Below are 144179 nucleotides of genomic sequence, written 5' to 3'. Positions count from 1 at the left end.
ACCCTATTAAAGGTTGAAACCCTGTTAAAGGTTGAAACCCTATTAAGGGTTACCTTGCTAGAGGATTTGAAGAACTCAATGATCTTGAGTCACCTGGTTAGAGGATTTTCAATAAGTCTGTTAAAGCTACTTGGCAAAGGGATTTTCCTACTATTGAAATAGTTAGAAGACAACAAGTAAAGCTCTGATCTGATAGGAACACTACATGCTAAGGCAGATCCTTTTCAGCTCCTCTACTCTGGAATCACACTCTACAATTTTCCACTCACTGGTTTGGAAAGTATCTCATCACTCAGATACAAACACAACATTTTCCAACATAAACGATAACAACCATCATCGACCTTATAGACAAAAATTAGATCGGTACCATAAACCCTAAACCCTAAACATTTTAGGTTTACAATTACAAGCAGTCCAATCATGACCGTTCAAACACTTTGCATAGAATAAAACAATCTCAAATAGATCACAAGTCATTCTGCATCATCCATTCTTCACCACATATGGAAATCAGTAACCCATCACATTCTCTTCACATACCACTAAGAATAATTTGCATTCCCGAGGTAGACATTTAATTCAATCGATCTTCACATGCAAGATCCTCAAGGAAATCCTTCACATGCACAAAACTGAAGTGGCATCTCGATCTCATCCTTATCTCTTAGCTAACTCATCACATAATGTCACCAATTGCATCACACAAGCTAGATTGCAAAACCAGAAACCCTAGAGTTGAGACTACCAACCGGTAGTCACACTTAGTGAAACCCTGACACTAGTCCACTTCATCCCTTCATACTAGTTCTCCTACTTGAACATCAATAACAACTTCTTCCAATCTTCATACTAGTTCACCTGCACTTATTGACATCAATGACAACATACATTATCATCATACTGATTCATAATATGCTAACAAGAAACACACCATAATAAAAGATATTTAACGAGGAAACCTAGTGTGGGGAAAACCTTGGTAGGATTTGTGACCCATAATATTTACTCACTAGCCTATGAATAAATACTACTTACAATAGGGGCCTGCACATATAGGGAGGCCAACAGCCTAGAGCTCACTACTCAAAGAAGAGTCTCACTGACTATAAAATGGATAATTAAATCCAATGCAATGTACTACTCAAAACAACATCTCTAATGCCAGGTTCAGTACCGATTTAAGCTTAGGTAGATACCTTATCCAAAAAACTTAGCTGCCACTAAATAATTATTTTCTACCATACATATCATATATCTCCTCTTAAAATGCCCTATAAGATCTCATACATATATGAGTCTTTTACATATACCATGTCGGTTGGAGTGTCGGTATGCTTTGTTGTTGATGTAATTTGAATGCCGGTGTAAGCACCTGCTAGTGCCAGTGTATGTCGATGTATAATATATGTGATGTTGGGCATGTAGAAATCTATTGGCGGTTGGTTGCCAGTTTGTTTCCATCAATGACAACATCAACTAGTCTCATAAGAGTGTAGAATGCCAACAATCTCCCCCTTTGGCATTGATGGAAACACTCATAAGAAAAATCAAAACTGTTATCCCAAAATTGAAATCTAAAATGATTTGCTCCCCCTGAGTGAGTGATCTCCTCTGTACATGCATTTTTCTCTCTACTTCTCCCCCTTTGACATCAATGACAAAGGATGTCATAAATAATCAAAAGAGTACAAAAAATTTACCTCAAGGTCTGTAACCGATTTGTTACTATCTGAAATATTTCCACCAAAACTAGGTTCAGACTTTGCATAAACTTGTTGCTATCATTTAGAGTTGCCTCAGTCTGCTGGATCATATCGGTGAGATAGTGCTTTTGCTGCTTTGGTGATTGTTCTCCTTGAACTATTTCCTTAGATAATTAAACTCTCCAAGTAATAAGATTATCCAACCTTGGACCAATTTTAATTTTGAGTTTCAGGACATTGGACCTTATTCTTGCCTTTTCTTTCTCAATCTTTTCCAAGTTTTCTTCAAAAACTATCATTTCCTGCTCAAAAATCGATATAAGTCCAGATGAACCTATTATATTATCTGCAATGTCATCAATTTATTTTTGTGTCTTTTTTATCTCCTCATCAATGTCCTCTATCAAATAGTGAGGTTTATGTGCTTCTCTATATAACTCCTTATACTCCAAAATTGTAGAATTAAGTACTGGTAAAAGTGTATCTAAGTGATCAGTACATTTCTTTATGGTGTTCTCAAAGAATGTATTTTTCTCTTCGTCAACTCTCTCCTTAATGGTATCCTCATTCACCTTATCTATAGTTATTACATTATTAGCAATGAATTTGGACAATGTGTCCAATTTCCCTAAATAATCATTAATGTGATCTATCTTACAATTAGGTGCAATCATCTTCATAATTGGTAAAGTGTTATCAATTGCCTTAAATGCTAAGACATTGCAATCAATAATCCTCTTAATGGAATCCAAAAGAACTTCTGTAATGTTAATAGGTCTAAATTCACCTATAGATGTGCTCGGTTTTGTTGTAGGTTCCTTTTCAATATATTTCTGACCAATTACCTTCACTACATCCTCTTTATTTTCATTAGATGCATCCATTTTACTTATATTTTCTTCCAGTGGATCTATCTATGTCTATATCTCTACCTTTAATGGTTACTCAGTTTGATTAAGATCCTCTATAACTATCAGTTTCTCATATTCAACATGAACCTCTACCTCAGATTGTTTCTTTGTCTATACCATTGCCACTTTGTCAGATTTTGGTGGCCCTGTGCTAGTTGTCTTGTCCTCTGTTGGTTTCTCAGTCTCCGATTGCTCTACTTGAGTTGGTATCTTAGTGTTATGAGAATCAACAGTTTGTGCCAGTATCTCAGAGACCTTGCTGTCTTTGAGATCATCTGCCTTAACCTCTGTAGTTTATTTGTCCATAATAATGTTTATATCTTGAGTATCTACACTCATGGTAAAAGGTATCTCAGACTCTAGGTTAGTATCATCATGAGTTATACCTTTAGGAGATATATCCGATGGATTAGTTGTATGTATCGGTGATGAAGGTATGTCCTGATCCGGTGGAGGGATGTTATCTATTATTTTTATACAGGGTACATTTTACCTTTTCCCTTGTCTTTCTGATATACCTTGAATGCCTTTTCTACTTTTGATCTACTTCTTTCCTCTTTCTTTTCCTTCTCTATAAAGAATATGTCCCATTTATCTGCAGTTTCATTTGCAATTTCCTTAACCCTTCCAGCTCATCAGGCTCACTTGTCGATGTCTACTAACAAATACTGACCGGTTAGCTTCAGAAATAAACTCATCTATCTCTTCCTTAGAATTTATCGGATGTACAACCAAGAGTGCTTCAACTTTCAACTTCTTGTCCAATTCCATCATAGATATCCTTTTATCTTCCAATCTCATGTACAAGTCATTGGGTAACTCATCAATCACTTCTATCAGAACTTTCTTGTAAATATCTAAATGTAGAATAATGCTTTCTTCAATGGTGTTTTTGTCAGAATCATTGGAAGAATTATACCATTTATTTACATTTACCAGATTAATTCTTGTGTAATCTCATTCAATATATCATCGAGTGTGGGGGTAACCGGTGTCTATTTCTTCTTAGGTGTAAGCTTCTTCTGCAGTGCCCTAACTGTCTATTGTTTCTTCCTTAGTGTCCTTGTTTTCTTAGGAGGAGGAGAAGGTACTGTTGGGGTTTTCCTTTTCTTTTCCACTCTCTTAAACTCAACAACCTTACCACTATCAATATCAGAAGATGTTACAACTGGTGAAACATGTGCTTCCAGTTGTAGTCCTTCAAGATCACTTGCTGATAAACCATTGATATTCATGATATTCTCTTTGATTTCTTGGACCTTCTTGGAGGCATCTCTAATAAAATTTTCTCTTCTTTTTGTTCTCTTCTGCATAGATACATTACTCTTTATTGTTTCTGCATTTCTGAAGAATTTCTCAGATGGCTCCCTTGGTGCATCAAGTAGAGATTTTGCATATGTTTCTAGAATAGGTAGGTCTGCTTCATAACCCATCTTAGTAACCCAAATAGTTATAGGGCTTACTTCTTCCATCCAAGTCTCATCTCGCTTAATGACAAAATAGATTTGCTTGTCATAGTTATCAATTATGCTATGTGGTAGTCTCTCTCTTGATCTGATCTTTGCTTGAAATTATTTGAAGTAATCTGCAATGTTCTTATCATAGACAGTGCCCATACCGGTGAAAGCTTCTTGTATCTATTTTCCTACTAGGATGTCATGACCAAAATCTTTATGACCTATGTTGAGTATCTCTTTGCTAAAGTATAGCATCAGGCATACTAGTAGGTTTCCAAAATGGAAAGTGCCTTTCTTGTCTCCCTTAATCTTCTTTAAGTTATCAATCAGTTCATCTTTAAGCCATTCACACACATCAATCTTAGCATTATTGTTCACCATCTCATATGCACTATGAATACAAAGGCTAGAAACATAATTCAGTCTATTTGCATGAGTTTCTTTGTATCCTAGTACCATACTTACATATTTCACATTTATATATTGAACATCATTCACTCTAAGTGATATGTTATTATATGTGGCTATGGTTAACTCCTTTGTTAGATATTTTATTGGTTTTATAAGGCCTACTACTAGTTGAAGGTAAACCAATAACTACCCTAATTGCTTCCCTAGTTATTTTTCAAATTGAATCTAACCATATGAACCCTCCATGGACTCTGCTCAATACAAGTCTTACAACTTCCTTTGGAAATTCGGGAATGTTCAGAATCTCTACAAAACCTAAGTCTTCCACAATCTTATGTTTAGGTTTGATCACACAATTTTTTGAATTATGACCAACTTTGTTGCATTTGGAACATTGACTAGTGTTCTAATTATTTCTAAATCAACATTGATTTTCTCTATGACCATAGTTTTTGCAATTGAAACATTTCCCATTAAATTTATAAGCATTGGGTTGTCTTACCAGTTTGTTCTGATCTTGATTATTTGTAGTACCAAAACTTTCTCCATGTTCAAATCCAAGTCCATTTGTATATGTTGGTATTTTGGTATGGTTTTGTCATTGATGTCAACACCTACTTTGAAGATCCAGCAACATTCAGCGGCAAGCAAGTAAACTGTGCAACAGTTACTGGTATATGGTTCACTGGCAGGATATATTGTTCACCGGTACCTCGAATGATATGGAAGACACTTGGTAATGTTGAAGACATCATGTGGACACTTTTTTTTGAAGAATTAATCATTCGTGTATTCATATTTGCATATTTTCTTTTACCGGCAAATAGGTCTAGGTTATCTAGGGTTACACCGGTAGGTTTATCTTTTCCAGATCAGCATGCCACACTATGGAGATGATTTATTATTGATGTAAATACATTTAGCTGACATGTTCCATCAGTTATTGCATTAGATATTATATTGTATGGAGAATGTTTTATTGTAATATCTTGTAGAGCTGACCTACTAAAATTGGTCTTAGGGTATGGTATAATGTAAGATCTTATTTGTAAGATCAAGTGTGGAATGCGAAAAAGAATTGAGTGGAGGTATATGCAAGATCAAGCAGGGATATACATGAAGACATCATTTGAAGGTGAAGTTAGGTTTTTGTAGAAGCATATCAGCATTACACCGGTACTGAATCCAACATATAAAGATGCTATTTTGTGCAGTACATTCCTATTGGATTTAACCATCCAACTGTAGTCAGTGTGACTCCCATTTTGTGATTGAACAATGAGCTCTAGGTTGTTGGGCTTTCTACATGTGCAGACCCCATTTATGTAAACTTACTATCTGTAGTAGTATCACCTGATTGTGGGTAAGGTTTCCCACCATTTTTTTTTGCCTTACAGGGTTTCCATGTACAAATATTGGTGTCATGTGTTTATGTTTATGTTTCATGCAATAATCCTTACCGGTATAGCAATTTACTGTTAACATTGTCTACCAGCATACTTAACTAGTTTACCGGTATTAAGCATTAAGTTGGTTAATAATTTTTTGGATTGAATTTATTAGACAACTGATTCACCCCCCCTCTTAGTTGTCTCCGGGACCTAACAATTGGTATAAGAGCTTAGTCCTCTTTTGCAGAAGTTTAACAACTTTAGGAGATCCAATGTCTACTAATTATTTCAGGAAGGACAGTCCTAAACTTGATGGAACCAACTATGGGATATGGAAGATTAGAATGGAGACACATCTAAATTGCATTGGTAAAGACATCTAGGAAGTTACTAAGAATGGTTATACTACTACTGTAGATGGTCAGACTGCTCCAACTACCTTAGCTAAAGATGAAGAAAATGATTGCAAAGCAAGAGAAGCACTTTTGAGCGTATTATTAGATTAACAAATCATTGGATTATCATATAGGTCTACTGCTAAAGCTATTTAGGATCACTTGGAAACACTTAATGAAGGAGATTCCACAGTCAAAATTGCAAAACTTGAAAGCTTCTGAGTCAGGTATGAACATCTAAAAATGGAAGAAGATGAAAGGATTTTTGCTTTTATGGAAAGAGTAAATGAAATTGTTTTGGGTATTAAATGTTGTGGAGGAACCTTGAGTGAGGATGAAATTGTTTCAAAAATCTTAAGAGGTTTGCCACTGGCATATAAGATGAAGGTTACTGCTATAAATAACTTAAGAACAATGCCTAATACATCAGTAACTAGGGATACATTGATTGGAAAACTTTCAGCTTTTGAAATTGAGGAATTTGGTCTTGTTGCTACTATAAAAACTGATTTGGCCTTTAAAGCATCAACATCATCTGCTCCATCATTTGACAAATCAGACTAGAGAGCCTTTTATGCAAGAGAACTTGAAGAATCTAGAAAGGAGAATGAAGAGCTTGAAGAACTTGAAGCACTATTTGCAAGGAAAATACCAAAAGGTCCAATTGGAAGTAAGTATGAAGGTAAAGCACCCTTTAAATATTTTAACTACAATAAGATTGGTCATATGGCTTCAAGATGCCCTAATAGACATGCTAGACTAAAAGAAGAAGCTAGAAGAACACACAAGCCGAATCCTGAATATCAGAGATACAGATTTAAGAAGAACAAAGACAAATCTTGTTACATTGTTGATGAAGGTGTGACTGATGATTATGATGAGGATCCAACAGACAACAGATGGGTTTTTGTTGCTATAACAGAAGATCAACCGGCACCTACTACTCAACCAGTAGAACAAGCCCTAGCAGCTAAAGTTGAAGCAAAGGATGAATGGATCATTCACTCAGGATGCTCACATCATATGACTGGAGACAAAGGTAAATTCTTGAACTTTCAAGAATACAATGGAGGTTTAGTAAGATTTGGAGATGACAAATCCTGTTTAATCAAAGGTAAAGGTTCAATATCTCTTGATGGTAAGCATAAAATTGACAATGTCTACTATGTTGAAGGACTAAAGCATAATCTTTTAAGTGTTGGTCAATTAGTTGAGAAGGGATTTCAGTTACACTTTAAAAATGGAAAATGTAAAATCATGAATAGAACTAGTTGTGAAATTGCAACCGGTAATCAAACTAGAGGCAATATATTTCATTTGAATAAAAGCGAAAAGGCATGCTTAATTGCACATATAGATGAGAGGTGGTTATGGCATAAGAGATTATGTCATGTAAACTTTGATTGCATGGTAAAAATCAGTACTTCTAAGGCAGTTAGAGATCTACCTAAAATTGTGAAACCTCATAATACAATTTGTAAGGAATGTCAATTTGGAAAACAAGTTAGAGCTAGTTTCAAAAGTATTCCAGAAAAATCTAATAATGCTCTTGATTTAATTGACACTGATTTATGTGGTCCAGCTAGAACTAGAAGCTTACAAGGTGATAGATATTTCATGCTAATTATTGATGATTACTCTAGAATGTGTTGGGTTACTTTTCTTAGAGAGAAATCATAAGCACTTGGAAAGTTCAAACTATTCAAAGAAATGGTTGAAAATGAAACCAGTAAGAAAATAAAATGTTTAAGATCAGATCAAAGAGGAGAATTCACATCTAAGGACTTTAATACATTCTGTGAAGTGAATGGAATCAGAAGATAGTTATCAACACCTCGGACACCACAACAGAATGGAGTTGGTGAACGGAAAAATAGAACTATCTTGGATGCAACTAGAAGTATGTTATCAGAAGCAAATCTACCACATGTGTATTGGAGAGAGGTAGTTAGCATTGTTGTCTATACATTCAACAAAGTTCACATCAAAGGTGAAACCGGTAAGACCCCTCATGAACTATGGTTTGGTAACACTCCTAATCTTAAGTATTTCAAAAATTTTGGAAGTAAATGTTATATTAGAAGACATGAGTATATTGGCAAATTTGATCCTAGAAGTGATGAAGAAATATTTCTTGGTTATTCATCTAAGAGCAAGGCATATAGATGTTTTAATAAAAGATTGCAGAAAATTGTTGAGAGTACAAATGTAAAGATTGATGAACAATTCAGAGGAACTTCAAGATATATAGACTCTGAATCGGCAAAAGAAATTGTGACAAATGAACCTATACTAAATCCACCTATACAGAATGAAGATCTAGTTACCCCAGTATCATCAGAAGATTCCACAATAATTGAAGAACAACAGCAAAATAAGACACCTCGGTATGTAAGATTGAATCATTCTGAAGATTAGATAATTGGAAACAAATTTAAAGGAGTTATGACAAGAGGAAGATTGGCAAATGAAGAGGTATGTCCTATTTCTCAAATTGAACCATCATCTATCAATGAGGCATGTGAAGATAAATTTTGGATTGAAGTTATGGAAGAAGAATTACGACAAATTAAGAAAAAAATAATACTTGGACATTAGTTCCACGACCTAAAGATAAAAATGTAATTGGAACCAAATGGGTATTTAGAAACAAAATTAATGAACCTGGTAAGGTTGTTAGAAATAAAACAAGAATAGTGTGTAAGGGATATTCTCAGAAAGAAGGAGTTGATTAGAATGAAACCTTTGCACTGGTAGCCAGAATTGAGGCAGTTAGATTATTCTTGGCTTTTGCAGCTCACAAGGACTACAAAGTTTATCAAATGGGTATTAAATGTGCATTTTTGAATGGAGATCTTGAAGAGGAAGTATATATTGAACAACCTGATGGATTTTCTTTGACAGATGACAATGTTATGGTTTGCAAGTTAAGAAAAGCTCTGTATGGATTGAAACAAGCCCTAAGAGCTTGGTATGCAAGGTTGGATAAGTATCTTTTGAAGATTGGTTTTACTAAAGGAAATGCAGATAGCAATTTATATTACAAAATAACTAATGATGACATCTTGATTATTGAAGTATATGTTGATGATATAATCTTTGGAGGAGAAGATGGATTATGTAAGGAATTTTCTCTTGAAATGCAACAAGAATTTGAAATGTCTATGATTGGAGAAATAAAATTCTTTTTAGGTTTGCAGATTTCTTGGACTGATAAAGGTATATTTTTGAGTCAATCCAAGTACTTGAAAGAATTACGAAAGAAATTTGGGATGGAGAACTCTAAACTGGTAAGCACACCTATGACTACAAATGACAAATTATCTCAAAGGGATGAATCTACACCTGTTAGTCCAACTAGATACAAATCTATGATAGGAGGTTGACTGTATTTGACACAAACCAGGCCTGATATTATGAATGTTGTATGTATTGTTTCTAGATTTCAGAGTAATCCTAAGGAAAATCATGAATCAACAATAAAAAGGATTTTTTGGTACTTACAAGGAACAACAAATCTTGGATTATGGTATCCTAAAGATGAAAATTTTGACCTATGTGCATACACAGATGCAAATTGGGCAGGAGATGTAGATGATAGAAAAAGCACCACTGGAGGAGCATTCTTTCTTGGAAAGAGATTAGTTTCTTGGTTGAGTAAGAAACAGAGTTGTACATCTTTATGAATAGCAGAATCAGAATATGTTGCAGCAACAACTAACTGTACACAGGTATTAAGGCTTAAGCAAATGTTGAAAGACATAAAGGTAAAATGCAAGGAACCCATTACTATATACTGTGATAACACTGTAGCAATTGATATATCTAAGAATCCAGTATTACATTCTAAAAGAAAACATTTTTCTATCAAACTGAATTTTCTAAGGGAAAAAGTTGAAGAAAAGGAGATAAAATAGGTTTATGTGAATAATAAAGAACAGCTTGCAGATATTTTCACAAAACCTTTGCCTAAGGAGACTTTTGAATATCTCAGAGATTAGCTTGGAGTCATACCACCACCGGTAGAGACTTATATAGTTGATGATTGTCAGCAACTGACAGAATTAAAAAGACAAATCTTTTATTCTGGTATTTGATGAGGAAGCTACTTCTTAGGGGGAGTAGTTGGTATTTTGTATGAACTTGACTTTTGTGACTTTGGCATTTAATGTAAAAGGGGAAGAGATACTATGGAAAAACACATTATCCTTTAAGGAGAGATTGGTATTGAAAATAAATCTTTGGATAAACACATGTTACTCCTAGGGGGAGAAATGGAGATTGTTGGTTTTTGTATTTGACATTTCTGTTTTGGCACTTTGATGGTTTTTCCATCTTGTGTTGCCATCAATGCCAAAGGGGAAGATTGTTGGTATTTTGGTATGGTTTTGTCATTGATGTCAACACCTACTTTGAAGATGCAAGTAAAGTATGCAACAGTTACTGGTATAGGGTTCACCGACAGGATATATTGTTCACCGGTACCTGGAATGATATGGAAGACACTTGGTAATATTGAAGACATCATGTAGACACTTTGTTTTGAAGAATTAATCATTGGTATATTCATATTTGCAGATTTTCTTTTATCGGCAAATAGGTCCAAGGTTATCTAGGGTTACACCGGCAGGTTTATCTTTTCCAGATCAGCATGGCATGCTATGGAGATGATTTATTATTGATGTAAATGCATTTAGCGGACATGTTAAATTGATTATTGCATCAGATATTATATTGTATGGAAAATATTTTATTTTAATATCTTGTAGAGCCAATCTACAAAAATTGGTCTTAGGGTATGGTATAAATGTAAGATCTTATTTGTAAGATCAAGTGTGGAATGCGAAAAAGAATTGAGTGGAGGTATATGTGAGATAAAGCAAGGATATACAAGAAGACATCATTTGAAGGTGAAGTTATGTTTTTGTAGAAGCATATTAGCATTACACCGGTACTGAATCCAACATATGAAGATGCTATTGTGTGCAGTACATTCTTATTGGATTTAACCATCCAACTGTAGTCAGTGTCACTCCCATTTTGTGATTGAGCAGTGAGCTCTAGGCTATTGGCCTTTCTGCATGTGCAGACCCCATTTATGTACACTTACTATCTGTAGTAGTATCATCTGATTGTGGGTAAGGTTTTGCATCATGGTTTTTCCCCTTACAGGGTTTCCACATACAAATATTGGTTTCATGTGTTTATGTTTATGTTTCATGCATTAATCCTTACCGATATAGCAATTTATTGTTAACACTGTCTACCGGCATACTTAACTGGTTTACTGATATTAAGCATTAAGTTGGTTAATAAGTTTTTGGATTGAATTTATTAGACAACTGATTCACCACCCCTCTTAGTTGTCTTCAGGACCTAACAATATCTCCATCAGGTTTCTGTCTGTAAAGCATATCATCAATCCTTTTTGAAATTTTATTTAATTTGTCTTTGTATTTATTTGCAGTGACCAACTCATTTTCTAGAATTCCAACTTGTCTCACAAGCTCATCTTTATCATGTTGCATGTGAATTAGATTTGTCTTTAGCATATTATTTTCATGACCAAGTCTTAGATTTTCATTTCCTGCATCATTAAGTCTCCTAGTCAAGTCTTTTTCATTGTTCTTCCTATATTCAATATCCTTACATAACCTCATAGTCATATCTTGCATTTCATTCTTTATATTACTATTTTCTTGTCTTAACTTATTTGCAATGTCTTTAAGAGTTTCCTTTTCATCATCATTATTCTACATTTTCTTAAGAAGTTCTTTTCTCTTATTTTGTGCTATAACCAGGTTCTTCTGAAGTCCTTTAATGAATTCCTGTGCAATCCTCAAATCATCTTCAAGTTTGATATTCTTCAATTTTTTTGCGTCAAAATCTTCAAGAGCTCCTTCCAACTATTTTCTTAAGTTTCCATCTATGCCAGTGTCAAAATCTCCCTCAAGTTGTTAGGCTTTTGCAAATAGAGGACTAGGCTCTGATACCAATTGTTAGATTCAATGATAGTCCCAAAGACACTAAGAGGTGGGGGTGAATCTATTGGCATTGTGCTGTCATTGATGTAAACCGATATGGGATGACCACTAGTAGATGAGATGTATGTGCAACACTGCAATCGACGAGTACAGGATGTGATATCTTGGATATCATCTTGTGTTGCAGAACACTGGTAATGTAAGAAAGATGACCTTAGAAGTCACTTGCACACAAGATAATGTTTGACTTGCATGATGAGATAAGAGAGGTGTTTGAGCAGTTGTTTATGATGAAGAGACAAAATGTTATCGGAATCACATCCACACCGGAAGAGAAGATTGAACAGGTCACCGGTCTGCTATGAGGTTGCTGAACAACATGACTTCCACCAAATGAAGATGTAGTCATCATGAGAAGCAATGACTGACAGTGTATGTGCTAATGCCAGTTCACATATGCATGTTTGAGGATATGCTGCACAAACAAGGACCTCACATGAGCAGATGACAAGGTGGTACTCCACCAAGTAAGTGGGGCTTATCTCCTATATGCATTAAGTGCATTATAGTCTAGTGAGATAAGAGTGAATAGGTAAAGGAAAGGACTTGAAGGATCACACTAGATCCACTGGTGAATTGAGGTAATGCAGATACAGTCAGAGGAGAATGGTCTGCTCAATGAGGGAGTCTAGTGAAGGTTGATGACTAGTTCCATCATGAGTGGTAATTGGTATGTAAGCCCACTAAATATATAAGCAAGGTGCAGATGTAGAAGACTTCCTAGTTGTGGGAATGAGCATACTTTGGATTTACCTATCTAGAGACCAGTTTGGGAGTTCCATCATTATCTCATGATGAGGGTAGATATGATGAGGTAACTGGTATAGTGAGTGATACTAGAAGGGTTAGTAAAGCAGCAAAAAAGAGGAACTGGTTGAGTGGCTGATCAGTGATCCCATTTGAACCAACATGAAGTGCCAAGATAGCAGTTAGTCGATATGGATGTCACATGAAGTCAATGTGGCAAACACATGTTTGGATAAAGATGGAATGTACATTGATAGGGTTGTTGTAGGGTTGGTTGACTTTAATGAGATTTCACTCAAATCACGGGACATGTTGCAGAGCTATTGTAGGGTTTGAGGCTCGAGGTCTGGAAGACAACTATGAGTCAACTAAGAGCGATTGAAAAGATCGAGGCGATAGAGGAAACAACACAATAGATCTTTTGTGATTTACCGAGGGATCAACTATGAGAATAAAAAGCAAGTCGCCAGAGATGAAAGGTGTGATATAGGAGATGCGAAAATGGCAGAGTTGTGCAGTTAGATGTCAGAAAGATCAGATCATGCAAAATCTGATTGGATTTGGTTTACCTCAAGGAAGGTGAGGAAACCCTAACTGCCTATTTTTTTGAATTAGTTTTTGGAGGGAAAACCATGCTATAAGTGTGGGAGCCAAAGAGAATGGTCACTACCGCTGAATAGAAGAAAATGGTGTGATTGCGAAGTAAAAGACTTCTGCAAGTAAGGGAAAATCAGTTAAGTGCTCAATGAGAATCTGTGAAGAGGGTGGGAGTGAGAGAGAACCTAGTTGAAGCATTCAACCGGTTGGAGAAAAGAACTGGTAGTACTCATACCGACAGAACATAGGTGAAGGAGACTACATAGAAGATAGACGGAGAACTAGCAGAGAGTTGGATCAGTGAAGAGAAGAGCAGTGAAGAGGAGATACAGTGAGAGAAATTCAAAAGAGAGATAAACTAGTAGGGCTTACCAACAGAGAAGCAACAGGTGAAGAGCAGCAGAGATGTGAGTCGGTGAAGCAGAGAAGGTATCTCATTGATAGAGTAAGATATGTATAATGGTTGCATGATTCACTTGTAACAAGATAACCACTTATGTATTTGATTTTTAAATTGTGTAGATTGAGTTGTAGCTCGGTGCAGGGGTTGTAGCTCCTTGGGTTGGTACCCTAAAGTCAGGGGTTGGTACTCCTTTGGGTTGTAGCCCATAAATTAGGTAGGGGCTGGTGCTCCTTGGGTTGGTACCCTAAACTTTGTAACTATGTTCATTGTGATGTTGGATTGGAGTAGAAGACTCCAGTAACATTGCTCACCAAGGTTTTTCTTATCTTGGGTTTACCTCGTATATGTTGGTGTTATGTGATGTCCCCTTGTGAGTGTGTTTGTATTTAAGTTAGCCTCCTCCTTAACTGGTAAGTCTGCATTGAGTTAAATCTATCAACTGATATGCTCACTTAGGACTGCAAAAAAGAAAGAGATTTGAGAACCACTGATTCATCCCCTCCCCCTCTCAGTGGTGCATTGTGTCTAACAATTGGTATTAGAGCCTAGGTTCCCAGTTGGAATAGTATTCTCCAACTTGGGTAGATTCCAGCTTAAGGACACAATGGTTTATTTAGTGTCTATCTCTGCTCCAACATTTGATGGTTTAACTTTTTCTATTTGGAGTTGCCGAATGGAAATTTTCCTATCCTCTTTAGGGTTCGATGTATGGATGTCAGTAGTTAATGGTCTCCCTAGAAAGGTCAATCTTCCTACCGGATTTGTAAAAGAAAGAAGAAACCAATGCAATGAAGAATCCATGAAAGCTATTTTCAGTGGACTCACTGATGATGTCTCTTCACAGGTGGATAGGTTTAAAACAACAAAGAGCTTATGGGAAAGATTGAAGAAGCTCTATGGAAATGAACCCTCAACCGTAGAAACAAAAATTAAAGAAACTATAAGAAATAACTCTCATATTTATCTAGATGATGAAGATAGATCTTCTAGCAGCCGCAGTAGTTATGAATAAGGAGCTCAACTCTTCATGGCCCAAGAATCTGAAAGTGACTGGGAAAATAGTTCCCCTCAACAAGATATGTTGAGAAGTGACGATGATTAAGAGGAAGACATGGAAGATAGATCTTTCCATCAAGATCCTTCTGATGATGAAGAAGCAACATAAGTTGACCTTGAAGGAGAGCTTGTAAATACACTTGAAGAACTCAATAGAGTTAAAAGTGAATACAAGTTATTCAAGAATGTTGCTATTGTGGAGCAGAACCAGTTAGTCAAATGCCTTGAGGAATCTGAGAAATGAATCTCAGAGTTGAAGACTCAGGTAGAAGACACCAAGAAATGTCGATGTGATGATCTAGCCTCTCAGCTAGAGATAAAAGACAAAAAACTTCAATGGCTGCTTGGAGAGAACAAAAACTAGACCTCCCTAGTTAGATATGCTCCTCAAAAGAAGGTTGACTAGACCACAACTAGTGTGGACTTGCAGAAAAAAGTGAAGATCAATGTTGCAAGAAGGAATCTTCATGTAGATCCTAGATGTAAGGAGAATATGGAAGAAAAAAGCTTCACCGGAAGTAGGAAGATGAGGAAGCAGCAAAGGAGACGCTATACCGGTAGAGGATAGAAAAATGCTATCACCCATAGAGGGAAGAAAGTGTGGGAGAAGAAGATGAGATCTGATGAAAGAGGTGCTCAAAATGGACAACCAAGGATCCATTCTCAAAAAGGAATATATGGGGATGCAAAACTAGCAAGATCTCCTCATGCATGGCAAAGTAAATATGTAAGTCATATGCCATCATTTTCCAGTTACTGCTTTACATGTAATGATTATAGCCATAAGGTAAGGGAATGTAGAAAGAGATCTAGAAAGGATAATGTAGGATCTCATAGAAATCATGCTTATGAGAAGGATGTATCCAAAAGTAGATACATGCATGTCTCTTCTCCCGATTATGCAAAGGTTTTTTGCCATAACTACAATGGATTTGGCCATAGAGGGTTTGAGTATAGGAAGAGGAACCTGTAGTTACATGGAGGCCAACAAAATGGTCATCCTCTACAAATAAGTGAAAACAAACCATATGGAGGGTAGAGACCAACATGGAACCAAAGTAGAAATGTCCCTACAGGAGTAAGAGGTCCACCAGTTCTGGTTGCTAGTCAAAGGAACATGACCAAGAGAAGATGGTCAAACTGGTATGTCAAGAGATTTCCCAATCATGCAGTTGGGATGAATGTTGTTTGCCACTATAGCACTACTTCCGTCTATAATGAAGAATCAAGAAATGGAAGGACCTATCAGTAGAAAAAGGAAAGACCTACTCCCGAGTCTAGAAATGGGAAGAAGGGTGAGACCTAGCAGGTATGGAGGAAGAAGACCATGAATCAACACCATGCACTCAATGCACAAGTGATGTCTCCTAAGGCCCAAAGGAGATGCAGGACCTTAGGGGGAGTGACACATTGAATTTATTATTCACCCCCTCAGTGAAGAAGGCAACATGGAAGCACATGTTGTTGCTAGTATGAAGGATGAAAATATAAAGATAAGTGTGTGTAGATGCTACCTTGATTACACACCTATAGATCAGTGATGGATCACCACTGCATGTTTCAAAAAGTGAAGGTTAAAAATTGGCATCAGATGTTAACCAATATGTGTAGGATGTTACCAGCATGGATGCTAATAGGTACTTGTAGGTTATGTAAGAGAATGAGGTTGGAGAGTATTGCATTAGCCCCAGTAGTATGGAGTGAATTATGTCTCAGGAGGTGTTGATGAAGACCTAAAAGACATACATTGGCCCCAGGTGTTGGTCATGCAGGCTTGTATGGTTTTTGGGCTAACCGGTTTGTCTCTAGGCATGATGATGTCATTGTATGGCATTCAGAAAATTCAGGATCATGTCATAGGCTATGGTGGATACAATGGAGTTGAAGGATCATCAAATAATCACATATGCACAACTAAACTAGTATACAGAGAAGATTGGAGTCCCGGTACTATACCTGACTAGAGATAAGAATCTGAGATGTATGACTCGGGGGGAGTTCAAGTGCTCATGATGAAGCGATGGCTTGCTTGAAATGGCAAGGCTACTAACTGCCCAAGCTGCAAGAGATGGAAATTGTAGAGGTGTTTCAGGTTGACCAGAAGGTATTTAGTATTCACTGACACATCAACAAATGGTATTAGTCTTTCTACAAATTGACTTCAAATTGCATCAGATGTGCGGTTAAGTTCCCCACCTCAAGTACTATGACTTGAGAAGATGTAACAACCAGTGACAAGATGACAAGTGGTATCAAAGGAAGTGTTACATCAAATGAAGAAAGGGGGAGAAAATTATCTTGTCAATGGTTGATACATACAAGAGAAATAATATCCTGACAATACCCTTTGTCATTTTTGTCAAAGGGGGAGAAGGATTCTATAGTATACAAAATACTACATGTGTGTGAATCCATGGATCATAGTAAGGGGGAGAAAGACTATGTAGTATGCTAGTTACTACATGTGTTGACATCAATGCCAAAGGGGGAGATTGTTGGCATTGTGTTATCGTTGATGTCAATCGGTATGGGATGACTGCTGATAGATGAGATATATGTGCAACACTGCAATGGAGGAGTATAGGATGTGATATCTTGGATATCATCTTGTGTTGTAGAACACTGGTAATGTAAGAAAGATGATATCCAAGACATCACATCCTGTACTCCTCCATTGTAGTGTTGCACATACATATCCTCTACTGGTGGTCATCCCATACCAGTTGACATCAATGACAACACAATGCCAACAATCTCCCCCTTTGGCATTGATGTCAACACATGTAGTATCTGACATACTACATAGTCTTTCTCCCCCTTACTGTGATCCATGGATTCACACACATGTAGTATGCGGTATAATACAGAATATCCCCCTTGTAGGATGTGATATCTTGGATATCATCTTTCTTACATTACTTGTATCAAGTGCTCATGATGAATAGCTAGCTTGCTTGAACTTGCAAGGATACTAACTACCCAAGTTGTAGGAGATGGAAATTGTAGAGGTGTTGCAGGTTGACTAGCAGGTATTTAGTATTCACTGACACATCAACAAATGGTATCAGTCTTTCTGCAAATTGAGTTCAAATTGCATTGGACATGCATGCTTAATTGGTGTTAGTTGTGGTATCAAAGGAAGTGTTACATCAAATTAAGAAAGGGGGAGAAAAGTATCTTGTCAATGACCGGTACATGCAAGAGAAATAATATCCTCACAATGCCCTTTGTCATTGTTGTCAAAGGGGGAGAAGGATCCTGTAGTATACCACATACTACATGTGTGTGAATCCATGGATCATAGTAAGGGGGAGAAAGACTATGTAGTATGTTGGATACTACATGTGTTGACATCAATGCCAAAGGGGGAGATTGTTGGCATTGTGTTTTTATTGATGTCAACCGGTATGGGATGACCACTAATAGATGAGATGTATGTGCAACACTGGAATGGACGAGTATAGGATGTGATATCTTGGATATCATCTTGTGTTGTAGAACACTAGTAATGTAAGAAAGATGACCTCAAAAGTCACCTGCACACAAGATAGTGTCTAACTTGTGTGATGAGATAAGAGAGGTGTTCAAGCAGTTATTTATGATGAAGAGGCAGAATGTTATCTGAATCACATCCACACCGGAAGAGAAGATTGAACAGGTCACCCATATGCTGTGAGGTTGCTAAATAGTAGGACTCCCACCACATGAAGATGCAGTCATCATGAGAAGCAATGACTGATAGTGTATGTGCTAGCACCGGTTCACATATGCCTATTTGAGAATATGTTGCACAAATATAGAACTCACATGAGTAGATGACAAGGTGTTACTCGACCAAGTAAGTGGGGCTTATCTGCTATATGCATTGAGTGCATTATAGTTTGGTGAGATAAGAGTGAAGAGGTAAAGGCAAGGACTTGAACGATCACACTAGATCCATCAGTGAATTGAGGGAATGCAGATAAAGTCAGAGGAGAATGGTCTAACCAATGAAGGAGTCTAGTGAAGGTTGATGACTAGTGTCATCATGAGTGGTAACCAGTATGTAAGCCCATCAGATATATAAGCAAGGTGTAGATGCAGAAGACTTCCTAGTTGTGGGAATGAGCATAATTTGGATTTACCTATCTAGAGACCAATTTGGGAGTTCCATTGTCAACTCATGATGAGGGCAGATATGATGAGGTAACTCGTACAGTGAGTGATACCGACAGGGTTAGTAAACCAGGAAGAAAGAGGAACCGGTTAAGTGGCTGATTGGTGATCCCATTTGAACCAACATGAAGTGTCAAGATGGTAGTTAGTTGATATGGATGTCACATGAAGTCAACGTGGCGAACATGCATTTGGATAAAGATGGAATGTACATCGACAGGGTTGTTGCAGGGTTGGTCAACTTTAATGAGATATCACTCAAATCACAGGATAGCTTGTAGAGCTATTGCAAGGGTTTGAGGCTTGAGGTCTGAAAGACAACTACAAGTCAGCTAAGAGCGATTCAAAAGATCAAGGTGATAGAGGAAACAACATGACAGATCTTTTGTGATTGACTGAGGGTTAAGCTATGAGAATAAAAATCAAGTCACTAGAGATGAAAGGTGAAATCTTGGAGATGCAAAAATGGCTGAGCTATGCAATTAGATGTCAAAAAGATCAGATCATGCAAGATCTGATTGGATTTGGTTTTCCTCAAGGAAGGTGAGGAAACCCTAACCATGTGTTTTTTTGAATTGGTTTTTGGAGGGAAAACCTTGCTATAAGTGTGGGGGCCAAAGAGAATGGTCGTTGCTGCTGAATAGAAGAAAATGGTGTGATTATGAAGTAAAAGACTTCTACAAGTAAGGGAAAATCATTCAAGTGCTCAACGAGCATCTGTGAAGAGGATGGGCATGAGAGAGAACTTGGTTGAAGCATTCAACCGGTTGGAGAGAAGAACCAGTAGTACTCATACGGGTAGAACATACGTGATGGCGACTACAGAGAAGATAGACAAAGAACTAGCAGAGAGTTGGATTGGTGAAGAGAAGAGAAATGAAGAGGAGATATAGTGAGAGCAATTCAGAAGAGAGATAAGCTGGTAGGGCATACTAGCAAAGAAGCAGCAGGTGAAAAGTAGCAGAGAAGTGAGTTGGTTAAATAGAGAAGGTATCTCACCGACAGTGTAAGATATGTATAAAGGTTGCAAGATTCACTTGTAACAAGATAACCACTTATGTATTTGATATTTACATTGTGTACACTGAGTTGTAGCTCGATGCAGGGGTTGTAGCTCCTTGAGTTGGTGTCCTAAAGTTAGGGGTTGGTGCTCCTTTGGGTTGTAGCCCATAAATTAGGTAGGGGTTGGTTCTCCTTGGGTTGGTACCCTAAACTTTGTAATTGTGTTCATTGTGAGGCTGGATTGGAGTAGAAGACTCTAGCAACATTGCTCATCAAGGTTTTTCGCATCTTTTGTTTTCCTTGTATATGCTAGTGCTATGTGATGTCCCTTTGTGAGTGTGTTTGCATTTAAGTTATCCTCCTCCTGAACCAGTAAGTCTGCATTGAGTTAAATCTATCAACCGGTATGCTCACATAGGACTGCAAAGGAGAAAGAGATTTGAGAACCACTGATTCACCCCCTCCCCCTCTCAGTGGTGCATTGTGTATAACTTTGCAACCCAAAATAGTGTATCAGTAAATAAGAACTAATGCAGTAAACACAAATTATAGAGACAACATAGAAACACACCATAAGACAAGATATTTAATGAGGAAACTCGGTGTGGGAAAAACCTTAGTGGGATTTGTGACCCACAATATTTACTTACTGGCCAATGAATAAATACAACTTACAATAGAGGCCTGCACATGCAGGGAGGTGAACAGCCTAGAGCTCACTTCTCAAAGAAGAGTCTCACTAACTACAAAATGGATAATTAAATCCAATACAATGTACTACTCAAAATAGCATCTCTAATGCCAGGTTCAGTACCGGTTTAAGCTCAGATAGATACCTTATCCAAAAACCTTTGCTGCCACTAAATAATTATTTTCTACCGTACATATCATATATCTCCTCTCAAAATGACCTATAAGATCTCATACATATATGAGTCTTCTACAATATACCATGTCAATTGGAGTGCCGGTATGCATTGTTGCCGATGTAATTTGAATGTCGATGTAAGCACCTGTCAATGCCGGTGTCTGCCGGTGTATAATATATGTGATGTCGGGCATGTAGAAATCTATTTCTAGTTGGTTTCCAGTTGGTTGCCATCAGTGAAAACATCAACTATTCTCATAAGAGTGTAGAATGCCAACAATGATCTGTAATGAGTTGTAAAGACCTGTGATGATCTATGATATAAATCTTAGGGTTTTTTAACTGACTAAGTTTTAAAGTCTATTTAGGGTAAGTCTGTGATGATTTACTATGTCGGTGATCAAAAGAAGAGTGTGTGTGTCTATAGGAGAGAAGAATATTGGAGCATAAAAGGATCTGTACAAGCAAGAGTGTTGTTTGCAGATCATACATCTATCGCTCCCTAACAGTCGCAGCACACTCCAAACCTCTTAATCGGGCAAGTCCTAATAGGCATGATTGTATAAATCCCTTCACCAGGTGACTCATTAGCTTGGGTTCTAAATACTTTCACAAGGTTACTCCTAACAGAGTAAAGATCCTAATAGGGTTGAGGTAAATCCCCTAACCGGGGAACTCATAACAAGGTCTGCTCCTAATCAGGCATATTTGTAAGCTCCTAACCAGGCTAGCCTCTGTTGGTATTATGGATGTGTTTCATTAGTTTTGTCATTGATGTCAACACTTCCCTTCTGGATATCTTTGGTTATGTTGAACTGACACATTATGTTCACCGACAAGTTTAGTGACTTATGCAAAGTCACCGATATATTGTTCACCGACATTAAGGATGACTTGTTATCATCTAGAGATCACTTGGTTATGTCAAAGACATGGTTTGGACACTTGGTTTTTGTATTCTAGTTATTGGTCTAATCAAGTTGACATATTTGCTGTTACCGGCAAATTGGTCTAGGTTATTAACCGACATGCATTATATATTCCAGATTAGCATGACACGTTATGGAGATGATTTAATTAATTGGATATTGTTGTAAATGTATTGGGCCGACATGATGCATCGCATCTTGACTTATTTGTAATTGAGTTTAATTGTAATATTCTTAGTTAGCCTACCTACACATTTGGTCTTAGGTTTTGGTATATATGTAAGATCTCATTTGTGAGATGACATGTGACAGTATATGGTTATGGTATTGTAACATGGTATGTGCAAATATTGAAGATCATATGAGGAGACCACAGAGAAGGTTCAAGGAAGGGGTGAAGGTGATTATCAGAGCTTAACCGATACTGAATCCAAGCATTGGAGATGCTACTTTGAGCAGTACATTATCATTAGATCTAACCATCCAATTATAGTCAATGTGACTCCTATTTTGTGATTCAGCAGTGAGCTCTAGGCAGTTGGCCTTTCTGCATGTGCAAACCCCATTTGTATACACATACTATCTGTAGTAGTATCATCTGATTGTAAGTAAGGTTTCTCGGCATGGTTTTTCCCCTTATAGGGTTTCCACATATAAATATTTGTGTTATGTGCTGTGGATGTTGTTTCTCTTCATGTTTTATGCATTGAGTTTCACTGGTATTAATATTAACTGCTAATCTATCAACCGACATTAAGTTTGGTTAAGTTATATTTGGGTTGAAATTAATAGACAATTGATTCACCCCCCCCCCCCTTAGTTGCCTCTGGCTCCTAACAATTGGTACTAGAGCTAAATCTTCTTTTTGCAGAAGTTTAACAGATTGAGGAGATTCTTTGGCAACTAACTTTTTTAGGAAGGACAATCTGAAACTTGATGGAACTAACTATGGTATATGGAAGAGAAGAATGGAGACACATCTGAATTGCATTGGAAGAGACATATGAGATGTTACAAAGAATGGCTATGTTGCTCCTTTACCGAATCAACCTCATCCACCAACATTGGCTAAGGACACGAAGAATTATTGCAAAGCAAGAGAAGCACTTTTGAGCGCATTGTTAGATCAACAAATCATGGGCTTACCAAATTTATCTACTACTAAATTTATTTGGGATAAATTGGAGACATTGAATGAAGGAGATACCACAGTCAAAATCGCAAAACTGGAATGCTTCCGGGTCAGGTATGAAAATCTAAAAATGGAAGAAGATGGAAGAATTTCTGCTTTTATGGAAAGGGTAAATGAAATTGTTTTGGGAATATAGTGTTTAGGAAGATCCTTGAGTGAAGATGAAATTGTTTCTAAAATTTTAAGAGCATTGCCATTGGCATACAAAATGAAAGTAACTGCTATTAATGAGTTGAGAACAATGCCTAATACATCAGTATCTAGAGATACCTTGGTTGGAAAACTTTCACAATTTGAGCTTGAGGAATTTGGTCTTGTTCCTACAATTAAGGAAAATTTAGCCTTCAAAGCATCATCATCATCATCATCTGACAAATCTGATTGGAAAGCACTTTATGCAAGAGAACTTGAAGATATCAAGAAGGAAAATGAAGAATTGGAAGAACTTGAAGCACTATTTGCAAGGAAAATGCCTAAAGGTCCTATTGGAAGTAAGAATGAAGGTAAAGAACCATTTAAATGTTTTAGTTGCAATAAAGTTGGTCATATGGCATCAAGATGTCCTGGTAGACATGCAAGATTGAGAGAAGAAACTAAATGGACATATAAACCTAACCCTAGATATTAGAGATATAGATTTAAGAAGAATATAGACAAATCATGTTACTATATTTTTGATTAAGTAAAAATAGGTTTTAAGGGACCCGAAACCTGATTATATTGGAAAGATATCCAAGAAGGAAACAAAACAAGATAGCTGCAAAAGAACAACAAAAAAACCAGCAACAGAGAAAGGGACAACAAGAGGCCAACAAGAAATTGGCCCCAAGCCCAACATTACAAGTTAATTAAAAACTCTTCATAGTTTCCTCAGCATTTTGTACCAAGAGCATCATTGTCTTGGCCACTTCCCTTGGGTCATTGTTCTCCTGTCCCAGCTAGCTCTCTTTCATTTTGGTGTCCTTCCCAATAGTGGTCTACCTAGTTCTACGTCTAGGGTTCTGGTGGGTGGGGATGGAGGTTGGAGAATCTTCTATAATTACTAGGTTCTTAGCCTGATTTTTCCTTTCCAAATGATCCACCAAAGCATTCATATTCTGGGAAGAAACTTTAAGGACCTGGAGGCTGTGGTTCATGAGGCTTTTCAAAGCCTTCTCATTACGGGCGATCCAGGTGTTGATGTTGTCTTTGTCCTCCTCCACCCGCTCTTTCAGAGTTCTAATAACATCCTCCAAATGTTTCAGGTTCCCTTTGATCAGATCATTCTCCAACCAGTCCTCCATCTCCATTTCCTCCTCAACTTCACTATTTTTCGTATCCTCATTCCATTTCCCAGAGTCAGAATCCTTAATCAGCTTATTAATCTTATCTTCCATCTCTCTTTGCTTACCTTGCATACTGGTGATGTTTTCGACAACCCATTTCTGGAAATTGAAGGATTCCAGAGTGCAGTTATGGGTGTTGTCTAGGATGGTGTTCGTAGAGTCCTTGCCTTGTTTAGTCTCCTCAGAGTTAGGGTTGTCATACTCCTTAGGATTCAGAGCCACATTCTCACTTTCTGAGGCCTTAGGGTTAGAGTGAGGGTTTTCAGAGTTACCCCCTTCCTCCCCTTCACCATAGTTCTCATCCTTATTTTTCTCCATTTCAGTATCAGTGTCCTTATCCTTTTCCTCTTCTTCATCATAATGCACCTCCTTTTCCTCATGCTCTGTTTCAGCTTTCCTTTTTTTGTGGGTAGGGGTGTTGGGTTGATCCCCATTCGAGTCAAAGTCTTTGCAGCTCTCAGAGATATGAGTGTTAATGATCAAAGGGTCATCCTTAGTTGCCCTAGCCTTATCCTTTAGATGTTCATATATTACCAATATGAGCCCCTGGTGGGCTAAAGGGTAAGAGTTAGGCTTTTTAGCATGGTCTGCAAGGCTCTCATTTAGAGAAGATAGAAGGGCAGGGATATTTTAGCCCCATGATGGAAATGGTTCAGAATAGTGAAATGATAGTTATAAATTTTTGTAAATCTGCTATCCATAGTCAAATACTCCATTAAAACCCTTAGAACTTTTTGCCATAAAGGCTTTACCTGCTGGGGAGTGTAGTAGGAGATGTTTTCCTTCTTCGCAAGCTTGCCCTTCTCATCCTCTGACTTCGGGAAGTTTTTGAAAGTTTCAGCTTCATACTTCCAATCCCTATAGAATTTAGTCCCCTCCGTTTGGAGACCCGTGACCTCTGCAACCATGTTTTCATTGATTTGCCAAATCTCCCTGAACAGGGTGACTTTGTTGTTACTCTAGCTTTTAGCAAAACCATAAGACACATAATTTCTACTTCTGTGAAGCTTTTCCATATAGTCAGTGAAGCCGTATCTGTGGAGCCTTCTCTAGACCTTTCGTTCACTCTTCCAATTTTCACATCTTGGAGGCTCGTTCTTGTTTAGGTTACCACCCATTTTGAGCTCCAAGTAAAGATACCCATTGCTACAGTTCACAATCCGCAGATAAGACTTTGAAAACTTGTTATTTTTGGAATTCCCATGTAAAGACTCTTTTATTGTTTTGAAATTGTTGCTTATGGCCACACAAACCCAACGATTATTACTATAATCTTTCGCACACATATGATCTTGGAAATGATGCCAAAAAACACTCATAATCTGACAGTTAATCCGCCCCTAAAATCTATATTTGGAAATCGTTCCCCAGAAAGTAATCATGAGATTAACTTGACCCATTGATGCGATCAAAGTATAATTTCTCTTTAACCTCCCTTTTAATGTGAGTTTCTCCAATGTATTTTACATCCTTCTCCAAATTGACCCCTTCATTGGCTAGGATATCCGCAACCTTATTGCCTTCTCTAAAGGTATGAGTTATACTAATGCTAACATAGTTATTTAAAAGATATTTAGCATTTTTAATTAAATTGGTAATATTCTAGGAAACAAAACTTGTACCTTTGAGGGCTTGTATGATGTTTAAAGAGTCCCCCTTGAGCCAATTTATTTTGAATTTGAATTCCTGAGCTAGCTAAAGGTTCTTTAGCATTGCCAGAGCTTTAGCCACATGGTTATTTTGGACCCCAAAAGAAGAAGCAAAAGCAACAATGCAAATTCCTTGAGCATTTTTAATAACTCCTCCACCACCAACCTTTCCAGGGTTCCCTTTAGCCGCCCCATCAAAATTAACCTTTATCCAGTCATATTCAGGAAAATTCCAGACAATGTTATCTCTCCTATTCTTATTTTTTGATCTATAGACCTTATGCATTAGGTTCCATTCAGTGAGGATGTCTCTTTCTACTGGCATATGGGCACTACAATGAGACATTGTGTGTGATTGAAGGTTTTGTCATTGATGGCAACCTTGCAATCCTATGGCACTGACAAGACACTATACCGGCAAAGCATTACACAGGCAACCTTGCAATCCTATGGCACTAGCAAGACATTCTACCAGCAAAGCATTATTCAAGCAAGATAGTGCATCGACATCAACAAGACCACTCTACACCGGCACCGGCACCGATACAGAAAAAAAGATGTGTATCGGCACAGAGGCCGACAGGACTTTTGATATGTAATATTTTGTTTATTATTGTAAGCTGACTTGGCAAATTGTAAAATGACTCTTGTATATAAAAGAGATCATTGTAGACATTTGTAAGATATGGATGAAAAGCATAAAGAAAATTATTAGGCAGACCTAATGTGCGAATTATAGGTCAAGGGTATATGCAAAGAACAAGAGCAAGAACCGGTACTAAATCTGGCATTGAAGATGCTATTGTAAAGTAGTATAGATTATTGGATTTGCATAATCCTCATTGTAAGTCAGTGTGACTTCTTATTGAGCAGTGTGCTCTAGGCAGTTGGCCTTCCTGCATGTGCAGGCCCCTATTGTAAGTAATATTCTCTTATTGGCCAGTAAGTGAATATTGTGGGTCACAAATCCCACTGAGAGTTTTCCCACATCGGGTTTCCTCGTTAAACATCTTGTGTTATGTTGTTCTTTTCATGGGGATGTTTTTGATTTTGTTTATTACATTAATTCTTGCATACCGGTATATTGTTACATTATTTTCTGCATGTTCTGTCTTAAGAAAATTTCATTACCGGTCAGATACTGATTCACCCCCCCCTCTTAGTATTTGTCGGAACCCTAACAATTGGTATCAGAGCCTAGTCCTCTATTTTTAGAAGCCTAACAGCTTGAGGAAGATCTTGACACCGGTAAAAATGGAAAATCTGATGAAGCAACTTGAAGGAGCTCTTACTGACTATGATACAGAGAAGTTGAAAAATATCAAATTAGAAGATGATTTAAAAGCAGCTCAAGATATCATTCAGGCACTTCAAGAAAATCTTACTGTTACAAGAGATAAGAGAAGAGAACTTTGTGAAAAATTTCAAAATGAGAGTGATGAAAAGGAATCACTTAATGATATGATAAGCAAGTTGAAACAAGAGATCATGACAACAAAAAATGAACTGCAGGATATGACTATGAGATTTTGCAAAGAGATTGAGCACAAAAAGAAGAATGAAGAAGAATTGACCAGAAGACTAAGTGATGTAGCAAATGAGAACACAAGAATTAGCTATGAGAATGACATGTTGAAGACAGATCTGATGCATACACAGAATAACTCGAATGAACTAATGAGACAAAAAGAAATCTTGGAAAGGGAATTGGAAACTGCAAATCAACACAAATAAAAATTCAAGAAAAGCTTAGAAGAACTTGGTACCTTATTGAAGAACCAAATACCCAAAGGTGACACTACTGGAATTGGATTTGAAGTTGGAGAAAGCTCCGGTACTACAAATACTCAAGATCACAGCAAACCGGTAAGACCTCCTAATACTTACAAATTCAATGGAAAATGCTTTAACTATAATAAATATGGTCATAGGACAAATGAATGTAGATCTAGGAATTATTAGAATATCAATCCTCCCATCGGTCAATTCTCCAAATGCAACAAAATTGGTCATAACTCTAAAAACTACAAAATGAATGTAAGATGTTATGTTTGTGGAAGATTTGGACATTTATCAAATCAATGCAGAACACAAACCGGCATAGGTTATGAGAAAGCTATTTAGAAAAATAATGTAACTTGTTATGCATGTAACAAGATTGGTCATATTGCTAAATTTTGTAGAAGTAAAGGTACACTAGTAGACAACAAAAGTACTAGCCTGAAAGGTAAAGAAAAGGTTGAAGAGGTTAAGCAAGAATTCTCAAAGCAATGGATTAGAAAAGGTGATCTAAATATTGGGAATACTCCTCCACCGGTAGAACCAACAAATGCTCCACTGGCAGGACAATGTGATGCTCCACCGGTAGGACAGAGCAATGCTCCACCGGTAGGCAGTTCTTCATCAAATTGAAGAAAATTATCTTGAGGGTTTGGCAATCTAATGACACATGTGCTATTATTCCCTTGGTTAGAGTAAAGAAGTTCAAAATCACTCATTACTGGCAAATAAAGTTAAGCTAATACATTATCGACAAGCAATTAATGTGGTAGGTAGTAGAAAAGACTTTATAAAATAAGGTTTTGGCTCCATTTCACTTCACCAAGCATTCAAACTTTCAGAGAGCGCGAAGATTTCCGAGCTAAGGCATTCCGAGCAAAGAGGCAAAGCATTTCAGCAATCAATCCATCCAAAGGCAGAAAAAGGTATTTATCATCATGGCATCCTCCTCTGCACCTGAATTCATAGCAAACCCTACAGTAGTCAAGGTTATAAAATGCCCTAGGCTCGTATTTCAGCTAGTTCTCGAGGTAGCTAAGAAAGATGACAATACAGGTGCTTTTTCCCAAATTCCAAAAGGTGTTGTTTATGCAGAAGATCCTAGAATGTATATTCATTGCAACATAGAGGAATTAGGTGATGAAGAAATAAAAAACATGTATAAGACTGCTATATGTGACAATTCTAGAAATGTAAAACCTGAACATAAAGTTGTTGAAACCCTAGGATTCACTGAAATCCTTTGCATTCCTGAATTTACCAAGAAAGTGATTAGGATAGTTTTAAGCAGGGTACATGGTTCATTCTTTTGGCTTGATTCAGTTCACAAAATTACAAAGGAAGCTATGAAAGTAGTAACAGGGTTACCTTCCACCGGTAATAGACCCAATAGGACTAAGAAGGTCTCCAATGACCTAGTAATGAACTTAACTGGTGCAACATCACACAGAAGGTCTCTAAGGGTTAATGATGTGACCGATATAAATGTTAGATTTGTTAGCATGATTTTAGGGTACAAAGCAACTCATGCAAATAGACTTAGCTCAGTTTCCAGCTTATGCATTAAGAGTGCTCATGATATGGTAAAAGAAAATGTGAAAATTGATGTATGTGAATGGTTACAAGATGAGTTGATTGATAACTTAGCCAGAATCAAGAAGGATAAGAAAGGAACTTTTAGATTTGGAAATCTGTTAGTATGTCTGATGCTACACATAACCAAACAAGTTCCTGGTATAGGCAACAAAGATTTTGGATTTGACATACCGGTAGGAAAACAATTATCAGACTTATTCAACAACATGGGTGAAAACAAGGAAAAGAATATCAATGAGTATTTTCAAGCACTAAAGGTCAGAATGAACAAAAGAATCAGACTATCATAGGAAATTGTCAAAAAATACAAGGATGATATATGTTTTGTAATAAAAAAGGATGAAATATGGATGGAAGCAGTCATCCCTAGAACAATTTGGGTAACAGAGATGGGTTATGAGATCGATGATCATATCATTGAAACTTATGCCAAAGCACTTCTAGAAGCACCCAAGGAACCCAAGGAAGAAGTATTTGGTAGTGCTGAGACCATAGAAAACCAAATTCAGTCAAAGAAAAGAGTGAAAAAGGTTGAGGCATTTGTGAGAAAAGGATCCAGACAAGCAAAAGCCATAAAGGAAGATGTATTAAAGAAAATCAGCATAACTGAAGATGAGTTGGTTGCCCAACAACCTGAAGCTCATCTATCACTAGTAGGTACTTCCTCAGAAGGAGATATGCTAGCAACTTTCAAAAGAGTTGCTAGGAAAAGAGACCCCTCACTGACAACCACTCCTTCACCTAGAAGGACAAGGTAGAAGAAACATGTTGTGAGATCTCCGATCAGAAAGGTCACACCTAAAAAGAAGCTGACCCCTAAGAAAAAGAAAAAGACAAACACAGACTTGGCCCCTCTTGACATATTATTGAATGAGATCACAAAGGAAGGTAAATTGAAAAACATAGGGAAAATTTATGACACCCTATCAGATGATGAGAAAGGGCAAGTTGAGGAGAGTGTAATATTACACATGGACATGCACAAAAAGTTTTTGATGCAAGTCTTAAATGAAATTCTTGATGAACTATAAAAAAGACTTGAGGCCAGAAGGCAAGGAATAATTGAATTGGATAAGAAAATTAAAATAGAAAAACTACTTGCAGTATATCTGGTAAACTTACCTAAAGAAATTGATGATCTGATAGCTCAAGCCAACCGGACAGTTTTTTCCACTGCACACCGGCAAATTTCACTGATGGCAGGTAGAGTTACAGAGGTTTTAGAGGAAACAGAAGATGGTTGGGATATATTCTTAGTTGAAAAAGAAAAACAAGAAGAATATAGGAATCCCAAGCCCATTAAGGTATATCAGAAGGACAAAGGGAAAGGTAAAGTTGGTGGACCACCAAGTATCAAGATTAGAGACAACTTACCCCCACCTCCTTTAAATACTCCACCGGTAAAAACAACAACTACTGAAGATCAACCGACAGCTGAGAGTATGGATACAGAGGATAATAATCCTAATCCTGAAGTCCTATATACTGTGAATGTTGATACTCAGAAGATCAACATAGTGGTAGATAAGGATACAATAGATAAATCAGGTATAGCCAAAGAGCCTTTGGTAACAAGGAATACAGAGCAATCGATAGTAGATACAGAGAAAAAGATGGAATCTAGAACACAAACATAGGAACCAACAGAGCTAAAGGCTCTAGAACAGATGCCACTGGTAAGAAATGAAGGAAGAAAACTAGTGCTTAAAGAAATGCAAACACAAACAGACCTACCAGAGGTCAATACAAGCTTGGTCACTTCCACCAGTACTCATTTTGTTGGGTCACCATCAAATGTGACTGAGGTATTACTTGAATCTATCAAGAAAATAACTGATTATAGCTCACAAGCTTACAAAGCGATAGATGATTCAATCCCATTTTTGAAATCAATAGCTCCTAATTGTAATATAGACAATAAAAATTCTTTAGGATAGTTGGATACACTTTGTAAATATATTTCTGGAAATTTTGAGCAAACAAAGGTAGAATTTGTAAAGGAAATTGTAGAAAAAGAGAGATAGAAATTCTTTGAGGAAGGAATAAAGAACTGTAATAGGGAGTTCGACACACTTCTACCAGAACTGTGTAATTTGTTAAAAGAGTACAAAAACCTGTATAAGATACATGTAAAACAATTTTTTTGACTGTAGATATTGACAAAAAGATAAGCAAGGCACAAGATGAGATAAATAAACTTGCAGACAATTTTGTCAACTCACCTGATTCATTATCAGTTTTTGAAGAGAAGATAGAAAATTTCGAGAAAGAATTGCTCAAATTGGAAAGAGAGAAAGAGGCAATAATAAACAAGGCAAAACTTTTGAGATCTAAACTAAGTCCAAGATTGGACTATTTAGCATCTTTGTGGAAGGAAATCTCAGAGGCATTAACACAAGGAAGCAAAACACCAGCAGAGCATTTGCAGTATGTTACCAGTACAGTAAAAAGAACCGAGACAACAATAAAAGATAGTAAGAAGTTTATGGATAGTATAAACTTAATTTTGGGAGATCTTTTCCAGATAATAACTACCCAACTACAAGGTTGAGGTTATGGACTGGTATGACTAATACTCTACTAACCTTTGTCATTGATGCCAAAGGGGGAGTAGTAGGATGAGAAAATTCAAAACATAGGAGTTATATGCTCAAGGGGAGCTCTCACATTTTTGGTAAACATTTTTGGTAACATTTTTGGTCTACACATTTTTGGATATCTTTTTGAAATTTCTCATGAGTGTTGCCATCAATGCTAAAGGGGGAGATTGTTGGCATATGGACACTCCAATGAGACATTGTGTGTGATTGAAGGTTTTGTCATTGATGGCAACCTTGCAATCCTATGGCACCAACAAGACACTATACCGGCAAAGCATTACATAGGCAACCTTGCAATCCTATGGCACCGGCAAGACATTCTACTGGCAAAGCATTATTCAAGCAAGATAATGCACCGGCATCAGCAAGACCACTCTACACCGACATAGAAGAAAAGATGTATACCGGCACAGAGACCGACAAGACTTTTGATATGTAATATTTTGTTTATTATTGTAAGTCGACTTGGCAAATTGTAAAATGACTCTTGTATATAAAAGAGATCATTGTAGACATTTGTAGGATATGGATGAAAAACATAAAGAAAACTATTAGGCAGACCTAATGTGCGAATTATAGGTCAAGGGTATATGCAAAGAACAAGAGCAAGAACTGGTACTGAATCTAGCATTGAAGATGCTATTGTAGAGCAGTACAGATTATTGGATTTGCATAATCCTCATTGTAAGTCAGTGTAACTTCTTATTGAGCAGTGTGCTCTAGGCAGTTGGCCTTCCTGCATGTGCAGGCCCCTATTAAAAGTAATATTCTCTTATTGGTCAATAAGTGAATATTGTGGGTCACAAATCCCACTGAGGTTTTTCCCACACCGGGTTTCCTTGTTAAACATCTTGTGTTATGGTGTTCTTTTCATGTGGATGTTTTTTATTCTATTTATTACATTAATTCTTGCATACTGGTATACTGTTACATTATGTTCTACATGTTCTGTCTTAAGAAAATTTCATTACCGGTCAGATACTGATTCACCCCCCTCTCTCAGTATCTGTGGGAACCATAACACTTTCCATATCATTCATATCAGTAACAGACCATTGCTGATTATTCTTGTGAGGAATATTGTTGTTCTCTATTATAGTCCTACAATTTTTTTCAAAGACCACCTGAGTATTACACTTAGCTTCCCTAAATATCCTATTATTTCTTTCTTTCCAAATTCCCTAGCAAATCATGGGGAGGGTCAAAGACCAAAGGTTCTTGATAATTTGGCATTTGGTTGGAAAATTCCATTGCCAGATAATATCCTTGATACTCATGTTCATAACCCAATTAACTTTCCATTTTCCCCACATTTTGCACCAAATATCCCAGGTAAAAGAGCAATGAAAAAAGAGATGATCAACTGATTCCCCCTCCTTTTGGCATAGCTCGCATCTATTAGGGAATTTGAAACCTCTTCGAATTAAATTTTCAAGAGTAAGGGTACTATTACGAGAAGCAAGCCAAAAGAAAATGTTGACTTTAGGGATCAAAATAATGTTCCAAACTTTACTCCAAATGGGATTGCTGGTTTGAAAAAGGGTGTTTTTATAGGATGAGGCAACCGTAAATTCACCTTTAGGATCACTTTTCCAGAGGAATACATCATCATAGTCTTTGTTAGGGAAAAAGGACAGCAACTCCTTCTGGAGGGAGGAAAATCCAGAATGAATGTCATCAAACCTAACCCACTTGTCCTCCTTCCAGTAGTCACACACCATAAGCCCAAACCTCCTTTTACAATCCTCAATAATTTGACTATTGTTTTGATCATAAATAGACTCATTCTTCATCCACGGGTCTTCCCAAAACCTTATTCTATCATCTTTTCCAAGCACCCATCCAGCCCCAGCTTTTGCCACTTTTATGGATTCAGTAATGCTATTCCAAATGAAGGATCCAACAGGGATGTCTTCAAAGTTAAGGACCCCTTGGATAGGCTGATTCTAAATGTATTTCTCAAACCAAATTTGATTCCAATCTTTCTTAGTATCATAGGCTCTCCATAATTGTTTAGCAAGAAGAGCTTTGTTAAAGGTTTTTAGAGCTTTAATCCCCAACCCCCCTTTGTTCTTTGGTCTACACACTTTTTCCCAAGCAACCAAGGATATTCTCTTTTTTTCTTCCACTCCTAACCATAAAAATCTCTTCTGGATTCTGTCCATTGCTTTAGCAAATTTAGCTAGGATACCAAATAGGCTGAGGGCATAAACAGGGAGATTTTGAAGAGTAGCTTGAAGGAGCTGTAGTTTCCCAGCCTGAGATAACATTGAGCCTTTCCATCCAGCAATTCTTTTATTGAATTTATCAATAAGCATATTCTAGAAAGAATTTGGGGGAGCTAAACCCAAGGGAAGACCCAGATAGGTGGAAGGGAGCATTTCTACTTTGCACCCAATAATTTTAGCAATTTTTTGTTGTCTTATGATCGGAGTATTCAGGAAGGAAATAGCTGATTTGTCCCATTTGACTTGCTAACCAGTAGCCAAAGCATAGGAGTTAAGAGTAGTTTTGAAGGCATCAGCCTCCATAACAGAAGAATATCCCATGAGGATAGTGTCATCAACAAACTATTGATGAGAGCAAAAAACATTAGTGGAGGAAGGTTGAAGACCTTTGATAGTTTTGCTTTGTTTCAAATTGTGAATCAATCTGCTCATACTTTCAGCCAAAATGGTAAAAATGATAGGAGATATGGGATCTCCTTGTCTGAGCCCTCTTAAAGTTTTAAAAAAATTGGTAGGAGATCCATTAATCAGAATAGAGAACATAGGAGTGGTGATCAACTCTCTGATTATTTTGGTTACCTTTTCATCAAAACCAAAAGTGCCCATGATTTTGAAGAGAACATCCCACTCCACTCTATCATAAGCCTTCGCCAAATCCAAGTTTATCAAGAAGCCTTCTTTTTTAGCAGCACTAAGGGAATGAATGTTCTCATGAACAAGAACAATTAAGTCTAGAATCTGCCTACCAGGAACAAAACCTTTCTGCTCCTCAGAGATGATGAAGGGAAGCACCACCAAAATTCTAGTGGTCATAACTTTGGATATGAATTTGTAGAAAGAGTTACATAGGCTAATTGGATAAAATTTCCCATAGAGTCCACCCCAGCAACTTTGGGGATTAGGGCTATAAAAGTGGAGTTGAGCTCCTTAAGGATTCTTCTAGATCCAAAGAATTCTTTGACCACATTAACTGTGTCTTCCCCCACAATATGCCATAATTATTGGAAGAAAAACATAGGGAAATGTCAGGACCCAAAGGTTTATCCCCTTGAAACAAAAAGACAACTTTTTTAATTTCTCCAGTAGACGAGATAGTAGTAAGGGCCTTATTCTAAATAGGGTTAATGACCTTAGGAATAATATTAACCAAATTGAGTTGGTGGGTCTGATCAATGTCCTTGTTACTAGTAAGGAACTGATTGAAGAATCTGATAGCTTCATCCCTGATTTTGTCCTTATTAAGTAGAGTGTCATTTTCAACAATCAATCTTGTGATTCTATTCGCTACCTTGTGTTTTAGGGAAGTCATATGGAAAAATTTAGTGTTTCCATCCCCTGCCTTCAACCATATAGCCCTAGATCTCTACCTTGAATAGATTTCTTCCCTAGAGATATTATTGTGGAGTTTGACTAGAACATCATCTTCCATTGCTTTGGAATACTTTTTGTAGCCTTCTTTCTGTATTGAATTTTGTATATGGTCCAGTTCCTCCTTTAGTTTTTTCTTTGAATCAAAGATATCACCAAAGACCTTCTTATTCCAAGTCTTAATATTGGTTTTGATGTATTTAAGTTTTTTAGCAACTTTATACATGGTAGTTCCATTAACATCAAGATTCCACCAGTTAGCAATAGATTTTTCAAGATTAGGGTGGGAGGTCCACATATTTTCGAACCAAAAAGGGAATCTATAATTATTCTTAAAATTCTTAGCAACAAAAGAGATGGGATAATGGTCTGACCCAATTCTATTAATAATAGAAAGAGAGCATCTATGAGAAATAATCCAATCATTAGTAACAAGGGATCTATCAAGTCTTACTAAATAACTCCTTCATCATGTTACTATGTTGATGAAGGAGTTACTGATGATTTTGATGAAGAACCGATAGACAATGGATGGGATTTTGTTCCAATAAAATAAGATCAATCGACACCTACTGTTCCACCGGTAGAGCAGGCCGAAAGCTAAAATTGAAGAAAAGGATGAATGGATTATAGATTTTGGATGTTCACATCATATGACTGGTGATAAAAGTAAATTCTTATCTTTTCAGGAATACAATGGAGGTCTAGTAAGATTTGGGGATGATAAAGCTTGTTTCATTAGAGGAAAAGGCACTATATCTTTTAATGATAAGAACAATACTGACAACGTTTATTATGTTGAAGGTTTGAAGCATAATCTTTTGAGTGTTGGTCAATTAGTTGGAAAGGGATTTCAATTATAGTTCAAGAATGGTAAATGCAAAATCATGAATAGAACTGGTTTGGAGATTGCAACTGGTAATCAAACTAGAGGTAATATATTTCATTTGAATAACAATGAAAAGACATGCTTGATTGCACATATTGATGAAATTTGGTTATGGCATAAAAGACTTTGTCATGTGAATTTTGATTGCATTATAAAGATCAGTTCATCTAAGGAAGTAAGGAGTTTACCTAAGATTGTGAAACCTCATAATTCGGTATGTAAGGAATGTCAAATGGGAAAGCAAGTTAGAACAACTTTTAAGAGTAAAACTGAGAAATCCAATAATGTTCTTGATTTAATCCATACTGACTTGTGTGGTCCGGCAAGAACAAGAAGTCTACATGGAGATAGATACTTTATGCTAATCATTGATGAGTATTCTAGAATGTGTTGGGTTACTTTTCTTAGGGAGAAATCATAAGCTTTTGGGAAATTCAAATTATTCAAGGCAATGGTAGATAATGAAACAAGTAAGAAAATCAAATGTTTAAGATCATATCATGGAGGTGAATTTACATCTAAGGAGTTTAATACATTATGTGAAGTGAATGGAATCAAAAGACAACTATTAGCATGTCAAACACCTTAGCAGAATGGAGTTGTGGAAAGAAAGAACAGAACTATTCTAGATGCAGCTAGAAGCATGATATTGGAAGCAAATCTACCTCATGTGTACTAGAGAGATGCAGTGAATACAATGGTTTACAATTTTAACAGAGTTCACATCAAAGGTCAAAACCGGTAAGACCCCTTATGAACTATGGTTTGGTAATACTCCTACTCTTAAATACTTTAGAATATTTGGAAGCAAATGTTATATTAGGAGAGATGAGTATACTGGTAAATTTGATCCTAGAAGTGATGAAGGAATATTTATTGATTATTCATCTAAGAGAAAGGCATATAGATGTTTTAATAAAAGATTGCAGAAAATCATTGAGAGTGCAAATGCAAAGATAGATGAATACTTTAGAGGAAATTCAAGATCTATGGATTTTGAACCAACAGTTGGGATGATCATAAATGAACCCATACATAGTCCACTGATATAGAATGTGGATCCAATTACACTGGCATCATTAGAGAATTCCACAATGACTGAAGAATAGCAGCAAGTGAACACACCCAGGTATGTAAGATTGAATCACTCTGAAAGTCAAATAATTGGGAATAAGTATCAAGGTGTTATGAAAAGAGGGGGAATGGAAAATGAAGAGGTATGTTTAATTTGTCAAATTGAACCAACATCTATTATTGAGGCATGTGAAGATAAACATTGGATTAAAGCTATGAAAGATAAATTAGAATAAATTGAAAAGAACAATACATGGACATTGGTTCCCTGATCTAAAGACAAAAAAGTAAGTGGAACTAAATCGGTATTCAGAAATAAACTTAATGAAGATGGTAAGGTAATCAGAAACAAAGCAAGACTAGTATGTAAAGGATATTCACATAAAGAGGGAATTGATTACAATGAAACCTTTGCACCGGTAGCTAGAATTGAGGCAGTCGGATTATTTCTTGCATTCACAACCCACAAGAACTATAAAGTATATCAAATGGATGCAAAATGTGCATTTTTGAATGGTAATCTAGAAGAGGAAGTTTACATTGAACAACCTGATCGATTTTCATTGACAAATGATAAAGATATGGTTTGTAGATAATGGAAATCTTTCTATGGATTGAAGCAAGCTCCTAGAGCTTGGTACGCTAGACTGGACAAATATCTTTTGAAGCTTGGTTACACTAAAGGTAATGCTAACAGCAACTTATATTTCAAAGTGACTAATGATGACATCTTGGTTATTGAAGTTTTTGTTGATGATATCATTTTTGGAGGAGAAGATGGATTATGTAAAGACTTTGCTAATAAGATGAAGGATGAATTTGAAATTTCTATGATTGGGGAGATAAAATTATTTTTAGGTTTGTAGATTTCATAGACTGATAAAGGTATATTCATATGTCAAAAAAAATACTTGAAAGAACTATTGAATAAATTTGGTATGGAAAATTCCAAACCGGTAAGTACTCCTACGACTAAAATTGATAAATTGACATTGAAGGATGATTCAACTCCTATTAATCTGAAAAGATATAAATCTTTGATTGGAGGTTTAGTGTATTTGACACAAAAAAGACTTGATATAATGAATGTAGTATGTATTATTTCAAGATTTCAGAGTAATCCTAGAGAAAATCATGAATAAACGGTGAGAAGCATTTTCTGGTATTTACAAGGCACAACAATTCTTGGTTTATGGTATCCTAAAGATGAAAATTTTGATTTATGTGCATACACCGATGCAAATTGGGAAGGAGATGTAGATGAAAGAAAGAGAACCACCAGCAGGGCATTCTTTCTTTGTAGGAGATTGATTTCATGGTTGAGCAAGAAATAGAGTTGTACATCATTATCAACAGCAGAATCAGAATATGTTGCAGCATCAACTAATTGTGCTCAGATATTATGGATTAAGCAAATGTTTAAGGACATAAAAGTAAAATGCAAAGAACCTATAATCATTTATTGTGATAATTCAACAACAATTGATATATCTAAGTGTAGACACCTAAAAATGGTCAACGGTTGCGGAATCATACTTTAACATTTGCGCATTGCCTTATTTTAGGTTTTTGCATTGCATTAACATTTTCTCCTATGTCACGCACTTGGTCTTTATCATTTGTGAACATTGAGTCCTTCTTCTGCATTCTTCATTCATCTCGCTCTCAAATTTGGTCTTGTCGACAACACTATCCAGTCATGATTTTGATTGATTTTATCCTATCGCATCAATGTGCGTGCTCATTTGTCATTATTTTGGACATTGTCAATCCTAATTAGGGTTTTGTCATCTTATCAATCTTATCATCTATTGATCGATTTGTCATCGATCATTGTTATGTTCGATCTTGTCATTTTGTGATCAATTTGTCATTGATCGTTGTCATTTTCAATCTTGTCGTTTTGCAATATATTTTGTCATCGATTCTTGTCCTCTTGTCAATTTTGTCATTTTGCGATCGATTTGTCATCAATCGTTGTTTGTCTCAATTATGTCAATTTGGATCAATTAGTCATTGTTCCTCATCAATTGGCGCATTTATCAATCAAATCATTTATCAGCATTGGTCTTGTGTTAGTCAGAATCATGATCATAATCGAATCGATATCAATTATCTTTCATCAAGACCTAATTGTTGTTCTTGCATTGTTAATTCATCTTTTAGGGTTTCATGATTTAGTCATTTAACCTTGTTTGTCATTTCTCTCTCTAGGATTAATAAATTAATTATTTATCCTAAGTCTTCTCATCACAATTAAATGTTCATTTAATTGGCTAATAATTCCTCTCTTTGTGAATTAATTAATAAATGAAAAATTATTAATTAATTCACTTAATTTCCTAATTTTCATCAATTTCCGCTTTTTCTATTTTCCTAATTCCTCTTTTTCTAATTTTCTTTTTTTCTAAATTCCTAATTTCAATTCTCTCCTATTTTTCCTCCTAATTTCATGGGAATGACATAGAAATTTGTCATAATTTGTCATAATTGACAATCAATCAATTCTTGACATAGAAATTTGTCATAAATTGTCATGAATTATCAATCAATCAAATTTTGCATAGAAAGTGCATAATTTGTCATAAATTGTCATAATTGACATTTTTTGATTTGCAATTTCTATTTGAATTGAATCATGCTAATTTGATCTTTTTCTCCAATTTCTCTATAAATTGGATGAATTTCTTCAATCTAATCCCTAATCACATTATCTAATAATGGCTTGTTTTGAATTACTTTGTCAAATCAATCACGCTTCGAGTACTCTTGAGCAATCATCTTGTCTACTTGCTTTCATATCATGATCATGCACTAGTAGGTGAGATCCACAACAAAGCTATTTGGAGAAGAAAGAAGAACAATGGAGCCACATGAAGGAAGCATTCAGATCCACATTTGGTTTGCATAATCTTTATTTTTGAATGTTTTATTTTCATGTCTTTGTTGAGTGTGTTTAGGATAGATCATTACATTTAAGCTTTCATGATTGGGCTAGATTAGTTTTTATATTGTTTGTGATGATTTCTGAATTCCTAGCTACATTAATTGGTGAACCCGATGTGAACACTAACCATCTAACACCTTAACTATGTTTTTGAGTGCTTTTGAGTTGATTTGCAGGCCAAAAACCCAAAAACAGGGTAGTGCAGGGCTTTCTGGGGACATCTGCGCCTGTGTGAGACAACCTGTGCCTATGTTAAAGACATTCTGTGCTTGTGTCATGACTTTTGCGCTTGTGTCATGACTTTTGTGCCTGTGTAAAGTCCAGAAACATCGGTAAAAAATGCAGTGTTTTACTTGAAAATTGTTTGTTTTGCATTCTGTTTTCTGCTTTTTGGTTGTTGGTACTAATTCTCTGTGCAAAACCTTAGCATACGCATGGCAAAGACAAACAAATGAAACTACTAACACATTTTTGTGCAAGTTCGATAGTCAAAGACTAAACATTTCAAACTTCTGACTTGGGTTTTGTAGGTTGCCTTGGACTACAACTAAACCTTGTGTTTGCAATTAATTTTTAGGCACCTAGTGATTTCTAAATAGGATGGAATAAATGTATGTTTTCTTTGATTGTTGAGCTTGACATTGGAGTAGGAGAGTATGCTCTCATCCTTCTTAGGGTGATCAGAAATCCAGATCTTTGATACCATGCTCATGTCTTTGATTGTTTGTCACCTTTAGAGGGCCTGCCTTCCTGACCATTTGCTTTTGCAAGAAAGTGATAATCGTGAGAAGGGAATGACCCAAAGTGAGTACGGCTAGAATACCTTGGCATTCTAACTCACTATAAAAAAATACCCGATGAGCAAAAGCTTTGAAGGAAGGGTTACATGGGATTGCAGTTACTTGGGAAGTGATGACCCTTGGACTCTTTCTCATATCAACATCTAAGTAGGACCTCACATTCTAAATCATGCTTGTGCAACTACATTTGTTTGGTATCTTGATGGGCTTAATGTCTTAATCACGCTTGCGTGACATCAAGGAGTAATGCTTAATAGAAATCCTAACTAAACACCTTGTTTTTAGAGGCCAAAAACCCTTCTAGTTGCTTGAGAAGGACAAGTTCAGATACTTGGAAGAGATACTAAGTTTACCATGGGGAGATTTCCATGGGGACTAATGCTTGGCTTCCCTGAGAAGTGAGTGCCGTGGAGGGGAACCTGTGGGGTTAAGCATCTATGTATTCTCCTTGAATCTCATAACAAGTCTACCTCTCAAGTACCTAATGTCCTTGCCTACCATAAGAAATGTGTGAATGAGCATGATTGTCTTGAGTCTAAGTTGAAATATCTTGTCTTCTTTGTTTGTCAAAAGTTGAATTGCATATCATTTCAAAAATGAGGCAAATTGATTCAAAACAAGGTTAAACCCAAGAGCATTTCATCCAACAAAATTCAAAACACCTTCAAACATGGTTATCAAACATTGCTCAAAATCTTGTCTCAACATTCATGTCACTTACATTTGGGTTCATCCTAGGTTGCATTTTGCAAAGTTCATTGTCAAGTACCAAGGTTAGGTTTCACCTAAGTCATACTCCTTTGTATATCAATAAGGGTCATCCATTTGCATGTGTCCTCTTGCATTAGAGTAATACCATTGTCATACTTTGCATACCCTAAGTCTCTTCATTAATTTTAGGTTATTATCATATCATATTAAGGTCACTTGCATAGTAATTGTCCCTTTGCATATAGTCTCAAAAACTAGGTTTTGTCATACTTGAGTAATCCAAATCTTTGATAAACCCTAAGTCATTGTTAAGGAGTCTAGACCTTGTCAAACCTTTTCTTTTTATGTCATTATTGTCATTTGGTCAAACCTAGCTTAGTATCCAAGTGTATAGGGGAGACTTTGTCATTTGTCCTTTTGTCACTTGGTCCTTTTGTCCTTTGAGGTCTAGTCATCATTTCAATTTCCTGAGGGTCTCATTCTTAGAATTGCATTCATGAGTTTGTCAAAATCCTAAAAAACAACCAAAAACATAGGTTGCATTCTTGCCATAGATTGCATTTTCATATATTTAGTTTGCATTTAGTTGCATATCATACATTATCCTTGAAAAATTCCAAAAATATTGCATTTGCATAGTGACATGTCTATTGAAACAAGGTTCCAAGCACCAATGATGCAACAAAGTTTGACATATCAACTGACAATGCAATCGAATTTTAATCCAAGGCAATCACAATTATATCGAACCCAACAACAAGGCAATATCGATCAAACTCTTTATGATGAAACAAGTCTCCAAATACAAAAACTAGAGGAGAAACTAGCTCAAGAAGAAGAGATATTGGAACAAAGAGTGAAAAACATTGAGAAGAATAGATCACAAATGTCCAAAGTGTTTCAAAAATTTCTAGGTCAAAATCCAAAGATTGTGCCAATTGATGTAAGATCTCTTCTTGAATGATCAGACATACCAGCTCTCCTCTCACAAATAGAGATGATGAAACAATTTCAAGAAAAGAGACAACATCAATTTCAACATTATGTGCCTCCACAACAAGAACAAGAAGGTGTTTACTATCAATCACATTTTCAACCATCACAACCAATGATTCAACCAATTGTCCAACATATTCAACGAGCACAACCAATGGTCCAATTTCAACAATATGTCCAACCAATGGTGGAATATCAATGTCAACAACCACAACCAAACATTCAAAAACAAAGGTTGCAGCACACACCAACCCAAGTTTCAAACATGTCGGAACAATTGAACCAAGTCCAATATCAAAACATGACATTAAACCAAAAACAAGTTCAAATTCCAGATACAACTATGTCAAAACCTCGAAAGAAAGGTGGCTTTATTGCAATGCTCTTAAGGAAACTACCAAGTGAGTTCTTTGAAGAAGATCAAGATAATACACTTATGTCTAGCAATGCCTCACCCCCCCACAAGCAAATTGACTTTCCAGTGGCATCTATCCCTACACCTCTAGAAGTTTCCCAAGAACCTTCCATGTTGTCCTCATCAAACAGTACACCCAAGGATGCAATTATCCAAGAGCTATCCATAATTGATTGCCATGGTAATCCAATTCATGATGCACTTCCTTGTCATGTTTTAGAAATACAAGACCCAATGCCACCATGCACTTTTTTGCCATTACCTATTTTAGAAGACCCCATTCGAAGTCCCTCTTCCTCATGTTCAAGCATTGATTCCTTGCCAGAGTCCATCACAAATGTTCAAAGTGCATTTCCTTCATGCCAAAGCATTGATCCCTTGCCAAAATCCCCCATGCATATCCAAAGTCCAACCCCATGTCAAGAGGATAATTTAGAGCATGAAGAAATGAGTCCTAAAGAAAATCAAGATCAAGATCCTGAAACCTTATCATCCCATCTAATTGTTGACCAGGACCCCATGTTCACAGACAATCATGATGATTCCCCTATTCTTGTCCATCCTATCCAAAGTCCTATTGACACTCCATTCCCTGAGCAAGATCAAGATATCCCAGTTCATCCAATCCCAAACGATTCCCTTCCATTTCATGAACACAATGTCCTTTCAAATCCCATTGACATTGCACTTCCTAAGAAAGATCAAGATATCCCTTCCATCCTTTCTAATGATCCCATTAAAAGTCAAGAGCAAAGCACCTTTAAAGAGGATTCCAATGATCTTCCTCCTTGTCAAGATCAAATTATTCCTTTAAATCCTCCACAAGATCTTTTTGTTCCTCCATCTCCACGTCTTAATACTCCATATACACTCCAAGATATCATTTCTTTTGATGATCCCATTATTTCTCCCATTCCATCTCTTGAAGAACCTGTCATTGAACCATGTCCACTACACAATCCTAGTCCCTCTCATGATCCTAATCCCCCTCATGATTTGAACGTGTCAGTGCAAGATGTTCATGAACCCCTGACATTAACAATGGGTTCTTCCTCTTTGGTCCAATCTAATCCACTTCAAGATCTCATTATTTCTCTCATATCATATCCACCTCATAATGGACTCACGTCTTCTTCCCAAAGAAAAGAGTATCCTACAAGTCAAGATATTCATAAAGGCAAAGGAGTAGACCTTCATGAGAAAAAACCCCTTCATGTGAAAGAAAATGTTTAGGGTCATGGCCTCAGTGAAATTCCTCAAGACGTTGGAATCCCTCCATCAAAATCAAAACATACACCTTCCCCATCATACCTTCCATCCATCTTAGGTCCTTATATCCCTTCATCCTTTATGCAAGGTCAGCAAAGGCACACATCCTTGAGTAAATTCCATCCATCCAAAAGAAGTCCATTTCATTCATATCCATCCATTCATTCCTTTCCCCCTCCAAGCAATTTGGATGCCAAGTATAAATGTCATAAGTCTAGCAATCCACATGTATTCAAAGATCAACGTGTCCAATATAATCGACATGTCAAAGCAAAGAAAAATATGATCCAAAAAGAAAAAGAAATATCCAAAAGGCCACAAAGGCCCACTGAGAAAAATAAAGAAAAATCAAAATATATATGGGTTCCTAAATCCCTTGTGTTGGCAATGCACTCCAAGGAACCACAAAAGCATGAAAAATCAAAAACCATGTGGATCCCTAAGCAGCTCCTTGAAGCACAAAAGCCTAAAGAAACATCCAACTTGGCATCCAAAATTGCTATTCCTCCATCCAAACCTCTCAAATCTATTCCTCACCTTCTTCATCCATTTTGGGCCCTTATGTCCCAAAATCCATAGCCTTTCCTTCATCAAAATCTCAATATCCAAAATACGTTTTTCCTCCATCAGTCCATCACCCCTCAAAGTGTGTGCCAATGTCGATGTTGCCTTCATTTCCATCCACTAAAGCACAATTCTTCCAATACCCTATCTATTATCCAATGCATATTTTCCATCCTTCAATCCCTTTGATCCAATCCTTTGCATAAATCCTAGCCTTAGTTTCATCTCATTTTCCATGTCCTTATCCTACCAATGTCTTTGAGCATACTTTTAAAGGTCATGGTCCATTTTTTTTTTTCAAGGCTACTGTCAAAAAAAAAAAAAAAAAGTGAAAAAAAAAAGACAAAAGAAAGAAAAAAGTAAAGCAAAAATAATTCGTCCACTGGTGAAAACCTGGCAAACAGGTGCTTTGGGCAAGTACCATGATGAAAACCTGGCAAACAGGCATCATGCGTAATCTATGAACTTCTTGCATACCACACTTGGGGGCAAGTTTCATCCTTCACTATCCTATCGAACCCCTGTCATTACCCTCCATTATCCTACCCTCATGTCCATTTTCCCTTTCCACCTTTGATCTTGACAAGGCTGCCGATCTTCATGAGCACCATGCATCTTGTTTGCAGCTTTTAGTCCATCATAGCTTTTGGTATTTATCCATTTGCTTATTATAACCTTTCATCCATATTCCATGTCTTATTGTAACTTTCTGCCACTATCCCTTAGCCTATCCCGTATCCTATCCCGACCTTCCATCCATGTCCCTTATCCATTCTTGGTCTTGCTTATCCTATCCATATCTTATCACTATCCATACACTCTTTTTCATTCCTTGATCTTGATCTTACATAAGGACGCAAAATTTAAACATAGTTTCAAAAACCTCTTGACATGTCCCTCATGCCATGTCACTGCTTTACATTGTCATATCCAGTCTCTTGTCCCATCACGCAATAGCCCTTGAAAATTGCATCCATGTTGTCTGCATAATCAAAGGCCTTTTTCTTCCCTCTATCCACCAACATTTCAGCAAGCCTATTTATTCACCTGTCATATTCCTTGCCTTGCTAGACACTGGGGGCAAAAATTTTAAAAATTGAAAAATGTCATGAAATAATTCAAAAAAATTGAAAAATGTCCTAAAAAAAATCTCTTAAAAATTGAAAAATGTCCTCAGAAAATCCCTAAAAAGTCAAATAAAGTCTTGAAAAAATGAACAAAAACATTTCAAAACATTAAAATCCAAAAAACAAGCATTTTGTCAATAAAGGATCTCTTTTTGTGCATAAGACAAATCACTGAGCATCCCTCCAACGACATGCAATCACACATTATGCTTTAATGAAATCATGCGTTAACAGATGAACTTTTCAATCAAACCAGACATTCAAACTTATCCAAATTGTCATATCAATCAACCTCAAAATCATTTGTCCTTGGCATACTATCATGGGTCTTATACAGGGTGTGGTATACTCGAAACCAGACTATGTCCTGTCTTAGACGGGGTATCGCATGTCTTGAAACCAGACAGCATGATCGTCCTATCAACACTTTCAACTTTTGACAATGAAGATCAAGATGTTTGTTTGATTTGTTGGAATTTGTGCATCTTATCTTTTTATTGATTTATCTTCGGTCATGTTCCTATGTTGCTCGATGATGTCACTGAGTGATTTAGAGTGACCAGGATGGTTCATGGTTCCTTTCTTTTTTGTTGTGATTGTTGTTTGTCTGCAATGTGTCTATCCTTTGCAAAAAGGGTTGCATTTCAACTCTGGCCTTCAATGCCATGATGCTACGCATCCATTTTGCTACATTAAAATAAAGGTTCTCACCTACAAAGTGCATTACTGAAAGCAAGTTTTTCTTCATCCCTAACTATCCTTTATCTCATTTCTTCTTACTAACATTTCTTCTGTCAGTTTGGATAGTCAGTTCAATCTCGTTCTCCGATCTCCAAAAACATATGCTACATCCTGCATCCATTTGGTTAGTACATTTGCATTACATTAAGCATCATATCAAGTATCTTATCCATTTCATATTATAAATGCATCACAAACACAAAAAAATACATCCATACATGTTCCACAATGGTACATCAATAGTGCATAAGTCATCCATACATGGCAAGTAACATCAATCATAACACATTGCATCGATGCATATCATATCACATGTCAAAATAATATCGGAGTACAAAATTGGACTGTCTGTCCTAAGTATGGCCCACAGGCTGACTACAAAATGTCAAACTACATAATGTCCACTGTCTGTCCTAAGGAGCACGTGCCTCTGTCACTAGGTGCTCCCTCTGTCCTCCTCATCCTTGCAATGTCTTGTGGATGATGTCCCTCCTGGTCCTTGCTATGGTGGTCTCATAGGTCCACTCACTCCCATGCTGCTCAATGACCTCCGAGAGCGTGCCCTGCTCTCTGTCCTCAATCATGCCCGATATGAAGCTGCTCTCTGCTTTGGTGGAACAACACCCTCATATAGTGTCCTCCAATGGCGTATCTCCTCCTCGGTCTCTACCAGCATCTATGCCATCTCCCGTGCACTGGCATCCCAAATCGACCCAATATACTCAGTGACTTTCTATTCCTCTCGCTGTGCCTGAGCAATCGCTGCATCTCGAGCCACTGTGAGTCTGGCTATCTCCGCTCTGAACTAATCCTGCTATCTCTCTAATGTTGCAATGTGATCCTATTGACTCGCTATGATAGCCCTACACATCTCCATCTCCTCTATCCTAGCTGTCTCTGGCTCTATGGGTATATCCTGTAATGCCTCCTGCTCGTCATCCCCATCCTCATCTCTGTCCTCATCATCCCCATCATCATCTCCATCCTCATCATCCCCCTCATCTTCATCCCTGCCCTCATCCTCCTCATCCTCATCATCTAACTCCTCCTCTCTTGTGAGTGGGAAGTCCTCCTGTCGCCTCGGTACTAGAATATCCAGATCTATCAATGGCACTAGCCGTAGTTGTGCAAACCATCTCTCATACTCATCTGTCATCCCGGCATCCTCCACATCTGATCTCCAATCCCACGGTCTCTATTGTAGCTGTGAGAAGTCAGCATATGCTATGTGTGGCTGAATCATACTCCCCCACTGACTCATCTCTCTGTGAGATTAGGCAAAGTGTGCAGTCCTCCTAGGTACATCCTGCCTCTCTCCAAACTATCATCTGACTCTCTCTGGTAGGTACATCTCAATCACTCTTTGGCAATTCACTGGTCACCCAATCAGGTACCTCTCCTATCTACAATAAGGTAGCTCATCACTATCATCTGACCATCCTGGACAATCATGATATGGCCTCCATATGAACTCTCTCAGTCGGTCTAGCTCATGTCGCCAATATAGTATGTATCCAAAAGGACCCTGTGTCAGTGCTCCCCCATAGCAGTACACATATGGTTGATGTGGTACTACCTGTCTATCTGTAATCGGTCGACATATGGCTATGTGCTCAAATGCCCATACTTGTAGCAATGTGACTCCACAGCTCAAAGTCTGAACTCCCTAATACGCTATCTGATGCAGCTGAAAATATAGCATAGCCAGTACACATGGTCCCCATGCATACACCATCCCCTCTATCGCCATCTGCTCCAGCACTCTTCCCCATCTAATAGGGAATCCATGTCCTTGTTTGTCTCCTACTAGTAGACATGCTATCACCACGGCTATCACCACATATCGTCGATCATACTCTGATGCCATAGTCTCCCAGCCGATCTCCCTCTCTACGATATCCAGATCATCTGTGTCACACTCAAATAATCTACACAATGCGTCTCTCCTTGTCACTAGGTCATACTCTATCATCTCTCCATGAATCAGAATGTGGAGGATATGCCATACATCCTCTAGTGTCACCGTCGCCTCTCCAGTCGCCAGATGGAATGAGGAAGTCTCCTAATGCCATCACTCTGCTAATGCGATAAGCAGTCCTATGTTTGCCCTAATCTCGGGCATAAATGTAACATAGTATATCCCTATTCCTACTAAGGTATCTCTGTCCGTGCTCCTGAGTCTATGTCGTAGCATGAAGCAGTCAGGTCAGTTCTCCCGTGTGATCAATGGATACTGTCGCCTCTACATCACAATTGGGGCACATTTTGTCAGTTTTAGGGTTTGCTCCTATGGGTTGCATTTCCTCTTTTTCATGTCTAAATCAGGGTGTTTTTCATCTAATCTGACCTATCCTACACTTATCCCCCCTTTTCGGATCATTCGCATGTCATTTTGGACCAAAATTGAGTTCCCAATGCACAACTGCGCCTATGTCAAGGAACCTGCGCCCGTGTCATGTAACCTATGCTTGTGTACCCTACACAAGCATAGAAGACCTCACACAAGTGTAGGATTTGCCCTACACAAGCGCAGAAGTCAGTTTCTACACTCCCTGTGGGCCCCGCAATGTCCCGCAAGCAATCAAACTTCATGAAATTGAAAATATGGGTTTTTGAGATACATACCACTGCTCCTGCATCGTCCAATCATTTGAATGTGTGTACACATTCTTCGAGGTGATCTTCCATTGGAATGTTCGCCATCTATCTGCAAGTGTCCTTGTCCAGAGCAACAAATTTTCCTCTTTGGCTAGTGCAAATGAGCTCTTTTCACTTTCTTGGTCCAATTTATAGATCTTTGTCAGTGCATAGATGGACGTGTACCCTCTCCATCTTATGTTGGTCATGGTCTTGTGCACCTTAAATTGCTTGTCCTTCATGCATCCGATCTCCAATTGTCAATCCATTCGATCCTATCATTTTTATCGATCAATTGGCCTCTTCTCTGCATGTTTCCGGCCAATTCCTCGAGGGGGCATGCATATGTCATAGTCATTGTCTGGGGCATTTTCATTATTTTTCTTTGAAACAACGCTTAAAATCGCATTGTCTCAAAGAGGGGCAAAATGTAGACACCTAAAAATGGTCAGCGCTTGCGGAATCATACTTTAACATTTGCGCATTGCCTTATTTTAGGTTTTTGCGTTGCATTAACATTTTCTCCTATGTCACGCACTTGGTCTTTATCATTTGTGAACATTGAGTCCTTCTTCTGCATTCTTCATTCGTCTCGCTCTCAAATTTGGTCTTGTCGACAACACTATCTAGTCATGATTTTGATCAATTTTATCCTATCGCATCAATGTGCGTGCTCATTTCTCACTATTTTGGACATTGTCAATCCTAATTAGGGTTTTGTCCTCTTATCAATCTTATCATCTGGTGATCGATTTGTCATCGATCGTTGTTATGTTCGATCTTGTCATTTTGCGATCAATTTGTCATTGATCAGTCATTTTCAATCTTGTCGTTTTATAATATATTTTGTCATCGATTCTTGTCCTCTTATCAATTTTGTCATTTTGTGATCGATTTGTCATCAATCGTTGTTTGTCTCAATTATGTCAATTTGGATCAATTAGTCATTGTTCCTCATCAATTGGCGCATTTATCAATCAAATCATTTATCAGCATTGGTCCTATGTCAGTCAGAATCATGATCATAATCAAATCGATATCAATTATCTTTCATCAAGACCTAATTGTCGTTCTTGCATTGTTAATTCATCTTTTAGGGTTTCATGATTTAATCATTTAACCTTGTTTGTCATTTCTCTCTCTAGGATTAATAAATTAATTATTTATCCTAAGTCTTCTCATCACAATTAAATGTTCATTTAATTGGCTAATAATTCCTCTCTTTGTGAATTAATTAATAAATGAAAAATTATTAATTAATTCACTTAATTTCCTAATTTTCATCAATTTCCTCTTTTTCTAGTTTTCTTTTTTTCTAAATTCCTAATTTCAATTCTCTCCTATTTTTCCTCCTAATTTCATGGGAATGACATAGAAGTTTGTCATAATTTGTCATAATTGACAATCAATCAATTCTTGACATAGAAATTTGTCATAAATTGTCATAATTGACATTTTTTGATTTGCAATTTCTATTTGAATTGAATCATGCTAATTTGATCTTTTTCTCCAATTTCTCTATAAATTGGATGAATTTCTTCAATCTAATCCCTAATCACATTATCTAATAATGGCTTGTTTTGAATTACTTTGTCAAATCAATCACGCTTCGAGTACTCTTGAGCAATCATCTTGTCTACTTGCTTTCATATCATGATCATGCACTAGTAGGTGAGATCCACAACAAAGATATTTGGAGAAGAAAGAAGAACAATGGAGCTACATGAAGGAAGCATTCAGATCCACATTTGGTTTGCATAATCTTTAGTTTTGAGTGTTTTATTTTCATGTCTTTGTTGAGTGTGTTTAGGATAGATCATTACATTTAAGCTTTCGTGATTGGGCTAGATTAGTTTTTATATTGTTTGTGATGATTTCCGAATTCCTAGCTACACTAAGAATCTGGTATTTCACTCTAAGACTAAACATGTTTGTATGAAATATAATTTTCTAAAAGAGAATGTTGAAGAAAAAGAAGTGAGATTGGTTTATGTGAATACTAAAGAGAAGATTGCAGATACCTTTACTAAGCCTTTGCCTAAGGAAACTTTTGAATATCTCAGAGAGAAGCTTGGGGTAATACCCTCACTGGTAGAGACTTAGATAGTTGATGTTTGGTATCAAACCAACAGAATTAACAAAGAAACCTTTTTCCATCTTTGATGGAGGAGAGCTACTTCTCAGGAGGAGTAGTTAGTTAAAACAATTGGTTATTGAAATTGGTTTTATGAATTGGTTGTATGTTTTGGTATTTATATTGCTTTGGCATTTAATGTCAAAGGGGGAGAGATATCTATGGAAAAACATTATCCTATGGAAAGAGAGAGAGAGATTATTCATTGGGATAGATATATACTCTCTGCATTTTTTTTTTGATCTATTCTGGAGATTGTTGGTTTCTAGTTTTTGGCATTCTATTTTGGCACTTAGATGTTTTTCCATCTTGTGTTTCCATCAATGCCAAAGGGGGAGATTGTTGGTATTATGGATGTGTTGCATTATTTTTGTCATTGATGTCAACACTTACCTTCTGGAGATCTTTGGTTATGTTGAAATGACAAATTATATTCACCGGCAAGTTCAGTGACTTATGCATAGTCACCGGTATATTGTTCACCAACAGGTTATATTGTTCACCGACACTAAGGATGATTTTGTCATTGATGTCAACACTTGTCAACACTTGAGAACACTTGGAGATTTTTAGTTATGTTCATCGGCATGTTCAGTGACTTATGCACAATCATCGGTATCTAGTTCACCGATAGGTTATATTGTTCACCGACACTAATTAAGGATGATCTGTTATCATCTGGAGATTACTTGGTTATGTCGAAGACATTGTTTGGACACTTGATTTTGGTGATTTGATTATTGGTACAATCAAGTTTGCATATTTGTTGTTACCAGCAAATAGGTCTAGGCTATGGACTAGTAAGCATTATCTATTCCAGATCAGAATGACACATTATGGAGATGATTTGTTATCGTTGTAAATGCATTGAGCTGACATCATGCATCCCATATTGATTCATTTGTAATTGATTTAATTTTAATATCTTAGTGAGCCGACCTACACAATTGGTCTTAGGTTTTGGTATATATGTAAGATCTCATTTATGAGATTATGTAGAGGAGTGTGAAAAGGATTGTAATAAGGTATATACGAATATAAGCAGAGCTATACACGCAAAAATCATTTAAATATTCAAGGAAGGTTTGAAGAAGGCAATCAGAGCTTAATCGGTACTGAATCCAACATATGAAGATGTTATTTTGAGCGGTACAATATCATTGGATTTAACCATCCAATTGTAGTCAATGTGACTCCCATTTTGTGATTGAGCAATGAGCTCTAGGCAGTTGGCCTTTCTGCATGTGTAAACCCCATTTGTGCACACATACTATTTGCAGTAGTATCATCTAATTGTGGGTAAGGTTTCCCACCATGGTTATTCTCCTTATAGGGTTTCCATGTACAAATACCTATGTTATGTGTTGTGTATGTTATTTGTCTTTTTGTTTCATGCATTAAACTTTACCAGTATTGCAATTAACTGTTAAATTGTCTACTGACATTAAAGTTTGGTTTACCAGTATTATGCACTAACTTTGGTTAGGTTATATTTGGATTGAAATTAATAGACAACTAATTCACCCCCCCCCGCTTTCAGTTTCCTCTAGGACCTAAAAATTGGAATCAGAGATAAGTCCTCTTTTTGAAAAGTTTAACAACTTGAGGAGATCCTATGTCTACTAACTATTTCAAGAAGGATAGTCTGAAGCTTGATGGAACCAACTATGGCATATGGAAGATCAAAATGGAGACTCATCTAAATTGCATTGGAAAGGACATATGGGATGTTACAAAGAATGGCTATGTTGTTCCTACTCAAGGTCAACCTAATCCACCAACCTTGGCTAAAGATGAAGAGAATGATTGCAAAGAAAGAGAAGCACTTTTGAATGCATTGTTAGATTAGCAAATCATGGGATTGTTACACCAATCTATTGCTAAAGCTATTTGGGATAAATTAGAGACATTGAATGATGGTGATACCACTATCAAAATTGCAAAACTAGAATGCTTCTAGGTTAGGTGTGAAAATCTGAAAATGGAAGAAGATGAAAGGATTTCTGCTTGTATGGAAAGAGTTAATAAAATTATTTTGGGTATACAATGTTGTGGAGGATGTTGGTATTTTGGTATGATCTTGTCATTAATGTCAACACCTACTAACACCTATCAACTCTGGCACCTTGAAGAACTGGCAATGTTCACCGACAAGAAAGTGACTTATGCACAGTCATCGATATCTAGTACACCGACAGGATATAAAGTTTACCTGCACCTGGAATGGCATGGAAAACACCTGGTTATGTCGAAGACATCATTTGGACACTTTTCTTGGAGATTTGTTCATCAGCATATTCGTATTTGCATATTTTTTGTTACCATCAAATGGGTCCAGATCATTCATCGACAAACTTATCTATTATAGATTAGCACGACACGCTATGGAGATGTTTTATTAATGGTGTAATTGCATCAGACATTGTTTTATTTGTAGAATGATTTTATTGTAATATCCTTTAGAGCCAACCTACTAAAATTGATCTTAGGTTATGATATAAATGTAAGATCTTATTTGTAATATCTAATGAGGAATGCAAAAATGAATTGTGTGAAGGTATATGCAAGAATAAGTAGAGCTATACATGCAGATATCATTTGAAGTTTGAAGGAGGGTTTTTGTTAAGACAATTAGAACTACACCGATACTGAATCTAGCATAGTAAGATGCTATTTTGAGTAGTACATCCTTATTGGATTTAACCATCCAATTGTAGTCAGTGTGACTCCCATTTGTGTTTGAGCAGTGAGCTCTAGGCGCTTGGCCTTTCTGCATGTGCAGACCCCATTTGTATACACATACTATCTGCAGTAGTATCATTTGATTGTGGGTAAGGTTTCCCACCGTGGTTTTTCCCCTTACAGGGTTTCCACGTACAAATATTGTTGTTATGTGTTGTGGATGTTATTATCTTTCTATTTCATGCATTAATCTTTACCGGTACTGTAATTACCTGATACAACTATCTATCGTCATAAAAGTTTGGTTTACCGGTATTAAGCATTATTGTTGGTTAAGTTGTTTTGGTTTGAATTTATTTGACAACTAATTCACCCCCCCTCTCAATTGTCCTCGAGACCTAACAGAGGATCCTTAAGTGAAGATTAAATTGTTTCTAAAGTTTTAAGAGCTTTGCCATCGACATACAAAATGAAAGTAACTTCTATTAATTAATTGAGAACAATGCCTAATGCATCAGTATCTAGAGATACTTTGGTTGGAAAACTTTTAGCTTTTGAACTTGAGGAATTTGGTCCTATTGCTACAATTAAGATAGATTTAGCTTTCAAATCTTTTTCATCTACAACATCATCATCATCATCTGAAAAAAATGATTGTAAAGCACTCTATGCTAGAGAACTTGAAAAAATCAGAAGAGAGAATGAAGAACTTGAAGAGCTTGAAGCACTATTTGCAAGGGAAATGCCTAAAGGTCTAGTTGGAAGTAAGTATGAAGGTAAAGAACTATTTAAATGCTTTAACTGCAATAAAATTGGTCATATGGAATCTAGGTGTCTTGATATACATGCAAGATTGAAAGAAAAAGCTAAAAGAATATATAAGCCTAACCCTGAATATCAGAGGTACATATTTAAGAAGAATAGAGACAAATCATGTTATTATGCTGATGAAGGAGTTACTGATGATTCTGATGAGGAACCAATAGACAATGGATGGGCTTTTGTTGCAATAACAGAAGATCAACTGGCACCTACTATTCAACCAATAGAGCAAGCCCTGGTAGCTGAAATTGAAGAAAAGGATGAATGGATCATCGATTGTGGATGTTCACATCATATGACTGGTGATAAGAGTAAACTATTAACCTTTCAAGAATACAATGGAGGTCTAGTAAGATTTGGAGATGACAAAGCTTGTTTGATCAAAGGAAAAGGCACTATATCTGTTGATGGTAAGCACAATAGTGTTAATGTTTACTATGTTGAAGGTTTGAAGCATAATCTTTTGAGTGTTGGTCAATTAGTTGAAAAGTGATTTCAATTACAATTCAAGAATGGTAAATGCAAAATCATGAATAGAACTGGTTTGGAAATAGCAACTGGTAATTAGACTAGAGGTAATATCTTTCATTTGAATAACAATGAGAAGACATGCTTGATTGCACATATTGATGAAAGTTGGTTATGGCATAAGAGACTGTGCCATGTAAATTTTGATTGCATTGTGAAAATCAATACAACTAAGGCAATAAGGGATTTACCTAAGATTGTTAAACCTCACAATCTGGTATGTAAGGAATGTCAATTTGGAAAGCAAGTTAGAGAAACTTTTAAGAGTATTCCAATAAAATCCAATAATGTTCTTGACTTAATTCACATTGACTTATGTGGTCCAGAAAGAACTAGAAGTTTACAAGGAGATAGATATTTTATGCTAATCATTGATAATTATTCTAGAATGTGTTGGGTTAATTTTCTCAGGGAGAAATCATAAGCTTTTGGGAAATTCAAACTATTTAAAGTCATGGTAGAGAATGAAACCGGTAAGAAAATCAAAGGTTTGAGATCATATCAAAGAGGTGAATTCACATCTAAGGAATTTAATACATTTTGTGAAGTGAATGGAATTAGAAGACAATTATCAACACCTCGAACACCCCAGCAAAATGGAGTTGTGGAAAGGAAGAACAAAACTATTTTGGATGCAACTAGAAGCATGATATCAGAAGAAAACCTACCTCATGTGTATTAGAGAGAAGCAATCAATACATTTGTTTATACATTCAACAGAGTTCACATCAAAGGTGAAATTAGTAAGACCCCTCATGAACTATGGTTTGGTAATACTCCTACTCTTAAATATTTTAGAATATTTGGAAGCAAATGTTATATTAGGAGAGATGATTATATTGGCAAATTTGATCCTAGAAGTGATGAAGGAATATTTCTTGGTTATTCATCTAAGAGTAAGGTATATAGATGTTTTAATAAGAGATTACATAAAATCATTGAAAGTGCAAATGTGAAGACTGATGAATAGTTTAGAGGGTCTACGAACTCTAAATCGGTAGTTGAGATAATCACAAATGAACCTACAATGAGTACACCTATACAGAATGCTGATCCAGTCACATCGGCATCATCTAAGAATTCCACAATGACTGAAGAACAACATCAAGTGAATACACCCAGGTATGTAAGTTTGAATACATGAGTTATGACTAGAGGAAGACTGGAAAATGAAGAGGTATGTCTAATTTCTCAATTTGAACCAGCAACTATTAATGAGGCATGTGAAGATAAACATTGGATTAAGGCTATGGAAGATGAATTGGAATAAATTGAAAAGAATAACACATGGACATTGGTTCCCTGACCTAAAAACAAAAATGTAACAGGAACTAAATGGGTATTCAGAAATAAACTTAATGAAGATGGTAGGGTAATCAGAAAAAATGAAATATTAGTGTGTACGGGATATTCATAGAAAAAAGGAATTGATTACAATGAAACCTTTGCACCAGTAGCTAGAATTGAGGCAGTCAGATTACTCTTAGCTTTTGCAGCACACAAGAACTATAAAGTATATCAAATGGATATTAAATGTGCATTTCTAAATGGTGATCTAGAAGAGGAAGTTTACATTGAACAACCTGATGGTTTTTTTTTTACAGATGACAAAGATATGGTTTGCAGGTTAAGGAAAGCTTTATATGGATTGAAGCAAGCTCCTAGAGCTTGGTATGCTAGATTGGGCAAATATCTTTTGAAGCTTGGTTACACTAAAGGTAATGCTGACAGTAAATTATATTACAAAGTGACCAATGATGACATCTTGGTTATTGAAGTTTTTTTTTATGATATAATTTTTGGAGGAGAAGATGGATTGTGTAAAGACTTTTCTAATAAGATGTAGGAAGAATTTAAAATTTCTATGATTGGAGAGATAAAATTCTTTTTATGATTGCAGATTTCATAAACAGATAAATGTATATTCATAAATCAATCAAAGTACTTGAAGGAATTACTTAAGAAATTTGGCATGGAAAACTCTAAACTGGTAAGCACACCTATGACTACAACTGATAAACTATCATTGAAGGATGAATCAACACCTGTTAATCTAACAAGATACAAGTCTATGATAGGAGGTTTACTATATCTGACACAAACAAGACCTAATATTATGAATGTTGTATGTATTGTTTCAAGATTTCAGAGTAATCCTAAGGAAAATCATGAATCAGTAGTAAAAAGGATTTTCTGGTACCTACAAGGCACAACAAATCTTGGCTTATGGTATCTTAAAGATGAAAATATTGATTTATGTGCATACACATATGCAAATTGGGCAGGAGATGTAGATGACAGAAAAAGCACCACCGACGAAGTATTTTTTCTTGGCAGCAGACTAATTTCATGGTTGAGTAAGAAAAAAAGTTGTACATCCTTATCAACAGCAGAATCAGAATATGTTGCAGTAGCAACTAATTGTACACAGTTATTATATTTTAAGCAAATGTTGAAGGACATAAAGGTAAAATGCAAAGAACCTATAATCATTTACTGTGATAATATGACAGCAATTGATATATCAAAGAATCCAGTATTTCACTCTAAAACTAAACATGTTTCTATAAAATTTAATTTTCTAAAAGAGAATGTTGAAGCAAAAGAAGTGAAATTAGTTCATTTACTGTGATAATATGACAGCAATTGATATATCAAAGAATCCAGTATTTCACTCTAAAACTAAACATATTTCTATAAAATTTAATTTTCTAAAAGAGAATGTTGAAGCAAAAGAAGTGAAATTAGTTTATATGAATACTAAAGAGCATATTGCAGATATCTTTACTAAGCTATCTTTACTAAGCCTTTGCCTAAGGAAACTTTTGAATATCTAAGAGAGCAACTTGGAGTTATACCCTCACCGGTAGAAACTTAGACAGTCTGAGCATGGCATCAGACCGGTAAAATTAAATAGAGAAATATTTTTTCCAGCTTTGATGAAGGAGAGCTACTTCTCAGGGGGAGTAGATTGAATAAATTTGGTTATAATAATTAGTATTTGTAATAAGTTCTGTCAAAGGGGGAGAGATATGTATGGAAAAACACATTATCTTTTGGGGAGAGATTGTTACTCTCTATATAGGTATTTTAATGATCTCTTTGGGAGATTGTTGGTTTTTGGTTTTTGGCATTTCGGCTTTGGCACTTAGATGGTTTTTCCATCTTGTGTTGCCATCAATGCCAAAGGGGGAGATTGTTGGTGTTATGGATGTGTCGCATTGGTTTTGTCATTCATGTCAAAACTTGTCAACACTTGTCAACACTTGTCAACACTTGAGAACACTTGGAGATCTTTGGTTATGTTCATCGACATGTTTAGTGACTTATGCATAGTCACCGGTATCTGGTTCACCGACAGGTTATATTTTTCACCGGCACTAAGGATGATGTGTTATCATTTGCAGATTACTTGGTTATGTCGAAGACATTGTTTGGAAACTTGGTTTTGGTGATTTGATTATTGATACAATCAAGTTTGCATATTTGTTGTTACCGGCAAATAGGTCTAGGCTATGGACCGATAAGCATTATCTATTCCAAATCAGAATGACACACTATGGAGATGATTTTTTATTGTTGTAAATGCATTGATCTAACATCATGCATCACATATTGATTCATTTCTAATTGATTTAATTGTAATATCTTAGTGAGCTGACCTACACAAATGGTCTTAGGTTTTGGTATATATGTAAGATCTCGTTTATGAGATTATCTAGAGGAGTGTGAAAAGGATTGTAATAAGGTATATGCAAATATAAGAAGAGCTATACATGCAGACATAATTTTAAGATTCAAGGAAGGTTTGAAGAAGGCAATCAGAGCTTAAGCGATACTGAATCTAGCATATGAAGATGCTATTTTGAGCAGTACATTATCATTGGATTTAACCATCCAATTGTAGTTAGTGTGACTCCCATTTTGTGATTGAGTAGTGAGATCTAGGTAGTTGGATGTGCAGACCTCATTTGTACACACATACTATCTACAAAAGTATCATCTGATTGTGGGTAAGGTTTCCCACCGTGGTTTTTCCCCTTACAGGGTTTCCACATACAAATAATTGTGTTATGTGTTGTGTATGTTATTTGTCTTTCTGTTTCATGCATTAAACTTTACCGGTATTGCAATTAACTACTAAACTATCTACCGGCATTAAAGTTTGGTTTACTGGTATTATGCACTGAGTTTGGTTAAGTTATATTTGGATTAAAATTAATAGACAACTGATTCACCCCCCTTCTTAGTTGCCTCTGGGACCTAATAGACTTGTTATCATCTAGAGATCACTTGGTTATGTCAAAGACATGGTTTGGACACTTGGTTTTGGTATTCTGTTTATTGGTCTAATTGGGTTGACATATTTGCTGTTACCGAAAAATTGGTCTAGGTTATTAACTGGCATGCATTATCTATTCTAGATCAGCATGGCACATTATGGAGATGATTTAATTAATTTTATATTGTTGTCAATGTATTGAGATAACATGATGCATTGCATCTTGACTTATTTGTAATTGAGTTTAATTGTAATATTCTTAGTTAGCCGATCTTCACATTTGGTCTTAGGTTTTTGTATATATGTAAGATCTCATTTGTGAGATGACATGTGACAGTATATGGTTATGGTATTATAACATGGTATGTTCGAATATTAAAGATCATATGAGTAGACCATAGAGAAAGTTCAAGGAAGGTTTGAAGGTGATTATCATATCTTAATTGGTACTAAATGCATCATTGGAGATGCTACTTTGAGCAGTACATTATCATTGGATTTAACCATCCAATTGTAGTCAGTGTGACTCCTATTTTGTGATTGAGTAGTGAGCTCTACGCGGTTGGCCTTTCTGCATGTGCAAACCCTATTTGTATACACATAATATCTGTAGTATTATCATCTGATTTTGTGTAAGGTTTCCCATCGTGGTTTCTCCCCTTATAGGGTTTCCATGTACAAATCTCTGTGTTATGTGTTGTGGATGTTGTTTCTCTTCCTATTTTATGCATTGAGTTTCACCGGTATTAATATTAACTACTAATCTATCAACCATCATTAAGTTTGGTTTACCTGTATTAAGTATGAAGTTTGGTTAAGTTATATTTGGGTTGAAATTAATAGACAACTGATTCAGCCCCCCACCCCTCTCAGTTTCCTCCGAGTCCTAATAGGCTCGTAATAGGGCACATTCCGAAAGAGTGGAAAAATATTGTGGGTACCAATTCCCACCAATGTATTTCCCATTTGGGTTTCCACATGAAAATCCTGGTGTTCATGTGTTGATTCATTTATTATGTGTTGAGTTTATATCTTTCTATTGCATGCATGTTGATGAACACTTAGAAGAACAATCTGATGAATCTGATCAGCAGTATGATTTCAATTATTATCGATACTATTTATGAGTTATTTTTGAAAGAAGTTTTTTGAAGTTGTTAAAATTTTAAATTTTACTGTTATTACTGATTCGCCCCCCTCTTATTAATAACCAATTCCTCATAAATAACAGTCCCTACACTCCAAAATGTGAAGAACACCACTCTAATGGACGTAACCAGTTCAAAACATGACCGCAGATCAATGACCATCAGTGATATAGTGGAATTTTATGTAAGATATTCCTCAATGGTTACTGGTTACAAGGTACATCAGTCAACCAACAAAATTCTATATGTAGCACTACAAGCTTATCAGATGCTTAAAGAAAACAAAAAGTATTATTTGTGTTCAGTACATCCTAGTGAGTTGATTAGCAATACCAAAAAGATCAAGCAAGACAAGAAGCATGTATTTAAATTTGTTTCCTTGATCATTTGCTTGGCATTGCATTTCTTAAATGAGATCTTTGAGATTGGAAAGGTCCAATAAGCATATGGCAAAATGGTGGTAGTACAAATCAAAGAAGGTTTGCAGGGTGTTGATGATGTAGTTGCTAAAAGATCTTCCATATGGGGTTACTTTAAGACCTTTTAGGAGCTAATGCAAGGTAGAGAAAGGATTCCAAAGGCTATAGTGAAAACTATGAAAACACAATTTGTTCCATGGTGGAAAAGGACCAATACCACATGGAAGTAGTAGAGCATAGGACTGTTTGGATTTTGCCAATGGGCTATGAGGTGGATGAAATCACTCTTGAAACATATGTAGAACACCTCCTCAGTAAGCTAGTGGATGAGAAGGAGAAAAGATTTGATACCTTCAGAGAAAAGGAGTTGAGCTTGCACAAGAAATTCAATGAATCTGGAAGGAAGAGAAAGGTCAGAAAGGAGGTTGAACAAATTGCAGAGGAGATGAGCATAACAAGAGAAGCTATGCAGACGGCCCGAGAGAAAAACATATTGAAGGAGGAAGACATGGTGAAGCAACAGGCTAAGCTGATTCCCACTCCTCTCAAGTAGGCTAAGGCTAAAATGAGAAAGACATCACCTACCTCTGATGCACAAAAGGAAATACCTCCATCTAAACCACAATCATCATAAATCGATGGGGTAGAGAAGAGAAAGAAGGTGAAATTGGTGAGAAAGTATGTTGCTATGGAAGAAGAAACGTAATCTGATGAAGAGGTTAGAGAAGCAAAGAAGAAAACAATTATGCACGAGTGGTGAGAATGCCTCTATCTCGTGAAAATCCACCTTCAAAGAAGCCTAAAAATCAAGGTGATCCATCTGGTAAAGCCAAACCAAGCAAGAAGCAAAAATATGAACTAGATGAAACCTTGAAATCTGGTAAGTGTGATTAAACCTACACTATTGTAACTCCTTTGACACTAAATGAATTGATCAATCAGATAGTCAATGAAGGAAATTTGAAGAATGTTTCAAATTATTACATGAATTGTGATGAGAATGAGCAAAGATCAATTGAAGAAGCTATAATAGAGTATTTGAATACATATAGTAAAGTTTTGTTAGAACTATCATATATAGTTTCAAAGGAATTATATGATATTTTGGATGCCCGAAGACATGCATCGAGCCTTGTGTTGGGTCTCAAATCAATAGATTGGATAGGTTCTAAGGAAATGCCAGTCCCTATGGTCAAACCCTCCAATTGACTTGGCCAACATGTAGAGTGAACCTGTTTGGTTGCTTACTCTCTCACTTTAGGCTCTGCAGGACCAAGGCGGGTATACCTATTCACTGAATGTCTCCAATAAACAGTGCTTTTTATAGCAGATATGTTATCCTAATCTGATATCTCCTGATCTTGAAATGGCATGAGTTCCTTGAATGGAGATATAGCAGACGAGTTCAAGATTGTTGTTATGATAATTGTTTGCTTTGTGTTTCTTAATTACTTCTATAGCTGTCAAAATGAAGAAATGATGAGGGTAATTTGTAATTTAGCCAGTGCCTTCTCCGTTAATTGGGTTGCAGAGTCATTACAATTTTCTTCAGGACTTATGGTGCGAATCTGTGAGACAGTTTTTAATTCATCCCTTATGAACCTGTCAGTTACTATTTCTGTTAAAACCAAATGAATGCTTATATTATATGCTGATTGAGTGAATTTAACCCTACCCTTAAGGGACCAGTCAATTAAGCTTTGCAAGGAACAATTATAATCCGCAAGCAAAACTTTTGTTGCAACATTATAACATAAAGCATAGATTTGATCTTAAGAACATGAATAACCTTATCTTTATCAGACAATATCACAGACGATTGCCAAAAGAAAATGAAATAATCCACAACACATATGCAGGGAAACAATTGATCAAGATTTGTATTCCATTGAAGTTCGTACACAGAAGACTTACAGGCTGTCGGTCTTTTGCTCTTAATCCTATCTAATATCTATCCCCTACATTACAAAAATCATTCTCATATATATATGAGGATGAAAGCTCTTCATGAAGAGACACGACCCTTTACAAAATTAATCATTAACTTGAACATTTCTAAACTTAAGTAAAAAGAGATTCAAAAGCCCCAAATGATGAATGTAATCATCGTCTTTAAATGTTTTGATTCGAGGCGTTTGCTTTTTTAATTCATCCCCCAGCGTCAGATACTTGAATATTATCTGGTTGACGGTAGGGGCCATATCCTTACTCCGATCAATTTCTGACAAGGCCCAATCCTTGACGCTGATAAGTTCTTTTCGCAAATCCTCCAAGGTTATTACCTCTCCTTCCTTGTAGATGGAGGGCATTCCAACGGGTTTTTCATCATCTAATTCTTTTAAATCTCTTCTCAGCATATCTTCGAGTTTGACATGATTGTCCATATACGCATTGCCCTCAGTCTTTTCTTCTGGTGTCATGGTATCGACATTGCTTAGCACTCCCTGCAATCGTGCTCTTAACCGTTCATGCTCTGTTAGCGCTTTTATCGTTCCATTGTAAACTGTCCAATACGGTTCGACCTATAAGAGCATGGTGTTAAACTGATGTCCTACAATGTCGTTGACCAATTTGTCCATCTTTTGTTGGACATTGTCTGCGCATTTATTGGCTTTTTCTGCCTGATATTTCCAGTACAGAGCATCAGAGATGTCATCCAAGCTGCATCCTGTGGGGTATGAGGTGTATTCGCTGATAGGATTCCCCGTCTCTAATTGCAATACCTTTGCTTGCAGCTTCTGATTTTCCTCCTTGGATTTTTCATATAATCCCTTGTATGTAACGTTCTCTCTGACCAAAAACTCTATTTGGTCCAAGTTCAATCTTGCAACATCCAGGTTGAGCTTTGCAGTGACCCTAGGATCAGTCTTTCCAACCTGATGAACCATGAGATGTCCAAAGGTTTCTTCTATATCCACAATGATTGGCCTCTTCCCCTTTGGATATAGTGCCCACTGTAGGAGAGCTTTTTTGTCTGGATCATATCCAGAGCCTAGGAACAGTTTATCTACCTCCTGGGGCAACACCTGTTGATTCAAATCTTGTTTTTTCAAAAAGCCATCAAATAAGAGTGCTGAGTTGATATCCCAACCAGAGAAGATGATCACACCGACCTCTTTTAATAATTTCCTCCCCTTTTCAGGAGTCATGTCTTTCATGAGGACATCAATTTCATCCTGTAATCTCTTCATCTGTTCCTCCTCTGGTTTTCCAGCCATGCTTCATTTGACATGAGCCCCTTTGTATTGATATAAAAATGAAAGGAATTCCCTAGAGGAGGTGAATCCATCATCAGCAACGAAGTCCTCATGCTCAGTCATTCTTATGTCAACAACATCCTTGATGTTGATTTCTCCTGTGTCCATGTTCATTTCTGTTTCGAAACCAGGAGGATAATCCTCTCTAGGAGAATCAGGTGGGATACTACTGGAGGTTGATTTCGGTGACATGTGAGCTAGGGGCTGACTGTCCTTCTTAGTATTAATGAAGTGAAGGAATTGTGAAGGAACTCTGTGCATAATTTCAGCTTCATGTTGAAGCAGCCTTTTAGCTACTTCCAGAGGATCTTGGAGATTTCCAATTAGGTCTCCATCTATCATTCCCCTTGCCCTTTTCCATTTGTAGGCCTCCCAGACTAACTCACTCTTTCCTTTTAAAGCTTTGGCCTCCTCTCGCTCAAGGTTCTTAATTAGGTCGTCTGGCATTTTGGCCATATGTATCCCAGCTTTGAGTTTCTATGAGGCTCTGGCAGCTCTTATATATCCTTCGGGATCAAAATTCTCCCTAGGCTCACCCAGAGTCATGCCATAGTAATTTAATTTATTCTGTAATAAATGATAACTCTTTGAACTTTTGACAATGAAATCAGAGAAAACTAATAAACCTGGAACAATAGATTGTTTACCAAAATCAGTTAAATGTTTTGCACTGGCAATAGACAATTGCCTTATAATCTCCAAGCTAGCCACTCTGTTTAGCACCATAATTGGAAGCATGTGGGGTTGCCCTTCATATCCAAATACCCTTATCTCTGTGTGATTATCATGGCAATACCAATCACCCCAATTATGTTCAATCTGTGACTCTGGAGAGAAATCCTTTGGCCTGAGGAACCTCTTGATTTCAGGGGACAAAGTATAATCCCTGTGTTGTCCAAAAGCTGCACTGAGAGGTTTCACAAAGTATTCTTGAAAATGCCAATATTGGTTGTTTATAAACCTCAGGTCCCATGCTGATACCCACAACTGAACCGGCTTCTTCAGACCATTCTTATCATAAGACCTAATGCTGAACTCATCTGGCCAGAAGTTAATTTCTTGTCCACAATAGAGAAGAATATGCATTAGCATGGAGTATAATGAAAAGTGAACATTCACAAGGTCTCCTTTCAATTTTTCCAGCCCATGATTCAAGGCATCCGCAACATAAGTAGCAAAATCAAATGACCTAGGGTCTTTTGATTGAATATCAGCACACAGAACCATAACCCCAATATCCATGAGTGGATGAGCCTCTAGGCCTAGTACTTGGGCTACAACATAATACGTATATTTGAAATATGGATGGAAGTGGTTGACATCAAATGGCACCTTGTCATCTTTGCCAAACTGAACAAATGACCCACCCACTTTTGGCCTATGGACAGGTAGCCTCCAAGTCCTGTAGATATTTTCCAAACTAAAGAATTCCTGTGAAAGTTTCTTCATATCGATGCTCTCCTCGACTTCCCAGTCTAGATCAAAAACCATATCAATAGTCTGCTTGTTGATTACTACTAATGTATTTCCTCTGTAATCACATATGGTTTTAGTTCTCGGGTTGTAGCAATCTACCAGAGCTTTCATTAATTCTACGTCTACAAACACATTTGGAACTACTAATTTGCCTAAGTTCCTCTTCCATAGATTACTAATGGGTTCAGGTGCATCCCTTCTTTTGTAACCAAACAAAAATAACTCATGCCCTCTTATCTCAGTCCAAATGTCTCCTAGATTTTCAAATCTGTCCTCTAATCCTTCTTCTTCACTTTTAATCTTTTTGGACCTTACACTAGACGATGGACACTGGTCTAATAAGTCCTGAGTCAAAGCTCTCCCTTCTTTCTTCTGTCTCTTGGGCTTCTCTTCAGGGTTTAACTCTTTTCCTTTCCTACTCTTCTTAGAAGAAGAAGACGAAGGTTCCATAGTTACAGTAAATAAGAGAGACAACACTTACTTGGTAGACTGCTCAACCCTTCTGGTTATCGTTTGCAAGTCTCTGCAAGTTCTTCACAGCTTCCAATCTCTCAGTATCGATCTGATTCTTGCGAGAATTTACTCAGTTCAACTGTGATTGTATGGGCAACTTGTGCACAGTTAATGTTCTGCATCCATAACGGCTACTCAAGTGTTTAAACTTAATTGCAGATGTGACACCTTTCAGTTGGGCCTTTAATTCTTTTGCGGGAAGTACAGTTCGCTCAAAGTGCGCGCGTTTCAAGTTATCGATGAAACCCTTGTCTTCGGCCGAGTGTTCAAACTTTCCATCGAAAGCTCATTTTCTTCGATACAACTGTTTCGGTGAATGGCTCATGTCGAGAAGCCACTTTTAAGACTCATCGAAATCACCTTTTCATCGATAGACCCCTTTTTCAACAAGTTGCTCGTGAGTTTCATCGATGCCATACTTTCGATGAGTTTCTTTCTTCGGTGAAGGCTTATGAGTGTTCATCGATATCCCCTTTTCATCGATATCCTTTTTTTATCGATGAAACAGCTTTTCTTTTGTTCGACACCACGTTCATCGATGAAACTTGCATTTCGATGAATGTCTCTTGAGTTTCTTCGGTAACGACATTCCTTCGAAATCACCTTTTGCCTTTTTCGCTTTTTGCTTTTACCTTTTCGATGAAACTTGGAGTATCGATGAGCGGTTTCTTGCATTCATCGAAGGTAACTTTTTGCCGAAATACCTTTGCTTAATGCTTTATATGCCCTGTGTCGATGAAAACGCTCTTTCGATGAAACTTCTCCTGCAGTGCTCGATACAGTTTACTGGCCGAAATATCCATTAGCCTTCATGCTTATGGAAACATATATTATTTTTTTTTTATTTTTTTTTTCAAAAATAGTGCTCAACACCTTGAATATGACAGATTGAAAGAATACACATTAGTTAATCTATGTTATTTTATTTCAAAAGATGAGATTCAAATAATTTTGAAACTTGTACAAGAAAAGTTTAGAAGTAAACATAGGGTGAACAAGATAATGTTTGGTAAATCTATTGAAGTTGCTAAGGAAACTAAGAGCATTTTGAAGAAGTTCTTGAAGGAGAATCAATATCATATCAATATGGAGAAGGATGATTTCCAATCGGAAGAACAATCGAGAAAAGACACTTCTACTCTTATAGTTCATGTCCAGTTAGAAGTTTATCATGAGCAGCCACCTCTACAATTTGATCCACTAAAGTGAGAAATTGTAGATGAAACCATTGATAATCAAGTAGATGGGAACTCCAATGAAGCTATGCAAGATCCTCCAGTTATGGAAGTTCACTCAGAGGAAGCAATCGAGGAGATTGTAGATGATAAGGGAGTAGATGAGAAAGCTGAAGAAGAGGTTGATGTAGAAAATGGTGATATAGGTGCTAGTGCTGAGAAAGAAAAAGGAGAAGAGAAGGTTGAAGAGGAACTACTCACCATGGTAAGAGTCATTGTTACTGACAAAGCGAAGTAGATTGTTGTTGATGAAGATGAATTTTCCCATGGACCAATTGATTTGAGTGTTGGTATTTTGGTATGGTATTGTCATTGATGTCAACACCTACTAACACTTATCAACTCTGGCACTTTGGAGAATCAACAACATTCATGGGCAAGCAAATGACTCATACACAGTCACAGGTATCTGGAACACCGGTAGGATATAATGATTACAAGCACTTGGAATGGCATGGAAAACACTTGGTTATGTTGAAGACATCGTTTGGACACTTTATCTTGGAGATTTGATTATTGGTATATTCATATTTGCATATTTGTTGTTACCGACAAATAGGTCCAGGTTATACACCAACTGGTTTATCTTTTCCAGATTAGCATGGCACACCATGTAGATGATTTATTATTATTGTAAATGCATTAAGCCGACATGTTGAGTTGGTCATTGCATCGGGCATTAATTTATTTGTAAATTGATTTTATTGTAATATTCTTTAGAGCTGACCTACTAAAATTTGTCCTAGATTATGATATAAATGTAAGATCTTACTTGTAAGATCGAATGTGGAATGCGAGAATAAGCAGAGCTATACACGCAGACATCATTTGAAGGTGAAGCAAGGTTTTTGTGAAAGCATATCAGAACTACACCGGTACTAAATCCAGCATATGAAGATGCTATTTTGAGCAGTACATTCTTATTGGATTTAACCATCCAATTGTAGTCAGTGTGACTCCTATTTTGTGTTTGAGCAGTGACCTCTAGGCACTTGGCCTTTTTGCAAGTAAAGACCCCATTTGTATACACTTACTATCTACAGTAGTATCATCTGATTGTGGGTAACATTTCCCACCATGGTTTTTCCCCTTACAAGGTTTCCACGCACAAATATTGGTGTTAAGTGTTGTGGATGACTTTATCTTTTTGTTTCATGCATTAATCTTTACCGATATTGCAATTATCTGATAAAATTGTCTACTAGTATAAAAGATTGGTTTACCAGTATTAAGCAATAAGTTGGTTAAGTTTTTTTGTTTGAATTTACTTGACAATTAATTCACCCCCGCCTCTTAGTTGTCTCTGAGACCTAACAATTGGTATCAGAGCTTAGTCCTCTTTTGAAGAAGTTTAACAGCTTGAGGAGATCCAATGTCTACTAACTATTTCAGGAAGGACAGTCCTAAACTTGATGGAACCAACTCTGGCATATGGAAGATCAGAATGGAGACACATTTAAATTGCATTGGAAAGGACATCTAGGAAGTTACAAAGAATGGCTATACTTCTACTCCCGGTCAGCCTAATCCACATACCTTGGGAAAAGCTGAAGAAAATGATTGCAAAGCAAGAGAAGCACTTTTAAGCGCATTAACAGATCAACAAATCATGAGATTATCAGATAGATCCACTGCTAAAGCTATTTGAGATCATTTGGAAACACTGAATGAAGGAGATTTCATAGTCAAAATTGCAAAGCTTGAAAGCTTCTGGGTCAGGTATGAAAATCTGAAAATGGAAGAAGATGAAAGGATTTCTGCTTTCATGGAAAGAGTTAATGAAATTGTTTTGGTTATTAAATGTTGTGGAGGAACCTTAAGTGAAGATGAAGTAGTTTCAAAAGTTTAAAGAGGATTGCCACCGGCATATAAAATGAAAGTCACTACTATAAATGAGTTAAGAATAATGCCTAATACATCAGTAACTAGAGATACATTGATTGGAAAACTTTCAACCTTTGAAATTGAGGAATTTGGTCTTGTTGCTACTATAAAGATAGATTTAGCCTTTAAAGCATAAATATCATCTGCATCACCATTTGACAAATCTGATTGGAAAGCCTTTTATGCAAGAGAACTTGAAGAAAGTAGGAAAGAAAATGAAGAACTTGAAGCACTATTTGCAAGGAAAATGCCTAAAGGTCCAGTTGGAACTAAGTATGAAGGTAAAGTACCCTTTAAATGTTTTAACTGTAATAAGATTGGTCACATGGCTTCAAGATGCTCTGATAAACATGCTAGACTAAGAGAAGAAACTAGAAGAACATACAAGCCTAACCCTGAATATCAGAGATACATATTTAAGAAGAATAAAGACAAATCTTGTTATCTTGCTGATGAAGAAATGACTAATGATTCTGATGAGGATCAGACAGACAATGGATGGGTTTTTGTTGCTATAATAGAAGACCAACCAACACCTACCTTTCAACTGGTAGAGTAGGCCTTGGTAGCTAAATTTGAAGTAAGGGATGAATGGATCATTGATTCAGGATGCTCACATCATATGACAGGAGATAAAAGTAAATTCTTGAACTTTGAAGAATATAATGGAGGCCTAGTGAGATTTAGAGATAATAAAGCTTGTCTGATCAAAGGTAAAGGTACAATATCTCTTGATGGAAAGCATAATACTGACAATGTTTACCATGTTGAGGGTTTAAAGCATAATCTTTTGAGTGTTGGTCAATTAGTTGAGAACGGATTTCAGTTACTATTCAAAAATGGAAAATGCAAAATCATGAATAGAACTAGTTTAGAAATTGCAACTGGTAATCACACTAGAGGTAATATTGTAGGTCCTAGAGACAAATGAGAGGGGGGGATGAATCAGTTATCAAATAAATTCAAACCAAAAACTTATTAACCAACTCAATGCTTAATACCGGTAAATTAGTTAAGTATGCTGGTAAATAGTGTTAACACAAAATTGTTGTACCGATAAGAATTAATGCATGAAACATAAACACAAAGTCATCCACAACACATGACACCAATATTTGTATGTGGAAACCTTTTAAGGGGAAAAATAACGGTGGGAAACCTTACCCACAATCAGATGATACTACTATAGATAGTAAGTGTACAAAAGGGGTCTGCACATGCAGAAAGGCCAACAACCTAGAGCTCGCTGCTCAATCACAATGAGAGTCACACTGACTACTGTTGGATGGTTAAATCCAATGAGAATGTACTGCACAAAATAGGATCTTCATATGCTAGATTCAGTACTGGTGTAATGCTGATATGCTTCTACAGAAAGTTAACTTCACCTTCAGATGATGTCTTCATGTATATCCCTGCTTGATCTCGCATATACCCTTCCTTAAATCTTTTTCACATTCCACACTTGATCTTACAAATAAGATCTTACATTTATACCATACCCTAAGACCAATTTTAGTAGGTCAGCTCTAAAAGATATTACAATAAAAATATTTTACAAACAATACAATAACCAATGCAATAACTGATTGAACATGTCGACTTAATGCATTTACAACAATAATAAATCATCTCCATAGCGTGCCATGCTGATCTGGAAAAGATAAACTTGTCAGTGAAACCCTAGATAACCTGGACCTATTTGCCGGTAAAAGCAAATATGCAAATAAGAATATACCAATGATTATTACTTTAAAATAAAGTGTCCACATGATGTCTTCAACATTACCAAGTGTCTTCCATGATATTGCAGGTGCCGGTGAACATTATATCCTGTCGGTTAACCATATACCAGTAACTGTTGCACAGTTTACTATTTGCTGGTGAATGTTGCTGGATCTCCAAAGTAGGTGTATTTAGTAGGTGTTGACATCAATGAAAAAACCATACCAAAATACCAACAATCTCCCCCTTTGGCATTGATGGCAACACAAGATGGAAAAACCATCAAAGTGCCAAAATAGAAATGCCATGTACACAAACCAACAATCTCCATTTCTCCCCCTGGGAGTAACATGTGTTTATCCAAAGATTTATTTTCAATACCAATCTCTCCTTAAATGTTTTTTTCCATATATCTCTCCCCCTTTGACATCAAATGCCGAAGTCACAAAAAGTCAAGTTCATACAAAATACCAACCAGTTCAATATACCAACTATTCCCCCTAAGAAGTAGCTTCCTCATCAAATATCGGAATAAAAGATTTGTCCATTTAATTCTATCGATTGATGATAATCATCAACTATCTAAGTCTCTATCGGTGGAGGTAAGACTCCGAGCTGATCTCTGAGATACTCAAAAGTTTCCTTAGGAAAAGGTTTTGTGAAAATATCTACAAGCTATTCTTTAGTATTCACATAAACAAGTTTTATCTCCTTTTCTTCAACTTTTTCCCTTAGAAAATTCAGTTTGATAGAAACATGTTTTGTTTTAGAATGTAATACTGGATTCTTAGATATATCAATTGTTGCAGTGTTATCACAGTATATAGTAATAGGTTCCTTGCATTTTACCTTTATGTCTTTCAACATTTGCTTAAGCCAAAGTACCTATGTAAAGTTTGTTGCTACTGCAACATATTCTGATTCTACTGTTGATAAAGATGTACAACTCTGTTTCTTACTCAACCAAGAAACTAATCTCTTCCCAAGAAAGAATGCTCTTCCAGTGGTGCTTTTTCTATCATCCACATCTCCTGCCCAATTTGCATCTGTATATGCATATAGATCAAAATTTTCATCTTTAGGATACAATAATCCAAGATTTGTTGCCTTGTAAGTACCGGAAAATTCTTTTTATTGTTGATTCATGATTTTGCCTAGGATTACTCTGAAATCTAGAAACTATACATACTGCATTCATAATATTAGGTCTGGTTTGTGTCAAATACAGTAAACCTCCTATCATAGATTTGTATCTAGTTGGATTAATAGGTGTAGATTCATCCCTTTGAGATAATTTGTCATTTGTAGTCATAGGTGTGCTTACCAGTTTAGAGTTCTCCATCCCAAATTTCTTAAGTAGTTCTTTCATGTACTTAGATTGACTCAAAAATATGCCTTTATCAGTCTATAAAATCTGCCATCCTAAAAAGAATTTTATTTCTCAGATCATAGACATTTCAAATTCATGCTGCATTTCAAGAGAAAATTCTTTGCATAATTCATCTTCTCCTCCAAAGATTATATCATCAACAAATACTTCCATAATCAAGATGTCATCATTAGCTACTTTATAATATAAATTTCTATCTGCATTTCCTTTAGAAAAAGCAATCTTTAAAAGATACTTATCCAATCTTGCATACCAAGCTCTTGGAGCTTGTTTTAATCCATCAGAGCTTTTCTTAATCTACAAACCATATCATTGTCATCTGTCAAGGAAAATCCATTAGGTTGTTCAATATAAACTTCCTCTTCAAGATCTCCATTCAAAAATGCACATTTAATATCCATTTGATAAACTTTGTAATCCTTGTGAGCTACAAAGGCCAAGAATAATCTAACTGCCTCAATTCTAGCTACCGGTGCAAAGGTCTCATTGTAATTGTAGCGTCCTAAAATTGCGACACTTGTAATTTCGACTGCATTTTGGTCTTCACGATGGCGATGCAACACGCAACCTGAATGGAGACCCTGAAACTTGCTCACGACACTGAAAACTGCATTTTTCAAGCACCCTGGCCTGAACCTCCTTGCACCCTGCTGAGGGACCAGGGCGCCTAGTACCCTGGTCCCCAAGACCATGGCGCCCAGCGCCCTAGTCCCTGGGTCCTATTTTGCACCCGGTCTCCTAAGGGGCTTGGGTCTTTTTGTTTGCAATTTGGAAATTAACTTTCCTGGTCGGCCTAAGGTCGGGAAAATCAGTCTATCAGCCCTAAATGACAAGTATATAAACTACATTTTCCTCTCTCATTTGGGTAGATGAAAAAAGGCGAAAGCAAGATTCAAACATTCAAGCATTCAAGCATTCAAGCATTCCTTCTAAGTCTCCATTCAAGGCTAAGTGTTGCATTCAAGTCAAGGATTCAACCATTGAAGAGGAGATCACATATTACATGCTACATACAACATACAACATACAACATCTAAACCTTCGCACATAAGGATACAAACATCCTTAGGACAAGGTATTAGTACTTGTTTTACAGTCATTTACATTTACAGCTCTTGCTCATTTCTTGGTTAATTCCAAAACCGGGGTTTGACCTAAAGGCAAACCCCTAATCCCTAAGCCCCCAATCATCTTCGCTTTTCTGTGTGTAGGTTGCAGGTATGCGGCTGAAATTGAAGATCTGGAATCCTTGTGCAGAGACGAACAGATCCCCCTTCGTTTCACGGATTTTTCGGAGGACCGTGGCCCCGGGCGCCATCGTACCAACAACTTTTGCTCAAATTTGCAGGACAGCGCCGTATCGACATTTTACTGCTAATTCCAGGTCCGCAGCTTCATACTGTATTCCTATCTCAGTTTATAAGTGAATCTTTGTCACTTTTCTATGCATTCCTAGCTTAATTCTCCTATGCACATTCTTTACAAAAGAGGGTAGCCTTGCTGTCTTAACCCTTGAAACTCATTTAGCATCCAATCTTGCATTGCGTGGGATTGGATCTTGTGGGTTTCAACCCCTCTTTTGAATGTAAAGTCTCCCCCCAAGTGAAAACCATCGAATCCTAGCGAACCTCCCTTCTCTCTCCTTGGAGTTGGAAGAGGGGAGAGCAACTAGGGTTCGATCGCGATTTTTTCTGCTTTACATTTTGGTGAACCCGACGTGAACATCCTTTCTGATTTTTCATGCTTAGATATGAAAAAAAATTGATTACATTTCCATGTTTGATCTTTTGCAAAATTTTAGAGGTGATTGCATTAAAACCCTAAAATTTCTTTTTAGTAATTGAACTTGCGAAATGTCTAAAGGTTAATGCTTGTTTCAGATCTGTCCTTCTATTACAAATTATCAATTCATATTTGTGCTTTAATTCTGAAAATTAAGTGGTTAAGTGTCAAAACCCTAATTTTTGAAACCCTCTTGATTCAACCTTTGTCCGACAATTTCACTAATCAAAACATCTCCAAATCAGCTGTAACTTTGGATTCCGCAATAAAATCACAATATCTTTCATCCCTGAAAATTTGGAAAAAAGTTGCGAGGACCGTGGCACCGAGCGTCATCGTCCCCGACATTTTTTCCGAAATTTTGGGAGCAAGATCTTACTGTATTTTCCTGCTAAAATCCAGAATTTTGGCTGATTTTATCAATTATAACACCTTCAAAATTACAGTCAAAGTTGGTCTTGTGATTGCTTGGATTAAGGCTTCTAAACATTTAAAAATCATTGAAATTGAAATTTTGTGTCAAAATTGTGTTCTTACTGTCCTAAATCTGAAAAGTGCGTTAACATTCATTAAAAATTTCAGTGCTTTATTCAAATTCTTGCATTTTGTGACTTTTGAAATTGAGTGCTTAATTACAACAACTTTAATTTCCGCTTTCAAAATTGAATTTTGCGTGAAATTGAGTCAACTTTTGAATTTCAAAATTTGCATTGCTCTTGACATTCCCTCTAAAAATCATAAAATTCAAAATTTCAGTTTCCCTCTCTTTTTCAAAATTCAAATTTTGCATTTTTCGACAATCTTGGTAGGGTTCAATTTCGAGATTGCAACTTTAATTTGGCCTATCTACAGATCGTAAAATCACTCAATTTTTTCAGATTAGCTCTAAAATCATCATACCTTTCATCCTTGGAAATTTCGAAAAAAGTTGCAAGGACCGTGTTGCACTCTGAGCGCCACGGTCCCGGACATTTTTTTCCGAAATTTCGGGAGACTGTTGTGATTGCATTTAACAGCTTAAATCCAGAAGATTGGCTGATTTTACTGAAATTTGCTACCTCTAAAAACAAAATTTTCTCTCCTTCTCTAGTGCATGAGTTTTACAACAATAAGCCCTACTTACACTATTCCCGTTAGATGAAGCCGTAGAATTAAGTCTTTCCGAGGTTTAACTATTGAGGAGATGGAACCTAATTTGAATAGCCTTTTTAACGAGGACATGGGTAATTCCTCTAGTCCTCTTAATGATGAAGAAGCTCTCCATGAGGTTTCTGAAGAACAACTTTCGAAATTGGATAACCAATTTGACGATTTTCGACAATGGATGTCTCAAGAATACCCTGATAGTCAAGCTCTTCCTTTAATTAAGGGTCTAAAACGTATGCTTCAAAGTGATAAGAATGGAATTGATATTTTGCGTGGTATTTCACACATTGTGAATTCGAATGTGATACCTATGAAGAGTTGTGCCAAAACTTTAGGTTATACACAACCTCCTACACAAGTCAATCATTCTATTCCTTTGATGACTTCTATTGCTAGCATACCTACCTTTACATCAAACATAATGGCTACTTCTACACAAGACATTCCTCCTATGATCACCAGTCATGGGGGCAACCCTTCCTCTTCAATTAACCCTCTTCCTTCATTAAATCCGACTTCGTCATTCATTCCTTCAATGAGTGTTCCTATTACATCTTCACAAATGAACATGACGCAAGGGGGCAATTCGTTTAACCAATCCATTCCTCCTTGTAGTGTTCCTCCTACCCTATCATCTCCTATGACTAATTATTATAGGGTCCCACCACCTTACTCTTTACCCTCTTTCAATAACATAACACCTCCATCTCAATCTAACACATCCAATATCAATTCTTCGAGTGAAGCGACCATTAACAATCTTGCCCAAACTGTCTCTTCTTTATAGCAACAAATTGCCTCTATGAATCAATCTAAGTTTAGTGTGCCCACATTTGATGTTGCGAGCCCACTTTCTCTTGACATTGTTCGAGCTATCCCTCCTAAACATGTTGAAATTCCACATTTGGAACTTTATAATGGTAAAGGAGATCCTCTAACACATGTTAAGACTTTTCAAACAATTTGTACTGATTTTGCTTATGACCAAAGGTTGCTTGCAAAACTGTTCACTAGAACATTAAGAGACAAAGCCCTACAATGGTATTGCTCGTTGCCTTCCTATTCTATTACTTCTTTTGAACAACTTGCAAATGCTTTCATTCAACAATTTCAAAACAATATAAGTCCTAAGGTTACTTTGATTGATTTAATGCATTGTAAACAAGGTGTTAAAGAAAAAGTGACTGATTTCATTGGTAGATATAAGCATTTGTATGCTCAAATTTCTTTTCCAGTGCCTGACAATGATATTCAAATAATCTTTATTTCTAATTTACAAAAAGATATTCAAGACAAACTTTTGTTTTCTGAGTTTACTTCTTTCCAACAGTTGTGTGCAACTCTTCACAATTATCAACTGACTGTGAGTCAAATGGAACAATCACATCCTATGGCTCCGAGTGATAAGGGTGATAGCAGTCAACAACCATTTGGGAAGTTTAAACCGAACAGAGATTCCATCAAATTCAATGAAAACATCATCCAGAACAATGTGAATGCAGCATCAGGTGTGCCTCCTATTTCTAAATTTTTCAAGAAGGAAAGAAAGTATACTCCTTTGAATGAATCATTGCATAGTATTATGAATAAATTATTGGAACAAAATGTGCTTACTCTTCCTCCTATAAGACAAATTGATCCTGCAAAGATTACTTCACCTTATTTTGATAACAAATCTTTTTGTCAATTTCACCATCAGCCTGGGCATGATACTGAAAAATGTTTTTCTTTAAAGGGTAAAATTCAAGATTTGATTGATAACAATACTATCTCTGTTTCTGGAGTGAATGATAAAGGCAACACATCTGTAGCTCCTCCTAACCAAAATCTTCAGATTTTCACTGATCCATTGCCTTCTCATACCTCTAATGCAATTGAGGCTAATGATTCCTCTCTCTCATCTGATGGTCTTGTGTCTATGACTCCGAATGTGATTAACTTTGTAGAGCAGCAAGAAATCCCTAAAGAACCTTCCATCGCATTTGATTCCAATGAAACCATTAGGGCACCTGATGGTCCTTTATACATAGTTGCAAAAGTCAAGAATACACCTTGTCGTGGAGTGCTTATTGATCCTTCGTGCATGATTAATGTTATTACTGAAGAATTTCTTTTTACTTTGCAATTGAATCAAGTGATCTATGACAAAACAGATGTGATTGTGAAATTATTTGATGCATTTTCTTCTCCTGCGATTGGTTCTATTACATTGCCTATCGAGGTCCATAACAAATCTCTTGATGTGAACTTTTCTATTATTCCATCTTCCGAACAATTTCGTGTGAAGCTTGGCTATCCTTGGCTATCTTCCATGAAGGCTATTGCTTCTCCTATTCATAAGTGTTTGAAATTTCCCCATAATGGTGAAGTTGTTACTGTCAATCATAGCCTCTTTAAACTAGCTGAAAGAACCTCTAGTGTTCCTCTTGATTACTTTTGGCCTAAACAATTCCAATCTCTTCCTCTACGAAGTGATCATCTTTTCAAATCTTATCAAAAGTGGAAAACAGATATGATCTTATCTCTAAGTGAACCTAGAACACCTAAACTTGACATTCCTATCATTCTTGAGAAGGAAGTTCTTCCTTTGAAAGATAAAACTAATGTCTTTCCTCAAGAAGATTCCCAACCCATCCCTATGGATGTGACTATGTCTATGCCTAATAAACTTCCTAAGAGTAGACCTATACCTCCTTGTCATGATGGACTTGGTCTTCTCCCTAAACCAAATATTCCTCCTTTATATGGAGCAGTTCCTCCTCCTTCTTTTTATAGAGAGAAGAGACCTTCTTCTTCTCCTATTATCCAGCCTAAGAGACCACAACCTAAACACCCAAGTGCTAAGGATGAGAACATTCCTCCTCCTCAATCTTCTTCACTTCCTACTAAGACTAGACGAAATCGTTCTGCACGTGAACGCCGGCGAAAGCGTCGTCTTAGAGCTCAAACTTTGCAATCTCCAAAAACACCTTCAATAAGCATTATTCCATTTTCTCCTCAGCCGGACATTGAGCCTAAATCTCCTAAACATAAGATGCATGATGGTCTTGATCCTGTGCGAGTTAAAAATCCTATTTTTATAAATCTTGATGATGATATAGATGAAAATGTTATTCATGATGCAAATGTTACTCCTCTTGCTTCTGATAGTGAATATGAACTTGTTGATATTGATAACCATTTATCTAATGAATTTTCTAAAGCACTTATCCTAGCTCCTAGACAAGAACAATGTGGCTCGGAACATGAACATAGCCCTTGTTTGGATCTTGTGATAGCTCCATCTGCTGTGTTGAATGTTCTTCCTCTAGCGTGTTCCCTGCCTTCCCGAAACATTGATCAGCAAGATCGGGGGGTAGATGACGTGCTAGACTAGTTACATTAGCATAGTAGATTCTCTCCTCCTCTCTTGTGTTACTTCTTCTATGTGTTATTCTCATTCTTCTATTTGTCGTCCTTAGTGTTGTCTACTTGAGGATGATGCAAAGCATTGAGATCTCTCGGTCTCTCTCATGTTGACTCAAAAGACACATGTGTTCCCTTCTTCTAGGTGACCTTCCTTGATTGGGGAATGAAGAACAATTATGCATACATACATATGATATATATACATGAATTATCATACAGCATACTGACACCGAGGAAAGCGAAGTCACCTCATGCTTTGTGTTTTGTGTCTATTATCCTTGGGTTTATCTCACACTTGGGGGCTAAATCCTTGCGATAACGTGCTCCTTTTCCTTTCTCATTTCTTATGTGTATCACTACGTTAAAACAATCACCCCCGGTGAGGCGTGTGCGATCTCTTTAACGTAGGGGGGCATACATCCCATTCATATCTTTTCAAGATACTTGAAAATTTCTTGGTAAATTTAGCCTTGCCTTGAAAATTTTTGATATCTTTCTTGCATGACTCATAGTGAGGGAACCTTACTACTGACAGTCATGGTTCTCCCTCGTGATATTCCCTTTTACTTTGTCAATCGAAGTCGTAAGATCCTTAGTCCACTGGGGGCTTGGTGTATCTTGCCTCCTTGACGTGGTGAAAGTCTTTCAATATTGTTTCCTTGTACTTTACCAGAAGTATGAGCATACATACTCCCGCTAAAGTGGGGGCTAAATGTAGCATCCTAAAATTGCGACACTTGCAATTTCGACTGCATTTTGGTCTTCACGATGGCGACGCAACACGCAACCTGAATGGAGACCCTGAAACTTGCTCACGACACTGAAAACTGCATTTTTCAAGCACCCTGGCCTGAACCTCCTTGCACCCTGCTGTCCCGGGAGGTGGGACCAGAGTGCCCAGTGCCCTGGTCCCTCAGGACCAGGGCGCCCAGCGCCCTGGTCCCCATGACCATGGCGCCCAGCGCCCTGGTCCCTGGGTCCTATTTTGGGCCTGGTCTCCTAAGGGGCTCGGGGCTTTTTGTTTGCAATTTGGAAATTAACTTTCCTGGTCGGCCTAAGGTCGGGAAAATCAGTCTATCAGCCCTAAATGACAAGTATATAAACTACATTTTCCTCTCTCATTTGGGTAGATGAAAAAAGGCGAAAGCAAGATTCAAACATTCAAGCATTCAAGCATTCAAGCATTCAAGCATTCCTTCTAAGTCTCCATTCAAGGCTAAGTGTTGCATTCAAGTCAAGGACTCAACCATTGAAGAGGAGATCACATATTACATGCTACATACAACATACAACATACAACATCTAAACCTTTGCACATAAGGATACAAACATCCTTAGGACAAGGTATTAGTACTTGTTTTACAGTCATTTACATTTACAGCTCTTGCTCATTTCTTGGTTAATTCCAAAACCGGGGTTTGACCTAAAGGCAAACCCCTAATCCCTAACCCCCCAATCGTCTTCGCTTTTCTATGTGTAGGTTGTAGGTACGCGGCTAAAATTGAAGATCTGGAATCCTTGTGCAGAGACGAACAGATCCCCCTTCGTTTCGCGGATTTTTCGGAGGACCGTGGCGCCGGGCGCCATCGTCCCGACAACTTTTGCTCAAATTTGCAGGACAGCACCGTATCGACATTTTACTGCTAATTCCAGGTCCGCAGCTTCATACTGTATTCCTATCTCAGTTTATAAGCGAATCTTTGTCACTTTTCTATGCATTCCTAGCTTAATTCTCCTATGCACATTCTTTACAAAAGAGGGTAGCCTTGCTGTCTTAACCCTTGAAACTCATTTAGCATCCAATCTTGCATTGCGTGGGATTGGATCTTGTGGGTTTCAACTCCTCTTTTGAATGTAAAGTCTCCCCCCAAGTGAAAACCATCGAATCCTAGTGAACCTCCCTTCTCTCTCCTTGGAGTTGGAAGAGGGGAGAGCAACTAGGGTTCGATTGTGATTTTTTCCGCTTTACAGTAATCAACTCCTTCTTTCTGAGAATATCCCTTACACACTAGTCTTGCTTTATTTCTGACAACCTTACCATCTTCATTGAGTTTGTTTCTAAATACCTATTTGGTTCCAATTACATTTTTATTTTTAGGCTGGGAAACTAATGTCCAAGTATTATTTTTCTCAATTTGTCCTAATTCTTCTTCCATAGCTTTAATCCAAAATTTATCTTCACATGCCTCATTGATAGATAATGGTTCAATTTGAGAAATAAGACATACCTCTTCATTTGCCAATCTTTCTCTTGTCATGACTCCTTTAAATTTGCTTCCAATTATCTGATCTTCAGAATGGTTTAGTCTTACATACCGGGGTGTCTTAGTCTATTGTTGTTCTTCAATTACTGTGGAATCCTTTGATGATACGGGAGTAACTGGATCATCATTTTGTATCGGTGGATTTATTGTAGGTTCATTTGTCATAATTTTTGTTCCCAGTTCAAAGTCTATATACCTTGAAGTTCCTTTGAATTGTTCATCAATCTTTACATTTGTACTCTCAACAATTTTTTGTAATCTTTTATTAAAACATCTATATGCTTTACTCTTAAATGAATAACCAAGAAATATTCCTTCATCATTTCTAGGATCAAACTTGCCAATATAATCATCTCTTCTAATATAACATTTACTTCCAAAAATTCTGAAATACTTAAGAGTAGGAGTATTACCAAACCATAGTTCATGAGGGGTCTTACTGGTTTCACCTTTGATGTGAACTTTGTTGAATGTATAGGTAGTAGTGCTTACTGCCTCTCTCCAGTACACATGTGGTGGATTTTCTTCTAATAACATACTTCTTGCTGCATCCAAAATAGTTCTATTTTTTCTTTCAACAACTCCATTCTGTTGTGGTGTCCAAGGTGCTAATAATTGTCTTTTGATTCCATTTACTTCATAGAATGTATTAAAATCTTTAGATGTGAATTCTCCTCCTTGATCTGATCTTAAACATTTAATTTTCTTACCGGCTTCATTTTCAACCATTGCTTTGAATAGCTTGAACTTCCCAAGTGCTTCTGATTTTTCTCTGAGAAAAGTAACCCAACACATTCTAGAATAATCATCAATAATTAGCATGAAATATCTATCACCTTGTAAGCTTTTAGTTCTAGCTGGACCACATAAATCAGTGTGAATTAAATCAAGAGCATTATTGGATTTTTTTGGAACACTTTTGAAACTAGCTCTAACTTGTTTTCCAAATTGACATTCCTTACAAATTGTATTCTGAGGTTTCACAATTTTAGGTAGATCTCTAACTGCCTTAGAAGTACTGATTTTTATGCCATAGCCAACTTTCATCTATATGTGCAATTAAGCATGCCTTTTCATTGTTATTCAAATGAAAGATATTACCTCTAGTTTGATTACCGGTTACAATTTCCAAACCAGTTCTATTCATGATTTTGCATTTTCCATTTTTAAATTGTAATTGAAAACCTTTCTCAACTAATTGACCAACACTTAAAAGATTATGTTTTAATCCTTCAACATAGTAGACATTGTTAGTGTTATGTTTACCATCAAGAGATATTGAACCCTTACCTTTGATTGAATAGGCTTTGTCATCTCCGAATCTTACTAAATCTCCATTGTATTCTTGAAAGTTCAAGAATTTACCTCTGTCTCTAGTCATGTGACGTGAGCATCCTGAGTCAATAATCCATTCATCCTTTGATTCAACTTTAGCTGGTAGGGATTGTTCTACCGGTTGAGCAATAGGTACCAGTTGATCTTCTATTATAACAACAAAGACCCATCCATTGTTTGTTGGATCCTCATCAGAATCATTAGTTACACCTTCATCAACAATGTAACAAGATTTATCTTTGTGTATCTTGAATCTGTATCTCTGATATTTAGGATTAGGTTTGTATGTTCTTCTAGCTTCTTCTCTTAGTCTAGCATGTCTATCAGGGCATCTTGAAGCCATATGACCAATCTTATTGCAGTTAAAACATTTAAAGGGTACTTTACCTTCATACTTACTTCCAATTGGGCCTTTTGGCATTTTTCTTGCAAATAGTGCTTCAAGTTCTTCAAGCTCTTCATTCTCCTTCCTGGTTTCTTCAAGTTCTCTTGCATAAAAGGCTCTCCAGTCTGATTTGTCAAAGGATGGAGCAGATGATGTTGATGGTTTGAAGGCCAAATCAGTTTTTATAGTAGTAACAGGACCAAATTCCTCAATTTCAAAAACTGAAAGTTTTCCAATCAATGTATCCCTAGTTATTGATGTATTAGGCATTGTTTTCAACTCATTTATAGCAGTAACCTTCATTTTATATGCTGGTGGCAAACCTCTTAAGATTTTTGATACAATATCATCTTCACTCAAGGTTCCTCTACAACATTTGATACCCAAAACAATTTCATTTACTCTTTCCATAAAAGTAGAAATCCTTTCATCTTCTTCCATTTTTAGATGTTCATACCTGACTCCGAAGCTTTCAAGTTTTGCAATTTTGACTGTGGAATCACCTTCATTTAGTGTTTCCAAATGATCCCAAATAGCTTTTGCAGTGACCTATCTGATAATCCCATGATTTGTTGATCTGATAATGTGCTCAAAAGTGCTTCTCTAGCTTTGCAAACATTTTCTTCATCTTTGGCTAAAGTAGTAGGAGCAGTCTAACCAGCTACAACAATAGTATAACCATTCTTAGTAACATCCTAGATGTCTTTACCAATGCAATTTAGATGTGTCTCCATTCTAATTTTTCATATCCCATAGTTGGTTCCATCAAGTTTAGGACTATCCTTTCTGAAATAATTAGTAGACATTGGATCTCCTCAAGTTGTTAAACTTCTGCAAAAAGAGGACTAAGCTCTGATACCAATTGTAGGTCCCAGAGACAACTGAGAGGGGGATGTGAATCAGTTGTCAAATAAATTCAAACCAAAAACTTATTAACCAACTTAATGCTTAATACCCGTAAATCAGTTAAGTATGTCGGTAAACAGTGTTAACAAAAAATTGGTTAACAGAAAATTGTTGTATCGCTAAGAATTAATGCATGAAACATAAGCACAAAGTCATCCACAACACATGACACCAATATTTGTATGTGGAAACCCTGTAAGGGGAAAAACCATGGTGGGAAACCTTACCCACAATCAGATGATACTACTGTAGATAGTAAGTGTACAAAAGGGGTTTTTACATGCACAAAGGCCAATAGCCTAGAGCTCACTGCTCAATCACAAATGTGAGTCACACTGACTACAGTTGGATGGTTAAATCCAATGAGAATGTACTGCACAAAATAGCATCTTCATATGCTGGATTCAGTACCAGTGTAATGCTGATATGCTTCTACAGAAACCTAACTTCACCTTCAGATGATGTCTTCATGTATATCCCTACTTGATCTCGCATATACCCTTCCTTAAATCTTTTTGCATTCCACACTTGATCTTACAAATAAGATCTTACATTTATACAATACCCTAAGACCAATTTTAGTAGGTCAACTTTACAAGATATTATAATAAAAACATTTTACAAACAATACAATATCTGATGCAATAACTAATTGAACATGTCAGCTTAATGCATTTAAAAAATTAATAAATCATCTCCATAGCATGCCATGCTGATCTGGAAAAGATAAACCTGCTGGTGAAACCCTAGATAACCTGGACCTATTTGCCGGTAAAAGCAAATATGCAAATAAGAATATACCAATGATGATTACTTCAAAATAAAGTGTCCACATGATGTCTTCGACATTACCAGGTGTCTTCCATGTTATTGCAGGTGTCAGTGAGCATTATATCCTACCAGTGAACATTATATCCTGTCGGTTAACCATATACCAGTAACTGTTGCACAATTTACTATTTGCCGGTGAATGTTGTTGGATCTCCAAAGTAGGTGTATTTAGTAGGTGTTGACATCAATGACAAAACCATACCAAAATACCAACAAATATCTGTTGGTATTTTGGTATGGTTTTTTCATTGATGTCAACACCTACTGAAAAACTAGCACTTTGGAGATCCAGCAACATTCACTGTTAAGCAAGTAACTATTGCACAGTTACTAGTATATGGTTCACCGGCAGGATATAATGTTCACCGATACATGGAATGATATGGAAGACACTTGATAATGTCAAAGACATCATATGGACACTTTATTTTGAAGAATTGATCATTGGTATATTCATATTTGCATATTTGCTTTTACCGGCAAATAGGTCCAGGGTTATCTAGGGTTACACCAGCAAGTTTATCTTTTCTAGATTAGCATGGCATGCTATGGAGATGATTTATTACTATTGTAAATACATTAAGCTGACATATTTAATCAATTATTGCATCGGATATTATATTGTATGTAAAATCATTTTATTGTAATATCTTGTAGAGTTGACCTACTAAAATTGGTCTTAAGTTATGGTATAAATGTAAGATCTTATTTGTAAGATTGAATGTGGAATGCAAAAAATAATTGTGTGAAGGTATATGCAAGATTAAGCAGAGGAATACACGAAGACATCATTTGAACGTGAAGATAGGTTTTTTTAGAAGCATATCAACATTACACCGGTACTGAATCCAACATATGAAGATGCTATTTTGTGCAGTACATTCTTATTGGATTTAACCATCCAACTGTAGTCAGTGTGACTCCCATTTTGTGATTGAGTAGTGAGCTCTAGGTTGTTGGCCTTTCTACATGTGCAGACCCCATTTATGTACACTTACTATCTGCAGTAGTATCATCTAATTGTGGGTAAGGTTTCCCACCATGTTTTTTCTGCTTACAAGGTTTCCACATACAAAATATTGGTGTTATGTGTTGTGGATGACTCTATCTTTATGTTTCATGCATTAATCTCTACCGGTATAGCAATTTACTATTAACACTATATACCGGCACACTTAACTGGTTTACCGGTATTAAGCATTAAGTTGGTTAATTGGTTTTTGGTTTAAAATCATTAGACAACTAATTCACCCCCCCCCTCTCAATTGTCTCCAGGACCTAACAATTGGTATCAGAGCTTAGTCCTCTTTTGCAAAAGTTTAACAACTTGAGGAGATCCAATTTCTACTAATTATTTTAGGAAGGACAATCCTAAACTTGATGGAACCAACTATGGGATATGGAAGATTAGGATGGAGACAAATCTGAATTGCATTGGTAAAGATATCTGGGAAGTTACAAAGATTATCAGATATCTGAGAAACACTTTTGAGCGCATTATCAGATCAACAAATCATGGGATTATCAGATAGGTCTATTGCTAAAGCTATTTGGGGTCATTTGGAAACACTAAATGAAAGAGATTCCATAGTCAAGATTGCAAAAATTGAAATCTTTTGAGTTAGGTATGAACATCTAAAAATGGAAGAAGATGAAAGGATTTTTGCTTTTATGGAAAGGGTAAATGAAATTGTTTTGGGTATTCAACGTTATGGAGGAACCTTGAGCAAGGATGAAATTGTTTCAAAAATCTTAAGAGAATTGCCACCGGCATATAAAATGAAGGTTATTGCTATAAATGAGTTGAGAACAATGCTTAATACATCAGTAACTAGGGATACATTGATTGGAAAACTTTCAGCCTTTGAAAATGAGAAATTTGGTCCTGTTACTACTATAAAAACTAATTTGGCCTTTAAAGCATCAACATCATCTACTCCATCATTTGACAAATCAGACTGGAAAGCCTTTTATGCAAGAGAACTTGAAGAAACCAGGAAGGAGAATGAAGAGCTTGAAGAACTTGAAGCACTATTTGCAACAAAAATGCCAAAAGGTCTAGTTGGAAGTAAGTATGAAGGTAAAGCACCCTTTAAATGTTTTAACTACAATAAGATTGGTCATATGGCTTTGAGATGCCTTGATAGACATCCTAGACTAAGAGAAGAAGCTAGAAGAACATACAAGCCTAATCTTGAATATCAGAGATACAGATTTAAGAAGAACAAAGACAAATCATGTTACATTGCTGATGAAGGTGTGACTAATTATTCTGATCAGGATCCAGCAGACAATGGATGGGTTTTTGTTGCTAAAACAGAAGATCAACCAGCACTTACTGCTCAACCGGTAGAACAAGCCCTAGAAGCTAAAGTTGATGTAAAGGATGAATGGATCATTGACTCAGGATGCTCACATCACATGACAGGAGACAAAGGTAAATTCTTGAACTTTCAAGAATACAATGGAGGTTTAGTAAGATTTGGAGATGACAAAGCCTATTCAATCAAAGGTAAGGGCTCAATATCTCTTGATGGTAAGCATAACACTGACAATGTCTACTATGTTGAAGGATTAAAGCATAATCTTCTAAGTGTTGGTCAATTAGCTGAGAAAGGATTTCAGTTACAATTTAAAAATGGAAAATGCAAAATCATGAATAGAACTGGTATGGAAATTGCAACCGGTAATCAGACTAGATGTTATATCTTTCATTTAAATAATAGTGAAAAGGCATGCTTAATTGCACATATAGATGAAAGTTGGTTATGGCATAAGAGACTATGTCACATAAACTTTGAGTGCATGGTAAAGATCAGTACTTCTAAGGCAGTTAGAGATCTACCTAAAATTATGAAACCTCAGAATACAATTTGTAAGGAATGTCAAATTGGAAAACAAGTTAGAGCTAGTTTCAAAAGTATTCCAAAAAAATCCAATAATGTTCTTGATTTGATTCACACTGACTTATGTGGTCTAGCTAGAACTAAAAGCTTACAAAGTGATAGATATTTCATGCTAATTATTGATGATTATTCTAGAATGTGTTGGGTTACTTTTCTCAGACAAAAATCAGAAGCAAGATCAGATCAAGGAGGAGAATTCACATCTAAGGACCTTAATACATTCTGTGAAGTGAATGGAATGAGAATACAGTTATCAACACCTTGGACACCATAGCAGAATGGAGTTGTTGAAAGGAAAAACAAAACTATCTTGGATGAAGCAAGAAGTATGTTATCTAAAGCAAATCTACCCCATGTGTATTGGAGAGAAGCAGTTAGCACTGTTGTCTATACATTCAACAAAGTTTACATCAAAGGTGAAAACGGTAAGACCCCTCATGAACTATGGTTTGGTAATACTCCTACTCTTAAGTATTTTAGAATTTTTGGAAGTAAATGTTATATTAGAAGAGATGAGTATATTGGCAAATTTGATCCTAAAAGTGATCAAGGAATATTTCTTGGTTATTCATCTAAGAGCAAGGCATATAGATGTTTTAATAAGAGATTGCAAAAAATTGTTGAGAGTACAAATGTAAAGATTGATGAACAATTCAGAGGAACTTCAAGGTATATAGACTCTGAACTGGCATAAAAAATTGTGACAAATGAACCTACACCAAATCCACCAGTACAGAATGAAGGTCCAGTTACCCCGGTATCATCAGAGGATTCCACAATAATTGAAGAACAACAACAAACTAAGACACCCTGGTATGTAAGATTGAATCATTCTGAAGATCAGATAATTGGAAACAAATTTAAAGGAGTTATGACAAGAGGAAGATTGGCAAATGAAGAGGTATGTCTTATTTCTCAAATTGAACCATCATCTATCAATGAGGCATGTGAAGATAAATTTTGGATTAAAGCTATGGAAGAAGAATTAGGACAAATTGAGAAAAATAATACTTGGACATTAGTTCCCCGGCCTAAAGATAAAAATGTAATCGGAACCAAATGGGTATTTAGAAACAAACTTAATGAAGATGGTAAGGTTGTCAGAAATAAAGCAAGACTAGTGTGTAAGGGATATTCTCATAAAGAAGGAGTTGATTACAATGAAACCTTTGCACCGGTAGCCAGAATTGAGGCAGTCAGATTATTCTTGACTTTTGCAGCTCACAAGGACTACAAAGTTCATCAAATGGATATTAAATGTGCATTTTTGAATGGAGATCTTGAAGAGGAAGTATATATTGAAAAACCTAATGGATTTTCTTTGACAAATGACAATGATATGGTTTCCAAGTTAAGAAACGCTTTGTATGGATTAAAACAAGCCCCAAGAGCTTGGTATGCAAGATTGGATAAGTATCTTTTAAAGATTGGTTTTACTAAAGGAAATGCAGATAGCAATTTATATTACAAAATAACTAATGATGACATCTTGACTATTCAAGTATTTGTTGATGATATAATCTTTGCAGGAGAAGATGGATTATGTAAGGAATTTTCTATTAAAATGCAGCAAGAATTTGAAATGTTTAGGATTGGAGAAATAAAATTCTTTTTAGGATTGCAGATTTCATAGACTGATAAAGGTATATTTTTGAGTCAATCCAAGTACTTGAAAGAATTACTAAAGAAATTTGGGATGGAGAACTCTAAACCGGTAAGCACACCTATGACTACAAATGACAAATTATCTCAAAGGGATGAATCTACACCTTATAATCCAACTAGATACAAATCCATGATAGGAGATTTACTGTATTTAACACAAACCAATCCTGATATTATGAATGTAGTATGTATTGTTTCTAGATTTCAAAGTAATCCTAGGGAAAACCATGAATCAATAGTAAAAAGGATTTTCCGGTACTTACAAGGCATAACAAATCTTGGATTATGGTATCCTAGAGATGAAAATTTTGACCTATGTGCATACACAGATGCAAATTGGGTAGGAGATGTGGATGATAGAAAAACAACCACTGGAGGAGCATTCTTTCTTAGAAAAAGATTAGTTTCTTGGTTGAGTAAGAAATAGAGTTGTACATCTTTATCAATAGCAGAATCAGAATATGTTGCAGCAGCAACTAACTGTACACATATACTATGGCTTAAGCAAATGTTGAAAGACATAAAGGTAAAATGCAAGGAACCCATTACTATATATTGTGATAACACTGCAGCAATTGATATATCTAAGAATCCAGTATTACATTCTAAAACAAAACATGTTTCTATCAAACTAAATTTTCTAAGGGAAAAAGTTGAAGAAAAGGAGATAAAATTGGTTTATGTGAATACTAGAGAACAACTTGCAGATATTTTCACAAAACCTTTAGCTAAGGATACTTTTGAATATCTCAGAGATCAGCGTGAAGTCATACCACCACCGGTAGAGACTTAGATAGTTGATGATTGTTATCAACCGACAGAATTGAAAGACAAATCTTTTACTCCGGTCTTTGATGAGGAAGCTACTTCTCAGGGGGAGTATTTGGTATTTTGTATGAACTTTATTTTTGTAACTTTGGCATTTGATGTCAAAGGGGGAGAGATATCTATGGAAAAACACATTATCTTTTGAGGAGAGATTGGTATTAAAGATTAATCTTTGGATAAACACATGTTTCTCCCAGGGGGAGAAATTGTTGTTTAAAGGAGATTGTTGGTTTTTGGTATTTGGCATTTCTGTTTAGGCACTTTGATGGTTTTTCCATCTTGTGTTGCCATCAATGCCAAAGGCAGAGATTGTTTGTATTTTGGTATGGTTTTGTCATTGATGTCAACACCTATTGAAAAACTGGCACTTTGGACATCCAACAACATTCACCGGCAAGCAACTATTGCACAGTTACTAGTATATGGTTCACCGACAGGATATAATGTTCACCGGTACTTGGAATGATATGGAAGACACTTGATAATGTTGAATACATTGTATGGACACTTTGTTTTGAAGAATTGATCATTGGTATATTCATATTTGCATATTTACTTTTACCGGCAAATAGGTCCAGGGTTATCTAGGGTTACACCGGTAGGTTAATCTTTTCCAGATCAGCATGACACACTATGGAGATGATTTATTATTGTTGTAAATGCATTAAGCTAACATGTTTAATAGATTATTGCATTGGATATTATATTGTATGTAAAATCATTTTATTGTAATATCTTGTAGATCCGACCTACTAAAATTGGTCTTAGGTTATGGTATAAATGTAAGATCTTATTTGTAAGATCGAATGTGGAATGCGAAAAAGAATTGTGTGAAGGTATATGTGAGATTAAGTAGAGGAATACATGAAGACATCATTCGAAGGTGAAGCTAGGTTTTTGTAGAAGCATATTAGCATTACACCGGTACTGAATCCAGCATATGAAGATGCTATTTTGTGGAGTACATTCTTATTGGATTTAACCATCCAATTGTAGTCAGTGTGACTCCCATTTTGTGATTGAGCAGTGAGCTCTAGGCTATTGGCCTTTCTGCATGTGCAAACCCCATTTATATACACTTACTATTTGCAGTAGTATCATCTGATTGTGGGTAAGGTTTCCCACTATGGTATTTCCCCTTATAGGGTTTCCACGTACAAAATATTGGTGTTATGTGTTGTGGATGACTCTATGTTTATGTTTCATGCATTAATCTCTACCGGTATAGCAATTTACTATTAACACTATCTACTAGCACACTTAACTGGTTTACCAGTATTAAGCATTAAGTTGGTTAATTGGTTTTTGGTTTAAATTCATTAGACAACTTATTCACCCCCCCCTCTTAGTTGTCTTCGGGACCTAACAATATCTTTCATTTGAATAATAGTGAAAAAACATGCTTGATTGAACATATTGATGAAAGTTGGCTATGGCATAAGAGACTCTATCATGTAAACTTTGATTGCATGGTAAAAATCAGTACTACTAAGGTAGTTAGAGATTTACCTAAAATTGTCAAACATCACAATACAGTATGTAAGGAATGTAAATTTGGAAAACAAGTTAGAGCCACCTTCAAAAGTATTTTAGAAAAATCCAATAATGCTCTTGACTTAATTCACAATGATTTATGTGGTCCAGCTAGAACTAAAAATTTAGAAGGTGATAGATATTTCATGCTAATCATTGATGACATTCTAGAATGTGTTGGGTTACTTTTCTTAGAGAAAAATCATAAGCACTTGGGAAGTTCAAACTATTCAGAGAAATAGTAGAAAATAAAACTGGTAAGAAAATCAAATGTCTATGGTCAGATCAAGGAAGAGAATTTACATATAAGGAGTTTAATGCATTCTGTGAAGTGAATGGAATCAAAAGACAACTATCAGCACCTCAGACACCACAACAAAATGTAGTTGTTGAAAGGAAAAACACAACTATCTTGGATGCAACTAAAAGTATGTTATCAGAAGAAAACCTACCACATGTATATTGGAGAGAGGTAGTAAGTGCAACGGTCTATACATTCAACAAAGTTCACATCAAAGGTGAAACCGGTAAGACTCCTCATGAACTATGGTTTGGTATTACTCCTACTCTTAAATATTTTAGAATATTTGGAAGTAAATGCTATATTAGAAGAGATGAGTATATTGGAAAATTTGATCCTAGAAGTGATGAAGGAATATTTCTTGGTTATTCATCTAAGAGTAAACCATATAGATGTTTTAACAAAAGATTGCAGAAAATTATTGAGAGTACAAATGTGAAGATTGATGAACAATTTAGAGGAACTTCAAGGTATATAGACTCTTTACTGGCAACATAAATTCTAACAAATGAACCTACATTAAATCCACCAGTACAAAATGAAGATCTAGTTACACCGGTATCATCTGAAAATTCCACAGTAACTGAGGAACAACAATAAACAAAGACATCCCGGTATGTAAGACTGAATCATTCTGAAGATCAGATAATTGGAAATAAGTATAAAGGAGTTATGACAAGAGGAAGATTGGCAAATGAAGAGGTATGTCTTATTTCTCAAATTGAACCATCATCAGTTAATGAGGCATGTGAAGATAAACATTGGACTAAAGCTATGGAAGAAGAATTAGAACAAACTGAGAATAATAACACTTGGACATTAGTTCCCCAGCCTAAAGATAAAAATGTCATTGGAACCAAATGGGTATTCAGAAAAAAACTTAATGAAGATGGTAAGGTAATCAGAAATAAAGCAAGACTAGTGTGTAAGAGATATTCTCAAAAAGAAGGAATTGATTATAACAAGACCTTTGCACCGGTAGCCAGAATTGAGGCAGTCAGATTATTTTTGGCTTTTGCAGCATATAAGAACTACAAAGTATATCAAATGGATATTAAATGTGCATTTCTAAATGGAGATCTTGAAGAAGAAGTTTACATTGAACAACCTGATGGATTTTCTTTGACAGATAACAAAGATATGGTTTGCAAGTTAAGGAAAGCTTTGTATGGATTGAAGCAAGCTCCAAGAGCTTGGTATGCTAGATTGGATAAGTATCTTTTGAAGATTGGTTTTTCTAAAGTTAATGCTGATAGCAACTTATATTATAAAGTGACTAATGATGACATCTTGGTTATAGAAGTTTTTCTTGATGATATAATCTTTGGAGGAGAAGATGGATTATGTAAAGAATTTTCTATTAAAATGCAATAAGAATTTGAAATGTCTATGATTGGAGAAATAAAATTCATTTTAGGTTTGCAGATTTCAGAAACTGACAAAGGTATATTCTTGAGTAAATCCAAGTACTTAAAGGAGTTACTAAAGAAATTTGGGATGGAGAACTCTAAACCGGTAAGCACACCTATGACTACAAGCGATAAACTATCACTAAGGGATGAACCTACACCTGTTAATCCAACTAGGTACAAATCTATGATAGGAGGTTTACTGTATTTGACACAAACCAGACCTGGTATCATGAATGCAGTATGTATTGTTTCAAGATTTCAGAGTAATCCTAGAGAAAATCATGAATCAGCAGTAAAAAGGATTTTCCAGTACTTACAAGGCACTACAAATCTTGGATTATGGTATCCTAGAGATGAAAACTTTGAATTATGTACATATACAGATGCAAATTGGGTAAGAGATGTGGATAATAGAAATAGCACCACCGGCGGAGCATTTTTTTTTGGAAACAGACTAGTTTCTTGGTTGAGTAAGAAACAAAGTTGTACATCCTTATCAACAGCAGAATCAGAATATGTTGCAACAACAACTAACTGTACACAAGTACTATGGCTTAAGAAAATGTTGAAAGACATAAAGGTAAAATGCAAGGAACCTATAACTATCTATTGTGATAACACTACAGCAATTGATATATCTAAGAATCCGGTACTACATTCTAAAACCAAACATGTTTCTATCAAACTGAATTTTTTAAGGGAAAATGTTGAAGCAAAAGAAATAAAAATGGTTTATGTGAATACTAAAGAGTAGATTGTAGATATTTTCACTAAACCTCTACCTAAGGAGACTTTTGAATATCTTAGAGATTAGATTGGGGTCATACCCCCACCGGTAGATACTTAGAGAGTTGATGTTTGTCATCAATCGACAGAATTAACAGAGAATTCTTTTACTCCAGCTTTGATGAGGAAGCTACTTCTCAGGGGGAGTAGTTAGTATACTAAATTGGTTGGTATTTTGTATATGAACTTGGTTTTATAGTAACTTTGGCATTTGATGTCAAAGGGGGAGAGATTGGTATGGAAAAACACAAGGAAACACATATCACTCTCAAGGGGAGAGATTGTTACTTTGGGAGAAATTACTTATATTTTGGTAATTGTTGGTATTTTGGTATTTGGCATTTCTATTTTGGCACTTTGATGGTTTTTCCATTTTTTGTTGCCATCAATGCCAAAGGGGGAGATTGTTGGTATTTTGGTATGGTTTTGTCATTGATGTCAACACCTACTAACACTTATCAACTTTGGCACTTTGGAGAATCAGCAACATTCACCAGCAAGCAAATGACTCATGCACATTCACCAGTATCTGGTACACCGACAGGATATAGTGATCACCGACACTTGGAATGGCATGGAAAACACTTGGTTATGTCGAAGACATCGTTTGGACACTTTGTCTTGGAGATTTGATTATTGGTATATTTGTATTAGCATATTTGTTGTTACCGACAAATAGGTCCAGGTTATACACCGGCAGGTTTATCTTTTCTAGATCAGCATGGCATGCTATGGAGAAGATTTATTATTGTTGTAATTACATTAAGCCGACATGTTGAATCAGTTATTGCATCGGGCATTAATTTATTTGTAAATTGATTTTATTGTAATATCCTTTAGAGTCGACCTACTAAAATTGGTCCTAGGTTATGATATATGTGAGGCCCTACCCCAACCCATCCTATCTCTTCAGTTATTTTCATATTGGAACTATTTTGAATGCTAGTTTTGACACACTAGGGATATAGAACTTTATATGGTCCCACGATTTTGGTAATATTGATATATATTGATGCTTCATTTCTATGCCTTGTGGTTATAGAATATTATATGATTCTAGATTAGGGTAACATTGTGATGATGTATGTTATTATCTGAATTTCAGGATTTGTTATAATGCTAGAAATATGTTTACATATCTTGTAGATGGATCAAATTTTGAGGATTATGATGAATTGCTTTGATTTGTGACAAATCATATTTTATAATGACAAGTCTTTGCAGAATGAATGTAATGTATTCTAATTATGTGTTTTATATTATATGAGGCTATTGGGAAGTACTAATGTTTAAATTGAGATGTGCAAGAAATTATCCATGTGACCATGGAAATATATTGGAGAATCAAGCCTAGGCCTATGCGCGTTCGTCAAACCAGGGGTTGTCTATTTGGAGAGGCAACACCCCGTATGTATTGTATTTTATTCATAAATGTAAAATGTTGCATGAGTGTAAATTGTTTTTATTGAATTGTTTAAATCATTTAAGAGACAATTGCCATGTCTGTATTATGATGTGGAATTATTTTGTAGTGTCACTTGACACCTATGTAGTATGTTGTGTTGGCAATTTGTCATGTCACCTTTTTTGGAGAGTTTTATTTTTGTTAATTGTTATATCTCCTAATTATCCTTGAAGGAACCAAGAAATCTATGTTAGTGAGCCACAAGGAGGGTCAACTCAGAGTTGACCCGTAGGTTAACTTTAGGTGGACTTTCTGAGGGTCAAATCAACTCCTAGAGTCAATTTTAGATCATTTCTATTAGGCCTCATGGGGTACCTATGGGTGAAGGCCAAAATTGGCCATGTGTCTTTCCCTTAGGACTTGATTAACCACCCAAAAAAGTGGTTTTCCCAAGATGGACGAATTCCATCTATAGGAGTGCCATCCTTGGTAGGATAACCTTCTTGAAGGGAGTAATCCCTCTTCCCCATTCCATTTCCCTTCTCTAGGTACCTAGGTTAGGGAGTGTGTAAGACCTACGGAAGACCAATCCAATGGGGGATCCCTCACTCTATCCAAGAGGTTGGAAGGAGTGAGAGAGGCCTTCTTAGGCTAGGAATGGAAGCTTAGTGAGCTAATCACTCACTCTCCATCCTTGGAGATTTTTTGGAAAAATTTTGGAGGAAAACCAGTTTTAGGGATAGTAAATTGGGGCTAAGGAATTGCAGAAAAAGATTGAGGATTGGCCAGCTCTTCATCAAGCTTTCCCCTAGATTTTCCTTGGCAGGTCAAGGTTGCTGAGAAAAGAATCTAGAAGTTCCAGATTTCTATTCAGATTCAGAAAAGCCAAAAAAAGGATATAATACCATGTTTTGTTGCAGAAAAATATTATAAGGAGCCTTGTGATGTTTTCTTTCATTTTTGTATAAAGAAATGTACTATTGTACTTGAGTACTCATTATTGGAATGGGAATTAGTTGGGTTATTCCCTCCCATTGTAATAGATGATTTTGTATTTGAAATTACTATGAGAAGAGTGCATTTTATTAACTTCTGAAATCTACAATGCTGTTGTAAATAAATTTAATTCTGTTTCATAATGAGTTCTTTATTCAGTTTATTTCTGCAATTTTAAGTAAAGAAATATGTATAAAAAAGAGAAGATGGGAGAAATGAAATGTGTGAATAAGTAGATTTCTGTAGTATTTGAATACTATTATTTTGTTACTTTTATCTCTGTTTAGGCATAGCTGAAAACTAGTATTTAAGCATTGCTGTAGAAAACAAGTTGTATAGCTATTTTGAAAAAATATATATATATATATATATATATATATATATATATATAACTTCTGAATGTTGTATATTAAGATAAATCACACCTAGGAAATGAGATTTAAAATCAGTAAATGTGCTAGTATTTAACCCACTCCTACAAGTTGTAAAACAAAAATAAAATATTTATATCATGGACCTATGTATTGCTGTTACAAACAAAATATAGGGGTTGCATGCTTATGTGTTGAAATTATTCAAAATAAGCTTCCTAACCTATTAGGTTGATATATATATATATATATCCCTGCATAAAAAAAAAACCATACTCAATGGATACAAAAAAAAAGATATATGTTTATATTCTAGTCATGGCAGTGTATATATATATATATAAATATGTACATATAAATATATATATATATATATATATATATAAATATGTATATATAAATATATATATATTTATATATATATATATACATATAAAAATATATATATAAATATATACATATAAATATATATACATATAAATATATATATATATACATATAAATATATATATATATATTTTTAAAAATATATATCATATAAAAATAAAACTAAGAAAAAAAAAAAAAAGGGAAATCGGGGGTGTAGCGTAGAAATTAGGAATCATCAAAGACAAGTGAATCAATCACAAGACATAAGACATGATAACTCAATCAAAAGAACTCTCATTGAAAATGAACCTGATTCCAAAGCACATTCAATAGAGGTATGAAAACAAAGCATCTAAAAGAAAATATCATGCAAACCATATAACAATTCGGATGCTTCTTCCATGCGGCTCCATTGTTGTTCTTTCCTCTTCAATGGGTTTGTGGATCTCACCTACAAGTGCTCACACAATTGAAAGCAAGATTGATGAAAGGCTCAAGAGTACTAGAAGCGTAAGTTCGGTAGTTTGATAGAAATTCGGGATTCATGAAGGATTCGAAGGCTCTGATTTGAAGAAAATTATCCAATTTATAGAGAAATTGGATAAATGACAAGATTGGCATGATGCAATTCAAATGGAAATTGCAAATCAATATGACAAATTATGCACTTTCCATGCACAATTTAATTGATTGATAATTGATGACAAATTATGACACATTCTATGTCAAAATTGATTGATTATCAATTATGACAATTTCATGACAAATTGAAATGTCACTCCCATAGAATTAGGAGATGAATTAGGAGGGAAAAGGAATTAGAAATTTGAAAAATTAGGAAATTGAAATTCATGACAAATTAGGAGTTAGAAATTGATAGAAATTAGAATTTAGGAATTAGTGAATTAATTAATAATTTTTCATTTATTAATCAATTCACAAAGAGGAATAATTAGCCAATTAAATAAAGATTTAATTGTAATAAGAAGACCTAGGATAAATAAGTAATTTAGTAATCCTAGAGGAAGAAATGGCAAATTAGGTTAAATGACTAAATCATAAAACCCTAGAAGACGAATTAGAAATGCGAAAATGACAATTAGGTCTTGATTGAAGATAATTTTCATTATTTTGAATTGATAAATGACCAATGCAACAAAATGATTTGATTGGTAAATGCGCCAATTGATGAGGAACAATGACAAATTGATCCAAATTGACATAATTGAGATAGACAATGATTGATAGCGAAATGATCGCAAAATGACAAGATCGACAAGAGGACAAGAATCGATGACAAATAGATTGCAAAACGACAAGATTGAAAATGACCACAATCGATGACAAATCGATTGTTAAATGACAAAATTGAACATGACAACGATTGATGACAAATCGATCGCGTGATGACAAGATTGAAAAGAGGACAAAACCCTAATTAGGATTGACGATGTCCAAAATGATGACATTTGAATACGCTCATTGATGCAATAGGATAAAATCGATCAAAATCATGACTGGATAATGTTGTCGACAAGACCAAATTTGAGGACGAGATGATTGAAGAATGTAGAAGAATGAATCGATGTTCACAAATGATAAAGACCAAGTGCGTGACATAGGAGAAATGTTAATGTGACGCAAAAACCTAAAATGAGGCAATGCGCAATTGTTAAAGTATGACTTTGCAAGCGTTGACTATTTTTAGGTGTCTACATTTTGCCCCTCTTTGAGACAATGCGATTCTAAGCATTGTTTCAAAGAACAGTAATGAAAATGCCCTGGACAATAATAATGATATATGCATGCCCCCTCGAGGAATTGGCCGGAAACATTCGGAAAAGAGGCCAATTGATTGATAAAAATGATAGGATCGAACGGACTGACAATACGAGATCGGATGCATGACAGACAATCAATTTAATGTGCACAAGACCACGACCAACATAAGATGGAGAGGACACACGTCCATCTATGTAATGACAAAGAGCTATAAATGGGACCAAGAGGGTGAAAATGACTCATTTGCACTAGCTAAAGAGGAGGATTTGTTGCTCTGGACAAGGACACTTGCAGACAGATGGTGAACATTCCAACGGTGGATCACCTTGGAGAATGTGTACGCACATTCGGACGACCGAAGGACGCAAGAGCAGCAGTATGTATCTCGAAAACCCATGTTTGCAATTTGATGAATTTAACTTGTTTGCGGGACATTGCGGGGATGAGGAAGATAGAGGGAGCACCCAGTGACAGAGGCACGTACTCCTTATGACAGACAGTGGACATTATGTAGTTTGACATTTTGTAGTCAGCCTGCGGGCCATACTTAGGACAGACAGTCCGATTTGTGTACTCCGATATTATTATGATATGTGATATGAGATGCATCAATATGATGGAATGTAATATGTTATGACTGATGTAGTGATTTTGCTATGTATGGATGACTTTTGCACTTGTGTATGAACATGTATGGATGCATTTTTATGTATTTTGGATGTATTTATGAAATGAAATGGATAAAATGCTTGATATGGAATGCAAATGTACTAACCAAATGGATGCAGGATGCAGCATATGTGCTTGGATATCGGAGCACTAGACCGAACTGACTAGCTGACCGGACGGAAGAAGTGTTAGTAAGAAATGAGATAGAAGACAGTTAGAGATGATGAAAACTTGCTTTCAGTAATGCACTTTGTAGGTGAGAACCTTTATTTTTATTTAGCAAAATGGATGCGTAGCATCATGGAATTGAAGGCCAGAGCTGAAATGCAACCCGATTTGCATAAGACAGACACAGCATAAACAAACGACAATCACAATCAAAAAAGAAAAGGATCATGAGCCATCCCGGTCACTCTAAATCACTTAGTGACATCATCGAGCAACATAGGAACATGATCGAAGATAAATCAATAAAAAGATAAGATGCGCAAATTCAAACAAACAAACAAACATCTTGATCTTCATTGTCAAAAGTTGAACGTGCTGATAGGACGATCATGCTGTCTGGTTTCAGGAAATGTGGTACCCCGTCTAAGACAGGACACAGTCTAGTTTCGAGTATACCACACCCTGTATAAGACCCATGATAATGTGACAAGGACAAATGATTTTGATGCTGATATTCGATTGATAAGACAATTTGGATCAGTTTGAATGTTTGGTTTGAGTTGAAAAAGTTCATCTGTTAATGCATGATTTCATTAAAGCACAATGTTGGATGGCAAGTCGTTGGATGTATACTCAGTGAGCTGTCAATGCATAAAGGGAATACTTTATTGCAAAAATGCATGTTTTGGGTTTTTGGAGTTTTACAATTTTTTTTTTGTGTTCATTCTTTTTTTTCAGGACTTTATTTGATTTTTTGACTTTTTTTTAGGACATTTTTCAATTTTTTGGATTATTTCAGGACATTATTTGATTTTTTTTAATTTTTTGGATTATTTTAGAACATTTTTCAATATTTTTTCGTTTATTTCAAGACATTATGCAATTTAAACGCTTCCAGTGATTGATCATGACGAGGGAAAAGCACCCAATGCGCACTTGAAAGACACATAAACCAGGACCAAAACAGATGTACAAGACATGGGAGTAAACAAGACAGTGATGTTGACCAATAACAGGCCTGGAATAAAACATTGGGTTAAGACAAAGATAGGCATGATAACTGGCCGAAAGAAAGCATGGCTAAAAGTCATGATAGATGACGGAGCAATAATCCCATTACTCATGGCGCCTGATTGCTAGGTTTTCACCATGGTACTTGCCCAAAGCGCTTGTTTGCCAGGTTTTCACTAGAGGGCGAATCATTCATTTTTTTCTTTTCTCTTTTTGCTTTTTTGCTTTTTTCATTTTTTTGTATTTTTTCATTTTTTTGTATTTTTTTGCTTTTTTCATTTTTTTGTATTTTTTTCAGGATCATATTTGAAGAAAAATCTGACAGCAAACTATGCCCAGTACTTGCGAAGATGCATGCTATTAATAGGATCAGACAGAGGTTCACCTTCGGGAGTCGCAAGCTGATATGCCCCCGATCCATAGGCTGTAGTTACTATGAAAGGCCCAACCCAATTAGGTTCAAACTTGCCCTTGATGATGTCAGTAGACTGTGCATTCTTGGGATTTGCCTTTAAAACCAGGTCTCCCACTTCGAAGTGTCGCCCTTTGACCTTCTTATTATAAGAGCGACGGAGACGGTTTTGGTATGCTTGCAAATGTGTCAGAGCTGTCTGACGTTTTTCATCTAACATCTCAAGCTGATGCAGCCGAGAGACTCTATGTGTCTCATCATCAACCAGGTGTTGCAAGGAAACTCTCAAGGAAGGAATCTCGACTTCCAAAGGTAAAATGGCTTCCGCACCATACACCAAGGAATAAGGTGTTGCGCCAGTAGGTGTGTGGATAGAAGTGCGATAGGCCCACAGTGCTGGATTTAACTGTACGTGCCAATCTCGACCAGCGTCATTAACAACTTTCTTCAGGATCTTGATAATGGTTTTATTTGATGCTTCAGCTTGACCGTTACCCTGTGGATAGTATGGGCTAGAAAAACGGTGTTGAATATGAAATTTTTCACAAAGCTCTTTAACATCTTTATTCTTGAAGGGTCGACCATTATCCGTGACTATGGCAAGGGGAACCCCATATCTGCATATGATATAATTTAGCAAGAATTTTGAAATTTGGACACCAGTGATATAGGTCATGGGGATGGCTTCAATCCATTTTGTAAAATATTCTGTAGCTGTAATAATGAGCTTGTGCCCATTTGCATATGTTGGGTGAATCTTGCCAATAAGATCCAATCCCCACTAAGAAAAGGGCCATGGAGATATAACAGAATGAAGCTCTCGAGCTAGTGCATGAATATAATCTCCATGAATCTAGCACTTGTAACACTTTTTCACAAACTCATGAACATCCTTTTCCAAAGTGGGCCAGTAATACCTAGCACGAATCAACTTTTTGGCTAGGCTAAGACCATTGAAATGGCCCCCACATATACCATCGTGAACCTCGTCTAAAGCCGTTTGTGCTTCGTCAGAATCCAAACACCTGAGGAGGGTATGGTCAAAAGAACGACGGTAAAGGGTGTCGGCGATGATGACATATTTGGCTGTGTGTCGAATAAAGGCTCGGCGTTGGTTAGCGGAAAGGTTAGGTGGTAAGGTTTGGGATTTCAAATACTAATATATGTCATTGTACCACGGGGAATTGGGACCAACAAGAACGCACATCACGTCAGCTGTCAGAATGTCAAAAGAGGGGACTAGCAATTGTTCGACCAGGAATTCACACTTGTCCATATTCTGAGGCATATTTATCATGGAAGCAATTGTAGCGATCGCATCTGCCGACTTATTTTGTATTCTTGGCACTTGACTAAAATAGATAGCTGTGAATTTTGTCTTGAAGAAGTCTACCATGTGCTTATAAGGAATAAGCTTTTCATCCTTTGTCTCATAGTCATCATTGACTTGTCGGATGACTAATTGAGAATCTCCATAGACTTGCAAATGCTTGATGTTCCAGTGAACTGCCACTCGGAGTCCCATAACCAATGCTTCGTACTCAGCAATGTTATTGGTACATGGGAAAGTTATTCTGTACGACTTTGGAATAGCATCACCTTGAGGGGTGACAAACAAAATGCCTGCACCGGATCCGAACTTGGTGTGGGACCCATCAAAGTATAACTTCCATTCTTTGGATGGTGTGAAAGAAAAGACTGATTCATCTGGGAAATCAGTCAACATGGGATGATCGTCTGAAATAGGAGCATCTGCCAGTTGATCTGCTATGACTTGTCCTTTTATTGCCTTTCGCTCTGTATACACAATATCAAATTCACTGAGGATCATTACCCACTTTGCTAGGTGACTTGTCAAAGCTGCTCGGCTAAGCAAATACTTTAAGGGATCAATTTTTGCAACCAACAATGTTTGGTGGCTTAGCATATAATGTCGAAGCTTTTGTGTTGCAAACACCACTGCTAAGCATGCCCTTTCAATAGTGGAATAATTTAGCTCATAGCCTACCAATGTCCGGCTGATATAGTAAATAGCTCTTTCTTTGCCATTCTCATCTTGTTGGGCCAAGAGAACGCCTAATGCTATTTCAGTTGCAGAGATATACAATAAAAAAGGCTTTCCTTCGATAGGAGGCATTAGGATGGGTGGCGACAACAAATAGTCTTTTAGAGCTTGAAAAGTTGATTGACATTGCTCAGTCCATTTAAAAGCGACACCTTTGTGCAGTAAATGTTGGAATGGATGACATTTGTCAGCCAACTGAGCTATAAAGCGATGGATTGACTGAAGCTTTCCTTGCAAACTTCTTAATTGCCAGAGGTTTGAAGGTGGAGGCGTATCCATTATTGCTTTGACCTTGGCGGGATCGACCTCAATGCCTCGGTGAGAAACAATGTATCTGAGCAATTTTCCAGCTGTAACACCAAAGACACACTTTTTTGGATTAAGCCTGAGTTTGTAGGTCTCCATTCTGTCAAAGATTGGGCCCAAGATGGCTAGATGACTATCTCTGGTGACAGATTTGCATAACAAGTCATCCACATAATCCTCCATCAAAGTATGCATAAAATCATGAAAGATTGTCATCATTGCTCTTTGATATGTTGCACCGGCATTTTTCAGACTGAAGGGCATCACATTCCAACAATAGGTGCCCCAAGCACAAGTGAATGTGGTCTTATGCTGATCTTCAGGTGCAATACGGATTTGATTGTAGCCGGAGAAACCATCCATTAGTGAAAGCATCTCATATCCAGCCGTCATGTCCACTATGATGTCTATGTTTGGCAATGGAAAATCATCTTTAGGGCATGCTTTATTCAGGTCCCTAAAATCTATGTAGATGCGGATGCCCCCAGTTACTTTGCTAACTGGTACTAGATTTGAAATCCAGTCTGCGTAATCAATGGGTCTAATGAAGCCCACATCTAGCAATTTTTTTAATTCCACTTTGACCAAAAGAGCCTCTTGAGGATGCATTTTTCTAAGTTTTTGTTTGACGGGTTTAGCACCTGGTTTCAGTGCCAAATGATGAAGGACTAACTCTGGATCAAGGCCAGGCATATCTGCATAAGACCACGCAAAGCTGATCTTCTTCTCTAGAAAGAAATTAATAAAATCAATCTTCTCTTGTTTTAACAAGGAAGCAGCAAAGTGGATGACCTTAGGGTTATTAGGTGTACCCAAATTGATTTCCTCGGTCATCTCTACCAGCAATGTGGATTTGTCCTTATTGAGCTTGATCATTCCTTTAGCTACAAGAGCTGCTTCAATATTCATTCCTTTCTTAATGAGTTTTTCTATAGTACTAGGACTTTTCAATTTTAGCTCATACATCATTTCTGGAACTAGATTCTGGATAAACAGATTCACTTGTTGTTCTTCAGGTATATCGAGAGAAGAATGACTATACAAACTTCGCCATCATTGCAAAAAGGCCACTAATGGTTCACCTTGCTTTTGTTTGGTATTGCATAAATCCAACATAGTCACATCACTGTCGATGTTGAACGTGAAATGAGATACAAACTTTTGTGCCAGTTCTGACCAAGTCTTTATATTTCCTGGCAGATGAGAATACCAATCCATAGCTTGTCCAGTGAGACTTCGTGCAAATAACCGCATTAAATATGTGTCCTCATAGTTTATTTCTGTGCATGCCGCATAAAATGCTCAAATATGATCTCTTGGATTGCCATTCCCTCTATATTTCTCAAAGTGGGGTGCCTCAAAATGCTTAGGGAAAGGGGGCATGTATACACTCTTGTCAAAGGGATTAGGACATAAATCTTGATCTATATACAACTTCTTTGTTCCTTTAGTTTCTAATGCATCAACTTTTCGTCGCAACATCTCAAGTTGTTGCGCAATTGTATCAGATTGTAGAGGTTCATCATTAATCCCAGTTGGTATTCTTTGTTGATATATCGCATTTCCGATTGGCTGTTGATACTCCGCAATGGCCGTTTTTGGCGTCTCCTGCATATAAAGTTCTTGGTACTTCTCTTGTTGTTGCGATTGTGCTATGCCTTGATATTGACTTTGTTGTTGTGCTTCTTGGAGCCTAGGTTGATATTGCAATTGAGTAGGTTGTTGATATTGCATAGGTGCCACTTGCGGTTGTGAGGTAGGATAACTTGTTTGTCTTGGCACATATTGTTGGTGTTGACGAGTTGGAATTTGTTGACTTTGTGCCAATTGTTGTCGCGGTGTATATCCAATCATTTGTAAAAAAGCTTGTTTAGATGATTTTCGTTGCTTCTCCTTAGGATGGGGTATAGCACTTGCATTAACTTGCTGTGTTGTTTGTCCAATCCCTTGTGGTGGTTGCAAGTTTGTGTTAACTTGTAATGGTGCCGAAGGCGCTGCGATTTCTTGTCGAATGCGACATTGTTGTTGTTGCACTTCATTTATTTGCACATTCGATCGTACCTTCTGCGTATTACTCAATTGTTGCAACAATTGCTGATGGTGCACACCACTATCTATAGCTCTTTGTGTAGCCATTATCGAAGGATCTGTCACAATAGTGTTTGACAAAGATACATAAGAACTTTGTTGCATCATGGAATTGCTTTGGACATTATTGACATTAGGCATTCCAGTTGTGAAACTTTCTTGTATCTTGGATGTTGATCCAATTTTATGCATATGAGGAACCACTTCTTGTTGAGGAACCACTGTCGATATTTGCATGGTCTTCATTTGATCTTGTATTGCAGGCGTTGTATTGAATAATGGATTATTTATCATCTCAAACAATGACTTTTGAGGAATAGTCACTGTCAATGCCTTTGAAGCACGTTTACTCATCAATGTAGGTTGAAGCTCTTGTTGCACATTTTCTTCATTGAGATGTGCAGAGAAACTTAACGGCTCACTGCCTTGTTGTGTTTGGACATTAATTGGTTCATTTAAGGGAACCATATCACTCGTCATGTGAAGATACTTTTGAGGACATGTTTTAAAGACTTTGCTCAGGAACTTATCCATCCTTTTTATTACCTTTGGATCTTGAAGGAACATGTCAACCTCATCAGAAGCATCAGAATCAGATGAAGAATCTGGTTGGACATTTGGATTCGTTTCTTGTTGAATACCTTGGTCTGAACCAAATCCTTGTGAAAGAGTTTGGTCTTCATACAGTGTTTGAGTTCGAATGTCATGTTGCAAATTTGGTTGATCCCAATTAAAAGGTGCACTTCCTCTTGGAGTTGGTGGAACACTCCCATGTCCTGGTTTCATGGGTACAAATACTGGTTCATATAATGGAGGTGGTCCAAGTTGAACCATTCCATATGGTGGTAGAGATGTGTTTAATGAACCTTCAACTTGCACTGTTTGACTAGTTTGACACTACGAATTTACTATGTTATCCATGGATTGATACATTGGTTCACTCATCTTCTTAGATCTTGATCTTGTCTCAACAGGCATGTCACTTATGCAAATGCAATTTTTTTTTTGGAATTTTTCAAAGACAATAAATGATATGTAACTAAATGCAAACTAAATATATGAAAATGCAATCTATGTCTTTGGTTGTTTTTGAAGACTTTGACAAACTTTTTGAAATGCAAATCTAAGAGAGGAACCTTGGGAAATTGGAATGATGTCTAGACCTCAAAGGACAAAAGGACTTAACAGACAAAGGACAAGATGACAATGTCTCCCCTATATGCTTGGATACTAAGCTAGGTTTGACAAAATGATATTGATGACAAAAAGGACAAAAGACTTGATAAGGTCTAGACTTCTTAACAATGACTTAGGGTTTATCAAAGATTTGGATTGCTCAAGTATGAAAAGACCTAGGTTTGATACTATATGCAAAAGGACAATTAATATGCAAATGATCTTAATATGATATGACAATGACTTAGGCTTAATGAAGAGACTTGGGATATGCAAATGCAAATGTATGACAATGTCAACCTAAGATGAAATCTAAGGTTTAATTATGAAATGATATTACTCTTATGCAAGAGGACATATGCAAATGGATGACTTCTATTGATATGCAAAAGAAGTATGACTTAGGTGAAACCTAACCTTGATACTTGACAATGACTTTGAAAAATGCAACCTAGGATGAACCTAAATGTAAGTGGCATAAGAGTTGAGACAAGTTTTTGAACAATGTTGGATCATCATGTTTGAAGGAATATGATCTTTGAATCTTGTTGAATTTTTGTTGGATGAATATCTTGGGTTTAATCTTGTTTTAATCAATGTGTTTTTCTTTTGAAATGGGATAACATTCAACTTTTGACAATCAAAGAATACAAGATGTTATAACTTAGACTCAAGACAATCATGCTCATTTCCACATTCCTTAGGGTAGGCAAAGACATTAGGTACTTGAGAGGTAGACTCATTATGGGATTCAAGGAGAATACATAGATGCTTGACCCCACGGGCTCCCCTCCACGGCACTCACTTCTTAGGGCAGCCAAGCATCAGTTCCCATGGAATCTCCCCATGGCGAACCTAGTATCTCTTCCAAGTATCCAAATTTGTCCTTCTCAAGCAACTAGAAGGGTTTTTGGCCTCTAAAAACAAGGTATGTAGTAAGGATTTCTATTAAGCATTACTCCTTGATTTCATGCAAGCATGATTGAGACATTAAGCCCATCAAGATACCAAACAAATGTAGTCACGCAAGCGTGATTTAGACCAAGAGGCCCTACTTAGATGTTGATATGAGAAAGAGTTTCAAGGGGCATCACTTCCCAAGTAACTGCAATTCCCACGTAACACTTCCTTCAAAGCTTTCGCCCATCAGGTATTTTTTTATAGTGAGTTAGAATGCCAAGGAATTCTAGCCGTACTCACTTTGGGTCATCCCCTTCTCACGATTATCACTTGCTTGCTAAAGCAAAGTGGTCGGGAAGGTAGGCCCTCTAATGGAGACAAACAATCAACAACACAAGCATGGTATCGAAGATCTAGATTTCTGATCACCCTATGAAGGATGAGAGCATACTCTCCTACTCCAATGTCATACTTAACAAACAAAGCAAACAAGGGTTCATTTCCACCTATTTATAAATCACTAAGTGCCTAATTAAAAATCTCAAACACACAATTTGGTTGTTTCTCCAAGGCAACCTGCAAAACACATGTCAAAAGTTTGATTTGTTGTCTTTGACCATCGAATCTGCATAACACATGTTAGTAGTTTGATTTTTAGTCTTTTCCATGCGTATGCCAAGATCCTACATAAATAATCAGTAACAAAATCCAAAGCATAGAAAACAGAATGCAAAAACACCAAAGATTTCAAATAAAAACTGCATTTTTCACCTCTGATCTGGACTTGACATAGGCGCAGAAGTCAGGACACAGGCGCAAGATGTCTGACACAAGCACAGAATGTCTTGACACAGGTGCAAGATTCTTCAACACAGGCGCAAGATGCTTCACACAACCGCAGAAGTCTTCAGAATACCCTGCACGGCCCTGTTTTTGGGTTTTTGACCTGCAAATCAACTTAGAAACACTCCAAAACACAGTAAGATGGTTAGAAGGTTAGTATTCACGTCGGGTTCACCAATTAATGTAGCGTAGAAATTAGAAATCATCAAAGACAAGTGAATCAATCACAAGACATAAGACATGATAACTCAATCAAAAGAACTCTCATTGAAAATGAACCTGATTCCAAAGCACATTCAATAGAGGTATGAAAACAAAGCATCTAAAAGAAAATATCATGCAAACCATTTAACAATTCGGATGCTTCTTCCATGCGGCTCCATTGTTGTTCTTTCCTCTTCAATGGGTTTGTGGATCTCACCTACAAGTGCTCACACAATTGAAAGCAAGATTGATGAAAGGCTCAAGAGTACTAGAAGCGTACGTTCGGTAGTTTGATAGAAATTCTGGATTCATGAAGGATTTGAAGGGTCTGATTTGAAGAAAATTATCCAATTTATAGAGAAATTGGATAAATGACAAGATTGGCATGATGCAATTCAAATGGAAATTGCAAATCAATATGACAAATTATGACAAATTATGCACTTTCCATGCACAATTTAATTGATTGATAATTGATGACAAATTATGACACATTCTATGTCAAAATTGATTGATTATCAATTATGACATTTTCATGACAAATTGAAATGTCACTCCCATAGAATTAGGAGATGAATTAGGAGGGAAAAGGAATTAGAAATTTGAAAAATTAGGAAATTGAAATTGATGACAAATTAGGAATTAGAAATTGATAGAAATTAGAATTTAGGAATTAGTGAATTAATTAATAATTTTTCATTTATTAATCAATTCACAAAGAGGAATAATTAGCCAATTAAATAAAGATTTAATTGTAATAAGAAGACCTAGGATAAATAAGTAATTTAGTAATCCTAGAGGAAGAAATGGCAAATTAGGTTAAATGACTAAATCATAAAACCCTAGAAGACGAATTAGAAATGCGAAAATGACAATTAGGTCTTGATTGAAGATAATTTTCATTATTTTGAATTGATAAATGACCAATGCGACAAAATGATTTGATTGGTAAATGCACCAATTGACGAGGAACAATGACAAATTGATCCAAATTAACATAATTGAGACATACAACGATTGATAGCGAAATGATCGCAAAATGACAAGATCGACAAGAGGACAAGAATCGATGACAAATAGATTGCAAAACGACAAGATTGAAAACGACCACGATCAATGACAAATCAATCGTTAAATGACAAAATTGAACATGACAACGATTGATGACAAATCGATCGCGTGATGACAAGATTGAAAAGAGGACAAAACCCTAATTAGGATTGACGATGTCCAAAATGATGACATTTGAATACGCTCATTGATGAAACAGGATAAAATCGATCAAAATCATGACTGGATAATGTTGTCGACAAGACCAAATTTGAGGACGAGATGATTGAAGAATGTAGAAGAATGACTCGATGTTCACAAATGATAAAGACCAAGTGCGTGACATAGGAGAAATGTTAATGCGACGCAAAAACCTAAAATGAGGCAATGCGCAATTGTTAAAGTATGACTTCGCAAGCGTTGACTATTTTTAGGTGTCTACAGGGGGTACCGGCCGAGCCACTGTGTGTTAACACAGTGGACGGCTCACGGCCGAGCCACTGTGTTTACACATAGTGGGCGGCATAGGAGGCACCGCACTATGTGTAGACACAGTGGAACGGCCACGGCCGCCACTGTGCTACACATAGTGAGCGGCACCCCGCCACTGTGTGTATACACAGTGGGCGGCGGTAATACCGTCTGCCACTGTGTTTGCACATAGTGGGTGGTACTGCCCGCCATTGTGTGTACGCACAACGGCATCCGGGGGAGCCTGCACCACTACCTCCGCTCCTTCCCTCTTCGAAACGCTCCACCATCCATGGTCGTCGTGCCCTAATCCATCCCCGTACCTGCAACCCCACACACACACATACACACACTCTAAACAAAAAAAATATGGTATAATAAACCCTAACCCATTTTGGGTTAGGGTATAGATTATTAAGAAATAAAATAAAAGTGGGTAATAAATAGAAATGCAACCCTAACCCAATTTCGGGTTAGGGTTAGCATTTTATGAATACGGGATTTCTATATTTAAAAGAATTTTAAATTAGATATGGGAAATTTGAATTTGAGTTTTAATATTTTAATTAGTAATTAGGGTTATTTAAATAATTGAATTATTTTATGTTTATAATCCTTAGAGAATTAAAATTTTAATATAGTTATTTCAAAGGGGTTTAAAAATGAAGAGTTAATATAGTTGGATACATTATACACTAAATCAAATTAATTTATTTATTTGGTCAATAGATTACTCCCAATTTAATTGTGGACGTTAGGTTATATTGTAAATGGAGAAAATTTAAAAGGGGAAATTGTAAATTAATTTCATGAACCATAAGCCTATGAGACTGGTTTTGGCCGGATTAATTAAATCATCAAAATTAAGGGTTTAGGGAAATTAGAATTGGCTTTAGCCTAATATCGGATTTAGTGGGCAAATGGCATTATAGAAATTCGAACCCTTATCAGTTGGATTTAAATAATAAATTTGTGTGTGTATCAATTAATTGATAGCATTATTATTATATGGTCGGGAATGATTTAATACATTAAGATTACCAATTAACCTTCATTTTTAATTAGCGACAACTTAATTAAGGTAATTGATCTAGCTAACTAATCCATGACACTAATTAATCTCCACCAAATAGAGTTGCTCGTTCAAGTTGGTTAATTAACCCAGCCTTAGTAAACAATTTTATTTACATCCTAGATAAGACAAAACTCTAATGAAGTTATTTTAATGTAGACTATGTTATTAGTTACGTTGTTAAAAAAAAAAAATTTGTTGTTCCATTTTTTGTCCAAAAAAGTTAAGCACTACATCTTGGTATCAGAGCCAAGTTTCCAACACTAGGAACCTTTCTCCATTACGTTTCGCTTTAATTATCTAAATTAATCAAAAAATTTCCCAAAAAAATATTAAAAAAATTAAATTATTTATTTATTTATTTTATTTTTATTTTCTCATTAGGATGCCTCCAACTACGCGACAAGCTCACAAGCGCGGAAGGGGTCCTAAGTGTACACGTATGGCACGCGAGGATGTTGATAGGGAGGAACTGGTTCCAGAAGGGAACCCGGAAGCACCTCCCGAACCACCGGTTGACCCTAACCGATACATCTTGCTAACTCTTTAGAACTTGATTGGGATAGTGCAGGATAGGCTTCCAGCAGTGGACCGTCATGCAGACAATCAGAACTCAGGGAGTCATAGGTCAGGAGATAGGGAACGGAGTAGGAGTCCACCTCCTAATCCCATAGAGGGTGAGGCAGAGCATGAGTCGGAGTCCGTTCACCTGCCCGGAGCACCTCCAATAGCAGCACCTGTGTACTTTGAGAGACCACATCGGGAACCAGGAGATCTGATTAGAGAGGTTTTGCGCCTCCAGCCACCATCTTTTGGAGGATCTACTGACGGAGTAGAGGCTGAGGCATGGCTTTTGAGCCTAGATCGGTGCTTCACATTGTGATCTTATGAAAGAAATCTGAAGGCACGAGTTGCAGCCCACCTTCTGAGATCGACAGCCTCCACATGGTGGAAGCAGGAGGAATTCAAGTGCGGACTCACTACAGATACCATCACATGGGAAATATTCACAAAGAGGTTCAGAGAGAGGTACCTGTCAGAGCACTTCAGGTAGCGTAGGATCGATGAGTTCCATGACCTCCAGCAGAAGGGTCTCTCGATGACCCAGTATGAGAGTAAGTTTATTGAGCTCCTACCTTATGTAGATTACCTGAAGGACAAGAAGCTGCTCGTCAACCGATTTGTCAAGGGACTTAATGCTGGGATAGCAAGACCAGTGAGGATGGCCTCTCCAGGAAGCCTTTGGGTTGCCATAGAGAAGGCCCTTATAGCCGAGGAGATTCAGATTAGGCCACAGGACATGAGGGATCGGTTCCAGAACCGAAACCTGGCTCCCTGGTCTTTCGAGTTTCAGAAACCCCATTGGAAAGGCAACCACATAAATGTTTCGGGGTCCTATAAACCCCCTCCTTCGCAGTAGTCATAGCAGAGTCAGAGACAGAGGCCCCCTTAGGGATAGCAGGGCTCCAGGCCCAAGTAGTGGTAGTCAAAGGGTCCTAGGCATGACCAGAGAGCATAGGGTACATACACACCCCTAGCACAGGCTCAGCAGTCCTCCAGGGGTGGGTACAGTGGTTCAAGCCAGACAGGAGGGCATCCTTTTTCTAGGCCTCAGGGTGCACAGTTCCAGGCACACGGTGCTTGCTTCACGTGTGGAGCCATGGGGCACATGGCGAGAGAGTGTCCATAGGGTCAGATGATAGGAAATCAGAGGATGGCAACATCAAAGCCTACAGTTGGGGATATGGGCAAGTCCCATAAAGTCTTCACAACAATTGACAATCGCCAGACAGAGCATCAGGCCATAGTCATTGAGGCTGCAGGTAAGATCAGAGGTAGCAGTATTTCTATATTATTTGACTCAGGAGCGACTGACTCCTTTATATCTCCATTGGTTGTGGAGCGTTGTAGGCTAGTGGCAGTAAGGCAAAGTGTCAGCTGGGAAGTGGAGTTAGCTTCAGGGGCTAGAGTGTCAGTGGATTCAGAGGTTAGGGCATGTCCGCTCCAGATGTGTAATACCACCACCTTAGTAGACCTTAGAGTTATGCCACTCGGATCTTATGGTGTCATACTTGGCATGGATTGGCTTTATGCCCATAGAGACAAGATGGATTGTCGCTTAAAAAAGATTGAGTGTGAGGACGATCATGGTGCTCCCATAGTAATCACTGGGATTCAGAGACTTGTGTCTCTTTGTATGATATCTACTATGCAGCTTAAGCAGAGCATGTGGAAGGGATGCCAGTTGTTTGCTATCATGATTAGTGACAAAGAGGAAGAAAATGAGGAGCCTTCTATAGATGATCATCCCATCCTTGAAGCATTTGCAGATGTGTTTCCAGCTCAGCTACCCGGTATGCCGCCTAGCAGAGAGATTGATTTCCACATAGATTTGGTACCGGGAGCCAAGCCAATTTTGAGAGCACCCTATAGGATGACCACTCATGAGCTTAATGAACTCAAGATGTAGCTAGAGGAACTCTTAGAGAAGGGTCACATTCATCCTAGCATCTCCCCTTGGGGCGCACCAGTCATCTTCATGAAGAAGAAGGATGGATCCCTTCGGTTGTGCATGGATTACAGGAAACTGAATAAAGTAACCATCAAGAACCGCTATCCCTTGCCGAGGATCGATGACTTGTTTGATCAGCTTCAGGGTGCTAAAGTGTTTTCCAAAATAGACCTGAAGTTAGGATATCATCAGTTGAGGATTGTGGAAAATGATATCCACAAGACCGTGTTTCGTACTAGATATGGCCACTATGAGTTCACTATGGTCCCATTCGGTCTTATGAATGCTCCAGCTGTATTCATGAGTCTCATGAATGGGGTATTCTGCACCTTCCTCGACTGATTTGTGATTGTGTTCCTCGATGACATATTGATCTATTCCCAGAATGAGAAGGAGCATGAGGAGCATTTGAGGCAGGTTTTGCAGTGTTTAAGGGACAACTAGTTGTTCGATAGTTTGTCGAAGTGTGTTTTCTTTAGATCAAAGGTCAAGTACCTAGGGCATGTTATATCCAGCGATGGGATCTCAGTTGACCCATCAAAGATCAGAGCCATTATGGATTGGCCGGTGCCTACCAGTGTGACAAAGGTTAGGAGCTTCATGGGTTTAGCAGGATACTACAGATGCTTTGTCGAGGGATTTTCCAGAGTTTCACATCCCATCACATCCCTCCAGCGAAAAGGGAAGAAATTCGAGTGGAGAGAGAAGTGTGAGAGGGCTTTTTAGGATCTAAAAAGGGCACTTACTAGTGCACCTATTCTTATTGTGCTAGACCCCACGGCCGACTTCATGGTATGCATGGATGCTTCCTTAGATGGATTGGGAGCAGTTCTTATGCAGGAGGGTAGGGTTGTAGCATATGAGTCTAGAAAACTTAAGATTCATGAGCTTAACTACCCTATGCACGACCTAGAGCTTGCAGCCGTTGTACATGCACTTGTGAGGTGGAGACACTTCCTTCTAGGTCATCACTTCGAGCTTCATTCAGACCATCAGAGTTTGCAGTACATCTTCACCCAGCCTAGCCTTAATGCACGTCAGAGAAGATGGGTGGAGTTCCTTTGTGAGTATGATTTTGATGTCCACTAAATCAAAGGGAAGGAGAACGTGGTCGCAGATGCCCTAAGTAGGAGACGACATGAGGTTTACACCATATCCATGAGCACAGATTTGAGAGACCATATTTTGCAATGATTTCCAGAGGATAGATGGTATCTAGAGGTTTGTCAGAGGATCCGAACTTAGGAGGCCCTAGAGGGGAAGTTTGTGGATTACTCTTTAGAGTCCGATGGTTTATTACACCATAGAGGGTGAATCTATGTACCCTATCTTGGGGGTTTGAGAGATTTCATTATCATGGAGGCTCATAGAACTCCTTATGTAATGCCTCTCAGGGTTAAGAAGATGCATGCTGACTTGAGGCAGTTATATCATTGGCCAGGAATGCGGCAGCTTATCGCCGAGTTAGTAGCCTGATGCCTTGAGTGTCAGAGAGTCAAGGAGGAGCACCACCATCTAGGTGGGTTACTCCAGTCCCATGCTATACCAGAGTGGAAGTGGGATACTATATCCATGGACTTCATCATTGGTCTTCCCATGACATCTCATCGCCATGATGCTATCTTGGTGACAGTTGACAAATTGACCAAAGTGGCCCACTTCTCACCAGTCCAGACTACCTTCACAGCTCCAGCAGTGGCACATGTGTTCTTGCGAGACATTGTCAGGCTTCATGGTGTTCCACGCAAGATTATTTCTAATAGGGATTCCCTCTTCACTTCTTCCTTTTGGAATGCATTACAGGCGGCGTTGGGCACCAAGCTCAATTTCAGCACAGGCTATCATCCGGAGATGGATGGATAGACAGAGCGGGTTAACTATGTGTTGGAGGATATGCTCCGCATGTACGTCATGGATCATCAGACCCGATGGGAGGAGTACCTGCATTTAGTAGAATTTGCCTATAATAATGGGCATCACACTTCTTTGGGGATGCCACCTTTTCAGGCTTTGTATGGCAGACCATGCAAGACACCTTTGAGTTGGGACCGTATTGAGGATAGAGTGGCCATAGGCCCTGAGATGGTCTGTGATATGGAGCAATAGGTAATTTTGATTAGATAGTGCCTTAGAGAGGCACAAGATAGGTAGAAGAAATATGCAGATGCAAAGAGGATAGACCGGAGTTACATGGTTGGGGATAGAGTTTTTCTGAGAGTGCGACCACATAAGAGTCCGATCCGCTATGGAAAGGGTTCTAAGCTCGCACCTTTCTTTGTCGGACCTTTTCAGATCCTTGAGAGGATAGGACCAGTTGCTTATCACCTAGCTTTGCCACCTAGCCTGTCACGCATCCACAATGTGTTTCATGTGTCAGTTTTGAGAAAGTATATCTATGATGAGACTCATATTTTAGATTGGGATGCCTTGCAGGTGGAGTCAGACGGGCAGCTATCTTTGGAGCCCATTCGCATTTTGGCTCACCGGATGTTGGGCCTTCGAGGTCAAGAGCTGGACCAAGTTAGGGTATAGTGGGATTGCTATGATGAGGTTACAACTTCATGGGAGGATGCAACACGTATGAGATCACAATACCCTCATCTTTTTGATGAACTCCAGGAGGATGTTCATGCCTAAAGGGGGAGGGTGTGAGGCCCTACCCCGACCCATCCTATCTCTTTAGTTATTTTCATATTGGAACTATTTTGGATGCTAGTTTTGACACACTAGGGATATAGAACTTTATATGGTCCCACAATTTTGGTAATATTGATATATATTGATGCTTCATTTCTATGCCTTGTGGTTATAGAATATTATATGATTCTAGATTAGGGTAACATTGTGATGATGTATGCTATTAACTGAATTTCAGGATTTATTATAATGTTAGAAATATGTTTGTATATCTTGTAGATGGATCAAATTTTGAGGATTATGATGAATTGCTTTGATTTGTGACAAATCGTATTTTATAATGACAAGTCTTTGCAAAATGAATGTAATGTATTCTAATTATGTGTTTTATATTATATGAGGCTATTGGGAAGTACTAATGTTTAAATTGAGATGTGCAAGAAATTATCCATGTGACCATGTAAATATTATGGAGAATCAAGCCTAGGCCTATGTGCATTCGTAAAACCAAGGGTTGTCTATTTGGAGAGGCAACACCCCATATGTATTGTATTTTATTTGTAAATGTAAAATGTTGCATGAGTGTAAATTGTATTTATTGAATTGTTTAAATCATTTAAGGGACAATTGCCACGTCTGTATTATGATGTGAAATTATTTTGTAGTGTCACTTGACACCTATGTAGTATGTTGTGTTGGCAATTTGTCATGTCACCTTTTTGGAGAGTTTTATTTTTGTTAATTGTTATGTCTCCTAATTATCCTTGAAGGAACCAAGAAATCTAGGTTAGTGAGCCACAAGGAGGGTCAACTCAGAGTTGACCCGTAGGTTAACTTTAGGTGGACTTTCTGAGGGTCAAATCAACTCCTAGAGTCAATTTTAGAGCATTTCTATTATGCCTCATGGGGTACCTATGGGTGAAGGCCAAAATTGGCCATGTGTCTTTCCCTTAGGACTTGATTAACCACCCAAAAAAGTGGTTTTCCCAAGATGGACGAATTCCATCTATAGGAGTGCCATCCTTGGTAGGATAACCTTCTTGAAGGGAGTAATCCCTCTTCCCCATTCCATTTCCCTTCTCTAGGTACCTAGGTTAGGGAGTGTGTAAGACCTAGGGAAGACCAATCCAATGGGGGATCCCTCACTCTATCCAAGAGGTTGGAAGGAGTGAGAGAGGCCTTCTTAGGCTAGGAATGGAAGCTTAGTGAGCTAATCACCCACTCTCCATCCTTGGAGATTTTCTAAAAATTTTTTGGAGGAAAACCAGTTTTAGGGATAGTAAATTGGGGCTAAGGAATTGCAGAAAAAGATTGAGGATTGGGCAGCTCTTCATCAAGCTTTCCCCTAGATTTTCCTTGGCAGGTCAAGGTTGGTGTTACTTTTCCCTCTTATGTAAATGTAAAAATGTTCTAGAATGCTTGAATGGAAATTGTTTTATTTCTTTATTTGTGTTGTACTTGTAAAAATCTATGTGATTTCTTGCTTATTTCTTTTTTATGTATTGTTGTGTTTGGGGAGTGTTCAAGACCATCCTTTCCTTGGGAGGAAAGATTGGTCTTGGGGGTGGAAGGGGCTTGACAGCCCTTAGGGTGAGAGGCTCTCATTATGAGAGTGATCTCAAGGGTCTGTCCATGAGACCCTTGCCGCTTTCTTTTGTGTTATTTCACTTGGGGGTCATAAGGGGGAGCAAATATGGCATGTTTGCCTTTTTGGGGGTCATAAGGGTGTAGGGATTAAGGATGATTGTTGGTTATGCTTTCATGGATGCCATGAGTTAGCTATAAGTTCTATCTAACAGAATTCTCCCCTAGGGTACTTGGTCCACTTCAACCCTAGTAAGACATCACATTTTGTGATGGAGTTTCAACTTGGGAAGGGATGTGTCTCTTGTGTTAATTTTTCTCCTTTGCTTGTTGTGTTGCTTGGTTGTAACCCCGTCTAGGTCTTGATTCTCCAAGCTCGAGGGTGGCTTTTGGTAAGCCTAGGCTGGGAGGTGAGCACCCCATGGTCACAACCCTAAAATTTTGTATGCAGGTTGCTGGAAAAAGAATCTAGAAGTTGCAGATTTTTATTCAGATTCAAAAAAAGCCAAAAAAAGGATATAATACCATGTTTTGTTGCAAAAAGATATTATAAGGAGCTTTGTGTTGTTTTCTTTCATTTTCTGTATAAAGAAATGTACTATTGTACTTGAGTCCTCATTATTGGAATGAAGGAATCAGTTGGGTTATTCCCTCCCATTGTAATAGATGATTTTGTATTTGACATTACTATGAGAAGAGTGCATTTTATTAACTTCTGAAATCTACAAAGCTATTGTAAATAAATTTAATTCTATTTCATAATGAGTTCTGTATTCTGTTTATTTCTGCAATTTTAAGTAAAGAAATATGTATAAAAAAAGAGAATATGGGAGAAATGAAATGTGTGAATAAGCAGATTTCTGTAGTATTTGAATACTATTATTTTGTTACTTTTATCTCTGTTTAGGAATAGCTGAAAACTAGTATTTAAGCATTGCTGTAGAAAACATGTTGTATAGCTGTTTTGAAAAAAAAAAAAAAAAATATATATATATATATATATATATATATATATATATATATATATATATATATATATATATATATATATATATATATATATATATATATATATATATATATAACTTCTGAATGTTGTATATTAAGATAAATCACACCTAAGAAATGAGATTTAAAAACAGTGAATGTGCTAGTATTTAACCCACTCCTGCAAGTTGTAAAACAAAAAAAAAATATTTATATCATGGACCTATGTATTGCTGTTACAAAAAAAATATAGGGGTTGCATGCTTATGTGTTGAAATTATTCAAAATAAGCTTCCTAACCCTATTAGGTTGATATATATATATATATATATATATATATATCCCTGCATTAAAAAAAAAACATACTCAATGGATACAAAAAAAAAGATATATGTTTATATTCAAGTCATGGTAGTGTGTATATATATATATAAATATCTACATATAAATATATATATATATATATAAATATGTACATATAAATATATATTTATATATATATATATATATATGTACATATAGATATATATATATATATATATTTATATATATATATACATATAAAAATATATATATAAATATATATATATATACATATATATATATATATATATATTTATATTTACAAAAAAAAAAAAAAGGGAAAACGGGGGTATCGGTCGAGCCACTATGTGTTAACATAGTGGATGGCTCACGACCGAGCCACTGTGTTTACACACAGTGGGCGGCATAGGAGGCACCGCACTGTGTATAGACACAGTGGAATGGCCGCGGCTGCCACTGTGCTACACACAGTGAGCGGTGCCCCGCCACTATGTGTATACACAGTGGGCATCAGTAATACCGTCTACCACTGTGTGTGCACACAGTGGGCAGTGCTGCCCACCACTGTGTGTACGCATAGCGGCGTTCAAGGGAGCCCGCGCCACTACCTCCGCTCCTTCCCTCTTTGAAACCCTCTGCCATCCATGGCCGTCATGCCCTAACCCATCCCTGTACGTGCAACCACACACACACACACTCTAAACAAAAAAAATATGGTATAATAAACCCTAACCCATTTCGGGTTAGGGTATAGATTATTAAGAAATAAAACAAAAGTGGGTAATAAATAGAAATGCAACCCTAAATAAATTTCGGGTTAGGGTTAGCATTTTATGAATAAGGGATTTCTATATTTTAAAGAATTTTAAATTTGAGTTTTAATATTTTAATTAATAATTAGGGTTATTTAAATAATTGAATTATTTTATGTTTATAATCCTTAGAGAATTAAAATTTTAATATAGTTATTTCAAAGGGGTTTAAAAATGAAGAGTTAATATAGTTGGATACACTATACATTAAATCAAATTAATTTATTTAATTGGTCAATAGATTACCCCCAATTTAATTGTGGATGTTAGGTTATATTGTAAATGGGGAAAATTTAAAAGGGGAAATTGTAAATTAATTTCATGAACCATAAGCGTATGAGACCGGTTTTGGCTGGATTAATTAAATCATCAAAATTAAGGGTTTAGGGAAATTAGAATTGGCTTTAACCTAATATCGGATTTAGTGGGCAAATGGCATTATAGAAATTTGAACCCTTATCGGTTGGATTTAAATAATAAATTTACATGTGTATCAATTAATTGATAGCATTATCATTATATGGTCGGGAATGATTTAATACATTAAGAAAACCAATTAACCCTCATTTTTAATTAGCAACAACTTAATTAAGGTAATTGATCTAGCTAACTAATTCGTGACACTAATTAATCTCCACCAAATAGAGTCGCTCATTCGAGTTGGTTAATTAACCCAACCTTAGTAAACAATTTTATTTACATCCTAGATAAGACAAAACTCTAATGAAGTTATTTTAATGTAGACTATGTTATGAGTTACGTTGTTAAAAAAAATAAAAAATTTTGTTCCGTTTTTTGCCCAAAAAAGTTGGGCACTACAATATAAATGTAAGATCTTACTTGTAAGATTGAATGTGGAATGCGAAGAAGAATTGTGAGAGGGTATATGCGAGAATAAGCATAGCTATACAAGCAAACATCATTTGAAGGTGAAGCAAGGTTTTTGTGAAAGCATGTCAGAACTACACCGGTACTGAATCCAACATATGAAGACGCTATTTTGAGCAGTACATTCTTATTGGATTTAACCATCCAATTGTATATAATTTTAGGCAGATTCCTACCTTTGTAATTTATGTCAAAGGGGGAGAGAGAGTAATGAAAAATGTGATAGTTCTGATACTAAATGTAAGTACAGATCCAATAGCCAACAAGATGAGAGTGGGGGGTGAATCATACAAACTTAATATTCCATAAAAACATCAGATTCAACCTTGGTAACATATACATTAGTAATATAACAAAAATTGTTAAACATGCAAACTCAAAAGCATATAAACATCATAAACCTCATAACAATAGATTTAACATAGAAACCCAAATAGGGAAAAACCACTGTGGTATTTCGGACCCACTAAGAAATATACTCTTCTAGAGTATGCTCAGTTAAAAGAAAATCCTGTTAAAGATTACAAACACATTGCTAGATGTGACCCGGTTAAGGGATTTCCCTCAGACCTGTTAGGATCTTCACCTTGTTAGAAGTGACCTTGTTAAAGGATTTCAAACACTCAATCAAAATGTCACCTTGCTAGAGGGTTTTACAAATAAGACTATTAAGTCCACTCGGTTAAGAGATTTTCTGTTACTTTCACAAAATAACAGTAATAAAAATCTATCGGCAACTTCACATCTAAAATGCTAAAGCAGATTCTTATTCATTCAATACAATCTAGACATAGAACTAATCTTGTCCATCTGCTGGGTTTCTATAATCTATTATTCAAATAGGTCTTCAAGCTTCTATGCTCGATAATCACTATGTAGCATCCCTATGCATACACTTGCCCACACACATTGTTTATCAACAGTTCCCTATTTATAAACAATTAGCTAACCACTTAATCTCCTTGATCACATTTCCCATGATCAATCATAGCCATTAGATCTTCAAACTTGTCCAGGTTCAATACATCTTTCGATTTGAAAACATTTTACCCCGCCTAGGAACTTGCATATATTTCTTGGAACTTGTGCTAGGGTATTACGGTTCAATCTGCACTATAATTCTTCATGCTAACTTTCCTTTGCCATAGATTCATTAACAAAATTCATGCACAACTTATCAATCATTTAAGCAACTCCAGCTCATCAGCTTCCTTCATTAAATAACGCATGTAACAATTTAATGCATTCTGTTAGAGCTCGGTTACAACTCGGTAACAACTTGGTTACAACTTAGTAAATACTAAACTTCACTCGATAGAAATTTTGCCTTCATTAACTGATAGCGATAACCTTAGGGTTTACCGACTAGGTTCCTTAGGGTTTACCAACTAGGTTCTTTGCTTGATAAAATAGTATAGTATTAACCTTACAATTTACAACATATGTATGATGTTAAAACAATCTAAACATCATGATCTCATCATTGTCTGACTCTGTAATAGTTTCCCTTTAAATACCTTATTCATCCCCTTATTCATCATATTCTTTCCTGTGTCTTTTACCGACATCTTTATATTCTTCAAATCATATTTCTCAAGATATGGCAACATCATACTGAATTAGAAAATCAATTTCTTGACATCAATGACAAAATAATAATATCAAGACAATAGACATCCTTAATCAATTATATCCATAATCATCAACAACCTTCTCAATATCCTTTATTGAAATGTCAACAATCCTTCATTGTTTGTTATAATTCTATATTGCCAACCATCTCCCCCTTTGGCATTGATGGCAAAACCAATTGATTTGACCTTAAAAGATTCGGATTGCTATGATTCTGAAATGCTGAAATGCTCTCTTGATGTCAACAAATTTCTCCCCATACATTAGACTTCCCCTATTGTTAGTCTTCTTTCCAATCTTCAATCTTCTCCCCTTTCTCAGTTTTCTCCCCCTTTGACAACAATGCCAAAAAGTAAAGAACTAAAACATAATTTCTTCCTGTATGAAGTAAATTCCTGCTGTAATGTGTCAATTCAGTCTCAGTCAAAGCATTTTGTCTTCAATTCCTGTTCCTTGTATTGTTTCCTATAATATTTTCTATACACCTTTAGAAAACATCCTAAAGTGTGTAAATCCGTATCAACTCCTAAAAGATATTCATTAGAGTCATCGGATTGATGCTTTCACAGAACTCGGTCAATGAGTAGAAGATAGGGGTAGGACCCCTAACTTACTTCTAAGATATTCAAAAGTGTCCCTTGGTAGTGGCTTGGTGAAGATATCTACTATTTGTTCCTTTGTGCTAACATACTCCAACACCACTTTCTTCTCTTGAGCTTCTTCTCTAAGATAATGATATTTGATAGAGATGTGCTTTGTCTTAGAGTGCATGACAAGCTTTTTTGAAATGTTAATGGCACTAGTATTGTCACAAAATATAGTTACTGGCTCGGTAACTTTCTCATTTATACCTTCCAATAGTTGTTTGATCCAAGCAATGTTAGTACAATTCAAAGCTGTAGCAACGTATTCAGCTTCTGTTGTTGACTGTGAAACACATCTTTGTTTTTTGCTAAGCCAACTCACTAGTCTTTCTCCTAAAAAGAAAGCTCCTCCACTTGTGCTTTTTCTATCATCAATGTTGCTTGCCCAATCAGCATCAGTATAAACTTTTAAATCAAAATCATTTCCTTTCTGATATACTAAGCCATAATATTTAGTGCCTTTCAAGTATCTAAAAATTCTTTTGATTGTTGTCATGTTTGTTTCCTTAGGATCTGCAGAGAATCTTGCAACTATACCTACTACATGTGTTATGTCTGGTCTATTGTGAACAACATATTGTAGCTTTCCAATCATGGATCAGTAAATTGTCTCATCAACAGATGCAAATTCATCATTCTTTGATAATTTATAGTTGGTAGTCATAGGAGTACTTACTGGTTTTGAATCCTCCATTCCAAATTTCTTCAAGATTTTCTTTATGTACTTGGATTGAGTAATGAAAATCTCATTTTTCATTTGCAGTATCTATAAACCTATAAAATACTTTATCTCACTGAATAATGACATCTCAAATTCTTTGCTTATTTCATTTCCAAAGTTCTTGCATAAAGAGTCATTTCCACAAAATATAATATCATCAACAAATATGGCTGAGATCAGTATTCCATTTTCATCATTCTTCATGTACATATTGTTGTTCTTACTTGTCTTTATAAAACCAATCTTAATCAAATAAGAGTGCAATCTTTCATACCATGCTCTAGGTGCTTGTTTCAAACCATATAAAGCTTTGTTCAATTTACATACCTGATCTTTATTATTGTCTTCAACAAATCCTTCAGGTTGTTCAATAAAAACTTCTTCTTCTAATATTCCATTTAGAAATGTAGATTTGACATCCATTTGATATATCTTGAAGTTTTTGAAAGCAGCATATGCCAACAATGTTCTTACTCCTTCAAGTCTAGCAACAGGTGCAAACATTTCACCATAATCAATTCCTTCTTCTTGAGCATAACCTTTGCAAACTAGTCTTGCTTTGTTTCGAATGACCTCTCCTCTTTCATTTAGCTTGTTTTTGAAAATCCACTTTGTACCAATTACATTTTTGTTCTTCGGTATTGGGATTAGTGTCCATGTGTCATTCTTCTTGATTTGATCAATCTCTTCTGTCATAGCATTTATCCAATCTTCATTGTTGAATGCCTCTTTCACTATTCTCGGTTCAAATTCAGATATCAGACATGTGTTCTGTCTCAGTTTGTTCCTTGTCATCACTGGATCATCCTTATCTCCTATAATCTGACTTGGTGCATGATGTCTTCTGACATACTTGGCTAATACAGGCTCGGTAGGCTCTGTATGATCTTCTTCATCACTCGGTAATTGGATATTCTCTTCATTTTCTTCAACAATTTTCTCAGTAAGACTTGTCAGTTGAACATAGATAAATTCATCATAGTCTTCTGGTTCCTTGGAATTTCCTTCATTTCTTTCTGCAAATTCATCAATTTTCACATTTGCACTTTCTACTATTTTGTTAGATGATTTGATCAGACATTTAAATGTTTTGCTTCTAGAAGAATAACCTAGAAATGTTCCTTCTTCACATTTCTGATCAAACTTGCCATTTCTATCATCTTTGTGAACACAGCATCTACTTCCAAAGATTTTAAAATAACTTATATTGGGTTTCTTATCATACCAGATTTCATATGGTGTCTTCAAAGTACCTTTCTTCAATTGTACTCGGTTCAAGGTGTAAACTGTTGTGCTTATTTCTTCTCTCCAAAATGTTTGTGGCACTTTCTTTTCAATCATCAGTGTTCTAGCACAATCCACAATAGATCTATTTCTTCTCTCAGCTATTCCATTCTGTTGTGGAGTTCTTAGTATAGAGACTTGTCTTTTAATACCATGATCATTGCAGAATAAGTTGAATTCATCATATGTGAACTCTCCTCCTCTATCTGATCTAAGACATTTCAGTTGTCTTCCTGTTTCATTTTCAACTCTTGCCTTGTACCATTTAAACATTTGAAAAGCTTTTGATTTATCTTTTAAAAACATTACTGACATCATCCTTGAATAGTCATCTACAAATAATATGAAATATTTATCACCATAATAACTTTGAACTTTCATAGGACCACAAAGATCAGTGTGCACAAGATCTAAAATTCCCTTAGAAGTGTAAGACTTACTTGTAAAGCTTGATCTTGTCATCTTACCCATCTGGCATCCTCAACACATAGCATTCTCAGGTTTTTCAAGACTTGGTAGACCTCTTACTCAGTGCTTCTTACTTATTTTGATCAGATTATCAAAATTTACATGACAAAACCTTTTATGCTATAACCAGGTATCATCTATCTTTGCATACAAACACTTGTTCCAAGTTGATTCAAGGTGAAATGTGTTACCTTTTGTTTGTGTCCCGATAGTAGCTAACTTTACATTCTTGTCGTGAACTTTGACAATTCCTTTATGAAATTCTATTCGGTAACCTATGTTGTTTAGCTATGCTACACTCAACAAATTGTATTTCAAACCTTCAACCCAATAAACATCATTACATTTAGCATTGTCAAGAAGTGTTATGGATCCTTTACCTTTCACCGGACATGGTGCACCATTACCAAATCTAACATAGCCTCCATCATAATCTTCTAATATAACAAACTTGTGTTTATCTCCTGTCATATGATGTGAGCATCCACTATCTATGATCCAAGAATCATTAGTGTTTATGTGAGATATTAGAGATTTTTCTTCATTCCTTTCTTCATCCATTCCATCTTTGATAGCCACATAAACTACTTCCTCTGTATCAGTGTCATCTGATTTATCATCATTGGATTCCTCATCGGCTATTAAGCATGTCTTTCTATCTCTTCTTCTGAAGTCTTGGTGTCCTTTGTAATGATTATCTTTTTGTCTATCATCTCGGTAATCTCTCTTTTCAGTAGAATCTTTTTCAGGATAGTTAGAAGCTATGTGTCCTATTTTATCACAATTGAAACATTTCAAAGGTATTCCTTTATACTTGCCTTTTCCTCTCAGTAACTTTCTAGCTAATAGTGCTTCAAATTCTTACTGCTTTCTGATTTCCTCATACAGTTTGTGTACTTCTTCTATGTTCTTACGAAATCTTTCACGTGCTCCACTGTGATCTCCTTCAGAGTACTTATACTTTCTTTCATTGTAATCATTAGATTCATCGAGATGAAAAGAACTAAATGCAGATTCAACTTTATTTACCAAAGATCCACTGTTATCAAAGTTACTTAACTCAAATGCATGTAGCTTACCAATAGTAGCATCTAAAGAAACTGGTATATTAGGTACAGACCTCAATTCATTGATTGCAGAGACTCGGATTGCATAAACTGGTAGAAGGGTTCTTAACAACTTACTTGTTATATCCTTTTCTTCAATAGTTCCACCTGCTCCTTTGATTTGATTGACAATCTCCTTTAGTCTTGTACTATACTGAGTTATGTTCTCTCCTTCATTCATCCTCATGGATTCAAGTTGTCCTCTTAGACTATCTACTTTTTCTCTTTGAACATGTTCATCTCCTCCATATACTGATATGAGATTATCCCACATTACCTTTACATCCTTGCAACCTTCTAGATCATTAAACTCTGAATCAGTCAATGCAGATGTTATTTCAATCATTGCTTGAACGTGTTCTTGCTTTGCCTTTATCTCTTCCATTGTCAATGGATAGGTTCTTGGTGTGATGAAATCATTCTCCAGATAATATACAACATATTCTCCAACTCCTAATAGATGCAGCTTCATCCTTTTCTGCCATGTAGAGAAACTTGACTTGTTCAGCTTTGATGCATCCCTCTTATACATCTTTGGATCTTTAACTCAAGTGCCTTTAAACTTTTCTTCTGGAGTCCAAAGCTTTGATACCAATTAATAGTTTTGATACTAAATGTAATTACATATCTAATAGCCAACAAGATGAGAGGGGGGGGGGGGTGAATCATACAAACTTAATCTTCCATAAAAACATTAGATTCAACCTCGGTAACATATACTTTAGTAATATAACAAAAACTGTTAAACATGCAAACTCAAAAGCATATAAACATCATAAACCTCATAACACCAGATTTAACGTGGAAACCCAAATAGGGAAAAACCACTATGGGATTTTGGACCCACTAAGAAATATACTCTTCTATAGTATGCTCGGTTAAAAGCAAATCCTGTTAAAGATTACAAACACATTGCTAGATGTGACCCGGTTAAGGGATTTCCCTCAGATCAGTTAGGATCTTCACCTTGTTAGAAGTGACCTTGTTAAAGGATTTCAAACACTCAATCAGAATGTCACCTTGCTAGAGGGTTTTACAAATAAGACTATTAAGTCCACTCGGTTAAGAGATTTTCTATTACTTTCATAAAATAACAGTAATAAAAATCTATCTGCAACTTCACATCTAAAATGCTAAACCAGATTCTTATTTGTTAAATACAATCTAGACATAGAACTAATCTTCTCCATCTGCTAGGCTTCTATACTATGTTATTCAAATAGGTCTTCAAGCTTTTGTGCTCGATAATCACTATGTAGCATCCCTATGCATACACTTGCCCGCATACATTGTTTATCAATAGTTCCTTATTTATAAACAATTAGCTAACCGCTTAATCTCTTTGATCATATTTCCCATGATCAATCATAGCCATCAGATCTTCAAACTTGTCCAGGTTCAATGCATCTTTCGATCTGAAAACATTTTACCCCACCTAGGAACTTGCATATATTTCTTGGAACTTGTGCCAGGGTATTGCAGTTCAATCTGCGTTGTAGATCTTCATGCCGCCTTTCATTTGCCATATATTCATTAACAAACTTCATGCACAACTTATCAATCATTTAAGCAACTCCAACTCATCAGCTTCCATCATTAAATAATTTTTGTAACCATTTAGTGCATTCTATTACAACTTGGTTACAACTCGGTAACAACTTGGTTACAGCTCGGTAAATACTAAACTTCACTCGGTAGACATTCCACCTTCATTAACCAATAGCGATAACCTTAGGGTTTACCGACTAGGTTCCTTAGGGTTTACAGACTAGGATCTTTGCTTGATAACATAGTATAGTATTAACCTTACAATTTACAACATATGTATGATGTTAAAACAATCTAAACATCATGATCTCATCATTGTCTGACTTGGTAATAGTTGCCCATTGAATACCTTATTCATCCCCTTATTCACCATATTCTTTCCTATGTCTTTTATCGACATCTTTATATTCTTCGAATCATATTTCTCAAGATATGGCAGCATCATACTGAATTAGAAAATCAATTTCTTGACATCAATGACAAAATAATAATATCAAGACAGTAGACATCCTTAATTAGTTATATCCATAATCATAAACAACCTTCTCAATATCCTTTATTGAAATGTCAACAATCTTTCATTGTCTGTTATAATGCTATATTGCCAACAAAATGGTGCACATTCTTAGGGGAAGCCAGTTGAGTGTATAGATTTTCAGATTGATTGCAATTTTGGAATTTTGGAGCATTTATCATTTTTCACAGTGTTGCCATCAATGACAAAGGGGGAGATTTTTGGCAAAAGACATTGTTTGGGTGATGCTATATGCATGAAGGTTACTTAAGGTTTGTCATTGATGGCAACTCTTCCTAGTAATCCTATCTGGTACGTGTATATTTGATCTACCAAAAGTCATATTGACTTAGGCATAAGTCCAGTAGAATGTGAGCACAATATTGTAGATTCATTGAGAATAATTCATTCCAGGTTGTATAATTTTGGTCATGGTGATTGGAATAGTTGACTGGATATTTGAGGTAGCTTACTTTGCATTGTCAGCCTCTGGTGTTGATTCTTGGCCTAGTATCTAGTGATTTTGGAAGAGAAGTGCTATTGTGTGGACAAGTTGGGTAATGTGTGTTGCAAAACTGTAGGGATGATTTTTGGTGATTGGTGTTATATTAGAGGAGTTTGTGTCAATGCATGTGAAGCTTATGATCATATGTTTTAGGTCTGATATATGGATTTCTGATGGAGTAAGCCGACATGAGACTACATGTTTTATATTTTGTAGTTTTGTGAAGTTAACTTGATGGAGAAATATTTTGGCGATGCAGATATATTAGGTCAACTTGGATGATAATTTTATGTGATGGTGGGTATGTGAAATTGTTGTGGGAGTGATTGAGCGTAGCTTCACATGCACATATTGAGTTTTGTTGATCTGGTATTTGGTAGCAGAGCATAACAGAGTAGTTTTTGAGATCGGTGGCAATGAATCATTTTGAGTTTAACTGGAAATGATTCCTAGCATTTGTAGATGCTTTAATCTAGTTCAAATATTGTATCTTTCTTTATATCTCATTTGTAGGACAGTGAGTCCTCTGGGGTTGCATGTAATGCCCCGCTAGGAAACCTAGAAGGGATAAAGCTAAAATGCACAATGGAGTGCAAATAATTTTTTATTTATTTTTTAAATAAGACACAACATTAGGCTACATTGAGTTATCTAACACTTTGATAACATAGTGGAAGACTAAAGAAACCTAAGGAGTTTCCCAACGTGATTACATAACTTAACACCTAACTCAATTCGCGACATTAGATCCAATTAAGTGGGTTATCTTAATTACATATTATTATTTAAAACATGGATATAATTTGTTCAGTAAATAAACATTATAGATAGTAGGACACACTCATCCATTATGGTTGAAGATGAGTCTAACATGAGGATATATACCCGTAGAAGTTAAAACATCGGTAACACATGAATTCATCCCTTAAGGTTAAAATATAGTTAACTTGATGAGTCCATCCATTTTAGATACCAAAATAGCTAATATGATGAAGTTCATTTATTAAGGTCAAAATGTAAATAACCCATTGAGTTCATCCATTATAGTTAAAATATAGCTAATAAGACAGAGTTCATTTATAATGGTTAAAATGTAGGTAACCAATTGAGTTCACCCATTATAGTTAAAATATAGCTAATACGATGGAGTTCATTTATTAAGGTTAAAATGTAGATAACCAATTGAGTTCATCCATTATAGTTAAAATATAGCTAATAAGATGAAGTTCATTTATTAAGGTTAAAATGTAGATAACCAATTGAGTTCATCCATTATAGTTAAAATATAGCTAATAAGATGAAGTTCATTTATTAAGGTTAAAATATAGATAACCAATTGAGTTCATCCATTATAGGTAAAATATAGGTAATATGACGAGTTCATCCAACAATGGTTATCCAATCATTTCATTCAAACTTTTCCTTAACCATATACCATGCATTTAATTTCATTACATGCTTTAATTTCTTCATAACCTAGTGAGTTCTTTCCATGCATACTTAATTGCATTATCAATAACTAAAAAATATTACATTCTATTATTCAAATCTACATCCTTTCATGATCCAATTTATTGCATTTAAGAGATGACTGCATACATTCATTACGATAAATCTCATCCAATCCACTTACACTTTCTATCAAAGTGTCATCCATACATGCTAGCACTAACCATGAAACATGAGAAACAAAAGCATCACATAACACTGAAATAATCTTGGAGTTCACCCCTAGAGGGCTACATCTCTGGGTCTTCTCAACTGCAAGACCCCTCTGATAATTAAATAAGTTTAAGGTACATAAGGTTCACGCTATTTACAATCTTGCCATTTATGCGAACATGACCAATATACAAACGACCATTTCGGTCAGTAAATACATAAATGATCCCTACATAGAAACGAATCCAACGAAACATATTAAAAGCAAATACAAAGGTCTCTTGTCTGACAGTACTGTAACTAGGGACCTGACCAACTATGGCCAACCACAAGTCAACCAGATGATAGGGTCTAGACAAACATATCAAGGTCTTGCCATTACTTTGAACAAAAGAGAATACATAAATTAAACATGCATAGGCATTAACCGGTAGATGCAATCTTTTCCCATATTGATTTAAACACTAAGTGTCAATCAAGTTTTCTAAATGATCTAAGTTCTCAAAATACAACAACAGAAATGAAACACCATTACAAGGTAAATTCAATACCACAATTGCACTAGTTCAATCTTGCCTATTTCCCAATTCAGAGAAAAATATAAATTAACAATTTATTCTACTGAATGAAAATTTCATTTACTTGCCAAATTTTCCTAATGATACTTTATTTAACTCCCAATATTTCCAAAAGTATATTATTTAAGTTTCCAAAATATCCCATGATATAATATTCCTATTTTCTAACTACCCAAAATAATTATTAACTAGTACATGTTTATTAACCCCTGGATAATAGCATATAACCATTAATAATTTACTAATACACAATTCCAAATTAAATACCGATTAATATATATTTATATTAATCGCCATTAATAAACTGTATATATTAAAAATAACTTAATAATACACTACTTTCAAATTAATTATTAATTAATACATATCTATTAACCCTCATTAATAAACTATATATTAATAATAATTAATAATTACAGAAAATAATAAAAAATACAACTAAAATAAACTTTCATTAAAATTTTTTTTTTTTTATTTATATATTTTTTTAGAAAAACCAACTTAAAGAAAAAGGGTGGGGAAACCCTACGGGACCCACCTCCTATCATGGGAGTAGTGGAAAGCACCGCAACTCCCCCCACTCTCAGCCACCATAGTGGGCGCAGAGGCCCCTGCAGCCACTGTGGACGCAAGTCCGCCATGGGCGTAGGTCCCTGCAGCCACCGCGGGCACAGGGAAACGCTGCGGCCACCGTGGGCACAGGTCCATGTGGCCACCATGAGGCTCAAGTCTCTGTAGAATTCTGCAGGGAGGAGGGCGCGGGTAGAGCCTTTGGCTCCTCCATCCTACAACCCTAGTTTATTTATTTATTTTTTGTTAAAAGCAATAAAATTTTAAATTAAAACAACAATCCCCCATGGGATAAAATAAAATAAAATATACCCCCAAATTTATGTTAGGGGTCCCACAGATACTGAGAGGGGGGGGTGAATCAATATCTAACTGGTACTAAGAATTTCTTATGTTAAAACATGCAGAACATAATATAACAGTGTACTGGTATGCAAGAAATAATGCAATAAATAGAATCAAGAACATCCACATGAAAAGTACACCATAACACAAGATGTTTAACAAGGAAACCTGGTGTGGGAAAAACATCGGTGGGATTTGTGACCCACAATATTCACTTATTGGCCAATAAGAGAATATTACTTACAATAGGGGCCTGCACATGCAGGAAGGCCAACTGCCTAGATCTCACTGCTCAATGGGAAGTCACACTGACTTACAATAAGGATTATACTAATCCAATAACTTGTACTACTTTACAATAGCATCTTCAATGCCAGATTCAATATTGGTTCTTGCTCTATTCTTTACATATACCCTTGACCTATATTTTGTACATTAGGTCTGTCTAATATTTTCCTTTTTTTTGCTTTAACATCACTCCTACAAATGTCTACAATGATCTCCTTTATATAAGAGTCATTTTACAATTTGCCAAGTTGGCTTACAATAATAAACAAAATATTATATAACAAAAATCCTATCAGCCTCTGTGCTGGTATACTTTTTTTCTTCTGTGTCGGTGCCGGTGTCCTAAGTGTGATCTGCTAATGCCGGTGCACTATCTTGCTAGTATAATGCTTTGCTGGTATAATGTCTTGTCGGTGCCATAGGATTGCAAGGTTGCAATCAATGACAAAAACTTCAATCACATACAATGTCTCATTGGAGTGTGCATATGCCAACAATCTCCCCCTTTGGCATTGATGGCAACACTCATGAGAAATTTCAAAAAGTATCCAAAATGTGTAGTCCAAATATGTTACCAAAAATGTTTATCAAAAGTGTGAGAGCTCCCCCTAAGCATATGATTCCTATGTTTTGAATTTTCTCATCCTACTACTTCCCCTTTGGCATCAATGACAAAGGTTGTCAAGATGTCAGTAGAGTTTGTAGGTTCAGCTATTCATAACCTCAACCTTGTAGTTGGGTAGTTATTATCTGAAAAAGATCTCCCAAAATTAAGTTTATACTATCCATAAACTTCTTACTATCCTTTATTGTTGTCTCAGTTCTCTTTGCTGTACCGGTGATATGTTGCAAATGCTCTGCCGGTGTTTTGCTTCCCTATGTTAATGCCTCACAAATTTCCTTCCACGGAGATGCTAAATAGTCCAATCTTGGACTTAGTTTAGATCTCAAATGTTTTTCTTTATTTATTATTCTTTCTTTCTCTCTTTCCAATTTGAGTAATTCTTCCTCAAAATTTGCTATCTTCTCTTCAAAAACTGATAGTGAATTAGGTGAGTTGACAGAGTTGTCTGCAAGTTTATTTATCTAATCATGTGCCTTGCTCATTTTCTTGTCAATATCTATAGTCAAAAAGATTGTTTTGCATGTATCTCTATACAGATTTTTGTATTCTTTCAACAAATTACATAGTTCCGGTAGAAGTGTGTCAAAATCTCTATTACACTTCTTTATTTCCTCATCAAAGAATTTATATTTTTCAATTTCTACCTTATCCTTTACTGACTTTTCTTTTATTTTCTCAATGTTTTCTGAGATATATTTACACAATGTATCCAATTGTCCTAAAGAATCTTTATTATCTATATTACAGTTGGGAGCTATTACCTTCAAAATTGGTATAGAATCATCAATTGCTTTATAAGCCTGTGAGTTGCAATCAGTTATTTTCTTGATAGAGTGAAGCAATACCTTAGTCACATTTGTTGATTTGAATGATGATGATGATCCAACAATCTAAGTACCAGTGGAAGTAACCATGCTTGTATTGACCTCTAGTAGGTCAGTTTGTGTCTGTATTTCTTTAAGCACTAGTTTTCGTACTTCACTAGTTACCGGTGGTACTGTTTCCTTATGTACCTATTCCGGTTGATGTTGTTTCGGAGCCTTTAGCTCTATTGGTTTCTCTGTATGTTGTGTTGTCTCTGTCTGTGACTCAGTCTCTACCTTTTTCTCTATATCTTCTGCCAGTTTCTCTATTTCCCCTGCTACCGAAGGCTCATTAGCCATATCTGACTTATTAGTTGTATCTTTGTCTACTATTATGTTGATCTTCTGAGTATCAACATTCACAGTATATAGCACTTTAGAATTAGGATTGTTATCCTCTACATCCATACTTTCTATTGCCGGTTGTTCTTCAGTAGTTGTTATTTTCACTGGTGGGGGTAGGTTGTCTTTAACTTTGATGCTTGGTGGTCCACCAACTTTACCTTTCCCCTTGTCTCTATCTTTCTGATATACCTTTATAGGTTTAGGGTTCCTGTACTCTTCTTGTTTTTCTTTGTCAACTAGGAATATATCCCATCCATATTCTATTTCCTCTATTACTTCATGTACTCTTCATGCCATTAGTGAAATATGTCGTTGTGCAGTAGAGAATACTGACCGGTTTTCTTGAGCAATCAAATCATCAATTTCTTTTGGAGAGTTTACCAGATATACAACAAGTAGTTTCTCAATTTTTATTTTCTTATATAATTCTATCACTGCTTGCCTTCTGGCCTCAAGCCTTTTGAATAATTCAGTAGGAATTTCATTTGCTACTTCCATTAAAAATTTCTTGTACATGTCCATATGCAATATAACACTATTCTCAACTTGCTCTTTCTCATAAGCTATTAGAGTGTCATAAATTTTCTCTATGCTCTTTAGTTTTCCTTCCTCTGTGATTTCATTTAGCAGTATATCAAGAGGGGCCAAGTCTCTATTTGTCCTTTTCTTCTTCTTAGGTGTCAGCTTCTTCTTTGGTGTGGCCTTTCTAACTGGAGATCTCACTGCTTGTTGCTTTTGCCTTGTTCTTCTAGGTAAAGGTGTGGTTTCCGGTGAGGGATCTCTTTTTCTTACAACTCTTTTAAAATTTGTTGGCATTTTACCTTCTAAAGAAGTACCTACTGGTGATAGGTGAGTTTTAGGTTGTGGAGCTACCAACTCATCCTCCGTTATGTTGGTTTTCTTCAATACATCTTCCTTAATGGTTTTTGCTTGTCTGGACCCTTTCCTTACAAATGCCTCAACCTTCTTTACTCTTTTCTTTGATTTTATTTGGCTTTCTATAGTCTTAGCACTACCAAATATTTCTTCCTTAGGTTCATTGGGGGCTTCCATAAGTGCTTTAGCATATGTTTCAACTATGTGGTCATCTGTTTCATAGCCCATCTCAGTTACCCAAATTGTCCTTGGGATGATCGCTTCCATCCAGATTTCATCTTTCTTAATGACAAAACATATATCATCTTTGTATTTGTCTACTATTTTCTGAGATAACCTTATTCTTTTCTTCATTTTGGTCTTTAATGCTTGGAAAAAGTCATGAATATTATTTTCCTTGTTCTCACCCATGTTATTGAATAGTTCAGTCAATTGCTTTCCTACCAGCATGTCATATCCAAGTTCTTTATAACCTATACCGGGAACCTATTTTGTTATGTGTAGCATTAGGCATACTAATAGATTTCCAAATCTATAAGTTCCTTTCTTGTCCTTCTTGATCTTTCCAAGGTTGTCAATTAGTTCATCTTTTAACCATTCACATATGTCAATTTTTGCATTGTCTATTACCATATCATAAGCACTCTTAATTCATAAACTTGAAACTAAATTAAGTCTATTAGCATGAGTGGCTTTATAACCTAATATCATACTGATGAATCTCACATTGATATCTTTTGCATCATTAACCCTTAAAGACCTCTTGTCAAATGTTGCACCAGTTAGGTCTATAACTAGGTCATTGGGAACCTTCTTGTTTTTATCTGGTCTCTTACCGGTGGTCTGTAACCCTGTGACAGCTTTCACAGCTTCCTTGGTGATCTTATGGATTGCATCTAACCAGAAAAATTCTCCATGTACTCTGCTTAAAACTATCCTAATCACATCCTTAGGAAATTCAGGAATGCTAAGGATTTCTATAAATCCTAGGGTTTCAATAATCTTGTGTTCATTTTTAACATTACCGGTATCATCACATATCACAATTTTATACATGGTTTAGATTTCCTCATCTCCTAACTCTTCAATGTTGCAGTGGGTGTACATTCTGGGGTCTTAAGCATATACAACTCCCTTAGGGATTTGAGAAAAAGCACTTAAGGTATCATCCTTCTTAGCTATCTCGGGAACTAACTGAAATATAGGCCTAGGTCTTTTTATTACTTCAACAACAGCAGGGTTTTCTATGTATTCAATTGCAGAGGTGGATGCCATGATTAAATACCTTTTACTACCTTGGGTGGATGATTGCTTGGAGTGTGTTTGCTTCTTGCTCGAAATGCCTTATCTCGGAATCTTCTCGCTCTCTGAAAATTTAAAATCATGGTGAAATGAAATGGAGCCAAAACCTTACTTTTATAATGTCTTTTCGCCATCTACCACATTAATTGCATGTCGGTTAAGTATTCACTTAACATTGTCTACCGGTAATAAGTAATTTTTCAACTTCTTATCTCTAACCAAGGGAATAATTAGCACATGTGTCATTTGACTGCCAAACCCTCAAGAAAATTTTCTTTAATTAGATGAAGAACTTCCTTCTGGTGGAGCACTGCTCTGTCCTACCAGTGAAGTATCACTTTGTCCTACCGATGAAGCATTGGTTGGTTCTACTGGTGGAGAAGTATTCCCAATATTTAGATCAGCTTTTCTAATCCATTGTTTTGATAATTCTTGCTTAACCTCTTCAACTTTTTCTTTACCTTTCAAGCTAGCACTTTTGTTGTCTATCGGTGTTCCTTTACTTCTACAAAATTTAGAAATATGCCCAATCTTGTTACATGCATAACAAGTTACATTATTCTTCTGAATAGCTTTCCCATAACCTATGTCGGTTTGTGTTCTGCATTGATTTGATAAATGTCCAAATCTTCCACAAACATAACATCTCACATTCATTCTACAGTTTTCAGAGTTGTGACTAACTTTGTTGCATTTTGAACATTGATCGGTGGGTGTATTGATATTATGATAATTCCTAGATCTACATTCATTTTCTCTATGACCATACTTATTACAGTTAAAGCATTTTCCATTGAATTTATAAGCATTAGGTTGTCTTACCAGTTTGCTATGATCCTGAGTATTTGCAGTACCGGAGGTTTCACCAACTTCAAAGCCAATTCCAAAAATGTCACCTTTAGGTTTTTGATTCTTCAGCAAGGTACCAAGTTCCTCTGAGCTTTTCTTGAATTTTTCTTTGTGTTGATTTGTAGTTTCTAGTTCTCTTTCCAAGATTTCTTTGTGTCTCATCAGTTCATTTGATTCATTCTGAGTGTGCATCAGATCTGTCTTCAACATGTCATTTTCATAGCTAAGTCTTGTGTTCTCATTTGCTGCATCACTTAGTCTTTTGGTCAATTCTCCTTCATTCTTCTTCCTGTCCTCAATCTCTTTGCAAAATCTCATAGTCATATCCTGCATTTCATTTTTTGTTGTCATGATCTCTTGTTTCAACTTTCTTATCATATCATTAAGTGATTCCTTTTCATCATTCTCATTTTGCAATTTTTCATAAATTTCTCTTCTCTTATTTCTTGCAATAGTAAAATTTTCTTGAAGTGCCTGAATGATATCTTGAGCTGCCCTTAAATCATCTTCTAATTTGATATTTTTCAATTTCTCTGCATCATAGTTTGTAAGAGCTCCTTCAAGTTGCTTCATCAGATTTTCCATCTTTACCAGTGTCAAGATCTTCCTCGAGCTGTTAGGCTTCTGAAAATAGAGGACCAGGCTCTGATACCAATTATTAGGGGTCCCATAGATACTGAGAGGGGGGGTGAATCAGTATCTAACCGGTAATAAGAATTTCTTAAGTTAAAACATGCAGAACATAATATAACAGTGTACTGATATGCAAGAAATAATGCAATAAACAGAATCAAGAACATCCACATGAAAAGTACACCATAACACAAGATGTTTAATGAGGAAACCTGGTGTGGGAAAAACCTCAATGTAATTTGTGACCCACAATATTCACTTACTAGCCAATAAGAGAATATTACTTACAATAGGGGCCTGCACATGCAGGAAGGCCAACTGCCTAGAGCTCACTACTCAATGGGAAGTCACACTGACTTACAATAAGGATTATACTAATCCAATAACTTGTACTGCTTTACAATAGCATCTTCAATGCTAGATTTAGTACCAGTTTCTGCTCTATTCTTTACATATACCCTTGACCTAGATTTCACACATTAGGTCTGCGTAATATTTTCCTTTTTTTTTGCCTTCACATCACTCCTACAAATGTCTATAATGATCTCCTTTATATATAAAAGTCATTTTACAGTTTGCCAAGTCGGCTTACAATAATAAACAAAATATTATATAACAAAAATCCTGTCGGCCTCTATGTCGGTATACTTGTTTTCTTCTGTGCCGGTGTTGGTGTCCTGAGTGTGATATGCTGATGTTGGTGCACTATCTTGCCGATATAATGCTTTGCCGGTATAATGTCTTGCCGGTGCCATAGGATTGCAAGGTTTCCATCAATGAAAAAACCTTCAATCACATACAATGTCTCATTGGAGTGTGCATATGCCAACAATTTGCAGTCTCACACTCAGAATTTTCTGAGAGGTAAATTTAGTTTTCAATCTTCAGACATGTATATGCTTTTTTTTTTTATAATTTCAAACAAAACCCTCAAATGAAATAAAAGTAAACTAAAACAATAATAAACCAAAACCCCCAATTCCTTTCATTTTGGCTTCCTAAGATGGATTTACTCCCATTTATCTACTCCATTTTGACATTCATGGAGGTTTAAAACAAGAAATCTTCAAGAAAAACCATTCCCCTTTTTTTTTTGAAGAGACAAACCCAATATCACCAGAAATCAAGATGCATTCGAATCCTACCTCATTTTGCATTCCTAGCAAGATTTTGAAGACAAACCCAACCTGCGGCTGTAGAAATCCTTCCTTCCCAAAATCCCCAATTTTCTCCATCCAAAAATATTTTTTCCCAAAAAAAATCAACAACCCTAAAAATATTTTCCAACCTAGGTTAAATGTAATAAAATTTGACCTAATCTCCCAATTTCAAATTTAAACACTTTTTAAATAAAAAAGAAAGAAAATCATTCTTTTCAACTATTAAATAATTTAACTTGCTTTTCTAATTAAAATTAAAATGCCTCTTTCTCATTTAATTTAATTCTCTCAATATTAACAAAGCTAACATTTATATTTCGCAATATTGATGAGGGTAAAATATTTTAATTAAATTAAACTCCCAAAATCAATCTTTCACACTATATCTGTAGGTCCCAGAGACAACTGAGAGGGGGGAGAGGGTGAATCAGTTGTCAAATAAATTCAAATCAAAATCTTATTAACCAACTTAATGCTTAATACCGGTAAGACAGTTAAGTATGTCGGTAAATAGTGTTAACAAAAAATTGCTATACTGATAAGAATTAATGCATGAAACATAAGCACAAAGTCATCCACAACACATGACACCAATATTTGTATGTGGAAACCCTGTAAGGGGAAAAACCACAGTGGGAAACCTTACCCACAATCAGATGATACTACTATAGATAGTAAGTGTACAAGAGGGGTTTGCACATGCAGAAAGGCCAACAGCCTAGAGCTCACTACTCAATCACAAATGGGAGTGACACTGACTACAGTTGGATGGTTAAATCCAATGAGAATGTATTGCACAAAATAGCATCTTCATATGTTGTATTCAGTACCAGTGTGATGCTGATATGCTTCTACAAAAACCTAACTTCACCTTCAAATGATGTCTTCATGTATATTCCTGCTTGATCTCGCATATATCCTTCCTTAAATCTTTTTTGCATTCCACACTTGATCTTACAAATAAGATCTTACATTTATACCATACCCTAAGACCAATTTTAGTAGGTCAGCTCTACAAGATATTACAATAAAAACATTTTACAAATAATACAATATCCGATGCAATAATCGATTGAACATGTCGGCTTGATGCATTTACAACAATAATAAATCATCTCCATAGCGTGCCATGTTGATCTGGAAAAGATAAGCCTGCCGGTGTAACCCTAGATAACCTGGACCTATTTGCCGGTAAAAGTAAATATGCAAATAAGAATATACCAATGATTATTACTTCAAAGTAAAGTGTCCACATGATGTCTTCGACATTACCAAGTGTCTTCTATGTCATTTCAGGTACTTGTGAACATTATATCCTGCCTGTTAACCATATACCGGTGATTGTTTGCATAGTTTACTGTTTGCCGGTGAATGTTGCTAGATCTCCAAAGTAGGTGTATTTAGCAGGTGTTGACATCAATGACAAAACCATATCAAAATACCAACAATATCGAATATATATATAAATTAAACTTGCTTTCTAATAAAAATTGATTTTCTTAAATAATTAAAATTAACCTTTCTATTCCAAAAAGCAAAAAGGGATTAAATTATTTTTATTTCGAATTACTTTAAATCTTCCCTTTTTAAAGTGCATAAACTAAATAAATTCACGATTTTAAATTAATCATTAAATAAACTTGCTACAACATATATAGAGCGATCTTCTTAATTGATGATTAATCACATAAAAGAACCTATTTATTTTAATTCCTCAATTACTAATGCGTAAATGAACACCTTAAATCGAATTAAATACTTAAACTTGCTACATACATAAATAAAGCAATCTTTTTAATTAATGGTTAATCACATAAAAGAACCTATTTATTTTAATTCCTCAATTACTAATGCGTAAATGCACACCTTAAACCGAATGAAATACTTAAACTTGCTACAAACATAAATAGAGCGATCTTTTTAATTAATGATTAATCACATAAAGAAACCTATTTATTTTAAATTCCTCAATTACTAATGTGTAAATGAACACATTAACTCAAATTAAACACTTAAGATAAAATACTCAATTTTTTACCACATACAAGACATGCAACCCAAGAAAGCCAACCAAATACACGACCCACAAACCCAAACAAAAAGGGAAACTGACGGACCATAGGTGACGATCACTTGAGCATGACTAGGGTAACATGAGGGTTTTATGACTGTAAGGCCTTCCCCAGACCAAGCTTTGATTAACTTAGTTGACCATGTTTGACCCTATTAATAAATGCTTTATAATTCAATAGAATGGACTGTGTTAGATAGATAGATTGGTGAGAAAAGTAATTAAACCAAGTTATAGAGTTATTGCACCTTGTGGTGTACATTTTGATGTGTTATGAATTTGAAATCCTAAAAGATCCATTGATTGGATAATTTTGATTTAGCGTGTGTCAGCTATGTCTGGATGTAGAAGTTATATGACTCCATGATTGGATAACATTGATGAATGTTGATGCTTCATTTATATGCTTTATGATATAGAACTCTATAGGATTCTAGAATAGGATAAATTAGAGATGATGTATGTCATGATTGGATTTGTAGGACTTTATTATGAGGACAGAAATAGAATGCATGTTTTATGTATGGAGTAAAAAAATTATGAGAATTGTGATAATTGCTTATGTGGATTTATTTGGATATAAGATGTATTGGTTTGTGTATATGTATATTGTATGCAGAATGTTTGATGTGTATTTTTATTCATGTGCTTATATTATACGAGGTTATTTGAAATTACTAATGTGTGATAGAGTTGCGCAGGAAAAGTTATCCATGTGACCATGGAAATATTACAGAGAACCAAACCTAGACCTATGTATGTTCGTAAAACCAAGGTTTGTCTATTTGGAGAGACAACACCCCATTGGTGTTGTATTTCATTCATAATTGTAAATGATGCATGTGTGCTAAATGTTATTTAATTGATTTGTTTAAATCCAACAAGAGACAAGATTTCATGTGCAATTTTGTAAAAGTATTTTCTTTGTGTCACTTGACACGTGTGGATTTATGTTTGAATTTTTAAATTTGTCTCTTGGAGGGAATTGTTTAATTAACTATAGCTTTTTCAATTAATGTAATGTGACTCCATAATTGACTTGGGAAGAAAATCTTAGGGGAAGTCAACTTAGGTTTGACCCGAAAATTAACTTCAGAGGGGTTTTAAAAGGGTTAAATGGACACCTAGGGGTAGTTTAATAGAATGTCCTAAAGCCCTTAAGGTATACCTAAGGGTTAGGGGTAATTTTAGGCAAGTTTCTACCCCCATGTGATGTTTTAGACACCCTAAAAAGTGACTTTTCTAAGTTGTGCGAAAATTGAAATTAGAAGACTTGAACCTAGTTGTAAACCTTCCTTTTCGAATGAGAGTTCCCTTTCCCATTCTACCTTACCTTCCTTTTTAGTTTTTAGAAACTTGTGAGAACTCTCACAATGGGCTTCCTGAGCAAGAATTAGAAAATTAGTGGGTAGTGACCCACTCTCCATTTTTGGAGACAAGAGGATTTTAGAAAAGAAAAAGATAGAATTTGGTTTGAGAAATTTGGCTAAGGGTAGAAAGAGAAGAACCATGGAATTGGGTTGCTC

This window comes from Cryptomeria japonica, chromosome 6, assembly GCF_030272615.1.
Source record: "Cryptomeria japonica chromosome 6, Sugi_1.0, whole genome shotgun sequence".
Lineage (NCBI taxonomy): Eukaryota > Viridiplantae > Streptophyta > Pinopsida > Cupressales > Cupressaceae > Cryptomeria > Cryptomeria japonica.
The sequence above is the reverse complement of the archived record's forward strand: the minus strand, read 5'-3'. Positions refer to the sequence as shown.